The sequence below is a fragment of the Aethalodelphis obliquidens genome, unplaced genomic scaffold (assembly GCF_003676395.1).
Source record: "Aethalodelphis obliquidens isolate GAN/ISIS:26980383/991018 unplaced genomic scaffold, ASM367639v1 scaffold13, whole genome shotgun sequence".
Taxonomy (NCBI): domain Eukaryota; kingdom Metazoa; phylum Chordata; class Mammalia; order Artiodactyla; family Delphinidae; genus Aethalodelphis; species Aethalodelphis obliquidens.
In genome coordinates, this window is record NW_020837957.1 from 16,535,255 (window position 1) to 16,679,433 (window position 144,179).

A 144,179-nucleotide genomic window follows, 5' to 3' on the forward strand; every position below is an offset into this window, starting at 1 on the left:
TTCATTTATAGTCGAACTGAAATGAAACTAATAAAGTTTTGATGGTTATTATTGAAATCCAGGCCATTTATGAAATTACAGAAATGTGTTTCAGAATCTACACAGCATAGTTCTTCTTCTAGCCACATATAATGATCCCACTTTTCCCTCTATAGCTTTCATTTTGAAGCCCTAGGGGAAAGTGACAGAGTAGGAACCAGATGCTTCATTGATATTATAGAGTAGGCAAATGACAGCTTGCAGCAATAGTTATGGTTGGGCTTATGCAGTTGTCATTTTAATTCAACAAATAGTAGTTTGTTTTTTAAGTGCCCAGAACTGTGTGGGACACATTCAATTAGAATGGAAAGGGAAACTCTGTAAATAACATGTATACACACCAACGCTGGACTGTCGTTTGGGCACAAAGTTTAATTTGTAGTTAGGATTTTTTTCTTCATAAAAGAGGTCATTTTGGTTTCTATTACTGTTTGTTCACAGTGGTTAGGTTTGAAATAACTAGAAATACTGACAGTTTATTTCAAGGTGCTTCATAGACACAGTCTACCTTTCAAGGTTTTGACTAATAGTAGATTGACATTTTTATATTTGTAACTATATCTGCTATTATTAATTCAAACATCCATTCAACAAATATTTATCTTGACTGTGTGAAAGGGACCACATTGGGCACTGAGGTTGAGTTTTGAATGAGATGGACAGATATATCTGAGAACTATATATTTGTGATTTGATAGTATCCACTATTTAAAAAAAAAAACTCCTTATTAATTAAATTTGTATCACTTTAAAATTCCACATTCATTTTAAAATATAAGCTATAGGTAAGAAAGTTTGAGTCAGAAGACTTTTCAATTCTAAGATAATTAAGGTCCAAATTTTATATTATTCAACCCAACTCATTTGAGCACATTAATATATGGAACGCATGTATTAGATGTTGTGGAGAACACAATAATAAAATAATTCTTCTCAGTTTACAAAGCTTCATTTAATCCTAGTAACAATTTGAGGTTTGTAGATGTAAATATTGAGTCTAATAACAATTTGAATTAAACCTCTAATTTTCATGTATAGAGGGACTTGGGGAAGTTTGTTTCCCTTTCTTTTCTTTTCTGTGTCTTTCTTTTTTAATACTAGCCTCCAATCAACTTTAGATGCGTCTTTCAGCAGCTGCTTTCTTTCAACTAGTCCCCAATATTGAGGTCCAATATGCTTAGCCTTGCTGGAAAGGAGGAGAGTGTGCTTGCTTTGAGGCTTTTTTTGTCCATTAGTCAGTGGTAGTATTCAAGCACCTCTTGGCTTATTACTCTGTGTGCTCCTCTGTAATTGAACTTAAATGTTACAATACTAATGTGAAGTCCTGGAATAAGAACTTATTCCTGTCCTATGAAGGGAAATTGAACATAGGAAGAAAGAGATTTACCCATCCCCCTTTTAGTTCTTCTCTGGGTTTTCATATTTCAGTAATGTTCAGGTCTGCGCTAGTGACCCACCCCAGGATGAGAATTGGTCTCCAGTCTCCCCAGTAGACATAGTACCTATGTTTGCTAGAGATATAAAAGATTCCTTGTGTGTTCCTTGTATACTTGAATATTTTTTACATTAAAAAATATACCTTATACCATACTTTGTACTCTCTTTCAAATGGATTACAATATCTATTGTTCAATGACTTGGCCAAATAGCTATCCAGCCTTCATGTTCACTCTACTTTCTGCTATGCAAACAAACAATGTCTGAAATAGGATTTTTTTCCAGATGAAATCTTTACTGCCAGTGGCATACGTTTAAAAGAAATAACCACTCCAGTTTTCTAACTCAAGTACACGAAATTTAGATTGTTTACCAAGATTTAGAGAAATAAGAAGAGCTGCAACACAGAAATGTTACATGTGGGAAAACATCTGCTTAGAAAAGATAAACATTGGATGGTAATATTGTGACAATGTTAAGTAGGTCTTACTGAGATGCTTGAAAAAAATTTCAGTAAGTAGCAAAATATTCATTTATGCCCTCAAAACATATTTATGCCTTCTATTTGTCAAGAACTAAGTATACTTAGAGTTGGGGATACCGAGATGAACATATTCAAGCTCCTGCCCTCTGAGAGCTCACAGTCTAGTGTGAGAACATGTTATATATTTAGTGTTTTACGTATACTTGCTTATAAAGGGGCTCTGAGAACACTGATTTGGGTCTGCTGTCTTAGCCTGGAGCCTTTAGTTACTGAGTCATCATCTATTGTCTGTACTTGCATAGCATCCCTTTTCTCTTCTTTTAAGAACACTGTATCAATTTTCTATTGAGTAATTCCCTTCACCCACCGTGCGTGGTCTATGGGAATATCTATCAAATTTATATGCTTGTTTGGTCAAATGTATATATTAGGCAAACATCTGGCAGAAAAAAAAAACATAGAAATGATACATTATGCAAGTGTTTTTATAAATAAATAAAACATCTTTGGAAAGTATTCTAAGTATCTCCTATCAGTGATTGCTTCAAGAGGAAGCTTCACAGCCGCATAGCACAGGGAGATCAGCTCGGTGCTTTGTGACCAACTGGAGGGATGGGATAAGGAGGGTTGCAGAGAGACTAAGAGGGAGGAGATATGGGGATATATGTATATGTATAGCTGATTCACTTTGTTACAAAGCAGAAACTAACACACCATTGTAAAGCAATTATATTCCAATAAAGATGTTAAAAAAAAAAAGAGGAAGCTTCAAGAGGAGGAAACTAAGTGACTAGAGAACAGTGATAAATGAGGGACTTAATTTTTTCCTATATATAGTGTTTTGAATCTTTTAAAAATTTTCTAAAATATGTTTGCATAACCTACTCAAAAAGAAAACATTTTAAATACATATCAAAACAAAAGGCAAAATCAAAGCATCATGAAATCTTGTTATTTCAGGACTCTGTAAGAATTATATAGAACCATATGGAATTGCTGATACTTGACAATTTCCTCTTCAAAACTCTGCAATTTCATGTGGCTCAACCAAAAACTACTTTTATTTGCACAGCAGATGCAAGTGGATAGGCAAGGAGAGAGAATATAAGCAGACCAATAATCGCTACTTATTCTTACCAATTACTTATAGCCTGCCATTATTTTGTTTTGTTTTTTGTTATTGTGTTTTGTATTTTATTGAACTCCATCTCTGTTTAACACTCTGGGTCTCCTGCTTTCAGTCTGAAAGTAAATGAAGATGGTTGGTCACCCTGAGTAATACAACTAGTAAGTGGCAGAACCAGATTTGAGACCAGAATATTTCTGATTTTTAAAGCCCATACTTGTTCAATTAGGCCACCCTGTCCTGGTACCAAGAGAGGAATGGCAGATGATTGGATTTCAGACCCTATAACCTGATTTGCCCTTACTGATCTTTGACAAGTCAACCTGATGTGTGTTTCAGTTTCCTTAGCCTTAAAATGTAAATAGTATTCCTTACTCTGCCCACCTCATGGTGATTATAATACTCATATAAGAACATGCATGTGGAAAGACTGTATAAACTGTAAGGCTTGCCTAAATGCATGCAATTATTACAGGTTGTCAGCACTGTGATACAGACTGTGCAAACAGCAGCAACCTATGAGCAGGAACAACAGGTGAAGATAATGGAAGAATAAGAAATTAAGTTAGAATGTGAATGATGCATATTAGTTTTTACAGACTATAATAAATACCAAGGAAGAAATACATCAAAGATGTACCATTTACTCCCAAATAAACTAGCCAATAATTATTCTGAAGTATTTAAAGAAATTCAGAATAATATTTTCTCAATCCAAAACAACTCGCCTTTATTTTATGAAAAGCATTGAATAAAAATGAACATTCTGAGTGTAATCAAAGGCTTCACGAGTTTTGCAAAGTTAATTTGGTAGAAACAGATTTCAATGAAATAACGTTAACAAACAGGCTTTTTGATTTTTCCCTACTCCACATTTGGAATGATGAAAACGTTAGAATATAAGCATAACCGTTTTAAGATGAAATAAGACTTCTGTCAGCAAAAGAAATGTCTAGTCATTATACTTCCTCCCAGACTCTTTCAAGCACAGTGCCAAAATGACCAGCGAGCACTAGGCCTGAAGGCCAGGAGTCTGGGTGCTGACCTGGCACAGGAGAAGGCCCAGCTGCAGCCATACCCTCAGGTTGGAAGGCCCAGGAGTTAGCTGTAACGTTTGCAGCTGCAATACTTAAGGCTATAGACTCAGCTACAAAACCCGCGGGAGAAGCTTGCCTCTGTCTGGCCTTGGGCTCAAAAGTAGCTTTTTCCATGTTAATCACCCAGGAAGACAAGGCAGCAGCAGCAGTAGAAGATAAGGTGGCAGCAGCAAGGAAGAGCTACCAGCCCTAAACTATGACTCTAACAGGTATTTTTACCAATGACAACCTTTGTGACAGCCTCTGTCTACTGTACCCATCATTATTGAAATGACATCAGCTGCTAATTAGACTTCCTTCTCTGGAATATAGTGGAAGTTCCTCCTAAATGTGGGTGATAATTCCAGTTATCCAGTGCTCCATTTAAATTCACTAAATCAAAATAAATAAATAAATAGATAGAGAGATAAATAAATAAATAGATAGATAAATAAATAAATAAGGGCTTCCCTGGTGGCGCAGTGGTTGAGAGTCCGCCTGCCGATGCCGGGGACATGGCTTCATGCCCCGGTCCGGGAGGATCCCACGTGCCGCGGAGGGGCTGGGCCCGTGAGCCATGGCCGCTGAGCCTGCGCGTCCGGAGCCTGTGCTCCGCAACGGAAGAGGCCACAGCAGTGAGAGGCCCGCGTACAGTAAAAAAAAAAAAAAAAAAAAAAAAAATGAATTCACTAAATCATTAGTACCAATGTAATGCAGACAAACTTCCTGATTTTACAGAATAAGTGTTTGGGTGTTGTAATGATAATAGCAAGCATTCTTTGAGCACTTTCTAAACCCTCTGCAAGCATGCTTCATTTAACCCTAGGACACCTCCATAAAGTAGTATATTACTATTCCCATTTTTCATATGAGGAAACTAAATGAGGCACAGGGAGATTCAATCTCCCTGTCATAGAGCTAGTAAATTGAGGAACAAAGTTTTAAATCTTTTTCATCTTCCTATAGAGCTTGCAGCCTTAACCACTATACCTTAGTGCCACTCTTTAAAATTAAAAACTGTCTAATAGTAAGAAAATCACACCTGCAATATTGACAGTGGAGGAATGGCTTCTTAATGGGAAAAATATTACATGGATGTCTCTTCATGTTGTTCACTCTATACTATTCCTTATTGAAGGCTTACTGAGCAGATTAGCTAAGTACTTCCTAAGGGCATATGCCAAAAATAGGTAACAAAGCATAAATTTTTGAAAGAATGTGTTATTTGATATACGTGTGTGTATAAATATATAGAGATATAGATATAGATGTAGATATATGTATCAAGTAGTCACCTTGGAAAACCTCAGAACTTTGTTGGATATTTTCACATATATCTTAATGTATGACAATCTTTCTATTTTGAATTATATAGGATGGGTACCATAATTTGTTCAGTATATATGGAGCCTAAATGTCTTAAATAAGATATAACCAAGCTGAAGTTTCTGGTGATTTTTAAGAAGGTGCAGGCATAATTGTCTTTTTTCTTCTTTAAATACTATCATGTCAATTTCAAAAGGCTACTAGTTTCCTTTCCTTTGCTTTGTAATTATTAGGAAAGAAATTTCTATTGTGTATCATTTGTTAATTTCAAGGACAAAATAACATGAAGTGAAAAATTAACTCTGTATTATATATTATTATATCCTTACCGTTTGTGATTTTTTTCCCAAATATGGAAACTTAATTAAGTAAAAATAATGAATATGGAGGGCAATTTCAGGGTTATAATGACTGCTTGGAAAAATATGAGGGTTTTATAAACTCTGAGTCCAGTAAAGCTGTAGCAGTCAATAATCCCCAGGAAATGTCCTTCACTGAAGTCATTGCTGCTATTCAGAAAAAAAAAAAATGCATGTTTTCAGATTTGAATTCAAAATTATAGATTTTTTTTTTTTTTTTTTGTGGTACACGGGCCTCTCACTGTTGCGGCCTCTTCCGTTGTGGAGCACAGGCTCCGGACGCACAGGCTCAGAGGCCATGGCTCACGGGCCCAGCCGCTCCGTGGCATGTGGGATCTTCCCAGACCAGGACACGAACCTGTGTCCCCTGCATCGGCAGGCAGACTCTCAACCACTGCACCACCAGGGAAGCCCTATAGTTTTGTTTTTGTTGCTGATGCCATTTTAATTGTTACTGCAGAATATTTGTAGAGAATGAATGTCAAATACATTGGCCAATCACATTGATCAAATTGTCTTCCAAATTCCTTTTTGACTTATAATCACTTACTAGAATTCTTCATTAAAATTCCAAAGAAGGCAAAGAGTAATTTGATACAATATTTGTTAACATTCAACCCTCAAAAAATCTATAATTTTCTGTTGGATGAACAGAGCCCATTTAGTTGAATACTACATTCCATTGACTTAAAACTACTGGAAAGAGGTTTAAGTTTTTTTTGTTTTTTTTTTCTCCAATTTGCCCTATTTTTAAAAACCTAATATAGACAGTTGAAAATTTGTTGTAAGAACTTGGAAATCTCTGTCAAGTATCTGCCATGTCAAAAATTTTAAACGGTCCTTTAATTTTTATGAATATTTTTAATACTATTTCTGTCAATTACTGATCTATTTGCTAAAACATTAAAAGTATACTGGATGGTAACAATCGTTAGGTAACAGAGCAATGCATACTCCCATGAAGAATCCAAGTTATTCTTTAAAAATCATTTGAAATAGAAAACCAGTACCCTGCTCACACTTTTTCTGAATGCCCCAATCTATGACACTCACTGCTTTATTATTCACATGGCAATCTTCACATATGCCTAGATTTCTTTAAGCTTTTGGGTTGGTACGTCTGTTTGTGAAATGAAAGATAAAGGTTGTTTTTCGTTTGTTTATTTTTTTTTTGTTTATTTTTTAATGTGGCTTAGTACCCAATACCATTTCTTGTATATAATATACCTTATATATATATATATATATATATGTTTAAAGTGAAGAAAACTTTCTTACTTTTACCATATCTATGGCAAGAAAATGTTATTTTCTTTTCAGAGTGCTCTTTAGATTTGGGATAGACTCTTAAAATAAGTTGACAAGGCCTTGAAAAATTTTGTTGTATTTTGTCAGAGCTTCCTCTACCTCTCAGGTTAAAATAGTATTTCTGTGTTTGATGCAGCCCCTCAGCCCCTACTAGACCATGCAGGAAAGACCAATAGCAGATGTTTTTGTCTAAGTCTGGATCAGTCACTGTGAGCATTAATGTATAGACATTGGTGATCCTCTACACCTGGCACCTGTGGAAGTAAAATTTTCTACTCAACAGGACCCTAAAATTTTTATGCCCTTGTTGAATTTACATTCATCCCTAGAGGAAATGGCATGCACATTAGGAAAAAGAAGGAGGAATTTGCCAAAAATAGAATGTGCCTCTTTAAAATTTCAGAAACCCATTCAAGAAAATCTTAAAAGGAAAAAGTCAAATTATACTAGGTTTGAGTGTCTTAAAGAGAGAATGGATTACGTGATGAAATGCTTTATGTGTTTTTAAGAAGCCTGACTTGAGAGGCATTTTATAGTTTCATAATACATGCATTGGGTTTTCCCCACATTAACAATTTTTATGTATACAGAAAAGGGGATTTAGGGTCAGCTGGGACAATAAGGGCAACCAGGGAATGAATGAAGAAGAAAACTGAAATGTGAGAAACAGCTGGAATGTGCATTATGCTGGACCAGCTCTTAGACGGAATCATTTGGCAAGAGCTACAAACCTCCCAAGAGGGAGGAAACAGTTTGAATGTATGCAGAAAATATATAGCTCATTTGTCTCCAATCTAGCTATGCCTTTGGCCATGTATATCCATATATGTGACATAAAATTAGGTGTATCCCAATGGTTAAGAAGAGATTTAATTATAGTTTTGTCTACAAATTAACTTATTTAATTTTTTTTACATAAATGAAGAATATCTCTATAAATGTATGTAAGTTGCATTATAACTCTCTTTCTAGAATATTTTGATATATTTATATTGAATGTATTGATATTTAATCCATTACTTTAAATTTATTTCTATAAACCAAAAAAAAAACAATTATGAAATAATATATGTGAATAAAACCAAGTCTCATGCAAAATTTATTGAATGCAATCTTACTAATCTTACCAAAAGTAGGCGATAGAGGAAAAAAGAAAGAGGGAGTGAGGAAGGCAAAGGAGGAAGCTTTTTATGATAGCACTCCACCCTGGTTTTTAAACATTGATCTTAATTATTAAATCCTAATCATAAGCAAATTTTAAGTACTCTATGTTACTATTCTTTTATTATTACTTGGATATTTGACATAGTCAGTATTTGCTTTTAAGACTTTGTAACTCATAATGCTATACCCTCTATTTTTTTTCTCAATTACATGACTTTATATAGAGTTATAGGGAAACCTAGACATATACCGCCTATAGGAACCACAAAAATATAGTCAGTCATCACTAATATATTAACTATCCATGTGATTCTTTTGCAGATGCATACATGGATATAATCTATTATTTAGCCATAGTAATATACCATGCCCAATATCTAATACAACTTCTGGTGTCTTGAATATACCCAAATATGTTTTTTTTCACACAGAATGAAAAAATAAATTCAAATGTATTAGATTTATTAACCAACTCTATTGAATTTATGACATTACTGCTTCAACTCTGGGGCTCACATCTCTTCCCATGCTTTGAAATACAAAGTTAAAAAATTACCTGGAAGATATTTTGGAGTCATGAAATGAATTCATAAATGTCAGCATAATAATAGGAAAAGATTTTACTAATGAGAGCTGCTGTCCAAAATTTTGAGTGATTATCCTTTTGTGACCCATCAGCCCTCCAAGCTAATTTTCAAAGGAATGGGTATCAACCCTCAGTAGATTTTGCTTTAGCAGTACTGAAAGTTGCTTTCATGAATGAAAAGAGACCATGTTCTTAAAATGACCTTTTTTGTCCAGAGTCTTTGTTTATCTAGCTCTGTCTTAAAGTTGCATCTTTGTTCAGTTCCTGCTGGTTGTGGTCTTAGAATTTTCTACTTTTGTCAAAGGAGATCCCACAATAAAAAATACTATTTCTTTAAGACTACACAATCAGAACTCTTCAACTAGTTAGTTGGTGTCAGTAAGCCAAGCCCCTCTGACAGCTGCCATTCAGGAATCCATTTTCTACAAATGGGAAATGCGGAACTTAAAAGATAATACAGCCTTTATTATTTTCATTTAATTGTTCTCTGGTGGGAAATAATGGCTGTAGATTCTTTCCCTTTAATGGCCAATTTTAAGTAGTATACTACCTCCTCAAATTGGCTTCCTGACAAAGTCCAATTTTGCTGCCTCAGAGTAAATGTTCAATTTTCCTAATATTAATTTAGACAGTTGCAGTTTCCCATTTAAATAATTAGTCTGTATATGAAACTTGAGTAATAAACAAAGTTTAAAATAAATAATGAATGAATCTCTTAAGTCAATAACATTGATCTAGCACTCTCCTAAAATCAAATTGTGAAACAGCAATTTCTTTTGATTGGAATTATAGCATACTGCTAGAAAACATGATTGACATTTTATTTTCTGGCCAGTTATTGAATATAAAACTAATTTTAAGTCTCTGAATATTTCCTCGATTTGCTTTAAATATATTTAAAGACTATATAAAATGTGTACCCATTTACACATTCCAGCAAATACACAAGGTGAATGTGCAAAACTCTATGTAAATGTATATTCTTAAAATGCTATAACTGCATTTTATGAGGATAGAAACTCCAAAGTATCCTTTTGAAAAATAACACTTTTCAACTTTCCAAAGACTGAACAGTTCCATAGATTGGAGAGAGGACATATTTTCTACGGCTAGCGTCTATAGTCAAAATGTCTTAAGATTCTAATTCAAATAACAGAACAATGGTCATTCTTTCCCTTTTTTGTGCCACTTGAAGGGAATGTTTTGACTTTTCTACCTTGTAGAACTATTTTCTGTGCAAAATGATATTAAAATTGGGTCTAGATTTATCTACATAGGTCTGATACAGTTCATCCTTTCAGGACCCTGAATCTTTCTTTTTGTAACTTTTCTGAGGTTTGTGACAGAGGAATGTGTTTATTAGCATTAAAATGGAGGTTTATGTCTCTACTACAAAGGCAGCTTGCGAAATTTGGAATTGTGAAGCTATCTTACCTGATATCAGTCCTGATTAATAGACCTCTGAGAATAGCCAACGTCTAGAGCAGCTTGACCTCAATATGATTGGTGGCAGACGATGAGTAAAAAAGAGTTTGCTGAAGGACACTCTGCAAACCTCGTACTATATAGGAAAGCTTAAGGGCGAACATAGGTCACTGTGTCTGGGAACCCAATCCATCTCTTTTCACAGTTCCTATGAATATGTAAATGGGTGCAATCTTTCCAGCCCTCTGGAGCTTCTATGCACTTTATGACTATCCACCATAACAGCCTCCTGGAAGCCACTGTTCAAGGTCTCCTATTAACCTTTTTGCCTTTTATTTTTCCTCTCTTTCCCTTTCAGACTCCTCCACTCCTAAATGTAAGTAAAGACCTTAATCTTTTTTTCTCTCTGCTTTAAAAATCTTCTGTTTCCCAATCTGTGAAATCAGGATAAGCTGTTCAAAGTACTTAGTAAGTCCTGTAGGCTTTTTTTTTGTCCTGAAAACATCTACTGGCTGTTATCATCTCACAGTACCACCTTGTTCTTTTTATGACTCACCTTCTGGTTCTTATTTTCTTTTAAGGTCTCACTTAACCTCTAAGATCCAATTTACATGCCCATTACTACCCTAGTCACATGTGCTCTGTCTTTCTTCTAAACTCCTAAAGCCTTTATTATTCGTAGTAATAAATGGTTCTTATTATTTACTATCTTAAATTATTCATGAACACATCTTTCTTACTAAATTGAAACATCTCTGAGGGAAGGAAATATGCCAGATGAATTATCCCTCCTTGTACAGCACAGGACACAGTGACTATCACAGAGTCAGTGCAACTACTTTTGAAAGGTTGGCTGTCAAAATTCATCTTTGCAGTATATTTGATTGTTTTATTTGTTAAGGTTTTGGTTCTCTATCTCAATTACAAGTTCTTGTAGTTCAGAGACCAGGCTTGTCTCTGGCAAAAGTAAAAAGTGAGCTCACTTGGCATTCACTATCTCTTCCTCATTTGCACTCTTCCTGTGCTCGGTGTCTTAATGCTCTTTCATGCCAATAAGATTTGTTCCCAGAGAAGATTTTTGGCAGTACTATGCATTTCCACTAGTATGTCATTTTGACCTGTTGTCTTGACTTTTTCATCATTTTAGATTCAGAGGCTTATTATTTTCTTCTTTCTTTTTGAAAAATATTTTACACTTGCTAAGAATGTGAGCTATGAAATCAGATATTTTCTATGTTAGAATTCAGCCGCAGATAACAGTACCTGTATTTGGCAAGTTTACTTTTGATATGTTTGTATAATTATCATTAAAATGTAGTTAATGAAAATATTGACTTCATAGGCTGTTATGAGTGCTGAAAGACAAAAGGCAAGTACAGTGTCTAGCTCAGTGACTGACATATAGTAAGTGCTCAATAAAGTTTAGTTAATGACTATTGATGAAGTTACTAGGTACAAATTCTGGGAAGATTATGGTGATAGCATGAGTTCTCAATTTCTCTGAACCCTGCATGAAAGCAGCTATATATTAAAGCCAACACCCATAGGCAAAATTTACAACAAAACTAGGTGACAAGGTTTCCCAATGGATTCTAAAATACAAGAGTATGGACAAATCACCAAAAGCTGTATGACCTACATTCATATCTGCTATGAGGAAAAAGAAAATAATTACCACTAGGTGACAACTGACTGTCCTGACAACAGGAGAGTCCCAAGATAGCTAATATGTATTTACTAGAGATCACAGCAGACCTATATGAGAAGAACAGTCAAAATTAGGAGGAGTTTTGCCCATGTTAAGTAACAGGTGCATGCAAGAGGCACAGAGTAAAATATCTGAAGGAGCTGGAACAGTTTCACCCATGAACTCTCAAAAATGATGAGTCAGGACTTACTTATATGTCAGGGCCCATACTAAGGAGAGACCCTGAGAGTGGAATCAAAATGGAGGAATATAGGGGATAATAAAGATGAAGAAAGGAAAGGTCCAGACCAAAATGGGAGAGGAGAATTCAGCAAAACCAGAGAAAAAGTTCAAAACCATATATTTGAACTCTACTCAAAAACAGCAGAAGAGTATTTGTGAAATTGAAAAAAAAAAAGAAAAGAAAATATGTTCCTGAATACAAACTCACTCCAAAAGTTCAAGTGAATAAAAATAATACAAAGAAGAATAACATCACTGTAACAATGAAAGTACTCACAAAAGACATTTATAAAATAGATCAGAACTGTAACCTAGTAGGGCTACCATAACTGAGTACCACAAACAAGTGGCTTAAAACAACACAAATTTATTCTCACAGTTTCGAAGACCAGAAGTCAAAAATCAAGGTTACCATCAGGTTCCTGATCCCTCTGAAGGATTTAGGGAAGAATTCTTCCTTGCCTCTTCTAGGTTCTTGTGACTGCCAGCTCTTCTTAGCTTATAAACCTGCTACTACAATCTCTGCCTCAATCTTCACATTGTCTTTAATGGCATCTTCACATGGCATTTTCCTTGTTGTGTTTCTGTGTCCAAATTTGCCTCTTCTTCTATGGACACCAGTCATTGGATTAAGGTCCATCCCAATCCAGTGTAACCTTATCTTAACTTGAGATCTGCAAAGATACTACTCCCAGTTAGGGGCATATTCATGAGTACCAGGGGTTAGACTTTCAAAATATCTTTAAGGAAGACACCATTCAAAGAAGTATATAAGACATGAGTATATGAAGATTATATTAATTGCAGTTTTGAAAACCAGAAACAAGGTGACAATTCATGAAAGAACTAGAAATTAAAGAAAATTATTTTGGAAGAATACATTAGAAGAAAATGAGATTATGCCTTATGAGCTATATCAGGTAAATCTTAAAAATAAAAACAATTAAAAGGAAAAGGAATGAAGGAAGAATTTCACAGGTTTGAAAGTAAGGGGCAAATAATAAAGATAGGCAAAGAAGATCAAACAATACTGATAAAAGGAGTCCCTGAAAAAGAAAATGAAATCAAAGGAGTAAAAGAAATTCTAAAAACTATACTCAAAGGAAACTTTCACAGAAAAAAATAAACAAACAAACAAACAAAAACCTCCTACAAATGGGAAGAACATACCATAAATCTGAGAATGTTGACCCAGAATGAACAAAACCAAGATACAGTCTGGTAAAGTTAGTGTACCTTAAAGAAAAAAAAATCCTTTGGGCAGCAAAACCAAAACTAAAACTAAAACAAACAAACAACAAACAAACCTATGACTGTAAATCAAAGAAGAAGAAGAAATTAAGTAAAAACTCTATTGGAAATGGAAGTGTCAATATGAGCTCATGAGGTATTTCATCTTGGATATATATCAGTCCTAACTCTGCTCACTTAAAAGATCTAAACACAGTGACTAACCCAGAAAAGGTGAAAACACTTAGTGCACAGATTTTGATCTTAAATACCATTTTTCACTAAAAGTAACTGTAGCTTCTTGTAGAAAATGTGCAAAATAATCCTGGACAATTTTGCGACAGTAGATAATAAGGAAGATTTCAAATGCTTTCAAATGTCAAAAAGACTCAACACAACTTGAGATTCCACTGGTCAATGAAAGAATGATTTGAACTTTAATGATAATAACAATTTCAATGTATGGAAACCCATCAAATATATTTAAATTCATGAGTCCCTAAAAATTGGTCAAAATGAGAGGGTGATAGGGAAAATAGTTCATTACCTTGAAAACAGCTAATTGCAGCAAAGTATCAGACTTTATCCCACTTTTCTTATATCGGCTATATCCCTGGGTATCCAGATAGTAAATGAGGGAAGTATCTGTTTATAGAAGATTCCAGGGCTTCCCTGGTGGCGCAGTGGTTGAGAGTCCACCTGCCGATGCAGGGAACACGGGTTCGTGCCCCGGCCCGGGAAGATCCCACAGGCCATGGAGCGGCTGGGCCTGTGAGCCATGGCCGCCGAGCCTGCGCGTCCGGAGCCTGTGCTCCGCAACGGGAGAGGCCACAACAGTGAGAGGCCCACGTACCGCAAAAAAAAAAAAAAAAAAAAAAAAAAAAAAAAATTCTAGCCAATAAATGAAAAAGAAACTATAGAATTAGAATATCTCCATTTTGCAATACCCAGTAAAATAATGGGTTTAAGTATTAATCATCTCCAGCTGTAAACATTATGAAAAGACAGACAAATAATCATTATATACTTCCTGTTGAAAAAAGACGAAGGTACCTAGAATCTTACCAAAGGATTAGAACCTGAATTTTAGCAAGCCTCTGGATTCAACTGCTAATTTGCAGGAAATGATGAGGGCAGAGGAACAGGGTAAGAGTACAAAGAATATATAACCAGTAAAATCCGGAAGGTCAAATGGCCTGGATCCCTCAATGAATAAATAGTTAAATGGTTAGCTTGCTATTGTATACATAAGAAAAGAAGGGAGAAGGAACTTGGAAATTGAATCAGACCTAAAGCACATTATTATTATTTTTTTTAATGAACAAGACGAAGCTTTGTGTCAAAAGTAAGAAACTTTGTGTAATAAAGCTATAAAATAATGCAAGAATTCATCAGTCTAAATGTTGGCATGGTAGTTACTGTGGGAGAGGGAAGATTAACTCAGGCTGTGATTGGAACCTGGCACTTGTAAGGGGCTTCTGGATTTATTGGCAAAGTTTTATTTCTTGGTCTGGGTAACAGATGAAAGGTATAATAATAATTCATTAAGCTGTATATTTAATTTTGTGTATTTCTTTGTCTATTTCTGCATTTTATTTTGCAATTTTAAAAAGAAGTAGAGGTATCAACAAGTAAAAGGGAGTTGGTCTAATTGTCATTTCCCAAATAATCCTGCATAAGTGATTACATGTGTTTCCTAAGCATCAGGTCAGATGGTATAATTCATTAATGGTACTATGCCCACTTTAAACAGCAAATCAGCCAGAACCAGTAGTATCCTGAGACTTCTGAAATACTATACTCTTTTCATTTTATGAAATGACTTATATTCCAGTATTCAAGATTTTCTCATCCAGCTAATGGGAATAGAGTAGTGCAATTTTAGATTATCTAAAACTTTTTCATGAAGATAGCCAATTAAAAAAAATATCATCAGTATCAAAGGACTTTTAATCAGTACATTTTACATGAACATCTATAACTTTATAGAATAATGATATGTTTAGATCCTGTGAGATAGCCCTTTAGGTTCACATGATGCATTAAATTAAATTAAAAATGAGGAAACACAAGTCTATATGCCCACCAAGGCTAATTTCTTGAAACTTTTTGTTAGCCTCCCAGAAAGCTCTAGAATTTAGATAGTTAAAAATGTTTAAGATACATCTTAAGATGTCTAAGGTGTTAGGATAGGACCTAGGAATTTGTATTTGCACACACACATTGTGTCCCTTTAACAATTATACACAGTGAATTCTCTCCTCATTATTTCTTAACTAATTATCTCTGCATGTATATTTTGGATATTTCAAATTGTAAACACCTATTCTTTATTTGGGGAACTGAAAAAACTTAGAGAAACTAAGTACAAGGTGTAATTCTAGGGGATAATTATACCTAAGAATACACAGTGAGATATGAAATTGAGAGATGATTTCTGTTTCTTCCCTTCCTGAAGCCATATTGTAAACTGGTTTCCTTGAGACACACTAAATTTTAAAAATCTATTTTCTTTTTAGTTCAGCCAGGCTTTTTATAGGACATCACCTTATTTACTAAAACCTTTTTTGCTCCTGTGTAAAGATTTGTGGTTTCCATTATACTTGTCATACACATTTTTATTAATTTTATTCTAATATGTTTTATATAAATTGAACTATCAGATATTGGATTTTTTGGATTTTGCTATATTTATTAACTCATTATTTTTGATGTAGATGAATACTATTGAATTCAATTTGTTTTGTAATTAGTTCTCTTAGTAAATAATTATATATTCTCTATTTAAGACATTATATATTTTAAAATACATTATTGATTTGATAACTATTTTTCATGACAAACATTTAAAAATGAAAAAAAATGCAAAAGAAAGAAATCTTATTGCATCAAAATTATGCATAAATTTTAAGGTACATTCCAGCTTTGGAATAATTTGGAATGTTTCCAATTTTAGAAATATTAATATATGGAAAACTTTGCTCTTGGAATTATGGTCACTTCTGTGTAATATACTATAATTGTTTCAAGGTGAGTTTCATGGTTATTTTCAATAAAAAAGCCATATCATCAACAAATATTTATATTCTTTAGTTGTCTTTTCAATTTTCTTTGAAAAGTGTATCAAGAACTTTCAGAAATATGTTAAGTGATCAAACTGGTAGTGGGTGGCCTTGTCCTGTTTCTGAATTTCATGAAAATATTTTTAAAGTTTTCCTCTTAGAGTTAGTGAAGTTTCTTAGCATGTGTGTATAAATGTGCATGTATATTAAATATGCATATATAGTATAAATCTTATACAGTAAATATATTGTATACACACACTAGATGTGCATTTATCTGTATGTGTATATGCGTAACATGCATATACATGTATAGATATGTATGTGCATATATATATACACATAGAGGTAATATAAGTATGTTCTCAGATTATGTGTAATAATATTTGTGTTTTTTTCCATTTCGACTCTTTTCATGCTATTAATCTCATGAGTATTTCCTTGAATTCATTCATTCAACAAATCTTTACTGAATTGCTCAAAAATCATAGCCCTTTTTAGAGGATATGTGTGATTCTTTTCTCATAAAACTTACATATTTATATAAAGAGGAAGATGATCAAATAACCACAATAATGAATGTGAAAGCAAACAAGTACTAATATAAATATATCAAACTTATTGTGTGTCAGGCATGTTTGTAAGGTTTTAAAATATATTATCTTATTTAATCCCCTAAAATGGGAAATATATTATTATCATTATCTGTATTTTAGAACAGAGGAAATGGGGAGAAAGAAGTTACATAACTTGTTCATTATCATAGAGCAAATCAGGGGCAGAGCCAGGACCCAAACGCAATCAGGCAAACTGAAATAATGGCCTTGGGAAAAGGAACAGGGCCCTCTGAAAATATTTAGCAAAGAAACTTACTCTAGAACGTGCCATAAGGAAAAGACATCTAAGGCTAGGTAAAATTTTACCAGGGAAAGAAAATAATGGAGAGCATTTAAAACATAGTGAGTGGTATGTACAAAAGCCCTGCAATGAGAAGAAACATGATCTGTTTAGGGGACTGATAGATGCTCAGTGAGGTTGCAAACTGTGAAGGAAAGTGTGTTTTGAGATGACATTAAAGATGGAAATAGGGGTCAAACCGTAAAGGTTTTGTAGGTTCGTTTAAAGATTTTGGTCTTTATCTAAAGAGCACCAGAGAGTAACTAGAGAGTCTCAACTCCCCATAGAGAGTGAAGGATGGTGTGACAGATGTTCAGAATGCTTTTTGGAAAGATTACTTTGTCTAAAATGAGAGAGGGCTGGGCAGGCTGGTTATGGGGAGATCACATGGTAGAATATTCTAGTAGTCCAGATGAGAGATAATGGTAGTGTTTATTAAGATGGTAATTCTGAAGATGGGGGAAAAGTGGTCAAATTAGAGATAATCAGGATTTGGGGATGAATTGGAGATGAGGATAACAGAGAGCTAGGTGAAGCAACTGGATGGAAATGATGCCATTTGCTAAGGTGGAAAATATAAAAGGATGACCAATTTGGGGTGGTGGTGATCGTGGGGATAATACTCAGTACTTTATTGATCTACTGTTTGATTTGCCTTTGAGTCTTGGAAATGGAGGAGACAATGAGGTAGATGGAAAACTAAAAGGACCTAGGACAAAGCCTTGAGAAACCCAGCTCTTTTAGCTGCTGGTAGCAAAGAATAAAAATACAGAAGAAACAGTATTGACATCCAAAGAAATAGAAGGAAAACCAGGATGAGGTCATGTTATGAAAACCAGGGGAAGGTAATGTTTCAGAAGGAAGGACTTGTATCAAAAGCTGCTGATAGGCTAAGGAAGATGAGAGATGGTAAATGTCTATTGGGTTTAATAACCTAGAAGTTGCTGGGAACTTATGTTGAAGTTGTTTTGATGAAATGCTAAGTGGAATTCAGATAATAGTATGTTGCCTTGTAAATGGGAGGTGAGGCAATAAAAATAATGAGTAATGAGAACTCATTTAAAAGTTTGGCTACAAAGATGAGAAAAAATCAAATGGTAACTGGAGGGACACAGTCCCCTAAATCTCACCAAATTATAATGATATATCTTTAAATAATAGAGTGTTTATAGATGTTCTAACTTAACATGTGTTATAGTGTTATAATGATATAAATCACAATAATAGGCAATTTTAAAGATATTTAAATGTAAACAGCTGGAGAATGGTGAATATATTTTTTCATTTTTGTATTCCCATTTTTTTTCCCAGCACAGTTACCTCCAGCAAAGTAGGCACACAGTGAATACTCATGTGAATGAATGAAGTTCAGCATTCTGCTTATGATTCAAAGAGTAGACAGACCATCTTAAAAGTTCCTGTGTTCCAGGAACTTTTTGAATAATTTCTAATTAGAAATTATTTTATCACTAACCTATGTGCTTTTTTAAGAAAGTTCCCAAATGATTTCTACAATCAAAATATAAATTATCATCTAGCAATCCGTATTATTGTTATTTGAAAAGAGAAGATCTACGTAGTTGAACTTTGCAGGGTTTATCATAAATTAAATGTACAATCATTGTTGGCAAAGTAATTTCCAAGAGTTTGGAGCTATGTAACTAAGTGAGTATTCATATAATCTATAACAAGATTTAAAAATTCATAAATATATATTTCCCAATAAACTTGAACTGTACAAGTAAACAAAATGATTTTTTTAAAAGCTTATAAATATGCATAGCCACATTAAAATGTACAAATCTGTGTAATATATAAAAACTGCTTAAATAATCCACAGTATTTACTGGAGAGCTCAGAACAGCACCACAGTGGAATACCTCACTAACATTACCATACAACACTGTGACAGTTTATAGGGCCAGTGCTGAACAAATCAAATATTCTGAGACTCAATTAAGCAAATAAAATGGTCCCCCAAACTTGTTAAAGGCATAGTAAAGGGAATTAGTGGATCCATAGGTTGACATACAAACATAGTAATTAACATTTTTATGTCATCTTACAAAGATAAAAAACAAAAGATCCAGTGCAGGCCCCCAAAGTGTAGCTCCCCTCTTCAATTTTAGAATGATTTATTAATAACTACTTGGATGGAAATGCATGGTATTACCTTGTTCATGTTTGGCAAAATAAGAATGGTAGTGTTAATGACAATAATTCCCTGAGTTCTTCAAACCAAACACTGATACAGAGTTCCATGTTTAGGGCAATGTAAGTATTTAAAACACTTAAAAATTAACTGAAGCTACATTTTAAAAGATATCAAAAATGACTTTTCTAAGAAATACAACTCCAGTGGAAAAAAAGTTGTATTTTTGCTTGCAAATATTAGCCACAAATAAAGCTATACTTTTGGATTATAGTTAAGAATATTGTGTACCATTTTACCCCCATTCATCTTGAGATTCTTTAAATGATATCTAATTGATTAATTCGTTAATATTGGGGCAGTAGATTTCTTCCTGGTTTCTGACGGCTAAAGATGCTGAAACTCTAGGCATTTGAAATGTGTTTGATGAGCCCTTTATTTGATTCAAGTATTATTTATTAAAAACTTAACCTGTCCATAACTACCTTTCTGAAGCTTTGAAAGATTCTTTTGAATAATACAAGTGGCACTTGCCCCAAGGATAATCCAAACTTTTAGAATAGTGAAGACCTGTATAAAATTGACTAATATAAGGAAACTATATTATATACTCTGAGGTAATAAAAGAAAGATTAATTCTTACCAGTAAATGTGCTCAAAAAAAATATGATTATTGAACATCTACTCTATGCCAGAAACTAGGCAGTAGGTGTTCAATATCACCCCATTAATTTCATCTGCTAAAAATGGCGCATTAGGGCTTCCCTGGTGGCACAGTTGTTGAGAATCTGCCTGCCAATGCAGGGGACACGGGTTCAAACCCTAGTCTGGGAAGATCCCACATACCACGGAGCAACTAGGCCCATGAGCCACAACCACTGAGCCTGCACGTCTGGAGCCTGTGCTCTGCAAAAAGAGAGGCTGTGACAGTGAGAGTCCTGCGCACTGCGATGAAGAGTGGCCCCCACTTGCCGTGACTAGAGAAAGCCCTCGCACAGAAACGAAGACCCAACACAGCCAAAAATAAATAAATTAATTAATTAATTTAAACACACACACACACACACACAAATGGCGCATTAGTAACACATTTAGAGATATAGCCATACAGTACATTAAACACTTTGTGAAGTCTTTGGAATAAAATGTCTCAGTAAATATTTTTAATGCATAAATATGCCAGACAGTAATGAAGACAGTATGGTAACGGCACAAAAACAGAAATATAGATCAATGGAACAGGATAGAAAGCCCAGAGATAAACCCATGCACATATGGTCACCTTATCTTTCATAAAGGAGGCAAGAATACACAGTGGAGAAAAGACAGCCTCTTCAATAAGTGGTGCTGGGAAAACTGGACAGCTACATGGAAAAGAATGAAATTAGCACACTTCCTAACACCATACACAAAAATAAACTCAAAATGGATTAAAGACCTAAATGTAAGGCCAGACATCATCAAACTCTTAGAGGAAAACATAGGCAGAACACTCTATGACATAAATCACAGCAAGATCCTTTTTGACCCACCTCCCAGACAAATGGAAATAAAAACAAAAACAAACAAATGGGACCTAATGAAACTTAAAAGCTTTTGCACAGCAAAGGAAACCGTAAAGAAGACAAAAAGACAACCCTCATAATGGGAAAAAAATATTTGCAAATGAAGCAATGGACAAAGGATTAATCTCCAAAACATGCAAGCTACTCATGCAGCTCAATATCAAAAAAACAATCAACCCAATCCAAAAATGGGCAGAAGACCTAAATAGATATTTCACCAGAGAAGATATACAGATTGCCAACAAACACATGAAAGAATGCTCAACATCATTAATCATTAGAGAAATGCAAATCAAAACTACAATGAGATATCATCTCACACCAGTCAGAATGGCCATCATCAAAAAATCTATAAACAATAAATGTTGGCGAGGGTGTGGAGAAAAGGGAACCCTCTTGCACTGTTGGTGGGAATGTAAATTGATACAGCCGCTATGGAGAACAGTATGGAATTTCCTTAAAAAACTAAAAATAGAACTACCATATGACCCAGCAATCCCACTACTGGGCATAGACTCTGAGAAAACCATAATTCAAAAAGAGTCATGTACCAAAATGTTCATTGCAGCTCTATTTACAATAGCTAGGACATGGAAGCAACCTAAGTGTCCATCAACAGATGAATGGATAAAGAAGATGTGGCACATATATACAATGGAATATTACTCAGCCATAAAAAGGAACAAAACTGAGTTATTTGTATTGAGGTGGATGGACCTAGAGACTGTCAGACGGAGTGAAGTAAGTCAGAAAGAGAAAAACAAATACCATATGCTAATGCATATATATGGAATCTAAAAAAAAAGAAAAAAAAAGAGGGCTTCCCTGGTGGCGCAGTGGTTGAGAGTCCGCCTGCCGATGCAGGGGACACGGGTTCGTGCCCTGGTCTGGGAGGATCCCACATGCCGTGGAGCAGCTAGGCCTGTGAGCCATGGCCGCTGAGCCTGCACATCTGGAGCCTGTGCTCCTCAACGGGAGAGGCCACAGCAGTGAGAGGCCCGTGTACCTCACACACACAAAAATAATAATAATAATTTTAAAAAAGAGAGAAAATGGTCAGAAGAGCCTAGGGACAAGATGCGAATAAAGATGCAGACCTAATAGAGAATAGACTTGAAGATATGGGGAGGGGGAAGTGTAAGCTGGGGCAAAGTGAGAGAGTGGCATGGACATATATACACTACCAAATGTAAAATAGATAGCTAGTGGGAAGCAGCCACATAGCACAGGGAGATCAGCTTGGTTCTTTGTGACCTCATAGAGGGGTGGGATAGGGAGAGTGAGAGGGAGGGAGATGCAAGAGGGAAGAGATATGGGGACATATGTATATGTATAACTGATTCTCTTTGTTATAAAGCAGAAACTGACATACCATTGTAAAGCAATTATATGCTAATAAATATGTTAAAAATATATATTTTATTGCATAAATATGCCATACTGAGTAATGATATTAAATGGTGAGTATTGTTAATAAAAATATATTTAATCACAATGTGCGTTTCCTAGTTTGAGATACAGACAAAAACACAAAATCCTAACTTAATACAGTTAGGATTAAAACACTTAAAATACAGTAGTGATTACTCTCTTTTGTGAGGTTTACATATTATTTAAAATTTACCTAGCTTAATTAGGATTAACTATGAATATATTAAGAAAATATGTTATAAAATAGTTTTCTATCACTATTTTATAGATTCTTTTTGGTGAGGGCTTAGTTTATCTTTTATTTTATTTTATATTAAGAAGATGGGTTTATAGGAAGGATTTGATATAATGAAAGTATAATTGGATGTCATCACAGTTAATCATTTCAGGTATATAAGAAGGAGGAAGACTATCAAAGGGGAAGAATCACTGTCTAGGTTGTGTCCACAGAGCTGACTATCAACAATCTCTCTTTCTTTATCCCTCCTAAGGCAGGAGTAATCTTCCAGTTTCCTCTGACCTCTAAAACATTTCAAGAGTGAAAAAGCCACCCCAGAAGAGATCAAATGAATGATTGTGTATAACTTCTGATGGTATCATGGTGGAAATGCACTTGTAGATTTTGTTATAGTTCTTTTCACTATCTCACTTTATTTTCAACAATTACTTTCACACTTGTTTTATGTTTCCACGTCCCCTTTTGTGGTTATATGCATGTCCATTCTTTTTTTAATAAGTACATCTCATGAGGTGGTATTCATCACTGAAATCTTTTGGTTAATCACCCCTCCTTTTCTCTATTAACTGCTATACTTCATATTTCCCTTAATAACTCATCTTACATCCTGCTGCCTAGAAGGTGGAGAAATTCTTGCCTTTTAGAGGGATTTTAACTCTTTCTGGTCACTATAAAGAAGCAATATATTAAACAGATTCAGGGTACTTGACGGGAGTTAATGCAGTTTGAAAGAAGAGATTTGTTTTTATCTCACTCAAAGGATCAGGTCAAAAAGCCTTTCTTCCTTCCATTTCCTACTATTGCTAGAGATATAATTTGGACTCCATTTTAAACTAAATCCTTGGATGGGGGGTGGGGTGGGGATGTGAGTCTGTCCAAACCCAGCTCACACTACATTTGGTGCTTATGTTTTACGAGGAACAGGTTATAAGATCCTACTCCTAGGGTTAAGGTCTCAAGATGCGAGAAAGCTTCCTCTATCAGAGACCTGAGACTTTACACTCTTTCTCCACTCAGAGACACCTCATTCTCAACATGGAAGCATTTAGAAGGAGATACAGAAGTTATTTTCACACTTAAGGACTCCTCATTCAGACAGAGGGTAGCCAAAGGTCATTCTTTTTGCTTCACTCTTCTTAGAATTTCACATAGTTTAAATAAGAAATTTATCTCCTTCCTCTCATGATTTCTTACTCTAATAGATTTCTGTTTTTCGTTTTGTTTTCTGCTTGCTTTTTTTAGTGACATTGCTAAAAACAAATATCTCCACCAAGAAAAAATTGAGTTCCTATGTAATTATACTGCTATGCAATTATAAATATCGTAGTAACCACAATACAAGGTTTTTTTTAATCTCGTAAATGTCTAAATCATTTATACTGGTTACACTTTCTTTTTCAAGATCCTTTTGTGTGATTAACACCTTTTTTTAGTTTGTCCATTAATTAAATTATTCATCCTCAATATTTTGTATGATATTGCAGGCACTGCTACAAGAGAAAAATGAAAATTTTTGTCTGAGCACCATGTGGTAAAGCAGGTGAGTTATTCCAGTTCAGTATCACAAGAGTGAACAAATGCAGGATCTTGGGTCCAACAGGGAAGTGAAGCAGAGGTGTAATAATGACAAGAGAAAGAACTGCTAGCAGTTTCAGGAGATGGATGCTTATGCCAAAATCCTGTAGGAACCTCTGAGCCATAGTAGAAAGATGCACGGTATTTGTGTCTCAGTTGTCAGCCCTGCAGCAATGAATTTTGCCAAGTGAGAATTCTCCTCCTCTTGTACCAGATTTACATAGTTGAAACCAAAAAATTCAGAGGAATATAGCAGTTGGAGTGCAGGGCAACAAGAATTGGGAAGGAAGGTTGGGCATATTACAGGAATGGCTTTAGGAATAGTTCAACACTGACCACCTTCATGTTACCAGCATCACGGGCTGCCTTCTGGAATCAGCTGTTTTCATCTGCACATAGGTCTGCCCTCCACCTGAGCCAGGTGTCCCTAATTACCAGTTCTGCCTGGAGGGGCATGCTGGGATTGCTTCTTGTATTCACAGACGCTATGTTAAACCTCTGAGCTTGTGGCCAAAAAGAAAAAGTCAAGCAAACAGACAAAATCCTGTCTCAGTGGTAAAGGTACCTCCTTATTACAAGAACTAGATCTCTGTCCTCCCTACTCAACAGCTTCCCCTCAGTTTCTGTGTGTTTTCTACTTCCTGGATTGCATGATAGATCAATGCGAGTGAGAATTAGGACTTCAGCAAGTTGGTGTTGCTGGGTTTAAGTACCTATTTGCTTCGCTAACTGTAAGGATAATAATTATATTGGCGAACCTTCCATACTGCTTATCCTGTGCTAAGCACTTTGTTTATTGTGTCTCAATTAATCTTCACAATAACCTCGGGTAGACTAAATTATATTCCCTTTTACATGGAGGAGAAAAAATAAGGCACAGCAAGTTAAAGAGTGCAAAAAGCATTTCCTGAATACATGAATGAATACATTCAGTCAATGTGAATATTTATTGAGCACCTCGAAGTAATCCCTGTCTATGGAAATCAAGTCTTATTATATGAAAAGGAAGGATAGGAAGGAGGAAAGAAATGAACATCAAATTTTAAACGTCAGTGCAGGACTCAAAGGCTAGCAGGCACCATTGCCCTAGGCATACTGAATCATGAAATCAGTCGAGGGTTGAAGAAGTGAAACTTAGAGTTGGGGAAGTCAGAAGCGGGGGGGAAAAAGGCATTTTTAAGCATGAGCTAGATGAGCTCTGATTCTCTAGTGCGCATGTTTGAACTCTGCCCTGTTTTATAATACTTATTGCCTGTGGGTGGCCCCAGGGTTAATTGTGGCCAGAAGGGGCCCTGAAGCCTTTGGGTAAATCCTTTTTGGAAGAGAGGCTGGGACCAAATATCTGAAAATAATTCACATTTCTGAGTTCTTTTTGTGGGGGTGAATATGGAACCATCTATCTTGTTTTCTATACTCTGAAATTCATGTCTTTCTAGTTCTTTCCTGTCTTTTGCTTCTGGTCATTGTTTTTTTGTTTGTCTCCTTTCTCTCTTTTCATGTGCCAAGAAATGACTTGTAAATTAGAACTTACCTAGTTATTTTACTAGCTGCTAATTATTCCAGTTACCTAACTAGTGATTTATCCTGGATTTTTACTAAAAAGCAAAAGCTCATTCCAGCTCTGCCTTGATGACCAGCCTCTGGGCCCCATCAATATTTACCAACACTTTCAAAACCTTTGGACTGAACAATATCTGCTATTTTCTCTACTTTTAGTGTTGACAATTATATTCTATTATAGAATGATTTCTAGAATAACTTCTATGACTTATATTCCATATCTGCCTAATCCATTCACATAGTTTAAGTATTCAGTGCTTTTTAACACCTGGCATGTGTGAAATAAAAAAAGACCCATCCCTTGGTAACCTGAGCAAAATGAAAGATAGAAGTGGCTTCAATGACCCAGCCCTGGCCATGTCTCCTTCTTTGATATTAAGGTCAAGATCTTTATGATCATAGAACTATTCTCAATGCTGTGTGGATCTGAGGTCATTGTCCCTGAGACTACTCAAATCTGTACCCTTCTTGTTTCAGGCAGAGGCAGACTTGTAGTTCTGCATGGAAGGACATGAATCTAACAAGATAAATGGAACTAAAACCACAAAAATGGAGCCCAAATATTTTCCATTTTTCTCCTCCTCTCCTCCCACTTCCATGTTCTATCCAACAAAGAAGGCCTATTCACTCTTCTAGGTCCCCTCCAGCTATCACATCAGACCTGGAGTGGAGATTTTCCCCTATTTTTCATTGCCTTAATTTCTTCCCAAATTCCAGTAGAGAAAGGGAATTTCATTGTTGGCTTTAAATGATACTTTATCTTACTCAGGAAGACACATTTAATAGATAACAGTTATTCTACTGGCAATGTAGTTATCTTTTGTTTCATGATATATTTCAGCCAAATCACACTCAAACATAGAACCTTCATCATATCAATGCAGTTTTGCTTGTATTTTTGAAGGTTAAAAATCCCTACTATTTGAGTGTTGACAATTTTCCTTTTTTCAGTTTTCTCTCTTTAAAATGAGGGTCATAATGGGACCTACTTCAAAAAGTTTTGGGGAAAATTAAATAAGTTTATGTATGTATTCAATAAATTACTTAGAAAAGTCTGGTGCATAGTAGATTTTAGGTATTATTTTTCCCAAAGTTATATATGAGCAAAAAGATCTTTAAGAAATATTCTGAACAGTTCCTGACATTTTCTCTAAATATTTTTGTATAGCATTGTACTTAATTGCACAAATTTTGAAGTCAGAGAATGTGGGTTAGTGTTCCACCTCTCTTACTGGATAAGTGATTTTGGGTAGGTAATTATCCTCACTAAACGTCAGGTCCTTCATCTATATAATGAACACATTATAATATAATATAATATTATATTATATTATAATAAAGAGTGCTTTTAGCACTGAGTACATGTGATAAGCTCTGAATATATGGTAGCTATTATTATCACACGAAGATTCTTCAGATAAAATTGAACTATTCTCTGAATAGTTTGACGATTTGAGTTTAGAAAGGTCTACTTAAATGTGCAAATCCTTAGGACTACAATGGAGCAGGCTGTGATCATAAGTTCAGGCTTGAAATTATTTATTTTCTCATTGAAATGGTAGTTTTGGTTTCCATGATATGTCCCCAGTGCTCATCACAATCTCTGGATAATTCATTAATCCCCAGAGAATCTGACCATCATAGATACTGGCTGTAAGTATTGACTGACAACAAGAAAGGTCAAGTTACTTTAAAGTGGCATTTAAAAAAATTCTACCAGATTGTAAAGTAAATGGGGTTCCCCCCTCTTTCTCTGTCTCTCTGTCTCTGTCTCTCTCTCTATCTCTCCCAGACACACACACATACACACACACACACACACACACCCTTAAGTATGCTGTGCTTTCTTCACTGTGGTTTTAGAGAAATAAGGGATTGCTTTGATTTTCTCTGCAAAATATATTAAGTTAATATATAAAGAGGAGATTCATTCAAAAACAGTGAAATATCAGTGATCTGCTGAGAATGACCTCTTTTGGAATAGAGGTGGGAATTATCAGTACTACTAGGAAATATCTCCTTTCTGATTATGATATGTAAATGTGAATGTATGAAAATTTCTGTAAATCTTTGGACATTTTAATTAGAAATAATAATGTTTTGTAAATATTAGGAATAATAGTGAAATTTTGCTTTCTATCATATTTAGAATAAGGTTAATTCCAATAAATATGCTTTAGAGTTAGTCAATATTACAACTCTAAAAGGGCTTTTTACTTCATTTGCTAATAGACCCAGGAGGTATAGTAAGGTGACTATTTGTGCTTATATTATAGTGTATGGTACATATTCATTTAAAATCATTGCTTTGAATATTCGGAAATAAATAATACAAATACTAATTTCATTTAATATTTTTCCTCTCTCTGTTTGCTTTAAGAAGACTCAGTGTTTCTCCGTAAGTGTTTTCTTAATGTCATTTTCTTTAATTAGGTGTTACAAATGAAAATCCACCCTCCCAGGTAAAAAGTGCCAAGATGAAAAACAGAGAAAGCATAGAAGAGGCTACAAAAACTTCGGTCCTCAAAGCCACTTGCAAATCTTTAATTAAACTCATTGTTCTCCCAGAGAAATCAGAGCAAGAGATGAATCTACCAAGACATGGAGTAGCAAAAAAGTTTAACATAGCAGAGAGGAGAAGGGAAGATGGGAGGTGTTTGTTATAATGTTTACTATATTTGGGACCCATATTCTGGAGGAATTCACTTCAGAAGCAATAGTAAACTAAGACAATTTTTTGAATTTAAAGTAATTTAGGCATAGAGAATGTCATTCACCATGTCACTCTGTCCCAAGTATAAATGTTTTTCCACAAAGAATATGGAAAATACCATTACAACCATATAGAAAGGTGGACTCATCATATATGTAGTGATTCTGTTGATAACTTTAGAAATGTCTCTGTATGTAGTCTTCTACTCCCACCAGAACTCAATAAGATATTTCTGAATAAGAATTATATGTCAGAGTAACGTTTTAGTACCATTTGTTATCATAAAATTTCTACATTAGCTTACTCATTATACCCACTGCATTAGCTTACTCAAAATTTTTCTGTTTCTCTGTTCCTTAAGTACATGAATTTTCAGTGTTATACAGGAAACAGTTGGAATATGACAGCTATGCAAACCACAGAATGTGTAGGGAAATTCTTGACTGTGTTAAAAAAAAAATAAATTTTCTTTTGTTTCCTCTGTGCGTTTTGTAGTGAATATTTATCATGGGGTAAGGAAGTTTAATTCCGTAAATTTTTGTCAGTGAAGCAAAGTGAATCAAACTAAAAACAAAAGATAAAATTTCATTGTAGAAATTTGAAATCCAGTGGTTTTCAACCTTGGCGATTTTGCCCCCTAGGGGATATTTGGTGATTCTGGAGACATTTTTGTTTATCACACCTGGCAGAAGATGAAAGGACAGTGCTACTGGGATCTAGTGGATAGAGGTCAGGGATGTGGTCACACATCCAAAGAATGAACTGGTCTAAAATGTCAATGGTGCCAAGATTGAGAAACCCTGATCTAGTTAAACGAATTTAATCTGAGTGAGGGACAAAGGAGAAAATTAAGTTGGACCTGGGAAAAATGGCTAAAATTGGGCTTAACATCACATCTGGGACTTTTTTGGACATAATTTAAAACTGAATCAACATATTGATTTCATTTCCCATAGCATATATTCTGCTTCTTATTAACTGCAATGAAGATTTTAATTATCATATTTCATTGAATTTCTTTGCATTCTTTAGTTGACATATCTGTCTCCACATTAATCTCTTTCCTTTTTTTGAATCCCTGTTCACCTAAAAAATGGATTATCTGTTTCATACTTTAAGAAACATCAGGAGGATGTTTCTGGCTTTTTAAAAATTAAAGTATAGTTGATTTACAATGTTTCAGGTATACAGCAAAGTGATTGTTATATGTATATGTATTCTTTTTCAGATTCTTTTCCATTGTAGGTTATTATAAGATATCAAATACAGTTCCTTGTGCTGTACAGCAGGTCCTTGTTGTTTATCTATTTTATACATATTAGTGTGAATCTGTTAATCCCAAATTCCTAATATATCCCTCCCCCTCCCCCTCCCCTTTCTCCATGGGTAACCATAAGTTTGTTTTCTATGTCTGCGAATCTATTTCTGTTTTCTAGAAAAGTTTATTTGTATCATTTTTTAGATTCCCTATATAAGTGATATCATATGATATTTGTCTTTTTCTGTCTGACTTACTTCACAGCAGCATCCATATTGCTGCAAATGACATTATTTCATTCTTTTTCATGGCTCAGTAATATTCCATTGTATCGACCTATCTCTCCCTCTCTCTCTCTCTCTCTCTCTCTCTCTATATATATATATATATATATATGCCACATTTTCTTTATCCATTTATCTGTGGATGGCTATTTAGGTTGCTTCCATGTCTTGGCTATTGTAAATAATGCTACTATAAACATTGGGATACATGTAACTTTTTCAATTAGAATTTTTGTCTTTTCCAGATATATGCCTAGGAGTGAGATTGCTGAATCATATGGTAACTCTATTTTTAGTTTCTTAAGGAACCTCCATACTATTTTCTATAGTGGCTACACCAATTTACTTTCCTACTAACAGTGTACAAGGGTTCCCATTTTTCCACACCCTCTTCAGCATTTTTTTTTTTTCCTTTGGGGTATGCGGGCCTCTCACTATTGTGGCCTCTCCCGTTGCGGAGCACAGGCTCCGGACGCGCAGGCTCAGCGGCCATGACTCACGGGCCCAGCCGCTCCGCGGCATGTGGAATCCTCCCGGACCGGTGCACGAACCCGTGTCCCCTGCATCGGCAGGTGGACTCTCAACCACTGCGCCACCAGGGAAGCCCCAGCATTTATTACTGTAGACTTTTTGATGATGGCCATTCTGACCAGTGTGAGGTAATACCTCATTGTAGTTTTATTTGCATTTCTGGGAGGGTGTTTCTGAATTAGTATTACTTTTTTTTTTTTTTTTTTTTGCAGAAAAATGATTATAGAGATATTTTCAGATTCTTCAGTGCATTAAAGCAGTGATTAAGAACATATGCTTTAGAGCCAGACACACCTCAAATGAATGTTGTCTTTGCCACTTATCAGCTTTTGCCTTTGGGAAACCAATTTAACCTTCTTGAATCCAATTTAACCTTCTTGAATCTTAGTTTTCTTATCTTGAAAATGGGACTAATGATATTTACTTCATAGGCTCACATAAGTTAAGGAGTATAAAATCTATCACATGTTGTTTAGAACTTAAGTACCTAACAGGTGACTTGCAAATTTTAGTGTAGTTACATGTGTACTCATCTACCACCACCCACCGACATCCCATGTATGTATTTACCCCATCATTGAATAAATATGGTTACAACCAAGCTTGGCAGCTGCCAGTGGATACTATGGATGAAGTGTCCTTCTACATCTTCACTAGCCACTTGGATTTGGACTACTTCCTCCTCCTCAGTTCTAAGACCAAAGAGTAGCTCCCTAGCTGCTCTAGTGACATGGATTTCTACTTCAAAACATCACTGAATTGTATTTTTTTATTTCTCAACCAATTATCTGGCATAAATCAATAAAATTTTCTGATATGTCTCAGAAGCATTTTAGCTTACAGCTGTACATAAACCTAGATTGAGAATGAATTATCAACAAATAGTAAAAGAATAGTATTTCCATTGGGAAATGAGAGACAACTTATTTTCTCAAATACATTTTTCTAAAAAAAAGATGTTTGCATTTTAGAGTTAATAGATCAAATTAGTACCTTCTTACTATTTTTTCCTAATTTTAGTCAATGAGATTTCTTGAATGTATTTTAGTGGACATACATAATAAAAATCAGAGAAAACATGTATGAGAAAGAAAAGATACTAGTTATTAAAAGAATTAACCCAGAAAGATGGAAATATTTAAGTTTGTACTACAGTTGCATGCATTCTTACAATCTAAATTGTTAAACAATGAAGTTAAAATAACTTCATTAGTAAACCACATTATGCAGATATTTTAAGTGAAAATTCATTTGATTTAAAATCTTTAGATGATTAATTAAATTGTATTCATAGAAAAAAATCCAAACCAATAATTAATCAATAACATCTAAAAACTCTCATTTTAATGAGTTTATCATATCATTTCGTATAAATGATTTTCTTCCTTATGAGAAGAGCTTTTGATCCTTGTATTTTAAACCATTCCCAAACCCTTAATCTTGTGTATAAATACCAGCAAAAGAGAGATTTTATTATTATACTTATGAACCAGGGTGATATTTGGAGTTTTACCAACTGGTACCCTGTAGACACCAATCAATGAGACAATAGTATTGACCAATTAGAACGGATACTGGTGTGGAACATCCAGTAGAGATGCATTAGTGAATACTGCCTGCACATTAGCCTGTGTGTGGATTTAAAACATAGAGCTATTATTATAGGTATTCATATTTTGCCTAGACTATTCATTCCCCCAAATTGGCAGGAATACAATAAAGTTCATGAGTTTCTGCGGATACATGTTCTGTAGAGCCAGAAGAAAAAAATTAGCTAAAGGTCAAAGTAGTGAAGTTTATTGTATGTAAGGAATGTAGTAAAATTTCAGAGCCTAACAGATTCTTTCTTATCTAATTATCATTATTCTCTTTTAATTGGAAGATACACAAATGTCAGACATTAAATCTAAGACAAATGTCAAGTGTAATCCCACACCTGTACAGTAACATCCCTAGCATCCACATATAATTCAGCTGATCATTAGCAATTAGTAGCATTTTTCTGTCCATCTAATTGTTCTACTGATCTTTCCCAGGTGATTTTTCAGTTCTCTCAATGCACTGGCTTGGAGTTAAAATGTTATTGGCTTTTCATCTTGCAACCATTTCATTAGGGTTTTAGCCTGACTAAGCCCATTAAAATAGCTGCTGCAAACTTGGGCTGTGTTTACCCATGTGAGGTAAAGTGGAGCACAGGGCAACAACCATTCATAATTCAAATCCAAGAAACTCTTTTGCCTGAAATATTTAAATAGTTGAGACTAAGTGTTTTCTCTGCTTGAATGACAAGAATTACTTCAGTTTTCCACTTCAGTTTAAGTGAATCAGTCTGAGCCCATTTGAAGATGGTGAATTATCTATCTTAGCCAGAACCATTTCCTAGGACTGCTGTGAAAAAAGGAAATCAGATAGTTCTTTCTCAGGTCTTAGCACATCTCTGTATTGAATCCCCCTTGACCAATCAGTCAGATAAGGAAAAGGAGTCTTACATAGTTTCAGTACCTCACTCTTTCAGAATGAGATAGCAGAATATCTACCCAGCTGGGATTCTAACCAAGGGCTGCCTAATGCCAGAGCTCATGTTCCTATGAGTATCCCACACTGCCTATAAGACCAATGTTAAAGGAACAAGAAAGATGAGATAGCTTTGGGTCACTGACAGCTTACTACCATTGGTCCAACACTGCAGCAAAAGAACCTTTTCTATGTACAATGTCATCTAAGCCCGCAGCACAGGACAAAGCTTTTTCTACCATTGCTAGGAATAGAATTGGCCTGAAAGTGTCATAATCAGTTACCAGTGACTAGTGCAAAGAGTCACAGCAACATAATGAAGTGCCAAGCAGGGACAAATATCTAGAACAAGATGCAAACCCTTACAATAAATCGTACCCATAATTAAATTATCAGATAAAAATCAATGATATGAAAATATCTTTAAAAACAGAATTGCATTACCTTCTATTTGTATTCTATGGGGACAGTCTAGCCCACAGCCGTATTCATTCATGCCCATCTCACCATAGTTCTCACTTGCCAACACCTCTCAAATAGATGTTTTGGAATGTGACAATTCCGGCACAGATATAATAGCACTGCATATACTTACATGGTAAAATATTAAATTCAGGTTCCTTTTCCTTTCTGCAAGATTTTTATAAAAAACTAGGAATAGTTTATAGATTGAGGAGTGAACATATATGGTTTATTTAAGCATGCTGAATATTAAGTGATTATTCACCGCATTATTGTTATTCTCCTAGCAGAGATTTTAACGATAATATCTAACTTTAATAAAGCCCCTATTATGTACCAGGCACTGAGTCTGAACCCTTTAGATATGTAACCACTTAACCCTTATACAACTATATGAGGTATTAGAATCTACATTTTAGGGCTAAGGAAACTAAAGCTTGGAAAGGACAGTTAAAGCATCTGAGATCCCTCAACCAAGAAATAGCAGAGCGGGGATTGGAACTCAAATAGTCTGGTGACACATACTGATTAAGAGTTTTATGTGGTACTGTTACAATGTAGTTAGAGAAACTTAAATTTATCCTTTGAACTTAATCTCCATTGCCTCTTTCTAGTGAAATTTTAATCTCCAAGTGAACTTTTATGAGAATGAAAAGACAAAAACGTAATTTTGCCTCATTTCACTCATAAGTGATTTTTTAACTTCTGGAATACTTGAGATTTTATAATTTATTAAAATAAAGTGACTTTTACTATTTGACTATATTTATACATTTTGATATGTTTAAAGATGTTTTCATGTAGTATATACATTTCAGTTCATAAAACAATGAACAGAAACAGCAAATGACTGTTTTAGATGGTGTTAGCCATACATGATATATGACTGGTGCTCTGCTTCCAGATCTTTCAAGAAGATATTTGTTTGGAGGCAGTGAGACAGTTTCAGTAAGAAACTTAGTAAATCTGTGATAAGTTTTAAAATAATTTCTAGGATGTTATATAACGGTGGTTCTTAACATTTCAAATACTCATATATTGCTTACCAAAAACTAAGTTGTGTTTTTTTCAAAAATGTGGACTCCAGCAACCTTAACTGCCTAAGCCATTAATTTGAAAATGTTGTGTTTGCAATAACCTGTTCCTCATCTGAATGTAGTCTCTATTTCAAGAGACTTGGGATAGTGTTATGTTATCATGCAATTAGGCCAAGGCCAGAGCTGTGTATTGTGTGCTGCTGTTCCCCTTTCTTGGGCACTTCTGATGGAGCCAGCATTCCTTCCTGATGGACTTCAGCATAATATTATACAGCTCTGCAGGCAACTACTACTAGCCAGTTAGAATTGACATGTGACTTGGACCGTACTTGTCACCCTTATATAAAAATTTAAAATAATAATAATAATCATAATAATGATGATGATAAATTTAAAAGCCCAGGGCTTCCCTGGTGGCGCAGTGGTTGGGAGTCCGCCTGCCGATGCAGGGGACACGGGTTCGTGCCCTGGTCCAGGAGGATCCCGCATGCCGTGGAGCGGCTGGGCCCGTGGGCCGTGGCCGCTGGGCCTGTACGTCCGGAGCCTGTGCTCTGTGGCAGGAGAGGCCACAGCGGTGAGAGGCCCGCGTACTGAAAAAAAAAAAAAAAAAAAAAAAAAAAATTAAAAAACCAAAAAAAAAGCCCAAATAAAAACAAAAAAAAAAAAAAAAGAAAAAAAAGAAAAAAGAAAAAAATCCTTTCAGGAAATAGACTGTGGCCCAGGAAAAGGTCTAAGCTATAACAGCACCAGCCAATGAGTAACCACTTGAAGCTGCAAGCCTTTTCCTGTTTCATTTTCTGAAAAGCTGTAAGTCCAGGTTTCTGATGGGAGCTCAACCACAGGTTTCTCTCTAGACAGGATAGCTATGCAATTAAATTTGATGATATATGAATACTTGCAAATGTCTGCCTTGTATTAGAAGTTTTCGTTTGCTCATCTTAGATTGCTAATTGCAAGTCTCTTGAAGGCAGAGACCACATTCTTCGTAAGTGTTCTCCTTTACATGTTTTTATTTTCAACAAATAGTTATCTAATAAAAATAATTGAATAAGTGATTCTATAATCATTAACATATTCCTGTATCAGTTTTAAAGTGCTTTATTTTCTATAAAGATCTCTGCTGTTATCTAAATAAATTAGGGTGCACATCTGGTTTATAAACAAGCTAATATCAATAAGATCTAAAATTCCCTGAGCCTGATTTCCCCACCACTAATGACACCTACAGCAGATGCCAAATTTTGCATATTAATTGAATCTGTTACAGACAGTCCCATTTTCAGTCTTTAGATCGTCCAATCTAGTTTAATGTCAAAATTTCATTGTCTCATCTTTTTTTCTGTGACTTGGTGATTTCTGTTTTTGATAGTTGAGACAGTCAAGAAATCTGTTACAAAAGGGGTTTAAAAAACACTTTATGACTGACATGTAACAGGTTAGTGATTGATCAATTCAGTTAAAATATACTGAAGCATGATGAATATAACCTCAGGTTTTATACTGTATTTTCAAAATGTGCTCTCATTTTTCTTAGCTTCTCTTGGTTTAATTCTTTCAAAAAATATATTATACAGATAGAGGCTTTTTTACCAGCTCTAGCAATTCAGCATCTACCTGCCACATTTCCATAATCACAAGAACACCAGAGTCACACCTCAAAATTATTACTCTTATCCTTATTTTATCTCTAAGGAATTTCTGAGGATCAGTCATCTGGAGCAGATGTGTATGAAGGAGATCTAATTGGTGGTTGAGTTTGTTTTGTAACCTTGAGATTTTCTTTTTCTTTATTTTACTTTAATATAATTTAAATTGGGGGAGTGTATTCTTCCTGGTCATTTAAACAATTATGAGAAGACATGAGGAAACAACTCATTATGGTCATAATAAACATCTGAACTGGGTCTCCCTTCTATTGCCATGCATCGTTCTTCCAAATATCCTTTTTCTTGACATGATTATTTATTCCTTCACAAGTCTCAAAAGATCACCAATTCATCCTGGAAGAAAACTTCCTTGTAGGAGGAAAAAAAAAAGAATTTTTTTTTTCCTATTTTTAGAGTCAAAGGGATGACTACTCTTACAGGGCTGTCAATTGATAATTGTGTTATAAGCACAGCCCTGCATTACAGAATTGTCAGGAATCACCAGACTCACTTCAAGTTTAAATTCTCCCTTCCTTCTCCACTCAACCATTACCCAGGCCATTTACCCTTACAGTTCAGGCTTCAGCTAGGTTATGGAAAACAACAGTGGAGAAGAAAGTTGCTTTCTTTCCTCTTCCCACCCTACCTCCTCTCCTGATGGGACAAGCCCTGGGTGAAATGGGGAATTCTATTGCAGTAGGTGCTGCTTAACATGATAATGGGACTCTTGGAATGGCAGATCCCCAAATGTTGGTGTTTTCCTTTAGTAAAGATTTTATTAGTTTTTTCAAGGATCAGCCCTACTTTTCCCCTCTTGAGGACTTCTCAAAGTCTGAGTAGCTGAGTGACATAGTCACTTGTTACATATCACTTTCCTATCAAACCTTTCACCACACCAATTACTTATGCTGAGGACATTTTTCTTGGTTGAGTCTTCTCAAGATTCCTCCCATGTGCCCATCTTCCTCGGTTTCTATGGTATCCTAGAGAAAACATGCATCCTTTCTGTGACTATGTACCTGGTTTTCCCTGCCATCCCATCTATCATCACAGCCAAATATTACAACCTCCTCTCCCTTACGTATTTTTCCAGTCATGTGTCAGCCATCCATTCTCTTTGATCCACAAACTCTTGAAGTTCTCTTTCCATGACTCAGAGTGGGAAGTGGAGTTCCTCTCTTCTCTACCATAAGAAGAGTATGGAGAAGCACACAGCTCTCTGGTGACTCTCTGCATGTCCAGTCTTCTCTGCCCTGATAAATCTGGCCTCCTTCATATAAGGTAAAGGGGGATGAGACACTATGGTGACAAATTAGTTTGAGGCCATATCTTAAGGTCCCAGGGTACAGGAATTCTAGTTTTCTCTTTCGAATATGTGGGCATTTGAAATTGATTCTTTTCAGTGTTAAAACCTTAGCTAAAACACCAAATCAAGAAAAACACCTGGGCTTCCCTGGTGGTGCAGTGGTTGAGAGTCCGCCTGCCAATGCAGGGGACTCGGGTTCGTGCCCCGGTCCGGGAAGATCCCACTATGCCGCGTAGCGGCTGGGCCCGTGAGCCATGGCTGCTGAGCCTGCGCGTCCAGAGTCTGTGCTCCACAATGGGAGAGGCCACAACAGTGAGAGGCCCGCGTACAGGAAAAAAAAAAAAAAAAAAGAAAAAGACCTATTGGTGTCCTGTTTTATAAGCAATGAGAGGAAGTCTAAAGAAGTGTAAAAATGTTAATGTTAATGAGACTGCTCTAGATCAGCACTACCTTTTTGGTTCCAGAAAGGAATTGGCAAACCATAGTCCACTCCTCATTCATGTGTATAAAAGATTAGATAGTAAATGTGGATGGAAAATCAGAGACAACATATATTTGACCCATATTCATTTGCCAGAACAAACTTTTACCATACAGGTATACATACTCTGATACACAAAGTAAAAACAGGAAATCTAAGAAGGTTAAGTAAGTTGCCGAAATCTAAAGAAATTTATTTCGTAAGTAACCTAAAATCTCAATCTAAAAGTTACCTTTCAATTTTTCTATTACTCTAATACAGGTAGAATTTTAATCAGAATGAGCCTTACTTGACAATTCTGTGTAACTTGTTAATAATATTAATGTGTTTCTTGTGGGAGTTGTAGTTAAGTGTATAAAGCATAATCATCTTTAATAATAAGACATCGATGATAGAGCAGCACAGTGCTTGCCGCATGACTGCTGACTATGGCTTACTGAGAATGCAGGTGAAAAATGGGCATCGTGATAAGAGGGGATGGGGGAAGTTAGGCTAAAAGGAGAGAACAGGAGCTTTAACTTTAGGCAAAATACTATAAAAAGTGTTCAAAATTAGTTCAATAGGATTTGGAGAATTTAAAGGTAAAGTGTTTCTCTAAGCAATAAACCCAGCAACTTAGATACGTAAATGTTAAAGAATACTTTTGTCATTACTGCATATCGATATAACGTGCTTATATGTAATGTTGGTTCAGTTTTATTATGGGAAAAGTTTATATATGTATATATGTGTATGTATATATATATAAACTTTTCATCATGGAAATGTCAAGCATATACACATTAAACATAATTTTATAATGCATCTCTGTACCCATTACCCTACCCTATTTATTGATAATAAGTTATCAATATTCTGCCAATTTTGTTTTATCTATACCTTCCCATACTCCCCAACTTCTCACCTGATTATTTTTTAGGTAATGTACATAGTTTGAAATGCAATGTACCTGAAAAACTGATACATCAATGTAACTCATAACCTGGATTATGAATGTTTTTAAGAAGGTATTTTGGGTGTAGATAGTAGTTAATAAGCTCTAGACTCACTTGCAATTCCATTTCAACTTCTGTTGACAAATTATGAAACTTATTTGATGCCTGGATAATAAATTTAATAAAATTTATTGTTTGCAGGCAATTTTGAACATTAACTGAGACTGTCAGAAGTAACAAAAAATCTTTACATAGCTCAGTGCTGAGTAGGCTTAAACAACCTCTGCCTCTAGAATGCAATGTAATTATAAGACATGATTACAACTGATTATAATCAATCTGCATAGTCTTAAGTGCAATTTATATTGCTGCAGCTGTGGTTAGATTAAATCATCACATAAGATACAATTTCTACCAGATATGTAAAATTATTTGAACAAACCCAAATACAGTAAACTCATAATGCCATAAATGCATAGTAAATTTTGTCAATTGCATAATACTTTAAGACTCTGTTTATCACAAAATAAGTTTTCCCTCTACAGAGTTTAGTCTTGATTTGAAAGACAAAACTGTTGTTTCACCATTTACCAGATGTGACTTCTTGCTGTTGGTTCTGTCTGTGCTAGTAATTTATGTGCACTGTATAGTGTGATTGCTATTATATATTTGAAAAGAATACTCTGCGAAACATATGCTGTTAGTATGTTTTTCTTTCTCAACTGAAGACAAAACAGGAGACGATTTCTAACTTTCATTTTCAATTTCTATAATAAGGTCATTTTAACCTTAAAACCTTAAAGTTGAAACTCACATTCACCAAACACGTATTGTTGGAAACTAGAACTGATAAATTAAGTATAGTCCTTGTTCTCAATATATTACAGGTGGAAATTTTGGACAATAAAGAACATAAATTTAGACACATTAAACCCACAATAATTAGAAAAATGAAAGTAGCTCTAGAACACTAGGCAGAGAACAGAGTATAAAGTTGAGGTTTAATCACCTCAGAGATGAAAGAGGGGAAATTCTTGCTCTTTTTCTAGTATAGGGTTGCTATAAGGATCAAATGTTATGATTCATTAAAAAGTCCTTTGAAATCCATTAAAAATTAGTAATATTATTCTTAAGTAATCTACGGTTCTAACTGATTTCATTTTGTTTCCTGAGTCAAATTTTGCTACAAAAATAGCAGTATATCAAAATCTCAACAAATTTTTTTTTGTAATTCTTGTTCTGAGAATAATATCATGAACATTACTCTGCCTACTTTTTAATCACTCTGTGGAAATAATTTTTAGGTATATAGTAACTTAATCAAATAACCTGAAAGCGTGCAAAGAGTAACTCTGGCAGCCCACAGATGCAGCTCTTTAGCTAGAATACAAGCTCACTACCAAATAAGAAAACACATTTTAATTATTTAAAATCTGAAAAATAATTCAGCTTTCAACATTAAAATTCTTTCATATTTTGTGTAGACTCACAACTAAATTTCATTAGTTGCATTAAATTTCACAACTAAATTGCATTACTAAATTTCAAATATGTACTTACTGTGGCAAATGGAGAGACCGTTCTTGGCAGGCTACCACCCACAGAGCACTGCAAAGGCAGTGGGTGCACTCCCCAGTCTTTATGTGAAGGAGTCCTTTTTGGAGTCAGGAGCTTTGACCTGAGAGGCAGGCTTCAGGTTAGGAACACATCTAGTCTTCTACTGATCTGAAGCTGCTCTTAAGGAACATCAGCTTTGGATACCATCTTGGTACTCTCCCTCTGCCATGCTCCAGCTCACGGGTATCACCCAGAAAAAAGCTTATCATCTGGATCCCTGATTTCTGAGATTGCTGCTCAGGGGACACCTCTAGATTGCCTTATGTATTTGGTCTGCATATATTTGCATACTTTAAAAGATGCTGCCTGTCGGTCTGACTTCTGATCAGCCTGAATCTAGGTGCTGAGATTCTCCCTTTTGAGAAACTGATAGGTCTTGGCACATCCCCAACTACTAGGAGCTATTAACATATAATAGACTATTAGAACAATCACAGAGGTATAAGAGACAACCAGGAGCTGAGGACAGGTTGAATAACAAATTTATCTCCTATACAAGGCCACTCCTTCAAGACTGGGAGAGGTGATTTTCATGTACTGTATAAAAACCAATACAGAGAGTTACACAAAACAAAGAAACAAAAGAATATGTTCCCAATAAAAGAACAAGATGAAACCTCAGAAGAAAAATCTTAATGAAATGATTTACCTGATAAAGAGTTTAAAGTAATGATAATTAAGATATTCACTAAACTGTGGAGAAGAATGGATGAACAGAGTGAGAACTTCAACAAAGAGATGGAAAACATAAGAAAGCATCAAATAGGATTCGCAGAATCATGCAATATTACAATACAGAATAATGCAATATTCTTCACAGAATTTGCTGAAGAATACAATAATTGAACTGAAGAATACACTAGAGTTATTCAACAGCAGACTAGATGAAACAGGAGCAAGAATCAGTCAACTCGAAGACAAGGCAGTGGAACTCCACCAAGAAGAGCAGCAAAAAGAAAAAAAAAAAAAAAACTGAAAAAAATTAAAGCTAGCTTAAGGAACTTATGGGACAACATCAAATGAACTAACATTAGCATCATAGAGTTCCCAGAAGGAGAAGAGAGAGTAAGTGAAACCTAGCAGCAGATTTTTCAGCAGAAACTTTGCAGGCCAGAAGGGAATGGCACAATATGTCTGAAACTATATTATATATAGAAAACCCTAAAGACTCTATCAAAAATCTATTAGAATTAATAAACAAATTCAGTAAAGTTTTAGGATTCAAAATCAATACACAAAAATCTGCTGCATTTCTATGCACTGATTGTCAAAAAGAGATATTTTTTTTTAAATCCCATTTACAATTGCATCAAAAAGAATACAATAGGAAAAAATTTAACCAAGGTGGTGAAAGACTTGTATATTTAAAACTACAAGACATTAAGAGAATAAACTGAAGAAGACACAAATAAATGAAAAGATATTTCATGCTCACGGCTTGGAAGAATTAATGTTTTTAAATGCTAACACTACACAAAGCAATATATAGAATCAGTACAATCCCTATCAAAATTCCAATGGTATTTTTCACAGATATTGAACCATACTAAAATTTATACAGAACCACAAAAGACCCCAAATAGTCAAAGCAATCTTGAGAAAGAAAAACAATGCTGGAGGTATTATGTTCCTTAATTTCAAACTATATTACAAAGCTATTAAAACAGTATGGTTGGCATAAATACAGACATGTAGATCAACAGAACCAAATGGAGACCCCAGAATCAAATCTATGCATAAATTGTAAATAAAATTATGCAAAGGAGCCAAGAATATAAAACAGGGAAAGAACAGTCTCTTCAATAAATTGTGTTGGAAAAATCGAACTGCCACTAACAAAAGAATGAAACTGGCCCACTGTTTTACAACATACACAAAAATTAACTCAAAATGAATTAAATACTTGAACTTAAGACCAGAAATAATAGAACTCCTAGAAGACATAATAGGTGGTAATCTCCTTGACATAGGTCTTGGCAATATATTTTTTTTAAATCTGGGACCAAAAGCAAAAGTAACAAAAGCAAAAATAAACAAGTGGGAGTATATCAAACTAAAAAGCCTCTGCAAAACAAAGGAAACCATCAACGAAATGAAAAGGCAACCTGCTAAATCTAATAAGAGGCTAATATCCAAAATATGTAAAGAACTCATAAAACTCAATAGTAAAATAAATACATAAATAAATAAACAACCCAATTAAAAAACGGGCAGAAGATCTGAGTAGACATTTTTTTAAAGAAGACATACAGATGGCCGACAGGTACAAAAAAGATGCTCTACATCATTAATCATCAGGGAAATACAAATCAGATCACAATGAGTTATCACCTCACACCTGTTAGAATGGTTATTATCAAAAAGACTGGAAATACGAAGTATTAGCAAGGATGTAGAGAAAAAGGAGTCCTTGTGCACTGTTCATGGGAATGTAAATTAGTGCAGTCACTATGAAAAACAGTATGGAGATTCCTCAAATAGTTAAAAATAGAACTATCATATGATCCAGAAACTCCATTTCTAGGTATTTATCCAAAGAAAATGAAAACAGTTTCTAAAAGATATGTGCACCCGTATGCTCATTGCAACATTATTTACAATAGCTGATATATGGAAGCAACCTAAGGATCTATCTAAAAATAAATGAATAAATGTGAGATACATATGTCATATCATATATATACATAATGGACTATTATTCAGCCATAAAAAAGAATGAAATCTTGCCATTTGAGACAATATGTTTGGACTTTGAGGGCATTATTCCAAGTGAATATGTCAGACAGAAAAAGACAAATATCATATGATCTCTCTTATATGTGAAATCTAAAGCAAACGAACAAACAAAAAACAAGCTCATAGATACGGACAACAGATTGGTGGTTGCCAGAGGTGTGTGTGGGGAGTGAGGCTATATTATATAAAATTTATAGCTGCCAGATCTCCCTTCAGCATTGATACTTTCTAATGCATACTTAAGGTATTTGTGGGTTTTTGTTATGTTTTGTTTTGTTTTGTTTGTGGTACGCGGGCCTCTCACTGTTGTGGCCTCTCCTGTTGCAGAGCACAGGCTCTGGACGCGCAGGCCCAGCAGCCATGGCTCACGGGCCCAGCCGCTCCACGGCACGTGGGATCTTCCCGAACCGGGGCACAAACCTGTGTCCCCTGCATTAGCAGGTGGACTCTCAACCGCTGCACCACCAGGGAAGCCCTTGTGTTTTTTTTTTTAATGTTTCAAAAGGAACAGCTCTTTTTTCTGAACAAGTAAAGCATCAACTTTCTCTGAACATAAAAACTTAGCCTTTAAAGAGAATAGTGAAATAATATATGCTAACACATATATATGGAATCTAAAAAAGAAAAAAAGAAAATGGTTCTGAAGAACCTAGGGGCAAAATGGGAATAAAGACACAGACGACATAGAGAATGGACTTGAGGACATGGAGAGGAGAAAGGGTAAGCTGGGACGAAGTGAGAGAGTGGCATGGACATATATACACTACCAAATGTAAAATACATAGCTAGTGGGAAGCAGCCGCATAGCACAGGGAGATCAGCTTGGTGCTTTGTGACCACCTAGAGGGGTGGGATAGGGAGGGTGGGAGGGAGACACAAGAGGGAGGAGATATGGGGATATATGTGTTTGTATAGCTGATTCATTTTGTTATAAAGCAGAAAGTAACACACTATTGTAAAGCAATTATACTCCAATAAAGATGTTAAAAAAAAAAAACCTCCAAAAAATAAAAAAGAGAATAGTGATATTGATTTTGGGTAATGATTACATTTTAAAAAGAGAAAAATGTCTCACTATGTTACAACACAGGGATTCTTATTTAAAATCAAACTCGTGAACTGTTGATATACTACCAGGTAAACATTAAGTTTATATGGAATGAAGAAGATTGGTGGGAACAAAGCACAGATAGTAAATACGGAATCTACAGAGGCCATCTGTCAGTAGATACTAAAAAATTACCTGTCTTTTCATAAATATTTGATCTTTGCCAACTTCATATAAGTATTATGTTCTTCAAATAAGGAACACAAAATAATTCCACTCAAAGTCTTGACTATTTTTCAAAAGTGAACCTACATATAAATTATTTTTCACAAGCTTTTTGATGAATCTTTTTCTTTGAAATGTGAAAGTATACAAATTTTGGTTTTAGCACCTTTCATACAGGGGATAGGTGTCTAAGAGAAGCTCTCAGTGTGAGTGGGTAAGCAGGAGGTGGTAGCCAGTAGTAGCAGGGTCAGCCCTCAGCTGCAGTGGGTGCCGTGTTCTTCTCAATGTAGGGTTCCTTACATCACCTGCACATTTGGTCACATTTGGGACCAATGTAAAAATGCAGACCCATGTGGAAATAGGTGTTTCAGCTCAAGGCCAGTGTGCTCCCCTCCCCCATCGCTATCAGCTTCTCATATCCCGTCCAAGCACTATCCCGAGGAGGAGGGTGAAGGGGAAGAAGTAGAATCTGAAAGATTAAACATTTTCTCAGAATAGACTGAGTCATTGAAAAAGAAATGTTAAGTTCGGGGAAAGAAATGAGATACCATGAACTGTCAAGCCTTCACTCCCCATCAGCTGAGGAACACGAGAAGTTGAGGTTGTTATAGAAAATAATGGAGTGATATTTTTATACATCTCTGACCACACATTTTACACCTACCTAGAATATTATTATGCTTTGTTAACATGCTTATTTTCCCACTTCTAAAACAATGATTCTCTACTATCTTCCTCTCTTCTCAAACTCCTTTGGTCTAATCATTTCCCACCTTTCTGATTCCTCCTCTATGACCTATATCACCCTCCCTACAGTCCCATTCTTCCTCCTGCCAACCAACATTGACTTTACTACTATTGAAAGGTTGCCAGATTTAGCAAATAAAAATACTAGATGATGGTTAAATTTGAACTTTATATAAAACACAGAATGCATTTTTAGTATAAGGATATTCCAAATATTGTACAGGACATACTCAGAGTAAGAAAATTGCTAATTATTTATCTGAAAGTTAAATTTAACTGGGTGCCTTATATTTTATCTGGCAAACCTATACTATTTCCTCTTTATACAGTTTGAGACTTTTTTCCCCCTCAATTTTCCAAGCAATTAAAAGAAACATTCTCCTTTGTGGAATACACATTGTTGTACTTTCTTTTTAAATTATCCTAATAAGACAATATGAAAAGTCTTTAAATGTGCTAACCTGTGGATTCAAACACACAAACCAGGCACTTCTTCAATGCCTATGAAATTAAGATTCACAGTTTGATTTCCTATACAAAAGCTAGGTCAGTAGACCTCCCCCGTCGCTATTTTGCAAACATAATACTAACTCAACTCCAATTAAGATAAGGAGAATTATTTTGATAGAAATTCAGGCTAGATTTTACAAGACTCAAAATCCATTATATGCGTCATCACTCTTACCTGAGGTGAACAAAAAAGTCACTCTGGTGGCAACCCCAGTGCCCATTCCATTTCAGTTCTGCTAATTATCATACTTAATATCAACCCCCAAGCTAAATTAATGATATATTGTTTTGGTTATCTATTCCTGAATAACAAACCACCCTAAAACTTAGTGGTTTAAAAACCAATTATTTTATTTGCTCATAAATTTACAATCTGGGCTAAATTCACCTGGGTGGTTGTTTTGCTGACCAGATTGCTGGTGGCCTATTGAATGGTTGGATTCAAGTAGTGGGTTAGCTAGAGACTGGGCTTAGCTAGGACCCTGGAACAGCTGGTCTGCTCTCTCTCCAGGTGGTTAGGACCTCTCCCCCTTCACATGGTCACTCTCTGTGTGTGCTCCGTGTGTGGTCTCCCCAACAGAAATGCTGGCCTTCTTGGCTCATCAGAGTTCTCAAGTGTGCAGAATCAGAAGTTACTAGGCTTTCATTAGGCATAGGCCAGAAATTCCCACTTAGGCCAATGTCATTTCTACCACATTCTGTTGGTTCAAACAAGTTGCAGTTTCAGCCCAAATCAAAAGGAATTTCTAGAGGTATGATTCATTTGGGGCTACCAGTATAATAAACAACACATATAATTAAATGATGGCCAAGAGAAGGTGCCTTAATAAAGTGTATATATATATATATATATATATATAAATTTTTATAATTAATGACATAGCTTATATCATTTATCGTTTCTTTATTTCATAAATAACTATCTAAGAATGGGGAAGAGATTGAGAAACTTCAGGGTCTTGTGCATTAAAGTTCTTTTAGTGCGGCTAGAATTCTAGATTCTTGTTGAATTTTCTATTACATATTAGTTTTTTTAAATTTTTTATTATGGCATAATGTACATACAATTCCACAAATTTTACTTGCACAAATTCATGAATTTATACATTTGTGTACTATTGTATAAATACGATCCATAAGAAAACAGAATATTTACAGCATTCTAGAGGCTCCTCTGTGTCCCTTTCCTCTCAACTTTCTTCAACGTTAAACACTATTATGATTTTTGTCACTATAGATTAATAATTAATTGAACTTTTCTTGTTTAAAATATGATCTATTTCAGTAAATGTCCACAAGTACATAAAAAGGAAGTGCATTATAAAGTTATTGGTTGTAGACTCCCATATAAGTCAATAAGTTAAAGTTAGTGGATTGTGTTTTTTAAATCATCAATATTCTTACTAATTTACTAATTTTTTTCTGCTTGCTGTATATGGTATTTAAGGAGGTATATTAAAATGTCCAACTAAGTTTGTATATTTATCTATATTCTCTTTTAGTTCCATCAATTTTTACTTTATAAATTTTGAAGCTATGTTTTCAGATAAATGCACATGGTTTTAGGGGGCTTTACCTTCTTCTTCACTAAAGAAGGCTTTACCTCCTTATTCTCACTTCCTCTTGTTGATAATTACAGCATAAGGTAAAGTGATATGGAGGAAATGATTTTGTGTTGCCATAATACACATATTAATCATCTGGGGTATTCCGTGCTATAAAATTGTAATTGTGGACCTTTCTCTATTCAGTTAGAGTAGAAGATGACAAATACTGAATATAGTTTTTGAAATCCCTAAACTAAATGTTATATTACATGTTTTTCATTTTGGATGATTTTCATTTGTATACCTGTGACTAAACTTCTGCACCGATCACAGGTGTTCTTTGTCATCCTTTTTCCAAATGAGTACATAATAGCCATTTCCAGTTAAAGGCCATTTTAAACATCCGTCAGTTTCCCTACTTGAGCAGATGCCTCAATTCCTCTACAGCATTCAGTTCAAGTGGAAGGTGTATATTCTTTCCAAGTAGAAAAATTATATCTAATAGTGTGGTTTGCTTGTAGACTTTTTGTTACAGTTTTCTGACCACAGTGCTGATGAATCACCCCACCTGATTATCCTCTTTGAAATAATAACATGCACTCTGCTAGAGGGATTTGAGCTTCTTTTCTTTTTCTGCCATTTAACTTAGCAAATATCCTTGCATGTTAATCCATTTAGAAATATACCAACTATTGCCTTCAATAAAAAGTTATAGTTGACAATTGCTGATTCTTCTTCCTCATATTCATTTCTGTTCTCCCAAGATTTTTCTATGAAGTCTTACACAAGAGTGCATGAATAAGACTATTTATAAAATGCCAAAATTTTTTTGAGGAGTTAATCCAATCAATGTCAAGGAGAGGATTGGATACATTTTAATAGGACCACTCAAAATAATTTTGTCAATTCTTATCTGTTTAACTTTGGAGAATACACACACACACACACACACACACACACACACACACACACATACACACACACCCTGTGTAATGTTGTTAGTCATCATGGGGTATATTTTTTTAGAAGTGTTCAGTAAAATCACATCAAATGATTTAGAATTAATTATGGAGAACATATTTCACTTTTATGTGTCTTGATAATTACAACTTGTTACTTTTAAGAGGATTAAAAATATAAAAATCTCAAAATAAAATATGATGTACACAAAGTAAATTTTACAAGAAATTATATATTCATATTTTAAATGGATATATTCCATGATTTAAAGTATAATAATTTAGTGATCATTTTGATATATTTCAATCATAAATGTTATCTTAAAAAAAGAGGCTGTATGAAGTCTGATCACAGCACTGCCATATTCACCTACATATTTAGCCAATTAACTTGGTGGACCTCAGATTATCACTTAAACTCCATGGACATAAATATCTTCATCTGTCAAATGGGGGTGGGGGACTAGGACTAGTTGATCTTTTTGGTAATCATAATAATAAAAAAAATTTCAGAACAACCACTGAGAAAAAAATACTAATAAGCAAGATCTAATGGAATGAAAATGTATTTGACCAAAAGAAAATGTTGCTTTTTCTGTACATATAAAAAAATAATAATTAGAAAGAGCAAAATGTTAAAGGGAAATTAAACATATTTAAAAATGTAAATTCATATATATTTATATATAGTTTAATTTCTTAGTTGTGGGACAAGAACAACAAATTGATCTTCTAGTGAGAGAATCATGGATTAAAACGTACTTAACATGGGCGCTCAGCATGACCAGTTCAATCACAAATTGGGTTAATTAACTGGTTCTATGGAACTTCGTAAAGGTTAAATGAAAGGAAAAGGTACCTAGTAATTTAAAATTCATTTGCTCATTTCTTTTCTTGTTCTATGAAGTGAAATGATATATGGATGGAGAAAAAATAGTCTGCTGAAAAGGAAGGAAAATCCTTTTTCCTATCTCCTCCCTGACAGACTATGTACATCTGTTTTTACCCTGGCATTTGGAGAAAGAAATTTCTTTTTTTTAAAAAAAAAATTATTGGAGTATAGTTGCTTTACAATGCTGTGTTAGTTTCTACTGTACAGCAAAGTGAATCAGCTGTACGTATACATATATCCCCTCTTTTTTGGCTTTCCTTCCCATTTAGGTCACCACAGAGCATTAAGTAGAGTTCCCTGTGCTATACGGTAGGTTCACATTAGTTACCTATTTTATGCATAGTATCAATAGTGTATATATGTCAATCCCCATCTCCCAGTTCATCCCACCCCCCCTTCCCCCTTGGTATCCAAACTTTTGTTCTCTACATCTGTGTCTCTATTTCTGCTTTGCAAATAAGATCATCTATACCATTTTTTTTTTTTTTTTTAGGTTCCACAGAAAGAAATTTCTTAAGGAGTGCTATTATGTAAGAGTGAGTTGATTCTGACAATGCAGTGACCACACTACATTGTGTAATGATGGATAACAGAGAGTCCAAGACTCGTCCACTGTCCATTTGCTCCAGTGACCCTTCTGCTTTCAGATTCTGCCTGTGTCCAGAACCCAGATTCTGTGAGGACTGGGGGATGTTTTCTGAGGCCTGTAAGGAGAGAGAAACCTCCTTAAGTATGTTCAAGCAATTTAAGTATGTTTAAGTCTGTTTGACCAACAACCTGTTCTAATGTGTACCAAATAGATGTAGCATTTTTCTTTGCTTGTTTAAATAACTAGATTTTACACATAACAAAACACATGTGTGTTAGTGAGATTTCAGTTTAGTTCAATAATCATTCACTGAACATTTCTTGATGTGCTAGATAGGTTCTGTGTGATAGTATGAAATGATAAGTTATGGCTTCAACATTCAATTCTTTATAATGTAACATAGTTTCTAATTGCTTATATTCCTTTTGTGAATGACCTCTCTCACCTCAGTATCTTCTCTTCTAAACAGTCTAGGAGGGCCATCCAAATAGTTTAATTTCCTTTGTACAAATGTGTCTATTATTGATTAACATAAATAATCATTGTTAAGTAGTTACTAAGTGCTTGAGACTGTGCTGGGCTCATTCACATAAAAGAAAATCTCATTCATTTATCAAAATTATCTCCATGTTATATATGGGAAAGTCACTAATCTAAGATGATTCTATTAGGATCTGATTGAGCCAGAGGCTTACTAGCCCCTGTGATTGCAATTCTATGCTCTTTCACTATATTGTAGCTGGGCTGTGGATTATGGCAGACTATGGAATTCTAGGGTACTTTACTAATATAATATTCCTCAGTAACTGTAACATTAATATTTGAAGCTTAAGTTCAAATTGGACTTGCCATTTTCTTGCTAAATGAACTTGGACAAATTATTTAACCCTTCTGTGCCTCAGATTTCTCAGTTATGTATAAGGATAGTATTTACTGTCATGATTAAATTAGTTAATTTATGTACAGTTAATATAGTAAGAGAACTTACTGATTTGTTTATTAATAATTAGCTCTTTTAGCACTAAATAAATACAATGTTTGACAGATTCAAAATATGATTGTGAAGTGATTTCATGGAGTTCTAGTGAAGATTAAAAAATACCATCTACATAAAATGCTTAGACCAGTGGCTGACAATAAATATTAGTTATTATTGTAGTAACTGAATGTGATTAACATCATGGTATTAATCACATAATGTTTCAAACATGTAAACCAAATCTAATATTATGATATTTGTTTTATACCTATTTCAGAGCCTTGTATCAATCTGTCCACATGCCAAGGTGGAGAAATATAAACTTAGTGTTTTGTTTTTGTTTTGTTACAAAGCTGATCAAACTGGTTTTATTAAAAGGAATTAATCAAGTAAAATTCTAACTTGCAACCACAGAGATCATTGCGTCATCTCAGTGAAATATACAAGGAGACAGGTGAAATTCAAGAGGCAAATTTCCTCATCAGCAAATAGGGCAAGCTGAATGGGATTATTTCTAGGTATACCCAGATTCAACAACCACTTTCCTGCTGAGTCACGTTTGATCAGCTTGTTTTCTTTTAAGAAACAACAATTACTTGTCCAGCCTTTGCATGCAGGAAATGCAGTTGCAATGGGTGTGTGGTAGGGCTGAGGGAACACTAGGTGACTTGTCTTGAACTGTGTTTTCACAGCAAACACCACCTAGGTTTCATACAGACTGAGTAGGACTGATGCTGATGGCTGATGGAAAGCTAAAGCCCCTCAAAATCATCTCTTTGCACTGAGGGTGTAAAAGTAAGTAATTGTTTATGTTACATTGTTCATGTTTATGCTTCTGAATAAAACACAAAGGTATATAGTTTTATTTTATAATAATCTATAAATACTAATTTGTTACTAAAATGAAAAAAAATGGCAATAAAGGGTGGAAAGAAGTGATTTTCAGCCCCAAATTTAGCAATGATTTGTCAGGTGATACTGATAATTCATTTAATTCCATTCTCCACAATTTTGGGTACAATGATAGGAATATACAAACAAATCTCTAAGGCCCATTTTACTCTACCCTTTGAGCTTAAATATACATATATTTAAATTATACATAAATTTCACATATATGCATATATATAACATATATAGTCATATATATATATAACATTTATATGTATATATATGCTACTCACTGTTTTTAGGAATGTGTGGATAATTTTACATATAGCAAAGAAGTTAATTAAATATCACACATTTTCTTACTATTTCTAAATGAAGATGCAATACAAGATGCATTACTATATAGGTTATAAAATAATTGATCATTCCTTTAAAGTGATTCTTTAGTACACACTGTATAATATGGTGGCCATAAATGGGATATTTTCCATTAACTATAATTTTACAGAAATGTTTCTATAAACCATAATCTTATAGATATTTTTCTATAGACAGAAGCTAAATCTTGACTTTTTCCTTTATTGGAACTATGTGGCTATCTGCCATCTGTACCTTAGCAGACCAGTGGGTATTTATTTATAAGAATATAACTTTAGATCCCTGGACCATATGATTGAATAAAATGTGGTTCTGGCTGAAGAGTTACTGCATATCCTAAAGAAATAACCCTCTTTGCCCATAGAGCTTAAACAAGGAATGAAACACGCTATTTCCAATTGCACATTTACTTTATTGAACCCGAAAAGCATGTAGTACCTTGAAAACAACAACGGTAAGATAATATCCTGTTAATTAGAACCAAAGAAAAAGCTTTCGCCTTCACTGTTATGTTCTTACAACTCACATGAGTGTGGCAGTAATATTTAACTTGTCAGTCAAGATGTTTGACAAAATAATCATAATAATGAGTCTTAGGCAGTAATGAAAAGATGTGCCTGGCATATTGGTTTGTAAAATTTGCCAGACATTAAAATTCAAAGTTACTTTATATTAGTAATAATCTATGTGTTGTTATAAACACAACAGCTTGGCCATTTCTAGTTGTAATTACCAGTGATAAACTTGTCCAAATATAACGCTATGCAAGCTAAACAATACAATAAAAAATGTTTAGGAATATTTTTAGAAAACATTAAAGAAAAACTTTATGTTCAAAAATCTCCTTAAAAATGGATAAGATTTTCTGTCTATCAGAACATTTTATATATATGTATAAAATACTTATATGTATATACACATAAAATACATACAATAAATATATATCATGTATATGTTCATATATATCCATACAATACTTTCCTTGCCCATAATTTAAAAAACATGCAAAAATGACAGTTTAATGAAAGAATAAATGAGTTTTAGACTCTATTAATAAAAAGGTATTGTTTACATCATTTTCTAGGCTGGGTATTTCAAAAATATTTGTGTATTTCTCATGACACTTTAAATATGCCTTATCAGCTGTATGTGAACTGTAAACCTCAGAATCATTTCTTCATAGTTAGTTAGAACGATAGCTAGTTCAGTTCTTATGTACTGCTATATGAAAACCCTTCCATGAATTATGGGCATCTGAATTAAAGACTCATTGATTTGGCACAAGCTGTGGGCCAGGCACTGTGACTGTATTAGTGAACAAGATAGGCACATTCTTGGATGTAACACTTGGAGCTCAGAGATGAGACCTAACATGTTCTACTCACCTTTAGCAATTCTGTCCAAACATCTCCTTAAGGAAGCCATATAGGCCATGCAAGATGAGGTTAGTGACTCTGTTATACATATTAGCAGTTTATAATCTCTCCTCTCAAACACACACATATATATTTCCATATATATGTATATATAACTGTATATATAATTGTAATTAAATCATTGGACTATTAGTTGTTTAATGTCTGTTCTCCGGCTAGAGTATAAGATCTTTAAAGACAGAAATTTTATCTTCCTACATGTGCTATATTCTCAGTGCCTAGAAATTGATTTGCATAAAAGCTAATAACCAAGATTCCACTTGATTCTACCAACAATATCATAATATTAGTTGTGTTAAACTGGCTAATATAACCATACCGGCTTTCTTGGTTGATAGTTTTCTTTTTTTTTAGCCCCTTAAATACATCATCTTACTTCCTTCTGGTTTCCATGGTTTCCCCATGAAAAAGCAGCCATTAGTCTTTCTCCTTTGAATATTAATTGAAGTATTAACTGAGCTGTTAATTGAGGATAGCTTTTATGTAATGAGTCACTTCTCTCTTGAAGCTTTCTGTATAGTCCTTTAGTCTTTCCACAGTTTGATTGTAATGTACACAGGTGTGGATCTCTGCCCTAATCAGCCCAGGTCCAGCCACCGGAAAACTAGACACAATCCCTAGCCAGTCCTGAGCCTGCTCACCCTGCCTTGCCCATTCCTTCCCACAGAAACCATAAGAAAGGTTCTTGCCTACTTTTCCGCTCATTCTCTTTGTTTCTGGATTGACCCTGACGCTTCCCCCTGTGGTCCTGCATGGCATAGCATGCCTCCTCCTTTTGGAATTGATAGTAACAAACTATCTTTTCAATTGGAAATCATCTCCTAATTTGTTGGCTTTACCCTACGTGGATAATAATACAACCTATATTTTAATACAAAGGCTACTACAGAAATGGGGAAAAGGAAGGGACTAGAGCAAGTTAGAATGCCACAAAGATCCTCTCTGCTAGACTGTCCAATCTGCTTTAATTCCATCTAGTTCAGTCTTCAATTTATATATTGAATTTTTCCAATTTTATAATTTCCAATCCGATTTTTTTATGGTTATCATTTCTCCACTAAGATTCTCGATCCTTTCACTCACTATGTTAATCTTTTCTCTTAAGTTTTTGGCCATAATTATGATTGTTTCAAAGTTCTTTATTATTAATTCCAACATTTGAGTTATCTAAGGTCCTGAATTGACTGTTTTCTTTTCCTGATTATAGATGACATTTTTCTAGTTTTTCATATATCTAGTAATCTTGATTGCATGTAAAATATTTTGAAGGATACATTTTAACTGGTTTAGATTCTGTTGTGTTCTCTTAAATGATATTGAATTGTGTTCTGGCAGGCCATTAAATTGTTGGCAGATTCTCTTAATTCGTTCAGGCTTGATTTTATTTTTGCTAAAGAAGATCTATTCTGCTTTTGTTATTTGTCCCAAGGCATGCTCTTTACACTAGAAGGTGGTTCTTACTCTAAAGTTTGGTCTTTCTGTGCATCTCAGCTGAATTCCAAGGTGCTTAGCAAGGTTTCTTTACTCTGGCTGGCTAGGAACTTCCATATCACTCAGCCATGTAATCTCCAGTTGGTCTCAGCCAGTCTCAGTAAATATGTTTCTCAGAATCTTTTACTGTGCATATGCAATCTTGTCCTCAGCTGACAACTCATGGGGAGGCCCAACATAGACGTTTCACCTCTCCCATCCCCACAGCTCCCTGCTCTCTGGTATTGTACCTGCAAATACAGATGCTTCTGAAGTCCTCAACTTTTCTCTCAGCTCAGCAAGACTGCCACGCTTGCCTTAGTTTCCATACTCTGCATAGGGTTAGAAGACTGGCCCCGTCAAAGAACCAGAGAGAACTGAGTCTGACTTCATATGTTTCCTTTCTCTCCAGCATCACAGTGCTCTGGTACCACCAACTGATAATAGTTGCTTCATATATTTTGGCCCGTTGTACAGTTGTTTAGGGTAGGAGTGAAAGTACAGTACCAGTTATTCATTATGGCCTTTTTGTTTATTTACTTATTCAGAAGTTTAGAAAATAAGAGGAAGCCATTGAAATAAATCTCTCTCTCTCTCTCTCTCTCGCTCTCTCTCTCTCTCTCTCTCTCTCTCTATATATATATATACACACGCACACTAGATACCATATATAATTTTATAGTATTCCATGAATATAATAGTATTAGATATATACTGTATATTAGATTATATAATTTGATTTTTTATAAATTTACTAACAGTATTATATGTGTATGTTATACATACATACATACTAGAACTAATATATAGGCATGATTACTGTGCAATTCTAGTGTTACCTATAAATGCCTTATCATTTTGGCACTGTGCTTATTACATAAAGGAAAATGGGACAGGGGAGATATCTCCTTGCTGACATTATATTGTTTTCTTCTTTTCTCATTTGATTCATTTTCAATGATCAAATTCTGTATTTCATTCCCATACATGATATATATGGACTCACTTCAGTTTGAGCACTAATTAATTTGCTGCTATAAATTTATGTCTATGTTTCTGTAACTATCCAAATGTGTCTTTAAAATACAACCAGCATTAATTATATTTTTATAGCTCTGCAATATTGTTTTCTGTTTGCTGTGTCACATAGTCTTACACATGCTAAAGGGCTATCTCACTCCTAATTCAATATATCTGCAGCAATTGAACCATGGCAATATTTTATACATCTCTCTGGATTTGAGAAAGAAGGGAATGACTTAAATAGTATTGCTACTTAGAAAAATGTCACTGACCCCTTACCTCTAGTACTCAGAATACATTTACTCTAAACCGCAAAATGTTCACCATCCCTATGTTCCATTCCCAGCTGCTCCTGCCACATTTTCCTTGTAAACTGACTGTTTGGTAGACTCCCTGAAGTCTATTTTGATCCCCATTATATAAGCAGTGAGGGTAACATAAGAACATCCTCAGGCTTAGACACAGTCAATAGTTTACAAATTATTTTTCAGCAAACTTTTATGGCCTATTATGGAGCAGTCATGGTTCTAGGTGCTGGAGATACAATGAGGAATAAAGTCAGGAGTCGATCTTTTTCATCTATAAGTTTTTTGCTGTTATCAAGGGTCTGGCATATAGTAAGCACTAGATCAATAATTATTGAAAAATGAATGTTTAATTTTATATCAAGCCCTAAAGAATACAGTGGGATGAGAAAAAGAAACATATTTTTAAGCACCTTCACAATCGACAGTTGTCAGAATAGTATGATAAAATGTGAAATGTCAAGATTCATAATATGCTTTGTATTCATCATTATTGATTAATTTGAAGATTTGTATTACAAACTATCAATGCCATTTAAAGAATATTATTTCATTTTGTGATGCCAATTTTCTTTTGTGAATTGATTTTGCTTTTGACATAATTCTCTGGTTATACTGGCATTATGTAAGCATAAGCCCTTTTTTTTGCCAGTCAAGCTCCCTTTCTTTGCCAGGAAAGGCATGGGAAACCTTCAGGGGAAGAAATGGGAATAGCTGTCCTATCCAGTGCTGTTGTCAACTTGAGTCTTTTTAGGGCAATGATACTCTGGGCAACACATGCACCAAACCGAAAGACTTTATTGATCTCCATATTAACAATTCTTAAGAAAAATTAATTACATACATAACGTCTTCACTTTAGTTTTTCATGGTAAGCTTCATAGAAGCCAAGTGAAAATTTACAATGAAGGGGAGATTACTGTCAGAAAAATGTGTTTTATTATCTATGCCAGACTACTAGAGCTAGTTCTTCATAGCAGTTTTCTCTTCTGAAGCTGAACAGCAGCAAGGTGAGTCATTATTAGAAGCACAGCAAGTTCCTGGATGCAACCTATTTGGTGAAAAGCTTATTCTAAGGCATTTGATTGCATGTAGAGAGGAAAAAGGATTTCCAAAGCAGAAAGATATCTTTGAAGAGTTTACACCCCTAAAGTGATTTCAAAGCAACACATTTTAGCTGCTTATAATTCTCTTTGTAAAGTACAATATGGCCTGCTCCAGATATATGATATTATAGTAGCCATTTATTCAAAGAGATGGCTACCTATAAAGACTCAAACTCCAGAGAAAATTAAAACATTTAATTAAAAAATTAAAACATATGCACAGAAATGCTTTAAAAAGCATTTACCAATTCATTAAGTTCTCTCTTTTTCTTCCTTTCCTGGCCCCAAGTGGCCAGCTGTCAACCATGCACTGATGGAAAGGCCACTTTAAAAGGAGAGGGTTATTAAGAGAATGATTTGTTTCAGTGTACAATATTGTACAAGATGACTGAAAAATTAGGGTTGCATAAGGACAAACCTTATTTGCCCCCAAACATTTAGATTATAGGACTATTTATTGTAACTACCAACAAGAAACTGACTGAAAAGGGCATGGTGCTTTCTGAAACATAGCTACTTGTGGACAGGGTGATTTATTTACTTTCACTTTATATTTACCTTTCAGATGCTTTAATCACAGGGGTGTTTACACTTTTTCCAGGTCATGAGTTTTAATTGCCATATACACCTTAGCATTAGCACATCATTTTGCACTGTTAGTTTTCTACATCACACATGACCTTCAGGCCATAGATGAATGCCTTTTGAAGCTATTGAATGCCTGAATAAAATGGACATTTTTCTGTATATATAACTCAAGGAAATAGTTTGATTGAAGAATATTATTATCAAGACTAAAAAGAGATACAAAGACAAATATGGTGTTAATTTTCCTTATGTCATTAGTCTTTATTTCACAATTTCACTTTCTAATCTATTGCCTCACTTCCCTCTCCTGGGAGTAGGGCTGAAAAATTAAAAGAGTGACTTGTTTGCACTCTAATGTTGAACTTTGGAGGCAAAACTTTAGGGAATCGACTTGGCAGTGAACCAATGATGAGTTATTCACTGGAATATAAAATATCATATGAAGTGGTAGAACAATACAAGCAATGACATTAACTTTTGCCTGAAACTCTATTCTAAAATTATCCAGACCAGGACAAGAAAAATGCAAAAGTATTTTGGAAGCACTGTTTATTGAAATTGATGTGGAATGTGAGTGTGTGTGTGTGTGTGTGTGTGTGTGTGTTTTGGGTGTTTATTTCTACCAACACTAAAAATGTTGCTGAGATTCACTTAACTAACTACTGGATGTCAGTGTTGTACCACTATTAAAAATTTGAAAAAAAATATTAGGAGTACAAAATTACTTACAAAAAATAATACATTAGAAATTTACATTTATAGAAAGGATTAAATAAAGGCCCATTAAAAGAATTTTTATCCACCCTGCTTATTTTATTTAGTTTCTTTTTTTTCAGTAATTAAGGTAGTTTAGATTAATCCATCCTAGGCTCAAAGTATTAAAAAGATTCTTAAATATTTTCTCTTTGGATATTTCAATTCATATATTGAAAAACACTGAAACCAGCTGAGAAGAAATAAAATAAGGCTTTAAATAATTACCTATCTACCATCTATCTATCTATCTATCTATCTATGATCTATCTATCTATCATCATCTGGATACAACATTTCACAGCACTGTTTTCGAATTTTGTTTGTTTGTTTGTTTGTTTTTGCAGAGAGCAGATTACAATTAGTTTATTTAAAGAAAATATCTTGGATATGTCATGGCAACTAGCCCAAAGCAAACCTTAATACATATGTGTTTTATTTCTCACAGAAAAATACTTTCTTTTAAATATTACTTCTTTATAGAGTTAGAAATTATTGGCATACTACACAGCAGTGTTTCTCGATCTTTTTTCATTACCTATTATCCATAAGAAAAAAAAATTTACAACACGAACAAAAGATTTTAAATACTAAGGAATAAGAGTTTATCTGTAGATTTGAGCTCTGGGAAAACAAAACCCATTGTATTATCTAAGTTTCTTCACCCTTCCCAAGCCAGTTTTCTCCCCCTTGGGGTCAATATCACCAACGTTGAAAATCCATGTTCTACTATTAGCATAAAATTTCTATTGCCTCATAACAATCATTGATTCATTTCTCAAGCTTTACAATTACTTTTGGATTGAAAAATGACTATAGTTAATTAAACACAACATTACTTTTGTTACTCCTATTTTCAAAGGCTAATCTGGTACAATAATTAAAAAACTAAAATGAGTTATTGATTATTACTTAATGCTTATTTTTCTGACTTCAACAGGCTATTTTCATAATAAGTTTTGGTTTAGCCACCTCAATTCACCAATGAATAAAAACAGACATATATACAAATATAAACACATTACAAATTTTGAAAATAAAGCTTTTTCGGACTTCCCTGGTGGCGCCGTGGTTGAGAGTCTGCCTGCCGATGCAGGGGACACGGGTTCGTGCCCCAGTCCGGGAAGATCCCACATGCCGCGGAGCGGCTGCGCCCGCGAGTCATGGCCGCTGAGCCTGTGCGTCCTGAGCCTGTGCTCTGCAACGGGAGAGGCCACAACACTGAGAGGCCCGCGTACCGCAAAACAACAACAACAACAACAAAAAAAGCTTTTTCTTTGCTGAACTGTCTCCCCCACTTCCAAAACCCTTGTTTCCTTAAATTGTGTGAGTATATGGTCTAAAATTTATGCATAATCTATTCTTGTCAATGAATATATTCAGAGTTACTTTCCCTAGTACTGTAGCCTACATCTTTATTCCTATTAGCATTTATTTATTTTTCTAACACAAACCATTTCAAGAAAGGGAAATCCAGAAATCTGTTATGTTTTCAAACAAGTTACACTTATACGATAAATAAAGTAAATATCCTTAGGGAGATTTGATTTCTAAAGACCAAACATGGTTATTTGATTACTACTTATAGCTAAAATAAATAAATAAATGACTGCTACGTAAACAAATGGTTTAAAAGCAAATATAACTTTAAAAGATACAACTTGTTGAATCTGGCATCATAGCAAATCATTTTCTATAACTGTCTTCAAGTAAAAAATATGGGAGAATTAATAGTTCTTAACACTTTTCAAATTACTAGCCAACAAAACGTCAATTCTTATCTTGTATCATTAAATAATTGCCAACTGTTAAAATATTGTGAACGTTTTTAAAGGGAGAAAGTATTTAAAAATAAAAGAAGCTCTTAATATTTGGGACATACCACATAAAATATATCCCCAATGAATGATTCAATAATATTCTTCATTTACGAATGACAGCTGACTTCTGAATTTATTTTATTTAGTTACTTTTCATAAGAAATACTAGTATGATTATATAAAAACATATGCAGCTCTGAAACCCCATGAGTGGCTTAAATTGTTTTTAATTTTATCCATTTGGGCACGAGAATTGAAACAGTTAACTCTTAATTATATGTAATAATCAGGTGGTGAAAACATGGGTAATTTACATGAAGACTTGACTAAAAAGCAAATAAATATTTAATGAAGTCTTCATTTTAATTTTGTAACAAATGTGATCTTATGAAGACATTGTTAGGAGACAATTTTCATAGATGTCTCATATTTCTGCACATCTTTTGAGAAAGGGCCTGGACCACCTTTTTCTGGACTATCTTATCAAAGATGTTTGTAGAGCAAACAGCCTTGAAAGATATAGTCCCTTTTTTCCCCTCCTTCCCCCCCACCCACATTCTAAGCAAATGGGGGGGATTAGTTTACCATCCAATATAACAAAGGAAATGTCTGCTTCTGGAGCAAAGGTCAGGCAGGTTTACTGTCCATTATAAAAGACTGGATTCCTAAACTAAAAACACACCTCTATGAGAATAGATGTCACGCCCTCTTTTTTTTTTTTTTTATTTTTTTTTGCAGTATGCGGGCCTCTCACTGTTGTGGCCTCTCCTGTTGTACAGGCTCTGGACGCGCAGGCTCAGCAGCCATGGCTCACGGGCCTAGCTACTCCGCTCATGTGGACCGGGGCACGAACCCGTGTCCCCTGCATCGGCAGGCGGACTCTCAACCACTGCGCCTCCAGAGAAGCCCATATCTCTTCCTCTTTACCTCACCCTATGGGAACTAGATTTCAGAGATCTGGAACACATGCTGAAACACTGGTACTGCTATTGCTGTGAGTAATAAAGGAGTTTTGATGTCAGCATTCAAAGAATAATCTCTCCTTTTCCCCTCCCCCTCTTTATCTCCTTCTTTCACATACATATAACATGAATATTAAGTTGACCCATAATCAAGTCTCTTAGAGGAAAAATACAGTTTTACTCTCTCTGCCTTGTTCTTGCCTGGGCCATCTGTGTAGTTCAAGTCAACATCACAGGTTAGGGGAGACCCTTCGGGAGAAATGATTTTCAGATTTCAGAATCGTTGATATTTTAGAAGGGGTGTTCACTGCATATAATAAGGTGTTTGGGCCATTACCCCTCACAAGGTAGTATAGTGAAAATAATGTGAGGGTTTGGCCAGGGACCCTTAGTTTAATACACTACCATTTCTTCACAAAGCATGACTATTCAAACTGTTAAAAAAAAGTCAACTGAGTCATTTTTAAAGGTCTACTGGCTTTACTCAATGATTCATGAATCGGGCAGCATTTAACCCAGCAGGTAGAAAGGAGCTCTGAGGAACTGTGCAAAATGAAAGACTTTTATAGGCAGAAGAAAGCAGGAACAAGGAAGTTATACTAGGCCAAAGAACAGGTTGGTTATTGCAAAGTAACTTTTCTTTACAGGATGTCAGAGGTCTATCAGGCACATTACCTAACTAGTGTTGATCAGGCAATTCCTGATTGACTAGTTTAAGATTCTATTTCTGGGAGAGCTGCAATTGTAATTAAGTCTCAGTTTGGTGACATAGGGCTTACAAAACTGGCTACTTTTTGGGTCCTTGGCTTTGTTTTTAACAATACTAAGAAACACTAGCAAAACAGTTCCAGTCATGTTTTAACAGCAAATGAGTTTTCCACAAATTTTGGAAAATGTTTGTGGTACTAAGAGCTTTTTGGCTTAGGAACTGTTGAGGATTGTGGTTCTAGAGCTGTGGGTTAAAGGGAAGAGAGGTTGAAATAGACATAAGTCTGCTTATATCTGAAGTTTAACCTGGTGCCTAAATCCAACTGGTGGCCTGGAGCCACCAGTCCACTTTCAGCAATACATTGTTATTTAATTTTCTTCCCTTTAAATCTTTCATATGGAGATGGAGAGCAAGGATCTGAAAGGGATTTCTGTTTTTCTACTTTCACTGAACAAAATATCAGTACACAGTTTCTCTCAAAATTAGTCTTTTTTCCCATTTAGTGAGAGAAATAGGAAGATAATCTAAATTTCTAACTTCTAGTATGAATTTTCTTCTATTCCTTGAAGCAATAAACAATGGTCCTTGCCCTTTCAAGGAAGAGATATAAGAAAGGACATTAATATTAGGTGTTTTTTTGAATCCTGTCCTTGATCATGACCATTCAGATGACAATCCTTCCTGTTTTTGCAGGAGCAAAGAGACAAGAGTAAGGAAAAATCTCAAGATCTTTCCTCCTGTGGATGCCAATATTAACTTAATGCGTAGTTAAGTGACTGAGGCCCAGGGAGGCTAGATTTCCCAATCTGTGAAGTGGGAGAATTCTCCAAAAAGGATCCTTGTGAAAATGTGATGATACGTGCAAAAACAATTTGTAAAGCATACAGAATTATGTAAAGGAACATGATTATTTTGACGAAAAAAAAATGGTTGTTTAAGCAAATATGTGCTTTTTAAGCTAGCTGATACTATTAAGAGAACTGGGTTTGGTAGACATCTTTCCGTTCCTTGAATTACAAGTCCCTCAAGGCAATGGGTCAAGCCATGCTCATTTACGACTTTGCTAGAGCTCCTAAAATAATGATTTGCTTTTAAAAATCATTCAATAAACTGATGTAGACAGAATTATCATTTTGAATATTAAGAAAGTAGTGTGCTTTAAAAGAAATGTGGCATAGAAATATGTTAGAAGAGCACTTTGTTAAATTATGTAGAAGAGATAGTTTAAAGAAGTTGAAGTTATTTTAATTCAGAGGAGATAAGGGTAAAAACTAAGTAGATGGATGTATATAAGTAGAACAAAGTAAATGCAATTAAATACACTAAACTAAATAAAAGATTATTCCTTTTGAAATTATTACTTTCTACAGATTGTTATGATTTTTATTTAATTTGATATCCTGGTTAGAATTAGAGCAGCGAGAATTATGCTTTACAATTACCATGTAAAAATATAGAACACTTCATAAATTTGCACATTATTTTTGTGCAGGGACCATGCTAATCTTCTCTGTATTGTTCCAATTCTAGCCTATGTGCTGCTGAAGTGAGCACTAAAATATATCATAATGACTAAATCTAAACAACTATATCAATGGCTTAAACAATTAGAGAAAACTGGTCTAAAATGGACCTGAAGTGTTGATGTAATAAGACATTAGGTACAGTGGTCATGTGTGGGCATTACATCTCTAGCAGGACACTAGATGGGAGTTAATATTTTTTATCTTCATAGTAAGAAAGAACTATGGAAAAATTCACCTATATCTTAGAAGGAAATTTTAACAGACCTATATTTAATAAGTCAATATAAGAATAGATATTCAACAGTGAATCCATTGAAAACTAAAGAAATATATTACCCTGGAGACTACCAAAGAAGAATAATAGTTTTAAATGTTGACTAAGTGTTAGGCAGACTACTAAATGCTTGCATGTATTATCATCATAACAAAACTATAGTTGGGACTTTTTAAATATTAATTTTATTGATAAATAATAAAACTCAGAGAAGTTCAGAAATTTATCCAGAGTCATACAATTAATAACTGATGATGTGGGGATTCAAAAATATGCCTTACTAGTTTTTAAGCCTATACAATTATCACATAACATCATTCTGGGGTTGATTCTACTTTCTGTGATCAGTCTTGCCTTTCACTGTTGCAGCACCCCCCCCGCCGCCCCGTCACGGAGCACAGGCTCCGGACGCACAGGCCCAGCGGCCATGGCTCACGGGCCCAGCCGCTTCGCGGCATGGGGGATCCTCCCGGACCAGGGCACGAACCCGTGTACCCCGCACCGGCAGGCGAACCCTCAACCACTGAGCCACCAGGGAAGCCCCTGTGATCAGTCTTTAATGAGGCAGTCTTTAACTATGATCCAGGCTTGTGATCTCAAGTCAGCCTGTCTAGTTTGAATCCTTGGTCTGCAGCTACTTAATGTGTGATCTTGAGCTAATTGCTAACATTCTTAAGGTTCACACTTCTCATCATAAAATAGAAAACCTAATAATACTTTCTTATTGGGTCATTTGTGTACTACACTGTAAACCAAGGAAGAAAGAGGCAGCAGATAGAAAGAGTGTTGTTTTAAGCATTAATTGTAATGATAGATTTGGTTAAAAAATTAAAAATAAAAACACACCACTTACCATAGTATCTGGTAATAAATAAAGTTTACTTTTATTAGAAATGCTATCAACTGCTACAGTGTTCCAAATACTTATGACATTATTAAGGAAGAGAATATGGAGAAGAAAGTCAAGTGAGCCAGGGTAAAAATCCAGAGACACTTATATTGAGCAAAACAGAGGAGAAAAAGAGCCAGAGAATCAACAGTTAGATAGGGATCAGGAGGGTTTGGATAAAACCGTGTCAAGGAAGTTGAAGGAAGCCAAGCAGGTGTCAGCAGTGATACATACTTCAGTGGGCTTGAGGAAGAGACAATGTGAAAAGTGACATTGGGGTAAGTGGGGCATAAATGTGTTTGTGTGAGGTTGACTTGTCAAATATGTGAAAATTTACAGAGTGTATCCAAAGAGTTCTTAAACATTTTGTGTGTTAAGTCTGTTCTCCTGTGATTTAATCTAAATATTTTCATAAGAATGGCAGAATGCTAATAGATAGTATGCAAGAATATCTGACAGCACTGGCTCATAATCATGTTGGCAACTTGATTAAAATCAAATTATGGCTCATTTAAGTGAGAGTTAATAAAACAACATCTTTGTTGGCATTTGTTAATGTCTATGACATTACCACCACCTTCCTCTTGAAGTTCTCCAACTCCTTTGATATTTTTTTTTAGATCCTGATGTTTCTCATCTTTACTCCTCAGGATTTTTGCATTGACCATTCCTTCTGTTTGGATTTTTTTTTTTCCTACAAACTACTCATTCTTTCAATCTTTAAAACAACTGAAAAGTCACTTTCTTTTAAAAAAATACAAAAAACAAAAGAACAACAACACACTTTATAATATAACCCTCCAGACTAGGTCTTACTCCCCTGATACACATTCATCGCTCCCTATATATTGGTTTGTTGCATGGTCAAATCGTAATTAAAACTCTATTTTTTTCTAGAGAAAAAAGATATTTTTTCTATCTTTATTTCTAGTCAGTCTTCATCCTGATTAGAAATAAAGGTCCACAAGTAGAGGAACAATGCTTATCTATTCTTAGATGACCCTCCAGTCCTTTACATATGTTACTGTCTGTGGAGAAACAAAAAAAGACATTCCCCTGGACTGAGGGTCTTTTCATCATATTTTCATCTCGAAGATATAACACAGGGTCTAGCACATAAATTGTTGAATATATCCATAAATGATGTCTAACTTTCCACATCTTTAACATTCCACGTTTGCACAGAGTAGCACTGGATAGGTAGCTGGTACTCTGCTAGATACTGTACGTCATATGCTCCGGGTGTTCATCATCCAACTGAGCAAAACATAAAACCACACGTGGAACAAAACAAATGAGCAAAATAAAAATAAATGTAAAGAAAATAAATTATATTTCAGCGCTTGTGAAGTTAAAACCTGCTACTTATTTTGTCTTTGAGCATGATACATTTTTCCAAAGAAGGTATTAAAATCTCTCTATAGGCAAATATGCTAAGGTATAGAAACTTGCTATGTGAATCTCTTAGCCTGGAGTCAGGTCAGGAACACCACCTGTGAAATATTGTAAAGTAAGTATGTAATTTGACAAGCCAGGCAAGGATTTACTTATTGCAGTGTTCTAAATCTTTTGTTCTTACTTTCATCCCTCAAAGTGTTCAAAGGTAGCTAAACAGCATGCCAGATCAGGCATAGGGAGTGTAGCAATTGCAGAGTAGATATATTTGTTCACTTTGTGGGTGCATTATTTACAGCATTGTTGTTCTGGTCGTCAATTTGAATTGCATTGTTCTCGCTCTTATTTATGAATGTCATTTGCTCCCCTTGTCCTCATACCTACCTCTTCCTCTATCACTTCCAAAATCCGTAGGTGAGCACAATACACAGAGGAGGAAACACACTGGCTGTGTCTACACAGAGACAGTGAATCAGTGAAGTCAGCTAAAGGACTTTAACAAGCAATGGATCTTAGATGCCGACGGAAACCCAGGAGCAAGAGTATGCGCTAGAAGGGCAGAGTAAGGAAAAGATTTGAGGACAGGGTTTATTGAGGGACAAATATAAAAGTCAATGATCTTAAAAACTCTACGATTCTGCAAATTAATTCTAACAATCTGAATTCTTCTTATCTCTTCTAGAAGCGTTGCATTAATATGTGAATAAAAGGATAAGAATTCACCATCGTCTACACTAAAATTCTTTTTGATGTTATGAGGAAAGTAAGTCATGGTATCTCTATTACTCTAATTTCAGAATAACATTTTCTAAATAAAGCAGCAAAATCACTAGAACTCTATCTGAGTCCACTAACACTTCTCTCTCCCAATGTTCAAAATGTTTCCAGGCATTTGGTGAACCTGTAATTCCTATAAGGAAAGAATTCTTACCTCATTAATAAAACTTAGCTTTATTGAAAGCTGTTTATTGCCTTGCTAAATTGCCACCAGCTACTGCTCTTTTGACCTCATAGTGTCAGCTTTTCTTTTTCACACATGTGCACTTGATTGTTTTCATTGAAAAAGGTCTTCAGCAGTATTCAATATCTTTACCTGTTAGCAACACTAGTCTTTACTCTGGCCTGGTGCTTACAATGGAAAGAACTTACAGCACTCTAAGTGTCAGGCCCTATGCCCAAATTAGACTGCATTTATATTATAAAGAGTAAAATAATGGGTTTTTTTCAAAGGGGAAATGAAATGTGTGGTGACATAATGGGGTTTGAAAGAATAAGGATTATGGGGCAGTAAGATATAAGAAAAAGAAATGTGAGGTTATATAATAATCAAAAGGTGAAAAATGATTAAGCTGCCAATGCCAGCTTGCCTTTTTTTGAAAAACTACTTTGTTTTCCACGATTTTATGTCATCTGAGTCAGCTTTCCAAAGGAGTTTTCTAAGTTTAGACCTAAACTCAACATACTTATCCTCTAGCAACACCAACATAACTAGATAAGCAAGTGACAAATCGTTATCAAACTCAATGTGAACAGCACTTGGGGTTTAGAAAATAAAAGCTCTAAATGTTGCCTTCTAGGAGCTTAAAATCTTTCTGCAAGAAAAAATAAAGGAGAAGGAGAAAATGAGGACGAGGAAAAAATGCATAAACTGTTTAATGATTAACAAGAAAAGGAAATGTAAGTGCAAAATCCAGTTCATTGACTTAAATGTTGGTGTTATCTCAGGTTTAATTTTTGCCTCCCTGGCTTCTAATTACAAAGCATTGTTAGGTGGCAACACACAAAATCACATACAGTTTCAACGACTACCTATACCCCTTTAGCTTGATGATAACCAAATCTATATATATGTAGCCTGAATCTCACTCCTAAACTCTCCACGTGTACATCTTACTTCCTATGTAAACTCTCCATTTGGATGGATTCTAACCACATGAAAATCAGCATATTCAAAACCAAATTTGTCATTCCTCACAAACATTCTTAATATTCTTTTTTCTCTTACTACATTCTCTCTCTCTTTTTATTTTTTTAAGTAAATAACAAGAGTCATTCAAACTGGGAATTATTCCATACTGTCCCACTCCATTCCATACAATTGTTTTTCTTTTTATTCCATATTTTCCAATTTATTTTAGTTCAATTCAATCAATATTTATTTTATGGCTACACTATGCCAGACAAAGCTGGAAAGAATATGGTAGAACTTATGGTCACGACATATATTTTACAAGAAATTAAAAATATAAGGAGAGTTAGGAAACAGGAAGTAAAGAGTTGTAAAAGTATATGTAGCAAAGATATTTGGTGTAGACTTGGTGTTCTCTATAATTGTTTCTACATACTAACTCTCACTTAATGGCATGCATCTCATTCTCCCAAAAAATAGAAGCAAAGCGAGGGCTTCTATAATCACATCCACTCCTTACCATCGCCTGTGCATATAACCCCCACCTTCATCTTGCTGCTTTGTATGAACCACTCATTCCTGTATCTAAGGCCAGATCATATATCTGTATAGGAAGTTCCATTTCTGAAACCTATTGAAAGAATCTCTCTGGCAATTCTTCCATGTCTTTTGCATCATCATCATCTTTCTTACTACTGGATCATGTTCATCAAGCGATTTCCACAAGCAGCCACAAAAGTGTGACTCAGAGATTATTTGCAGGGCAGTGGTCATAGATGTGCTTGGAAAGAGGAGCTAGACATTTGTCGGCAAAAGTTCCAGTGTTGTCTCTAGGGATTACTGTTTCTCTTATTGGATTCTGTGCAGGCTCCTGGATGCTAAGAAGTAGAGGGAGATTAATCAACAGAAACCTTGGTGGGCTGGATAGTAGGATGACCCTCTCAATGATGCTTAAGTATAGTTTACCAGGGTCACAGGGCCATGCATGTCAGAAGGGTAGGAGCTTCAGAATCCCTGGGGGATCAATTGATAGTGCTTGGGAATTGGTACCTTTGGAGGATTGAAAGGCTCTAGTGCCAACTAAGCAAAATAAATGCAGGAGGCAGAGGAGGGGGAGAACCCCTGCTGTGCCAGGCATAGATGGTCTGGGAGTCCTGGAGTGAAGAACTGGGTTAATTTGGAAGCTCAGGGCAGTGGATAAAATATGTATCTCAATATTTTGACCAACAGAACCACTTTTCCAGTGCATAATGAGTGTGTATCAGTACTGCCTATCTATCTATTATTCCGTGGATTTACTTATTCATATTTGCTTACATCTGCCTTCTCCCACAATAGAAGGCAGCTTCCATAAGCTTTGGTAAATGCTATACCCCCAATACCTTAAAGTGTGCCTGATACATAGTTTGTTCTTTTTTTTTTTTTTTTTTTTTTCTGTGGGGGGGCGTCTCACTGTTGTGGCCTCTCCCGTTGTGGAGCACAGGCCCCAGACGCGCAGGCTCAGCAACCATGGCTCACGGGCCCAGCCGCTCTGCGGCATGTGGGATCTTCCCGGACCGGGGCATGAACCCGTGTCCCCTGCATCGGCAGGTGGACTCTCAACCACTGCACCACCAGGGAAGCCCCATACTTTGTTCTTGATATATATATTTGTTGAAGGAATGAACTGGTGAATGCCTTCTTGAGGAATGTCATTTAAGACTTGAAAATGAAGAAACGTTAGCCAGGAAAAATAAACAGGGGGTGAGTGACTATTGCTGGAAGTGAGAATACTGTATGTGAAATTTCAGAGGCAGAAATAGCATGATGCATTCAGAACTCGAAAGAAACTCATATGCCTGGAGTTAAATAACAAAGGTGAGAGGTTGGTGGTTAACATATCGTGGGAACGTTGTAAACCATGTAAAATATATTGGATTTTATTACATAGTTAAGTGGAAGCCATAAAAGGATTGTCATCAGGAAATGGCATTATCAAATCTCTACCTCAAACATTCTTTGTGTGAGAAGCAGTATGAAGAATGGACTGAAGTGGTGCAAAAATGAGTGAAAGAAGAGAAAGAAACCAGATCATGATTTCTTGTCTAGTGTGGTAGCAATGAAGGTGGAGAGAATCAAATAGTTTTGACAGTTATTTAGGAAATAAAAAAGAGGACATAATTAATGATTGGGTGTGAATGTGGATGTGAAGAAGTGATGAAGTAAATGTTTGAGCAACTGCATGGAAGGTGTTGTTATTAACTGACATAAAAGACTGGTTATTGGACATCCGTGAGCAGGAAATTTGACTAAGTTATGTACATTTTGAGGCTGAGATTCCTTTTGGACAGTAAATCAGTGAAGTACGCAATTCGATAGATGCAAAACTCAAGAGAGAACAGAGCTGGAAGTTTATATTTGAGAGTCACCAGCATATAGGAGATAAATTTCTAAGAATGATTAAAATTCCTAAAGGATAGTCTAGAGAATGAGAAGATAAGAAAGCTTAGGCAGAGCTCTAAAGGATTTTTAACTTTTTTTAAATTTTAAGACTTATTTTGATTATTTTATAATCATGACAATTTAGTATTGACATAATGATGGACAAATAGATCAATGGAACAGAAGATAAAGTCTAAACATGAAATATATAGTCAATTGAATTTTTTACAATTTAAATATTATATGTCTAGTAGTGTGTGTGTGAGTATGTGTGTGTGAGGGGGAGGCATGTGTATACATGTGTTTGTATTTATTCTGCTTAGTGAGTTTGAATCTGTGGTTTGGTGTTTGCCATTAATTGGGGAAAAATTTTAGCTGTTGTTTGTTTTTTCCAGCTTTACTGAGGTATGATTGACAAATAAAAATTGTATATATTTAGGTTGTACAATGTGATATCTTTCTTTAAGATGAACAGTGTCATGATTTAACATACATATACACTGAAATGATTGCTATGTCAAGTTAATTAGTACATCCATCACCTCACATAGTTACCTTTTGTGTGTGTGGTGAGAACAGTTAAGATCTACTCTTTCAGGAAATTTCAAGTATACAATACAGTATTATTAACTATAAACACCATGTTATACTTAGATCTCTAGGATTTATTCATCTTATAACTGAAAGTTTATATCCTTTGACTAACATCTCCCCATTTCCCCCACCACTGGCACCCACCATTCCACTCTCTGCTTCTATGAGTTTGACTTTTTTAGATTCTATATATAAGTAAGATCATACAGTATTTATCCTTCTGTGTGGCTTATTTTACTTAGCATAATGTACTCCAGGTTCATCCATGTTGTTGCAGATGATAAGATTTCCTTCTTGTTTACAGTTGAGTAATATTCCTATCTATCTATCTATATCACATTTTCTTTATCCATTGATGGATATTTAGTTTGTTTCCATGTCTTGACTATTGTGAAAAATGCTGTAATGTATGGAGGTTAAAATAGAACTGCTATATGATCCAACAATTCCACTGTGGGGTATTTATCAGAAGAAAATAAAAACATTAACTTGAAAAGATATATGCACCCCATGTTCATTAAATCATTATTTACAGTAACAAAGATATGGAAACTATCTAACTGTCCATCGTTAGAAAAATGGAAAAATAAACTTGTGCATATACATATATATATATATATATATACACACACACACACACATATATATGTATATAATGGGATATTAATCAGCTGTAAAAAAGAATGAAATCTTGCCATTTGCAATAACATGAATGGACCTTGAGGACATTATACTAACTGAAATAAGAACAAGCTCTTAGATATAGAGAGTACATTGGTGGTTGGCAGACGTGAGTGGAAGAAATGGGTGAACTTTTTTTTTAGTTTAAATAAATTGAAAAAAAAATTTAAATGGACAAGGGACTTGAATAAATACTTCTTTGAAGAAGACATACCAATGGCCAACAAATACATGAAAAGGTGCTCAATATCACTAATCATCAGAAAAATGCAATCAAAACCATGATGAGATATCATATCACATCTCTTAGGCTGGCTATGATCAGAAAGATAAGAAATAACAAGTGTGGAGAAAAGGGAACCCTTGTACACTATTGGTGGGAATATAGATTGGGCCAGTTATGACAGGAAGCAGTAAGGAGCTTCCTGGAAAATTAAAAATAGAATTACTCTATGATCCAGTAATTCCACTTCTGGATATATATCAAAGGAAATGTAATTACCATCTCAAAGAGGTTTCTGCACCTCCAAAAAAGGATAATCGTTAAGAGTTGGATACATACAAGTACATAGGTGAATACAGTTTATGAAATAACATCTTAAAGAAGTTGAGTAAAGATGGAGTCTATTGATAAATGGAGTTGGGACAACTGGGTAACCATATGGCAGAAGAAAAAATTTGGTACTACAGATCACACTAAACACCAGGTAGAATTCAAATATATCAAAGATCTAAATGTGAAAAAGAAAAGAAAAGAAAAGAATTCATACAAGTACAAACAACACTGTTTATCTGAATCTAACACATGCTAGTCAACATGCTGATGGCAAATTTTCGGATAGAGGGAGCCTATATTCCATTATATTAAATGGAAATAATAATAATACAATTGGCCCATCCAAAACCTCCAGCTAATTTCCCCAGATGTCAATAAACACTCTAAAACAGCAATAGAACAATTCTCCATGGGCTTTTGCAGAACATAAAGCATTTAAAACATCAGTTACCTAATAATTTAACACTTAATGAACTTATTATTTGGTGTGTTGGTGTTCTGCATGCAGTGATACCTGTGGTATTCAATACAAATTTTCCTTTATTTCTATACTGCAATGAACATAATCTGTTATATAAATAAACTCCATTAAATACTTTGTTTCAAACATAAAAAAACTAAAAAAAAACAGCAAAATAAACAAAAATGACAATTTCAAAAACATGGCATTTACCACTTGAAGAAATGCTCCAGGGAGATTTCATAGAAGAAAGACATAGAATCTACAGGCACTGTTACAGTGGTGGTGGGTAAAGGTTAGTGAGAGTTAGAACACATAAACATTTTTGGCAGGAGGTGTGATCCTACAGGCACTGCAGCTAAGACAGGACGACAGTACACTCCACATTCTCTAACCAATTCTCATGAATTTACTTTAATGTTTTTGCTATGACACATATGTAAGTTCATCACAGCAAATTTTCGTTTCAGATGGTTTGGGGTAAAAAATAAAAACTACCAAATTTGATACATTAACAATAAAAACAATGTGAAAAATAAACTGCATGACAAAGAAAAATAAAGATGGGTGAGATGTCAGATGGAAAGATAAATACTGTGTGGTATCACTTATACATGAATTTCAAAAAATACAACAAACTAATGAATATAACAAAAAAGACGTAGACTCACAGATATAGAGAACAAACTAGTGGTTACCAGTGGGGAGAAAGGGAGGGGCAATAAGAGGAGGAAGAGTGGGAGGTACAAACTATCAGGTGTAAGATAGACTCAAGGATGTGTTATGCAATAAATGGAATATAGCCAATATATTGTAGTAACTGTAAGTGGAAAGTAACCCTTAAAAATTGTACAAAAATAAGAAAAATTAAAGAAACATCATGAAGAAAATAAAACATAAAAGTGACAAGAGCCAACTGAGAAAAGATATTTGCCACCCATGTCACAAAGCTTTAATTTCCTTAATAGAGAAAGAAACTTCAAGTAATTGTTAAGAACAAGACCAAAAAAATAGAAAAATGGCAAAAAATACAAATTGTTCATAAGCAAATATATATATATATATATATATATATATATATATATATATACCCTTTCAACAGATAAAAAGATGTTCCACCTCCCTCATATAAAAGAAATACAAATTAAAACTATACTGAGATATAACATTCTTCATATACCAAATTGGCTAAAATCCAAATATTTGTTGGCAAAGATGTGTGAATATACTTCCGTATATTATTGCTCTTGTTGTAAAACTATGCAGAAGAGTATTGGCTATATCAATAAAAATTACTAACACACATACTCTTTGGCACAGCAACCCCAATTTGAGGAATCTAATTGGGATATATATATACAATGAAGAAATATGAAATGGTATATGTATAAGGTTATTTATTGTGGCATTGTTTATACCAGCAAACATTGAAAGCAACTTACATATCCAGCTGAAGAAACTGGTTGTTTTACTTGGCAGATCTATGCAACCCTAAAAAATAATGTACTAATATAAAGAGAAATCTAGGATATATTGCAAACTTAAGAAAGCAAAATACAGCATTTTGTGTATCATATACTAATTTCTAGATAAGTAAGAGGAAAAATAATACACATGCTATCATGTTTAAATTAGCAAAACACACACATTCATAAGGATCATCAATTGTCTAATAAAAATAAGAGTAGGGAAAAATTGTGGTAGAGGGACATCAATGAAAACAGGATTTCTCTATGTATATCTTTTCTATAGCATTTTAACTTTAATCATGTGTTGTACTAATTATTTTTAAATCCTGTAGATGAAAAACAAAAGAAACAGATGAACCTGACCTTATAAGAAATAAGTGATAAAGACACAGAAAAAAAATCTACTTAAGGGGTGTTAGGGCACAATATATTGAATAAACTTAATAGTAGAATACATATTAATTAAATTCACTAAATAAATAAATCCAAACTTACTTTATTTTATAAATAAAGCAAATAAAAAGATAATAAATCAAAGACATCAAATAAAAACTCTAAAATGTTAAAATCATAAACAAATTGTCTGACATCTTGAGTAGAAGCAGACTTTTTCAATTAATTGACAATTATAGAACTATGGCCATCTTCATTTGAAAACATCCTTAAATTCATGTAGTCCATTCTCATCTAAAAGGAAGAGAAAAAGTTACATTGATTTGAGGTTAAGTGACATTGAGACTGTCCCTATCTTGGTTAAAATGTCTTATTTGGTGATTCTTTGATACTTTGTCAAACAGAATCCCTAATACTGGAGGTAATGTGCTGCTTTATATGAATAAGATCGTGAGTAAGAAAGTGACTCTGAAGTAACATAAATGTCCATCAATAGAGGGATGGATAAAGAAGATGTAGTACATATATACAATGGAATATTACTCAGCCATGAAAAAGAATGAAATAATGGCATTTGCAGCAACATATATGGACCTAGAGATTGTCATACTGAGTGAAGTCAGACAGTGAGAGACAAATATATGATATCGCTTCTATGTGGAATCTAAAAAAAGAATGGTACAAATGAACTTATTTACAAAACAGAAATAGAGTCACAGAGGTAGAAAAGAAACTTATGGTTACTGGGGGGAAAGTGGTGGGGAAGGGGAGAGATAAATTGGGAGATTGGGATTGACATATACATACTACTATACATAAAATGTATAATTAATAAGGACCTACTGTATAGAAGGGAGAACTCTTCTTAATACTCTGTAGTGAACTATATGGGAAAATAACCTAAAATAAAGTAAATATATATATACATATATATATATATATATATATATATATATAATTGATTCACTTTGCTGTACATCTGAAAATAACACAAAATTATAAATCAACTATACTCCAATAAAAATTTTAAAAAAATATATCTTTACCAAAGTATGTCCTCTCATTCTGCCATAATTTCAAACTATTAGAATACTAAGAAAAAGCTTAGTTTACTATTTTATATAATCCATGAAAATGTCAATTTCACAGCAAAAGAAAGTCAACTTCAGTTATTTAATCTGTTAAGACATTAAATATTTTGTTAATTTTGAAAATAAATTACGGAAAGTGGTCTTTTAAGCTACACCAAAGTCTAATGTATCATTCTTCTGTGAATTTATTAAACAAATATTTGTGAACTACTCATTTTGCACAAAGGACTGAACCATGAAAACAAAATACTCGAAGTTCCTGTACTTGTGGAACTTATACCCTTTGGGAGGAGACAATTAATGAACAGATAAGCAAATCCATTTATAACATATCTGGTGATGCTAAAAATTAGAAAAATAATGAATCAGGCTAAAAGAACTTTTAATGACTGTGTGGTGAGACACTGATATATTTGGCAGGACATTTAGAGTGGACTTCTCTGCTTGGATGACACAAATGAAGAGGGGGAGCCCAGGTTTGCAGATACCTAAGGAATTGCTGTTTCAGTCCTAAGAAAGAGCATGGGTAAAGGCCCTGAGACCAGGGTTACTTAGTATATTTGAAGATCTTCAATAATTCAGAGTGGTTAGACTACTATGAACTGGGGAGAGTGGTGAGAGTTGAGATCAGAACTATCCCTTGGGACCACATTGACCAGTACCCACAAGGACATGGTGTCAAGTTTGGATTTTTCATTTCCAATTTGATAAGTTAAAGATTTCCTATTTTGAAACAAATACAGCATTATAAAATCACAAAACACAATTTTTTTTTTAAATTTCTGCTAGAAGCAGATGAAATTACAGAATAGAAAAAGCAGAAGATTCTAGAGTCAATATCTTCTTTTTAAATTCACTACTTATCTGAGGACTAACTCTATGGTAAATTCCGAACTAGGCAATTTTAGTACAATAATGTTAGTTAATGAAGAAAATTACATCCCAATACACAATTTATTTACTGTTTATACAACCATTGGTTCATGTAAATCTGCAAGGGAAGAACATATCTGTATAGTCCACTCCTACCCAGGGAAACTCCTTAGCTATACTAGAAAATTGCTTCTAGGATTAGGCTCATTTTACTAATCTAGGCAATAGATTTTGAACTCACCAAGAAATCTACAAGTAAAACCTCACAGCAGGTGCAGCTGCAGGTGGCAGCGAAGCTTTCCAAATAGCCACTGAATCTGTCAGTGCAGAAGATCTTATGGCATCTGGCAAGTATCTCTAATGGACAGGAGTTGCTTTGGGGCAAAAAAAAATTCTCTTTTATGTACAGAGTCAGAAAAAATGCTATTAAGTTTTTGTTTGTTTGTTTAGTTCCAAAAAATGGCAGATATGTATATTTTTTCCTTTTGAAAGAAGTCTAAGGATGTTTCTTTAAAATAAATTAAAATTGTTATCTGATGACTTATGCTGAAATGGATCTTCATTACATTTGTAATTACTGGGTAATTTATATAATGATTCAAATAATAGTTATAACTTTAATAGCATATGTCTGGAATGTGTATCATCCAGCCTGAGACATTACGTACAATTACAGTTCTCCTAAAATGTAAAACATCATCTTCTGACAGCTAGAAAGATCAGGCAAAGGCAAACAAATGGAGGAAAGCCCTTCAAAGGTTTACATTGGTAAAAAAGAGGAGTGTTGTGAAGTGGTGCTACTTGAGAAGAAAAAGTTTCTTCCTGACCACTCATTGACTTTAACCAGTGGGTGGTGGTGTGGGTGTGAGACAAGGTAGTAGGATAAAGGTCATGCATGCCCCTAGGATTTCTGCAAAATTAAAAAAATCAAACTCCCAAGGAAGTGCTGTGAACTTTTATTTCTGCTTTTTCTTTTTTTTTGGAATCACACATTTGAATTACCATGGGCTATTACAGTTTGGGTACTGCTGGCTTTGCTCCATCTTTTTGCTCTTGAATGGCAAGAAGCCATTATTAATGCAAAGATTTGAGAGGAACTGGTTCCCGGCTACTGCCCTTCTCCTTCGCTATTCCCTCTGGCTCCTTGGGTCTATGTTAATACAGAAGTCCCCACGGCATCATCAAGGGGTACTGTTGCTGTTAATTTATACAAGCTATTGAAGAAATTATATCTTTTGAGTATATCATCGTGAAATTATTTTTAATGATTATAGAAATACAAATCCTTAATTGTGCTTATTAAATCTAAGATGTTGGAACACATTTTAAGGAACTGGCAGTAATAACAGTGGTAAACCGCAAGGCAAAATAGTTAGGCAAATATGAATTAGAGTTATGAGAAAAATCTGCCTAAACATAAAATCATTCTGTTTATCTCTTTAAAAACAGAAAGAAAAAAGGGGAAAAAAACGTGCTATAGGTTTAGAAACATAGTAAAGAAAATTTTAAATAGAAGTGATGAATTCTGAGAATCTCAAGAATCAAAGTCTTAGGTTGAGTTCTCACCTCTTCTGGGCCCTAAGCGTCCACCAACTTAGTTCACCTTTCTAGGAATAAATTGTGAGGGAAAAACAACTCATTGTGTTAATTGTTTGTTCACAGAATTTATGAAGAGAACCAAGAGTGTTTCCATCTCCTGAAAGTGTTTTAAAATTTGAAAACTTGGTAGATTCTAGAAGACATTTGTCATTCAGTTTATAAAATTTTGAAAGGAGTTCAAATTTGGTCCACTAATTTTTATATCTAATAGTGCAGTATCATTCAGCATCACATAAAAATAATGTTAGGAGAGCCTTCAGGTATATAGCATGAAGCTTAGTAAGTAAATTAAAATAGAAAATGGAAAAAATTGGTCACTGGAGCTTAGTGTAGAATTTAGAGCATAATCAATTTTATTATAATTAAAGAAGCATAAGATAGCGATGAGAAAGGTGATAAAGGAGATAGGATGGTCTGGATAAAGAAAAATACTAACTTATAAACCTACATTCTCTATGAGCAAAAATATTGCCAGCTGGAAACATACAAAAGACATTTTGAATGTTACTGAAATCCAGGTGCTAGTGATTTTCTTTCTAAAAATTCACTCCATATGTGCAATGGCTTATGGTACTCAATACCCAAGGACACTTCTCAGAAAAGGAAGAAATAACACTTATTACCTAAGTTGAATATATTCATTTTAAATAAACCATTCTTATTTAACATAAAGCATGTTTTAAATGCTTTAATTTTGCTTTCTGGAAAAGACATGAATTTTATGATTATTTACTTATAATTATTCCAACATTCTAATCACATGAAACATTCACAATGAATATAGACTTAAATTCTTTGCAGAGCTTAGAGAAAAAGACAAAACCTGGCTATTATATGTGCAGTGAAGATTCAGGTTAGTAACAGTTTGTGAAAGTCTTATAACTCTAGTGTCTGTAAAAATTAGGATAATTTATTTTATCTTCTTTATTATGGTATATAATTATATACAGACAATTATAGCTTATATTATAAATACACACATATTTGTTATAAAATATAATTTAATGAAGCCACCACTCAGGTCAATAACTAGAAAATTGCCAAATTTTAGCGACTACCTATGCTTCCCTATCCCATAATGACCCTCCACCCTGGATTTTGTGTTTGCAATTCCCCATTGCTTTTGAAAACAATGAAAACTAAACAAGAAACTTAGTTCAATCAAATGATTCACCTTGTCTTTATTTCCTATCGATTCAAAATGCCTGACATAACTGGCACTATTTCATAGAGCTAAGAGCCTGCAGACATGACTAGGGATTGTTCAGAGATGGGGACATATTATAACACAACTTTAAGTCAGTTGATGACACTTAAACCCAATCTTCTCTTACCTTATTCATGACACTGAAGTTTCATACAAACCTCATACCAGAATAAGCAAAAAACAATTTGTAAGCAAAACTGTTTTTCGACATGAGACCTACAGGGTGACATATTCTCCTCCTCCCTGTAGATGACGCAGCCATCCCTTTGGAAGAGTCTCAGAAACTGTGTACTGTGTAAGAACAATAGACCCCTTCTATCAACTCCATCTGTTTCACGTGAGAACAAGGCATTACTGAGTGTTGCTGGGGAGCTTTAGGCCCCAGATAGATAATTTTTCTGAGAGTCCTCCTTCATAGAAAATGAAAGAATGCACAACTCCTTGTTTGTTATGTCTTCGACAACACCTCCCAAAGGAAAAAAAAAAAAGTAAGAAAGACTTTGAATAGAATTATACAGAGAAACAAGTGAGTGAACATTTAGGCAGAGGCTTTATATATCAAAGTAAAAAAAATTTTTTTTTACTCTGTGGGCTGCTTGAACATACAGAGTCTACATGATTTTTCCCAGAGAGTAATACATGAGAGTTATTATGATAATTTTCTGGCAAATGGCAGTTGTATTTTATTGTCATAAAAATCAGTATAATATGATAATATTATGACAAATCAGTGTTTTAAGTGCACTGGGATTTTTTTTAATTTTCAAAAATGTGCCATATGGGGTAATAGTAGTCCTGTGTATAGGGCAGTCTTTTGTGAATGTTCATATATATTATCTCATTTAATCAATACAAATATCAGATAAGGGTGGTATTGATGTATTTAATTTTCAGGCCAAGTTAAGAGAGGAGTTAAATGATTTACCCAAGATCCCAGAAAAGATAAAGAATAGTGTAATATTTATTTTCAGGCAATGCTGTACTGGTTTATATTTAACAAGCTCTGGCTGTTGAGGGTGGGAAGGATGAGGGATGAGAGCTGTCAAATGATGGCATTTGACAATTTTTGTGGTGTAAATACTCCCACCATGGCAGATTTCGCACTACCTGCATGATGTCAGAATGAAGAATTTGGAAGTGTGTTTTAGTAGCAAAGCATTATACAGTATTTATACCATAAAGAGGCAATAGACACAAATAGCATCAAGAATATAGAAAATGGTAAAATGTAGTAAAAAAAGATGATTTTTGAGTGTTCGTTAATTTTTTAATATAATCATTTAATTGTAAGTTTTATAGTTTAAGTTTTAATTATGCATGAGTTTAATAATCAGGTACCAAAACTTCTGAAAATTTAATAAATCAGCTCTCATAAACTAGTATGAGCTGGCTTTAGACCACCACTATGCTCAGGTCTCTTTACAGATCCCAAGTCCTTTCATGATGTGATAGTTGGCTTTGATATAAATGTATTGTGTTAGAGCAGAACATAGAGAAATGACCTTGGCATTAACAGACCTCGCTTGAACTTGGCTCCACCACCAGCCAACTTGTGATCAAGGGCAAATTATTTCACCTCTCTGGCTCCTAACAGTTTCTATTTGTTGAAAAAGAAGTTTCAGGTTTCTGCTTTCAAAATGTGAAGCTATTTAAAACTTCTTTATTTACTATCCTCAGAACATTTTCTTTGTCCTGTTAAAGGAGAAACACTCTAGTTAAAGTGGAAAGTGGGGCTGGGGAATTTTTTTTTTTTTTTTTTTTTTTTGTGGTACGCGGGCCTCTCACTGTTGCGGCCTCTCCGGTTGCGGAGCACAGGCTCCGGACGCGCAGGCCCAGCGGCCATGGCTCACGGGCCCAGCCGCTACGGGCATGTGGGATCTTCCCGGACCGGGGCACGAACCCAGGTCCCCTGCATCGGCAGGCGGACTCCCTACCACTGCGCCACCAGGGAAGCCCTAAGGGGAATTTTTTATATGTCTGGTACCACATGTGCTCCTTAGAAGACTCCAAGGAACCCCTAATTTCTAAAGATTTCCTGCTATCATACTCTATGATAGAATACATTTGGTCAAAACAATTACACTGTGATGGATGTTATACTACAAAACCTATTTCAAATCACCTTCTAGGTAAGATACTTATGATTTACTGTTGTGCCTTACTTGCCCTTAATAGTCTAAACTAAACTCAAACAATGAAAGCTAACATTTCCAACCAGAACACCTGATTTTTCCTCCACTCTCCTTCTCTCCTCTGATTTCCATCTCAGTGAATGGAGCTACCATTCACCCTGTTTCTATGGATAAATCTTTGCTATCATCCTGACTCCTCTGTTATTCTCACACTTAACCTCCAATCTGTCAGCAAGTTGACTTGCTGCTATCGTCAGTTTCTCATTCATTTATTAAAAAAAAAAACAATTTGCTGGCCAACTACGAGGGGTCAGGTAGAGTTCTAGGTTTTACCAATAAACAATGAATAAAACAAAAACCTTGCTCCCAGGAAACTTTTATTCTGGTACAAGAAGACAGAAAATGGAAAAGTAAATGAAAAGTAAAATGGAGGAAGTGGCTGGAAACTGACAGGAAGGGATGGTAGTTTGGTGGACGTTCTTTCTGCTGAGGTAAAATGAGAGCAGCGGCCTGAGTGGAAAAGAAGATATGCTCTTTGGGATATCTGAGGAAAGTTTGCTCCAAGGTTCAGGGCTAAGGATTTGAGGTGGGGTCATGCTTGGTATTTTTGAGGAGCAGAAAGAAACTGGTACCTTTGGACAAGAACTCAATAGAAGATAAGGAAAGAGGGGTGACAGTCACAGCCATGCAGACTATGGTAAGAATATAGAGGATAAGAACTTTGTTTGATTGTTTTAATTTTTAATGGAGGTCTTTTTTTTTTTTATAAATTTATATTACTTTTGGCTGTGTTGGGTCTTCATTGCTGCACGCGGGCTTTTCTCTAGTTGCAGCAAGCAGGGGCTACTCTTCATTGCAGCATGTGGGCTTCTCATTGCGGTGGCTTCTCTTGTTGTGGAGCATGGGCTCTAGGTGCGCGGGCTTCAGTAGTTGTGGCACACAGGCTCAGTAGTTGTGTCACGTGGGCTCTAGAGCGCAGGCTCAGTAGTTGTGGTGCACGAGCTTAGTTGCTTGGCAGCATGTGGGATCTTCCTGGACGAGGCGTCGAACCCGTGTCCCCTGCATTGGCAGGCGTATTCTTAACCACTGCGCCACCAGAGAAGCCCTTTTAATGGAGGTCTTAAACAGTGTTGTTGTCTTGAGTTATTTTTGTAAAGGATCACTCTGGTTGATGAGTAAATACAGATTGACAGGAGGGGACAGAAGGCTTTATTTTACAGCAGTAAGTTAGAAGCAGTTAGGTGTTTGCTGAAATAATTCATTCAAGCAAGTAAGGGTGGTGTCTTTAACCAGGGTGGAAACAGTGATGATGCTAAGAAATGATCAGTTTCCAATTATATATTTAAAAAATATACCCTACATCAGTAGGCCTTTGAATGGGACCCTAACTTCATTTTGTCATACGCTTTTCCTTGCTTCATTTGATTCATCCACACAGGACTCCTATTTTACAAACTCTCCAAAGCACTTAGCTGCTTCAAGCCCTTTGAACTTGGTATTTTCTCATTCTGGAAAGCTGGTTTTCCCAGCAGTCTAGTGGTTTGCTCTCCTTTGCTCCATTTAAGCCCTTTCTCAAATGCCCCCCCTGATAAACACCTTCACTTTCTATCTCGTCTAAAATACCAGCCACCATCATTCATTATCCCTCATTTTACTTTAACTTTTCAGCATAGCACTTAATGATACTACTTCAAATATATTATGCATTTATGTTATGTTGTGGGTCTCCCTCATTTCATGGCAATTTGTTTTGTTCACCACTGTTAAAACGAAATCTAACTTTCTAAAACATTGTGTCATTTCCACCTTTACAAACTTGAATCATTCTATATTTCCTAAAATTCTGATGGTCATATGGCACTGATAAATACAATGACCACATCCTGGTATCACTATCCAATCACTCAATTTCTTCTAACACTCAGTTTTCAAATTTCACTAAGGGAGAAAAAAATCCTGCATAAACCTACTTTTTTGGCAGTTAGACTCTGAGATAATATCCTTCAAGTGTCTGTATTTCAACGTGCATTTGCACAGAGCCAGGTCCCTGTTCCCAGCCCAATTTGCCTAGATCTCACCTTGCTATTCAAGGCATAAGGATGCAAAGAGCGAAGCAGATTGACAAGAGCTAAATTGTTACAATTGTGCTTGGCTTCGGCATGAAGGGAAGTATTGTATATACTGGAAATGTCAGTATTAAAAAATGTTTGCTCTTTGAGCTTTTATGCTGGGGGGATTTGAGATGCACTTAGCTCAGTAGATTTTGTCCACGAAAAGAACTTTTGTTGAAAATCTGCTTTTCTCCTGGTTGTTATTATTAACCAAACAGCCTGCTTTTGTCAAAATTGTAAAGCAGTGGCTGTTTCTCTTTCCTCTCTCAAGTCCCATTATATTTCCTGGCTTCTTTTACCTTCCTTCTCTTTTCATAATGAACTTACCTTGCTTCTTGACCACCACCAATATCAACTCCGATTTCATTATTATATGCATTTAGTTTCTGGTGAATTAGGCAAAAAAATGACATAAATAAATGACTTATTCTAAGCAGTGATAACCTGACAGCACACTCTAATTCAAGGCCTTCATAGCCTGCACATTCATTTTTGCCTCTCCAAGGTCATTTTTTTTTTTTTTTTTTTTTTTGGCTTTAAAGCAAAAAGGTTTATTAATTGCCCACTCTATCATATGTAAGCCAGGGATCTCTACTCAACACTATCACTTAGGAACCCAGCTAACGGAAGACTGTTATCTCAACACATCATTTCCATGATCTCAGAGGCAGGGAAAAAACATGGTGAATTATACAACGGCTCTTAAAGCTTCTTCATGGAAGTTACACACATCAATCACTTCAGCTCACATTTTACTGTCCAAATGAAGTCCAAGGTCATTTTTTGATCCAGCTTTGATTTCAGACAATGTGAAGAATTTAGGTTTTGTTTTGTGTGACTTTAATCTAGGCTACACTCTTTAAGGGAGAGGAGAGACAGATGTAGGAGAATTGAGACACATTCATGTAGCCATGTTTTACTTACTAGAGGGGAAAATGAAAGAAGCTGATCTCAGGCCCCTTAAAGACTCTCAGTGCCATCCAAAGGAATATTTAACATGTGAGCACTGGAAATGCGGCTACTGCAAATGAGGATATTAATGTTTAACTGTATTTCAGTTTAATTTGTTTACATTTAAATGAGCACACATGGCTAGTGGTGACTGCATTGGACACTACCACGACAAGGGATAGAGGGATTGACCTAATGGAGTCAAGGAACAGGAATACATGATTTCCAGTCCCTTTATTTCTAGGAGATACAATTCGAAGGAATGGACACTGTCTTGCTACTTTTTGCTAACTTCTTACTTTGAGTTCCCACTAAATATTGCTAAATGTAGGAAAGGGTAGGCTAGTATTAGCCATGTATGCCTGAGAGCTTCTAGATATATCCTACCATAAGGAAACATGCTGTTACTTAGAAAATTCTGATAGTATTTCCTTTGGATATGATAACTTCCTGTTTTACGCTGTTTCCATTTCTCTTTACTTGGCTGTCCTGAGAAATGTTTTATTTGAAATGAATAAACAAACAACCCATTAACGAATCAATTACTTTGTAACTCGGTAGCAATTTTCATTCATGGCTATAATCTACCTTTGCTGAAATTATTTTTTTCTTGTTTATAACACTAATCCTTCGTCATGTATATTCAGTCTAGAGACTTGACTTGTTTAACATGATAATAAAAGTCAGCATGCACTAACACTGTGCATACTTCTAAGTGCTTTGAATATAAATTTATTTTATACTGCAAAGTAGATATTATTATTATCTCATCCATCCTATGGATTGGAAAATAATATGCTGTTTTACCCACAGCCTTACTATTTGAGGACAAATATTTCAACTATATAAGAAATGTTGTAAGCTCTTTACTTTTACATATATTGTATATCTCAGCTGTTACAAACTTAATTGTTATTTGAGAAAAGTTGATAATATTAATCCAATATTGAAATATAAATTAATGACTGACTGAAAAATCCATTTTTTCTTTATTTAATTCATTGAGTATATTTAGTCATGTGTATTATGCATTTCTGTCAGGGATGTGATAGGACAAAAAGTTTATCAACTACTTTAGAAACTTTGGGGAAAATTGTGCCTAATAGTTTTCAAGGCAAATAGAAAAGAGACACCTCAGTGATTTCAGCCGAGCTAGTCACACAATTTTTATGAACTACCTATGTTTTACTCTAGTTGCTGAATCCTGACTTTCCCTTATTGTTTCCTTAATGATTTTATTCATTAATTTCTATTTTCCTCGATTTACTATTTTTGCTCATTACATTGTGTAAGGCCCTGATAACCTATAGATAAAATATCTACAAACCGTGATTTAAGATAGTCATAATCTAGTAGGAACAATGGGCACAATAGAAGCATTTACTTAGGAAATATTTTAGACTGAACCAAAATAAGATGATTAAAATACATTTATTTTAGAAATTAATAAATAATCACATCACTTTGTGATATTGCTATAGTCAAATATTCTAATGGATAATCTCATAGATTTAATCTTCTGAGCTAAGTCATCTCCTATACTCACTATACTAAACTCAAGGAGGATGGATATCACACGTAAGGCTTGAATATTCTGTGGTACTGTTTCTCAAAACTGCTGACTATAAATATGTGTCTTCTGAGTTTACACTAGGCAATTATCCATGGAAGTCAAATATCCTCAAGTAACTGGATAAAACTGCCTTGTGATTAAGAATTTTCTAAATGGCAGAACAGCAGCAGTCTATTTAATTTTTAAATTATAATTAGATTTTGTTCTTTGATTCTTTCACTGAATTACCATAAAATGTCTCTCTTTCCTGTTACCAGTTTATAGCATTGGTATTTTGAGCATTGTCCTTGGAGCAAGAAGATATTAATTGAACTCAGATTTCCCATAACAATAGTGTAAAATCATTGACAGGATATATATATATATATATATATATATATATAGTATACCTGCTATGTGCCAAACACCGAACTCAGTAATGGTCTTATTTTATTTAAATTAAACAAGTTTACATGGGTAGATACCTGGCAGGACTGACATTCAACTTCATAGATTTCTCTGAAGTATAAGCTCTTAATCATCGAAAATGTTTATCATTCATCTCCCTATGTCCTTCCCTCTTTTCTTTGCCCCTCATTGGCACTAAGCACATATTTTGGCCATTTCTTCAGCACCCCTACTGGAAGTCCAGTTGAAAAACACATTTCTTCAAAACTAAATAAGCTCACGCACCAGGGAAAGGTTTGGACGTGAACTTCGCTATCAGTGTTTTAACAGAGCAAAATGTGTTTTTAGGTTTACCCATGCTGGACTCTATGAAAGTGAATTGGTATATTTAATAGCAATAGAGACTCATGAAGAAATCTCCCTCACTCATAAAACTGTCCCTAAAATTTGCTGCCTGATTTAACAAATAAAATATGACACCTAGTTAAATTTGAATACCTACACTAAAAAATAAAAAATAAATAGTGGCTGTTTATCTGAAATTTAAATTGAACTGAGCATCCTATATTTTACCTGGCAACCTGAAGGAAAACAATCTTTCTCTCACAGGACTCAAGCAGTCATGATTACATATTTTAAAAAAGAAAAAAAGATAGTCAATATGACCTTTTATTATCAACCAGTGGCAAAACACTATACTGCTTTTCACACATCAGAAGCTGTGTATGAGCTGATGGAGTTAAAGACCTAATGACAGTTTTCATGCCAGGGAGGCGTGTGGACACTTAGGCCCCATAAGGATACTGCACTGAAAGTTCCACGCTGTGTGCTCCATCTCGGATTTCATGCTAATAAGGCAAGTGTAGCAGGTCCTCCCCGAAAAGATTTCAGACAGTAGGTAACAGAGGAACCCAGGCCTGCAAACTTAGGTCAGCATTTTATGAACTCATGATTAGTGTGGTGCCAGGTTTCTATACCATAAAATCTGTTTTACTTAATGCAAACCATTTTTAATATTTTAGATTAAAGTTTTCTTGAATTAAGTGTACATTTTCCCATTTCTGACTCACATATGATCTTTATTATTTGGTTCCCTCATCCAGAGCAGTGACTGAGCAGCCGGGCCAGCTAACTTTTTTCTGGATCCTTTGAAGAACTTCCCTTTTTTTTTTCTTGCAATAGGGTAATTTTTACTGATTGCAAATTTCTAGTGTCTCTTGCCAGTCTGAAAACTTTCTGCCTCTGTATAATTGGCCTCCTACTTCTTTTCCTATCCCCCAGCAGTTTTATCCTGAGGCAGACACAATTTATTCTTCAATGCTTATACAAGAAGACTGTACACATCCTTGCCAAAAAGCAAGCCTTTGCCAAATGGAATTCCTGTGTGGAGTTCTTTCAAAATCATGTCTTCTAACCAGAGGTGCAGCCAAAGAACAATCCAGGCAGCCACGTTAGCTGTCATACTTTTCAAAGTCGCTGGCAGGTAGCCGAAAACACGGTCTGCTAAAGTCTCCACTTCCATTTTAACCAGGGCACAAGTCTTCAAGGACGTTCTCTCAGCTCTCACAGCCACTTAGAAATGGTTCCAGAGGCTCTGCCAGTTTCCTGACTGAATGCAAGTTCCTGCTACTTTGAAAGTTTTTTAAAGGGAAACATCTGCTTCTCTATGGGTTTGGTTCAGTTTCCATTAAGGTAGTGAGCTTTCTTCATCTTTTACGAAATGTTAGCAATTTCAGCATCCATGTTTTAGTGGCTTGCCATATTTCAGCTTTTAAATATCAATATGTGTATACTTTATGGAATTTTTAGGGAGCATTGAAGATTGATCTTTTGAGGCTTGCATCATCAGTGTGACATTAATTAGAGTCTAATCTATAGTATACCTTCTTTATTGTTTAGCTTCTCCTTTCTCCCTTGATCCCTGTTAGCCTTACACCATAGGTATGGTTCTATGTGAAAGACTTGATGAACCCATACATATACTTATCATTATTTATCTTAGCTAAATATTTACTCTCATTATAATTTATTTTGGAATGATTCACCCATTGGCATAACTATCTGGCTTTCTCATCTAAAACGTGAGACCTCTGACACCACTACATGACCTTGAATGTGCATTCTAATTCTAAAACTCAAAGTCTTATTGTAATATTTGGATACCTGGAATTCTCTTTCCTGATAATTTTTTGCAAGAATATTTTCTCTACAACTTGTTTAAAAAGCTTTTACTCCATAAAGCATTATATTGGCAAACAACAGTAAGGGAGTATCCATAGAAATTAATTAGAATTGAAAGATGGGCTTTAGAAACTAGCTATCTTTTACTCTTGACATTAAATATCTTTTTTTAAGCAAAATTCTTAAACTTGTTATTGGTTGAGTATACTGAAAAACATGTAAGCATTAAGTCAGTCATACCTATGTTGAATTTTCTGCTAAGTCACCTAATTTCCTCATTCATTCCCCTTCTTTAATAAGTATTAATATGCCAATAATTACCTAAACTACATCCATATTGCTGTTCTCTTCTGTGGGCTGAGACGACTTATACACCTCTCTATTGGACATTTCTACTAAAATGTTCCACAGGCAACTTGAACTTAATGTCTTATAATATGTACAGAACTTCACTCATCATTTTCTTCATTTCTCTCTAGTCTGTTTCTCATCACTGGAAATGGTACTGCCATTTTCTAAGTAAAACATGCCAGAAATCTCCACATCATCCTTGATTTCTCTTTTTCCCTTACCTTCAGCATCTGAATAATCACCAAATCCTATCAAATTCTACCTTTTAAATCTCTCATCAGTCTGTCTTTTTATTTCTATCCCATCACACTGCTGATTATACCTGGCAATTTCACTGCCATTTTTTTAACTGGTCCTTCAGCTTCAAGTCCCGCCCTCTGTGTAATCCAGACTCCAGCCAGGAGCCAGAATGTTGCTTCTATAACATAAATATTAGCATGACACTCCTTTCCTTTAAAATTCTATATCAAAAGTCCTTAAAGTAGTTTAAAATACTTTTTATAATCTGGTTGCAGTTTATCTGTTCCACCTCATAAATTGTCACTCTGACTTTTTTATTCCAGATATATTGAACTACTTACTGGTCTGAGGGCTTTCTTCTTGTGGCTTTTCTATGTGCTGTTCCTTAGAATACCCTCACTCCAAATATATAAAGCTAGTTCACTCTCACACTTACACTCCTACCTCCTGCTTTCTGTCCCAGGGAGGCCAATTTTGCAAGTTACCTCTATACTTCTCTTACTTTCCAGCTTCTAGTAGAGTTCGCCTAACAGGCAGCACCAACGACAAAAGGTTGGAAGGAAGGAAATGAAGTCAAAGTCTGTGCTCCCTGAGCTTCCTTGCTGCAGGGTTCCCATGGGTTGGTTTCCTCCCATGACCTTCCGTGAACTAAGGTCCTGGTTCCTATAAAGCAGCCTTCTCCACCCTGGCTTTCTGTCTCCAAGTTCTAGTAACCTCTGCTTCCCTTTTCCCCTCCAAGCCTAGCACAGTGCCCTGCCCTCTCCCTTGTGGTGTCCTTATACCTTACTCAGGCATTTAACATTGTCCCTTGATTAAACTTCCCTCAAAGTGTGTAATTATGTGTTCAATCCATCTCCTGCAGAAAACTGACTGATACAGGGATCCTGCTGTCAGTACTTGGATACACTTGTCTGGAGTTCAGAGGAAGATTAGCACTACAGGTATACATTTTTGAATCGTTGACAGTATGAAAAGTGTGAGTAGACTTAATGTCACAGTATTGAACGATTTTCCTAGGGAGAAAAGTGTAGATAAAAAAGAATAGCTGCTTAGGACTGAGCCCTGTCATTCCAGTGTGAGGATATTTAACAAATGGTGGTTTGGAGGAGATGAAGAGAAGTGAGGTAAGTGAAAACCAGACAACTCCCCAAGGGAAGCCTCTCTGACAACACTCCCTCCCTCCCCAATATGTTCAATGCCTTCTTGATATCTCCCAAAGTAGCTTTTGTTGGTCTACATCTGCCCTAAGACTGCAAATTCCTTAATGATAGGACCACATGAATGTCCAAGAGTCTGTGTAAGCCAAGACACATAAGCATTCATCAGCAACACTGTGGGTAACTGCTTGGAGGAAAACACATCTTGCCAATACACACACACATACATGCCCACACACACATTGGCCAAAGGGAAAAACCAATAATGTGATTAAATGTTCAAAGATTTCTTAAAGAATACATTGTACATATACCTTACCCACCATGCAGAGCAGCTTAGCTCACTCATTTGGTCCACATTGCCTAAACTCTGTCTTTTACCATAATATCTTTGCTGTTCTTTTGCATAATTAAAATATTCCATCCATTGAACTTCAAATATTCCTGTAATCATTTTCAGTAAGGTGACTTCCCCTGCAACAAAATATCAAAAGACAAAACCCAATAAAGGCCAAAAAAGCATTGAAATTATTGTTTTCCCAAGGTGTCAAATCCATGACCACATTTTCAGGCCAGGTTACCCATTATGTTATTTGGGCTTCTATCTTGCTAAAAATCAGTGCTGGATAGACACTGCTAAGCATTTGGAATAGACAGCAGGCATGATTGTTGGAATGAGGGACATAGAAAAACTACATTTCCTTTCTATAGCCAACAGTAGGGCTAATGAACTATTCTTTATTATAACTATCACTGCAACTGCCACAGAAGAAGGATTCAATACATTCTTCATTTTTGATTTGTTGGGAAGGATACACTAATGAAAAACTAGTAGGCTGATTAGAAAATAAACTAGATAATTAACTGAAAGATATTTGGAAAATTATGATTAAGACAGTGAAGGATGAAACAAATAGTTTGACACTTGACACGGGAAACAAGATAATATTTATACCCCAACTGCATTCTCAGGAAAGGGACCTGATTTTGACAATCCATTTGTTTGTTTTTTTCTACTGAGCTATTTGATGGATTTGGACGTCTGGGTTTTGAGGGAACGGATGAGATGCAGAGATGAAAAGAGGAGGCAGAGAAAGTAGGGCCCACAAGATATCAGAGGCTTTGTTCCATTTGGAGTACCCTTTCTTTAATGCAATCATTTCTAATAAATGATGCAGATTTTATAAAATTCATGATATGAGTGGATAGGTGCCTTGGTATGTGTCCATAATCCTATGAAAGAGAGGAGTTTTATATTCAGAGTAAAATAAAGACTTTTAATGACAATTTAGTCGTTGGAAACAATAGAAATCATAAAGGCCTAAGCCCCAAGAATTCTTAAAGTTCACGTGATATAATTTTAAATTTCACAAGCAGTGGCCTTGGCAAGTTAGGATCCAGTGTTTCAGACAAGTTTGTCTGGATTTCCTAGTGACAAGTAAATCTGAACAGATAACAAGTTTATATGAAAAAGAAATGAAAGTTCTTGGGCTATTGAAAATGTTGAGAAAAGATAACACTTTCTGTAAATCTTAAAATGATTGGTACGTACAATTTGGTTAACTCAACAGAACTGCATTAAGCATACTGACAGGTAGGGTATAGCAGCTGAGAACATAAATGCTTGGGTCGAATCCCTGCTTTCAGGACTCTCTGGTCATGCAATTTGAGGCATGTTTTAAACTCTGCTCTATTTCAATTTGCTCCTATTTAAAATGGAGAGAGTAATAATATCTACCTTCTAGAACTGATAAAAAGATTTAAATTATTGTAATAAGGCACCTAAGTTAGTGTCAGCTTCATAGAAAACCCATATTACATATTAGCTATTATTGATGGTGATAAAAACAAATGCAAATAACCCTTCTGCTATATAATGTATACTTTATTAGGAAATAAAATAAGTAAAAGCAAGGAAGCACTTTTCAAAAAATAAAACAGGCTGATGTGATTTCAATGGATGAAAGTTATCAGAACCCAGATCACATCTTAATATAAAGATGTTTGCCAAAATCAAAATTATCCCCATATTGGAAAATAATGCGCTTCATCTTGATTAATATTTTGTGGGAAAGCAGTGGTTCTCAACCATGACTGCACATTAAAATGATCTAGGGATATTTTATAAATAGACCTACTAAATGAGATAATCTAGCAGTGATGCTGTGCACGTCTATGGTAATATACAACCAGGGCTGAGAAACAGAGTTGCTGAACTAATTCCTACACCGAGTGTGGGTTTGGACTAGCTTGTAATTAGTCTGCTCTTTATAGGATAATATGATTCTGGTTTTATTAAACATTATGACATATGATTTTTTCAACCTTTTAACCTTGCTTTTTGACCTCTTTTTTCTATGAATTTTAGAGTAATTCTAGAACTATCTTTTGCTTGAAGATATGCACAATTATGGCAAAACATGTGTTGCTTTAACCTTAGGTTTTAAACTATATCCACTTAAAACCAAGAACTTAAAAGGTTGATTTGTTTTACTGGTGTCTTGACTATGAATGAGTTTTGTAGGACATGATGTTTTTTCTGAAATAATTACTTCTGGAATAAGTTCCTCCAATTTATTTTTAAATTAAGAAGCTTAGAATCATGGCATTCAGAATATATACCCCGATTGATTACTGAAATGTGGTATATGCATTGCCTAAGATGTAATCAGCATATTGTTGAGAAAGATTTCATACATATTTTAAAGTTTCATATTTTTGCTGCATTTCAGTACCACAAGTTGTATTTTTCATTCAGTGACTGTCCTATCAAACCTAATACATACTTGTAAATCTTAATTCAAACTCAATGGGTATGGATCCATACAAGCTTAAATTGCAATTTCGCACAACTGTAGTTTTAAATTACAAATCATGAATGCATTTAATGTGCTCTGCTCTCTGGAAAGTGGCTTTAGAGAGCTATGTGCATAAAAGGTGACACAAAATATTATAGGGCAAAGAGAAAACATTTACTATCCTTTTGCTACTCACTAATAATTACTCTTAATTCCAATTTCCTATATTCCACACCATGACATCATTCTCTCCTAAAGATATAATTTTTCATTTTCTGTTATTTATGCTCCAAATCAAAGAATTTTATGAATTCTAAATGTGTGCTGCCCTTAGGGAGACTGACCTCTGACAAATACAGTTATAAGATTATATCATTAAAATTTAGCATCATCTTGGTAATAGGATTGCTCAGAGCTTATCAGCCCATCAGTATAGATGATCACCCATGTGTTTTGCTGAGTAGACATCATTTATTCCTGAAAAGTCATTCAGTATGTAAAATCATTTCCTCTAGTGACCAGTTTATCCACATTCGACTCTATATTATCCCCAGTACCAATCTAATCCTCTAAAATCATCTGGCTCTCTTTATTTCATCCTTCAAAACAGTTACCTTTCCAAAACATAGATCGTATCATACCATCCCATCCTCAAAAACCTACAAAAACTTCACATTGATTAAAGAGGGCAAAGTGACTCCTTAAAATGGCCTCTAAGTGTTGCATGCTCTCCCTTTGAATTGCAGTTCCTCCCGCCCATGCCATTCCTCTTCACACTCTCCCGCACTTTTCTGCCAGGCATGTCCCCAGTTCTCTGACTTTGCTCCTGATTTTCAACCATTCTCAAGTGTACTTTGTTTCTTTCTCTACTGGTTTATTGAAATCTCTAGCAAAGAAGCCTGTTTAGAAATTACAACTTCCTTGATCCCTTTTCTCTGAGGTTTACTTCTTTTTCTTCACCTCCACACTTGTCACTTATGCAGCACCTGAATATTCCACTAGACTTTCATTTCCTTGAACTCAATGCATTTTAAAGTTCTTGAGAATAGAGATTATGGCCTGTTTATCTTTGTATTGCTAAGACCTAGGACAATGTCTTATCCAAAAATAATGCTCAAAATATGTGAACTGAAAAAATACTGAATAAGAAATCATTTCCCATTATGTCCTTTTGGAATGCTATGATTTGTTTGAAACTGACATGCAAGTTAAAGCATACTAGTATATCATTTATAAGTGTTTGTGTGCAAGTGAAGATGTTATTCTGAGACCACTGTATATAATTCTGCATATCACTGCATGTTCTATGGTTCTTCAAATACTCAATTACCTTATATTTATAAGATCTTTCCAGGAAATATTAGAAAAATAATCGATTTTTATTTAATACAGCACTTTTCTTAAATGATGCTTAAAATATTTCTAACCTTAAATGTCTTATTTTCATATAATTATTTTGATCAAATGAGTATGCAATTTAATCATTATAAGCATGGACAATTTTGTCAAATTTAGCAGAAAACCATCATTAAATAGTAGAAGAAGGGGACCTTCAAGATGATGGAAGAGGAAGACATGGAGATCACCTTCCTCCCCACAAATACATCTAATTGTGGAACAACTACTACAGAACACCTACTGAATGCTGGGAGAAGACCTCAGACTTCCCAAAAGACTCCCTCAGGTGACCTACACATAGAGGTGGGGCCAAATAAAAAGCTGAACGCCAGGAGCTGTGTGAAAAAAGAAGAGAAAGGGAAATCTCTCCCAGCAGGCTCAGGAGCAGCGGATTAAATCTCCACAATCAACTTGATGTACCCTGCATCTGTGGAATACCTAAATAGACAATGAATCATCCCAAAACTGAGGCAGTGGACTTTGGGAATGCTTGTAGACTTAGGGTTGGCTTTCTGCATCTGATTTGTTTCTTGTTTTATGTTTATTTTATTTTTTAGAGCTTATTATAATTGGTAGATTTCTTTATTGATTTGGTTGCTCTCTTCCATATATATATATATATATAATTTTCCTTTTTCTCTTTTTGTGAGAGTGTGTGTGTATGCTTCTTTTGTCTGTATAGCTTTGCTTTTACCATTTGTCCTAGTGTTCTGTGTGTCCTTTTTTTTTTAACTATAGTTTTTAGTGCTTGTTATCATTGGTGGATTTGTTTTTTGGTTTGGTTGCTCTCTTCTTTTTTTCTTTCTTTTTCTTATTCTCCCTTTTCTTCCGAGCTGTGTGACTGACAGGGTCTTGGTGCTCCGGCCAGGTGTCAGGCCTGAGCCTCTGAGGTGGGAGAGCCAAGTTCAGGATGTTGGTGCACCAGAGACTTCCCGGCCCCACATAATATAAAACAGTGAAACCTCTCCCAGAGATATCCATCTCAATGATAAAACCCAGCTCCACTCAACGACCAGCAAGCTCCAGTGCTGGACACCCTATGCCAAACAACTAGCAAGACAGAAACATAACTCCACCCATTAGCAGAGAGACTACCTAAAATCATAATAAGCTCACAGACACCTCAAAACACACCACCAGATGTGGCCTTGCCCACCAGAAAGACAAGATCAAGACTCATCCACCAGAACACAGGCACCAGACTCCTCCACCAGGAAGCCTACACGATCCAATGAAACAAACTTACCCACTGGGGGCAGACACCAAAAACAATGGAAACTATGAACCTGCAGCCTGTGAAAAGGAGACCCCAAACACAGTAGGTTAAACAAAATGAGAAGACAGAGAAATACGCAGTAGATGGAGGAGCAAGGAAAAAACCCACCAGACCTAACAAATGAAGAAGAAATAGGCAGTCTACCTGAAAAAGAATTCAGAGTAATGATAGTAAAGATGATCCAAAATCTTGGAAAAAGAGTGGAGAAAATACAAGAAATGTTTAACAAGGACCTAGAATAACTAAAGAGCAAAGAAACAGTGATGAACAACACAATAAATGAAATTAAAAATTCTCTAGAAGAAATCAATAGGAGAATAACTGAGGCAGAAGAATGGATAAGGGACCTGGAACATAAAATAGTGGAAATAACTAATGCAGAGCAGAATAAAGAATAAAATATCACAAGAATTGAGGACAGACTCAGACACCTCTGGGACAACGTTAAGCATGTCAATATTCGAATTATAGGGGTCCCAAAAGAAGAAGAGAAAAAGAAAGGGACTGAGAAAATATTTTAAGAGATTATAGTTGAAAACTTCCCTAACTTGGGAAAGGAAATAGTCAATCAAGTCCAGTAAGCACAGAGAGTCCCATACAGGATAAATCCAAGGAGAAACACACCAAGACACATATTAATCAAACTATCAAAAGTTAAATAAAAATAAAAAATAATAAAAGCAGCAAGGGAAAAACAACAAATAACATACAAGGGAATCCCCATAAGGTTAAGAGCTGATCTTTCAGCAGAAACTCTGCAAGCCAGAAGGGAATGGCAGGACATATTTAAAGTGATGAAAGGGAAAAACCTACAACCAAGATTCCTCTACCCAGCAAGGATCTCATTCAGATTCGACAGTTAAATTAAAAGCTTTACAGACAAGCAAAAGCTAAGAGAATTCAGCACCAACAAACCAGCTTTACAACAAATGCTAAAGGAACTTCTCTAAGCAGGAAACACAAGAGCAGGATAAGACCTACAATAACAAACCTAAAACAATTAAGAAAATGGTAATAGGATCATACATATAGATAATTACCTTAAATGTAAATGAATTGAATGCTCCAACCAAAAGACATTGACTGGCTGAATGGATACAAAAACAAGACCTGTACATATGCTGTCTACAAGAGACCCACTTCAGACCTAGGGAGGCATACAGACTGAAAGTGAGGGGATGGAAAAAGATATTCCATGCAAATGGAAATCAAAAGAAAGCTGGAGTAGCAATTCTTGTATCAGACAAAATACATGTTAAAATAAAGACTATTACAAGAGACAAATAAAGACATTACATAATGATCAAGGGATCACCAAAAAGAAGATATAAGAATTGTAAATATTTATGCACCCAATATAGGAGCACCTAAATACTTAAGGCAAATGTTTACAGCCATAAAAGGGGAAATCGATAGTAACACAATAATAGTACGGGACTTTAACACACCACTTTCACCAATGGACAGTTCATCCAAAATGAAAATAAATAAGGAAACACAAGCTTTAAACAATACATTAAACAAGATGGACTTAATTGATATTTATAGGACATTCATCCAAAAACAACAGAATACACTTTCTTCTCAAGTGCTCATGGAACATTCTCCAGGATAGATCATATCTTGGGTCACAAATCAAGCCTTGGTAAATTTACGAAAATTGAAATCATATCAAGTATCTTTTCCGACAACAATGCTATGAGACTAGATATCAATTACAGGAAAAAATCTGTAAAAAATACAAATATATGAAGGCTAAACAATACACTACTAAATAACAAAGACATCACTGAATAAATCAAAGAGGAAATCAAAAAATACCTAGAAACAAATGATAATGAAAACACGACAACCCAAAACCTATGGGATGCAACAAAAGCTGTTTTAAGAGAGACGTTTATAACAATACAATCCTACCTCAAAAAACAGGAAACATCTCAAATAAACAATGTAACTTTACACCTAAAGCAATTAGAGAAAGAAGAACAACAACAACAAAAAAAACCCAAAGTTAGCAGAAGGAAAGAAATCATAAAGATCAGACCAGAAATTATTGAAAAAGAAATGAAGGAAAAGATAGCAAAGACCAATAAAACTAAAAGCTGGTTCTTTGAGAAGTTAAAGAAAATTGATAAACCATTAGCCAGACTCATCAAGAAAAAAAAGGGAGAAGACTCAAATCAATAGAATTAGGAATGAAAAAGGAGAAGTAACAACTGACACTACAGAAATGTAGAGGATCATGAGAGATTACTGCAAGCAACAATATGCCAATAAAGTAGACAACGTGGAAGAAATGGACAAATTCTTAGAAAAACACAACCTTCCAAGACTGAACCAGGAAGAAACAGAAAATATAAGCAGACCAATCACAAGCACTGAAATTGAGACTGTGATTAAAAATCTTCCAACAGGGCTTCCCTGGTGGTGCAGTGGTTGAGAGTCTGCCTGCCGACGCAGGGGACACGGGTTCATGCCCCGGTCCGGGAAGATCCCACATGCCGCAGAGCAACTGGGCCCGTGAGCCATGGCCGCTGAGCCTGTGCATCCGGAGCCTGTGCTCTGCAACGGGAGAGGCCACAACAGTAAGAGGCCCGCGTACAGCAAAAAAAAATTAAAAAAAATTAAAGAAACCTTCCAACAAACAAAAGCCCAGGACCAGATGGCTTCACAGGCGAATTCTATCAAACATTTAGAGAAGAGCTAATACCTGTCCTTCTCAAACTCTTCCAAAATATAGCAGAGGGAGGAACACTCCCAAACTCATTCTATGAGGCCACCATCACCCTGATACCAAAAGCAGACAAAGATGTCACAAGAAAAGAAAACTACAGGCCAATATCACTGATTAACGTAGATGCAAAAATCCTCAACAAAATACTAGCAAACAGAATCCAACAGCATATTAAAAGAATCATACACCATGATCAGGTGGGGTTCATCCCAGGAATGCAAGGATTCTTTGATATATGTAGATCAATCAATGTGATACACCATATTAGAAATTGAAGAAGTAAAACCATATGATCATCTCAATAGATGGAGAAAAAGCTTTCGACAAAATTCAACACCCATTTATGATAAAAACCCTCCAGAAAGTAGACATAGAGGGAACTTACCTCAACATAATACAGGCCATATATGACAAACCCACAGCCAACATCTTTCTCAATGGTGAAAAACTGCAACCATTTCCACTAAGATCAGGAACAAGACAAGGTTGTCCGCTCTTGCCACTATTATTCAACATAGTTTTGGAAGTGTTAGTCACAGCAATCAGAGAAGAAAAAGAAATAGAAGGAATCCAAATCAGAAAGGAAAAAGTAAAGCTGTCACTGTTTGCAGATGACATGATACTATACATAGAGAATCCTTAACATGCTACCAGAAAACTACAAGAGCTAATCACTGAATTTGGTAAAGTAGCAGGATAAAAATTTAATGCACAGAAATCTCTTGCATTCCTATACACTAATGATGAAAAGTCTGAAAGAGAAATTAAGGAGACACTCCCATTTACCACTACAACAAAAAGAATAAAATACCTAGGAATAAACCTACCTAAGGAGACAAAAGACCTGTATACAGAAACAGAAAATTGAAGTAGCAAAGAAGAATGAAGAGAAGCACACAAACTTTGCTTTATGTGCTCCCTTATAATATAAAATAAGGGAGTTGCTTTTTACAATATATATGTGGGTATTTGATTAGTAACCCAGATATTTGAAATTTAATTCTATTACTTTTGAACAGTTTCAAATCACCAAGATATTTTATCATTTTTTTCTTAATATTAACTAGTGAAAAGATATTACCCTTTCATGAGTAACTATGTACCAGGTTCTCTTCCAGAAAAACTATAAGTACTATTCTTTCAAAGTTTATATTGTCTTAGATTTGCAGATGGGAAAATAACAACTATAATTTTCTCTTTTCATCTTGTGAAATATTTTTAGGCCCCATAGTGTACTCTATTCCCTAAAACCAACCCAAATACTCCATAGAAATAAGAAAGCTCTACAGCTGATGTGTGAAAGCAAAAGGTAAAGATTGAACAGAAAAAAAGTATAAAACAAGGTGAAAAATTATTAAGCCTGTGGAAAATATGATTAGAAGACAAGATATATATATATTTTTTCTCCTTATTCTATGTGTAGTATGATTACCTTCTAAAAGAAGATAAAAGGATTTATAAATGTCAAATGTATATTGACTGACTATTTGGGGCTTGTATGTAAGAGCTGAAATCAACTCTATGAAGTTGTATTTCACAAAAATCTATGCATAGTTCTCAGGGTACAGCAATATGAGGAACCCCAATAGTAAGAAAATGACTGCAGTGGCCTAGCTGTAGGAAATGAGCTATATCACTGAATGGACTCCTTAGTATTGAATAACTTATGGAATTTTCTAAGGATTGTAGATAATTATTTTATTGGATCCTGAACCTGCCTTGTCAAATGCACTATTTTTTTTATGGGAAAATTGGACTCTGAAAATAGCCCAGACATAGCATTATCTTTTAAATAGAAGAATTGGTATAAGGGCACACTAAAACACAACTTAAAGCAATGGGAAACACAAATCCTGACTGCAGCAAATAGACCATGCTGCTATATGGGAATCGAAATAAAATACCACTAAGACTGAAGATGATACAACTTATTTAAATATATATAGTATTTGGCATAGGCGAATGGTGAGTTTGCATATATCTTTAGTCCTACCTTACTAATATGTCTACTTACAGTTTATCTATTCATAGCATATTTGATGTAATAATATATGTTTATTTTAAAACTTTAACATAGTGCAGTAAAAAATGTCCACATTTGTTTCACCATAAACTCATTGCTAAATTGCCATAAAATTATGTATTTTACCGAGAAATACTCAACACTGGGGAAAAATATCAAGAAGATTTGCTCCTCATTCTCACTAACTAGAAGTCAAGTTAGAGTTCTTAATTGCAGTAATAGAATCTAACTTTAGCTATTCTAAGCTAAAATTAATTTTTGAAGCTGAGCTCACAAAATTGAAAGAAGCAGGAATACAAAACAATCCACCAGAAGTTCTTGTTTGGCAGGTAATCTGGTCAGGATGCTGCTATGGGGCAACACGTTCCTTCCACTCCTTTTATCTTTGCTTCACTCACTGAAGATTCAGTGTTTAATGTGGAACAGCTTGTGACGAAGCTGAGGTCACAAGCCTGTCCCTTAGTTGTCAAAGGATGGGAACAGGGAGGATTTGTTTTTTCTGCTTCTACCATGAGAGGCAGATGACTGCCTTCCATAAAACCAGGCACTGTGCAGGTTCATCAGTGAAGGAATTAGGGTTATGAATATCAACCATGAGAAGCTTTGGGAACATTTAGATATTATTGAGATAATGTAAAGGCAACTACAATACTGGAGAGAGAAGGGATACTTGGGGGAGAAGCAGCAGTGACAGGAAAGATAGTTCACATTAGCTTGATTTTAAAGAGAAATTCCCAGTAGGTGGTCCAGGAAGGAAGACATTTCTGCTGAGAAGTTAATCCAATGGAGGCTGGGTAAAGGATAGATGACTGAATCCATACTTAAGTAAAAGTAAAAATCATGAATTCTTACATAAAAAGTTAAGGAAGTTAAAATCAAAGGCACAATTTACAAGTGCATGTAAATGAGAAAGTAAATGAGAAAGACACAGTGGCACAGGATGATGTTCTTATTGCTTTCATTTTTAATGACAAACAGTGTTAGTTCACTGACAATTTCTAACGGCATCAAATGCTTTGAAGAATTGGCATAGAGAATGATTTGCATTAGTATCAAAAATATTACAGGATGCCGATTCTTGGGTTTTAATATTGAGGGAAACTTTAATGACATCATTCAGCCTTCATTTCTCAATGCTTTTAGCATGCTTTGCTCATTCTTTGTTATAAACCATTATGTTATTTGAGGGCTATTAATATACCTCTCACTTAATTTGTAAATTCCTTGAGGGTGAAGAATTAACCTCATGCAATTTAACATCACAGCATCTAGCACAGAGCTAGCATTTAGACAGGTGTACAATAGATGTCAGATGAACTCATAAGATGCATATGAAAAGTGTGTGTGTGGTGGGGAGAATGCTCCCTGAGCCCACGTTTTCACCAGTTCCTAGCCTCAAAAGTTTGACACATTCTAGCTGGGATAATAAAGTTTTCCAGCAGGGAATATTAACACAAAATCTGAAGCTAATTTTTTCTGATTAATTCTCTTAATTCAGTTCAACAAGCAATTATTGCATTGCTTGATTGTCAGGCATGGTGCCAAGTACCAGGAATACATATATTAATAAAACCTCCTTGTTCCCTTAAGAAACCAACAGTCTAATCTGAGTTCATCTTTATCAGATTTCTGAGCTCCAACCAAGATGTGCTGATGCTGAATTTCTAAGGATATAGCATGGGACTCTGATTTAAATAAGCCTATGTGCATTTCTTCGTGGTCGTCCATTTTATTGGCATATAGTTGTTTGTAGTAGTCTCTTATAATCCTTTGTATTTCTGCAGTGTCCGTTGTGATTTCTCCTTTTTCATTTCTAATTTTATTGATTTGCATCCTCTCCTTTTTTTTCTTGATGAGTCTGGCTAAGGGTTTATCAATTTTGTTTATCTTCTCAAAGAACCAGCTTTTAGTTTTATTGACCTTTGCTATTGTTTTCTTCATTTCTATTTCATTTATTTCTGCCCTGATCTTTATGATTTCTTTCCTTCTACTGACTTTGGGTTTTCTTTGTACTTCTTTCTCTAGTTGTTTTAAGTGTAGGGTTAAATTGTTTATTTGAGATTTTTCTTGTTTCTTGAGATGACCAGGATATGGAACCAACCTAAATGGCCATAGATAGATGAATGGATAAGGAAGATGTGGCACATATATACAGTGGAATATTACTCAGCCATAAAAAGAAATGAAATTGAGTTATTTGTAGTGAGGTGGATGGACCTAGAGTCTGTCATACAGAGTGAAGTAAGTCAGAAAGAGAAAAACAAATACCGTATGCTAACGCATATATATGGAATAAAAAAAAATGGTACTGATGAACCTAGTTTCAGGTCAGGAGAAAAGAAGTAGACATAGAAAATGGACTGGAGGACATGGGGTGGGAGGACGAAGCTGGGGCAAAGTGAGTGTAGCACTGACATATATACCCTACAGAATGTAAAATAGTTAGCTGGTGGGAAGCAGCAGCATAGCACAGGGAAATTGGCTCAGTGCTTTGTGACCACCTAGAAGGGTGGGATGGGGAGGATGGGAGGGAGGCTTAAGAGGGAGGGGATGTGGGGACATATGTATGAATATGTCTGATTCGCTTTGTTGTGCAACAGAAACTAACACAGTATTGTGAAGCAATTATACTCCAATAAAGATCTACTAAAAGTAAATAAATAAGCCTATGTGATTCTCAGATATATTAAATCTTGAAAATCAGAGTCTCAGTAGAAGATAGACTATAACTTTGATGAAAACAGTCATCAATCTTCAAAGACAAACGAGGTGAAAAAGAGAAAGGTCACTAGAGAAGAGATCTTATAAAATGCATCCAAAGGTTTTGTGGGTCTTTGGAGATTCTGAAATGGGTGTGAACAGAAATATTTAAAATGGTATATAATTTCCATGGGCAGGTGACCAAAGTCAAGCTGGTTTCTGCAGAATTTTACAATACATATAAATACATATGCATATATATATATATATATATATATGTGTATGTGTGTATATATATATATATATATATATATATATATAAACTAAATTAACAGTGTGAAAGAAAACAAGAAAAAGGGAAACTTTTCATAACTTTCTCCATGTCATATCATATTTGGATAATTCATCACAACTGCCATAATTTGCAATATGTATTCAGAAAAGCTCCTGTATTAAAATAAGAAAGGTGACCCAGGTCTCTGTCACGAGGAATTGTTGGCAAGGGAGTTATATGCAGCAAAATCTGTCTTTTGTTTCTATGTCAGAGAGAAAAGCAGATTGATAAATCAATTGTATTATTTCAAACAAAGAGGAAAAGCAAAGTCTTCACAATGGAAGAAGAGTCTATGACAAAAACACACTTATCTGAAACAGCAAGTTGATGTCCAGAATATTATTGGATATTGCAATTTCTACAAAACAGAACCAATTGTACAGCTTTGAAAGAATTTACTAATTAATGTCTGGTTGTGAATGTAAAACAGATATGAATCTTATTTCAATTCTCTATGTGTTAAGTATCTTTTATAATAAGAAAGAAATCACTTTTATGATTATAATCTGTTATTTTAAGAATAATTGCATGTTTTGATCAGAATCTGCATCACTGAGTGTATATAAATTTAATATATATGTGTTTTCTATGAAGTATGACCAAGATATTACAATGCAGTAGAAAAAGCAGATAAAAAAAGACATGAGATTATGTATGAACCTTGAAATTTTGTTTTCAAACAGACTAGATCTCTGCTACTGCAAAAAGGTATTTCTAATAAAAAGGATAGTAAGATGAGTAAGGATTGGACACAGGTTAGGATAAGCAGGATAGGCAGCAAAGGAATATCAAGAAATAAATCTGACTGGGACCAAGATTGAGATATTTCATATGGATAAAGGTTTTATTAGTTCTCTTACAAGGAGGATTTGGAACCTAATACAAAATTCAGTGTATATTATCTGTGTGTTATCTATGATGGTGCATGAGGTAACTTTTAGTAGTTATTACACATTTTTTAATTTATTATATTAGAGATATAATGTAGAGACAATTGAGAATTCTTAATATATAAGAAGATCTAATTTAATTGAGAATTCTTAATATAAAATAAAATGTTTTCTTTATAAAATTCAAGTTAAAAAATACTCTAGGCACATTCTTAAAAAAAATATCTAGACCAAGTGGACTTCAAGTTAGTATTTTGGTGAATATATTTGTGTTTAGATTGAGGAATCCACTATAAAGTTTTGTCTTCACAAAATTTATTCCTTTCTGACAAAGACCTTGTCAACTGGAAACAGTGCCAATAAATGTAAAGGATTTTTATAGAACAAGCATGGAACAAGATTCTCTTTATACAAAACTATTCTTTCATGTCATATTTAATTAGTTTACATCTTGCCCAGTGAAAGGTGGTTTGAGAGTCAAAAAATGTACTTAAAGGGATAATCTCTGAAGAGATCAGAGCTTGTAAACTAACGTAACCATAACCATACTCTGGTGACTGTTGGGCTTTCAGATGTGTCAATTTCTAGACATTTCACAGAAAACTGAGAAATAGTCTCTTCTCTTGACTCCTTCTGTAATACTTAACAACTGATAGCTTATTATAAAGTTAATGTCAGTGTGGTGATGATTTATTCAAATATGTAAGCTGGGATGAAGTGAGAGAGTGGCATGGACATATATACACTACCAAATGTAAAATAGCTAGCTAGTGGGAAGCAGCTGCATAGCACAGGGAGATCAGCTCGGTGCTTTGTGACCACCTAGAGGGGTGGGATAGGGAGGGTAGGAGGGAGGGAGACGCAGGAGGGAGGATATATGGGGATATATGTATATATATAGTTAGTTCACTTTGTTATAAAGCAGAAACTAACACAACATTGTAAAGCAATTATACTCCAATAAAGGAGTATACTCCAATAAAGGAGTATAATATATACTTTAAAAAAGAAAAAGGAATACATGTTGAAGCATCCATATGCCATGTTAAACTTTTATTGTATTATTTATAAGATTTGATAAGGAAACTATTGGCACACCATCAGTAATTTAAAAAAACAATGGAAGAACTGTTAAGTCATCTGCCAAAATGTTTTCCATTAAAAAAGGTACTTATGATATTTTTATAATCTATTCCCTAAGAGTTAGAGGCTTACTCAAAAATATGTCTTTTAAATTCAAAGATAGGGAAGATATGTCTTTAATCATCCAAGATTTATACAGAGCATCAAATGGAGCAGGAGGAAGAGAAGGAAAAACAGAAGTTTAACCTACAGGCTTAGCAAGTCCACACCATGGACAGAGCTTTCATTTTTCTCTTGACTGTTCTGAGCACAGGTTCTGTCAGCACAGGTGTGATGCTAGAGCTCATCTAAATGTGTCTGCATTTCCCTGCACCTGTGGATCACCATCAAGCCAATGAAAAAAAGAAAAAATGCCTTCCCTACAGTTTTACTTGAATACGTTGCAATTTATTCAGGCTTAGTGAGGTAAAAGAGAAAAGCCTCTGGGACAGTCTGCTCCTAAAAATCGGGCTTTTTCTTGTTACCTCAACAATAAACAACTTCTGTTATCAATATGAAAGAAAAGGTGACATTTTAGGACTCATGGCTACCTTTATGTTAGCCATAATAATATGTTAGTTCCATGGGTGGAGTAAATAGCAGCTAAATTGAGCGAAGATATGTTATTTTTTAATCACAGTGCTGTCACTCCATTTCTGTGATACTCAGATGCAGTAACAAAAATATTCTCAGTAGATGCTATATAGAATGCTTCAGTTATGAAGTGGTTGAATAAATCTCATCATTATGCAAGAGAATGGAATTAGAGTAAAAGAACTTTGAGATTTTGGTTGAGACATTATGATACTAGAAGAGTGAAAAAGGTCATGAGAGACTCACTGACAATTTAAGTCTAAGAAAATATGCCTTATTAATAAGCTATGACTCTAAATAATCATTATAAATAACATACTGTGATATTTTTTTCTCTAGGAGAGGATTAAAAGTTTAGATCCAAAGAAGATCGGCAAACATGAAAGGGGGTAGCAAAATAATATTTACTGGATTACAGAATGATTTATTTTAGAGAAACGTTCTCAGTTGTGGAATTTGTTGTAGCACATTTTTGCCTGTAGTAAGTAAAAGCCATGGTTATAATATGGTTAAGTTAGGGGTAAAATCAAAATAATACATGGGCCAGGTCTCATACCATAGTATTGCAAGCATATATTGAAGATGTCATAATTGATCTATGATGTCATTATGTGTGTGTAGCAGGAGGTTTACAGTAAGTCTTCTGGGCCAGTCATATTAAAATTACATGTTACATATGTGTATTTTAAAAATCATAAAGCATAAAATATATAAGCACTTTAACATTTATATATTGTGAATATATACATATATATTCTGAGTGTGTGTGTGTGTGTGTGTGTGTGTGTGTATCCCCAGAGAAGCATACTTATTTCCAGGACATATGGGAAATTGTTCTTCATGTTTCAATTCAATAATAGTTTTTCTATGCTACCTTTTTTGTCAACCTCCTTCATTCCCCCTACCCAGAAGACTGAACACTATCTTCTTGGCAGTCTTACCCATGCCAGTTCATGTTTTTAAGTGATAGCAAAGATAGAACTCAGGTGTGCTTATTTATTTTCTTGCATGTGTGCCTTTCCATATTAGACCATAAACATCTCCAGAGCACAAATCATATTAATTCATCCTTGTGACAGAATGTTTAATGCTTACAGAGTTCTCAGTAGTTTTTGTGGCTAATTACACTATTAATTAACTATTTAATAAATGTCTATTAAGTGCCAGGCTCTGGAAATACAATAGTGAATGAAATAGACATGGCTCAAATGCCACTAAGAACCTATGAAAGCAAAATACCTGACTCTGGAGGTCATTGAGGGAAAGCTTCCCTAAGGAAATGAGTTTTCAGTTACAAAATTGGTTTTATGTAAAACTTAGTTGAGCAATAGGTTTGGGAGCATGTCCAAAGGCCTTGAGTAGAACGAGACATGGCTTCATTAGGCAACTTTGACTTTAACAGATTTAAAAGACTTTTAAAAAAAAATTCAGCCTACAAAATAAGGATTACAGTAGATTAACTCTGCTGAAAGTCTCTGTCCTACTATTTTGCAATACTGAAAATTTGTATTAGTATGTGCAATACATATACAAGGAGTTTCTCTTTGGCTTCTTAGTGTTATTTGGTTTCCAAGAGATACATGTAAGCAGAATGTGAGTATGGTCATTCCCATCTGAGAGGCCAAATTTCTGCTGTTGTCTCTGTCCAATAGTCAGGATCTAACTTGAAGTTTCTCTTCTGTCTGCTAACAGCATCCCTTCTGCTCAATTTGCATGGGGCCCTTCCTTCTCAGGTCACCACAGAGCAGCTGCTTTGGGGTCCTGCTGTTATCCTTCTTCCCAACATGTCCAGCTCAGCACTCTGAGAGGCAGTAGGCAATGTTTAATATTGGTGGACTGGCTGAATTCCAGGAACATATCTTGCCATTGGATCAAAAGAATGGTAAAAGATGAGAATCAGATGATATAATTAAAGTGCTAAGATCATCAGAATGAAGAAGTAATACAACTGGCAGAGAGTAGACATTAAAATAAAACCATTGATTTAGTTATTAATAAAACAGTAAAATGTCTTATAAATACAACTGCTCTGTAACTTTCTTGTAATTCTAAAATATACTGATAATACACCGAGTGTATTTTTCCTTGAATAACCCAAATATATATTGTAACTCTCAATAATTGAGAATCACATGAATGTATGCACAGTCATGAAATGAATTCACTCAAAAGTGATATGACTATCCCATCACTGTCTAATTTTCTTATGTAACACTTCCAAAAACTATAATTATCTGTGTCCTTTTTTCCAACCTCTAAGTGTCATGAAGGCTGAGAACTTATCCCAGTCCTTAGCTCAGTGCTGGACAATAGTTACAATGATGATAGTAACCGCTTTTCACTGAGTCCTAACTAGGTTTCAGGCACTATTCTAAGGAATGTTTATGTATTAACACATTATCCCCTAATGCACTATAAACTTCGTTCCCAGTAAGAAGGAGTAAACACACTTCTCCTTGTCTCTCCAATAAATGCAGCTATGAAACCTGAGTAGGATTGATGGAGGAGCTCTCTGAGGACTCTGAGAAGTAAATAGTAGAAGGCAAAGTAAGAAAGAAGAACAAAATTTGAGTTACAAATGCACTTTTGGTGTTTTTTACCGTAATATTTTTCTTCTGTGTCCCCTGGCTTAGACTCAATGCAGCTCCAAACCCAGATATGGGCATTGGTGTGGACAGAGAGTACATTGGGAAAATCTATAGGATTCTCACTATTAAAAGACTTGAATCCATACTTAAAATGTTTCTAAAAAAGAAATCTATGGGCCAAATATTCACTTTGAATTCTATCAAACATGTTAAAACATGTACTACCAATTCTATACAATCTCTTCCAGAAAACAGGAGGAGACAACACTGCTCAGTTTATTTTATGAGGTCAGCATAACCCTGCTATCAAAACTAGACAAAGACAGTACAAGGAAAAACAACTACAGACCAATAAAAATATAGACATAAAAAGTTTAAGAAAATATTAGAAAATTGAATGCAGCAATATGTAAAATGAATAACACACCATGGCCAAGTGGGATTTAGTCTAGGACTGCCAAGCTGGTTCAATATTCTAAAACTCAATCAATGTAGTCCATCATAATAGAGTGAACATACCAAAATACTAAAGAAGAAAAATCACATGACCACATAAATTGATTGAGAAAAAGGATTTAACAAAATTCAACATCTATTTATGATAAAAATTAGTAGACTCAGTAAACTTGGAATAAAAGGGAAATTCTTCAATTTAATAAAGGACATATACAAACAACATAAAACAAAACAAAAACCCCCGAGACTTACATCATACTTAACAGTAAAATTTTCCCTAGAAAATTGGGAACAATGCAAGGATATTTGATTTCAACACTCTCATTCAATGTCATACTACCAGTTCCCAGTCAATGCAACAAGGCAAGAAAAAGAAATAAAAGGCATAAAATTTAGAATATATTCCTATGCACAGACAGGATGACTGTCTACATAGAAAACTCAAGTAACAATATTTTTTTTAACATGTAGAAATAATAAATTTGGCAAGTTTTCAGGATACAAGTTCAACATACAATAGTCAATTGTACTTCTATATACTAGCAATGAACAACTGAAAACTGAAATTAATAAGTAATACCATTTAGAGTAGCTTCAGAAATAAAACGCTTAGATAAAAGTCTAACAAAGCATGTGTAGAATCTGTACTCTGAAAAATACTAAAAAAAATACTGATAAAAGAAATATTTTAAAAGACTGAAATAAATTAAGATATGCATTAATTGGAAGACTCAACGTAGTAAAGATGTCAGTTAAACCTATATTAATGTGTAAATTTAATGCAATTTAAATACCCTACAGGATTTTTGTAGATTTGGGTAAGCTTATTCTAAAATGTATGTGGAAAAGCAAAGAATCTAGCATACCTACAATTTTTGAAAAAAAAAAAAAAAGAAAGAATAAAATGGGAAGATTACCACCACATGATTTTAGATTGTATTACACAGCTACAGTTATCAAGACAGTGGGGAATTGGTATATATATATATATATATATATATATATATATATATAAATGGAACAGAAAGAGATTCCATAAATAGATATATACAAATAGGCCCAAATGGTTTTTGATAAAAGTGCAGGGAAAATTCAATAAGTAAAGAATAGCCTTTTCCATAAATGATGTGGGAACAGCTGAAATTTATATACAAAATAATGAACCTAACCTAATTCTCAAAACCTTAAAAAAATTAAATCTAATGAATTATAGATCTAAATGTTAAATATTCATAGAAAACAAGGAGAAAAATCTACACATGACAACATAAGCATGATTCATAAAAGAAAATATTGATAAATTGGACTTCATTAAAATTAAAAATTTTACTCTGAGAATAGTACTCTTAAAAGAATGAAAAGACAAGATTTAGACTGGGAGGAAACATTTACAAATTATGTAATCAACAATGGGCCTATATCTGCATATATAAAGAAATCTCAAAATTCAACAGTAATTGACAAACTTATTTTAAAGTTACATGGAGAGACAAAAGACCCAGAATAGCTAATTCAATATTGAAGGAGAACAAAGGTGGATTGACACCATGTGACTTTAAGACAAACTGTAAAGCAACAGTAATCAAGAGAATGTGGTATTGGAGAAAAAACAGACATGTAAATCAATGAAACAGAAAATATATAGCCTACATAAATATAGTTAACTGATACTTGACAAAAGAGCAAAGACAATACAATGGAGAAAAGACAGACTTTTTAACACGTTTCTGGAACAACTGGACATCTGTATGTAAAGTAAAATGATTCTAGATAAGACCTTACACCCTTCACAAGATTAACACAAAATGGATGATAGACCTAAATGTAAAATGCAAAACAATAGAATTCCAAGAAAATAACATTAAAGAAAACCTAGATGACCTTGGAAATGCCAATGACATTTTAAATACATTTCCAAGGGCACAATCAATCCATGAAAAATATAATTGATAAGCTATACTTCATTAAAATTAAAAACTTCTCTGTGAAAGGCAAGGTCAGGAGAATGAGAAGACAACCACAGACTGGGAGAAAATATTTGCAAAAGACACATCTGATAAAAGACTGTTGTCCAAAATATACAAAGTACTCCAAAACTCAACAATAAGAAAACAAATAACCCTATTAAAAAATGGGGCAAAGGGCTTCCCTGGTGGCACAGTGGTTGAGGGTCCGCCTGCCGATGCAGGGAACACGGGTTCGTGCCCCGGTCCAGGAGGATCCCGCATGCCGCGGAGTGGCTGGACCCGTGAGCCATGGCCTCTGAGCCTGCGCGTCTGGAGCCTGAGCTCCACAACGGGAGAGGCCACAACGGTGAGAGGCCCGCGTACCGCAAAAAAAAAAAAAAAAGAAAAAAAATGGGGCAAAGACTTTAATAAACACACCAAAGAAGATACACAGACGATAAGTAAGCATGCAAAAAGATGTTCAACATCATATGTTATTAAGAAATTGCAAACTAAAACAACAATAAGAAGCCACTACACACCTATTAGAATGGACAAATCCAAATAATAACCTCAAATTCTTGTGAGGATGCAGAGCAACAGGAACTTTTATCTATTACTAGTGGGAATGTAAAATGGTACAGCCGCTTTGGAAGAAAGTTTGGTGGTTTTCAACAAATTTAATTATACTCTTACCACATGATCTTTCTGGTATTTACTCAAAAGAACTGAAAACTTACAGCCATACAAAAACCTTCACATGGATCCTTATTGTAACCTTATTTATAACTGCTCAAACTTGGAAGCAACCATAATGTCCTTCAGTAGGTGAGTGGATAAGTAAACTATGGTTCATCTGGTAAATGGAATATTATTTAGTGCTAAAAAGGAAATGAGCTATCAAGCCATGAAAAGACATGGAGAAAACTTAAATGAAAATTACTAAGTAAATGAAGCTAATCTGAAAAGGGCACATACTGTATGATTCCAACTATATGACATTTTGAAAAGGCAAAACTGTGGAGATAGTAAAAAGATTAGTGTTTGTTGGGGCTTAGTAAGAAGGGAGGCACAAATAGGCAGAGCAGAGAGGATTTTTAGGACACTAAAAATATTCTTTATGATACCACAATTATGGATACGTGTTATTATACATTCATCAAAAATTGTGGAATGTACAACACCTAGAATGAAACCTAAGGTAAATTATAGACTACAGGTGATATTGTCTATGTAAGTTCATCAAATGTAATAAATGTACCACTGTCATAGAGAATAATGATATTGGAAAAGGTTGTTAATGTGTAGGGACATGTGGTATGTGGGAACTTTCTGCATTTTCCACTCAGTTTTTCTGTGAATCTAAAACTCTCAAAAATAAAGCTTATTTAAAAATAAAACATAAAATCCACAGTAAAATATTGAACAACCCAACTAAAAATAAGCAAGAGACTTGAACAGACACTTCACAAAAGGGAATATATGAATAATGAACAAATACTAACACATGTAAAGATGTTCAACATTAGCCACTGGGTCAATGCAAATTAAACCATGATGAGATATCACTATTTTTATTAGAATGCCTACAAAAAAAAGACGACATCACCACCAAGTGCCAAGGAGAATAGAAACCAACTCTCATGCATTCCTGGTGGTAACATAAAATGGTACATCCTCTCTGGAGAGCAGCTTGGCCCATCAATATGACCCACCAATCTCTCTCTTAGATATATTTTCTCTGGAGAAATGAAAACTTATGTTCACACAAAAACCTGTGCATGAACATTTATAGGAGCTCTATTGAAAAAAATCACCTAAAGATGGAAAAAACAAAAATGTCTTTGAATGAGTTAATGGATTTTTTTTTTTTAAATTGTGGTACATCCAAACAATGGAAGAGCACTAATCTATAGAAAAGAAGGAACTATTGATGCACAGGACAAATTGTATGAAACTCAAAATTTATGCTAAGTAAAAAAGCCAGGCTCAAAATTTTATATGTTGTATTATTTCATTTGGACATTTGTATAATGTCCTCAAAAATATAGGGTTATAAAAATGATCAGTGGTTGTCAGGAGCTCATTGTGGGGGTAAGGTATGAATACAAAGGGATAACAGAGAAAGTGGAAACTATGGGGTTGATCTGTATTCTGGTTTTCATAGTAGTTATACATGTATTAAGTTTTCTAGAACTACATGCCAAAAGAAGTGTAATTTATGATATGTTAGTTTAAAAAATAAAACTCTATGAGTTTGATGAAATTATTATCCTCATTTTGCGATGTAGAAACAGACCCATTGAAGTTAAGTAATTTTCCCAAAGATGCAGAACTAGTAAGCATTTGGGTCAGGAATCAATCTGAGACAGTCAGACTCCATGGCTGTACTCATGCAGTAGAAAGAAGTTTCATAAATTATTGCTGAATTAGTGCATCAGTCAATGAAGTAAGCAATTAATCAAATGTCTAATTACTTTGGAATCAGTTGCCAGCATGCTCATCTAGCTGGCAGTAATCCTCTCAAGGACCTAAGTTAAGTAAGTCAGTAGATCCAGGTCAAGCAAGACATATGGCCATTTCTGAAAACTCCAATCCTTACACAATAGCAATAATAGTACTACTAAAAGTAGAGAGAGTTTGAGGTCCCCAAACTTATTCTGTGACTCCTACAGGCACCTGAAGCTCCCTTAAGCTCTGCCTGGGGGGATGTAGGAAGGTGCCACTAGAGCTCATACCTGTCAGTCATTCCCAGTCAGTAGTCAATGAGACATATGAATTAAAATATGGAAGCTGCACACAGATAGTTTTATGAGAAATAGTTTTCAAATTAAATATGTATATATATATATATATATATATATATAGCATACTATATAATTTGTCCCAGATTATAAAAAAGAAAATATTTTCAAAATATTTTATAAATCTAGGCTAATTCAAATTATTAAAAAATGATACAGCATTAACATCAAGTTCAGTCTTTCTTTTGACTATAGATTTTAATCTATGACAAAATAATAGGGAATCAAATTAAAAAGTGTATTAAAACAAAGGATTTAATGTAAAAAATTTAATGGAGATCTCCATGTTTATTGGACAAAAGGTGAAAACAAATAGATGATTACAATTGATTCAAAATAAAAAGTTTTTAACATAATTCTTTAAGGATTTGTATAATTCTTATTTAAAATGCTCTTTCGGTGTTAGATGTGGAAGAATTTCCTATAATATGATTAAGAATATCTCAAAAATTGCATACATTATATATTGTTCTATAAACTCTGGTCTCCATTTTTGTTTTTGAATGCTTCAATCTCATTCCTGCCTTTGTATTTGGCATTCCTTCCACTTATTTCTAATCTCTGCAACACAGTCTTTTTCTACATCTAAGTTATAACTCAAGTGTCAACAAATAATGAGCACTTTTTTTTTTTTTTGGCTGCCAATATCTGAACTCTCAATTTGACAAAATCTCATATTGTGTAAATCTTGATTGGTGACTGGATTCCAATGCACAGAATAGAGGGGAGGTGTAAACATCAAATATTCCTTCTCCTTGACTTCTGGTAGACAGAGTATGGGCACTAAACTTTGTTTTCAACTAAGATTCTAATTCTGAAGAAGTTCTACAAAGATGTGGGAATAAACAGGGATTATTTGTTGTAGTGGCAGTGGTGTAGACAGAATCAAGCATCCAGCAGCCATGTTGCCAGCCATGCCTCCTGGCCACAGTCAGTCCTGAGGTATGACTTAAGCAATGTCCCCCTAAGCTTTCTAGTCTTTTATTAATTTTATCATTCTCCTAGAATGATTCTTCAGAATTCTCATTAATTCTGTTAGCTATTCAAATACATTATTTTTTTCTGATAAAATTCTCCAAAGCTGCTTGCTGTTGCTGAGCTCCTAGGATCCTCAAAGATGTACCTGTGATTACTCTATTGAAAGAAGAATTCACCTCTCTATAACAATACCTAGAAGATGCTTTCTCCTCCTCCTTCTTCTTTTTCTTTCAGATATGTCTGTCTTTAGAATTATCTTATTTATATAATTGTTTACATTAGTCTCCCCTCAGCTATCAGCAACATATTCTCTCCAATTAAACATCAATTTCACAAGAGTATTGTTGAAAGAAGGGATAATATTTGTAAACTATTTTGTACAAAACTTGTACATTTAAATGGTCAATAAATTATAATAAAATTATTATTATTAAAGAAGACAGGAATAAATGAAGAAAATAGGAGCTTCCTTAATGGAAATACTTAACATTTTCTAATTACCCTCATAGGAATTTATAGATTTGATTCCTTTATAATTAAAAAACAGAAAATTGGGAAAATAGTAATTAAATTAATGAAAAATGCAAGGACTTTTCCTTTGGCTTATCAGATTATGCTATGAATAATCAAAACATTATATAATAATATATCAATTTATTATAAATATTAATTGATATATTATTGTATAATAATCAAAACAATGTACTCCTTGAACAATAATAGATGGATAAAAGGCAGAAAAGAAAGCTAAAGGAACCACATATATAACAATTTTAGTTTTTAATAAGAGAAAAATTCCAAATACTGGTGGTATACTAAACTAAAAATTTGGATAAATGAAATAGGTAGAAACATATGTAAAAATAATATTGTAAGCAGTAAGAAACAGCAATCAATGTTCACCTGATCTCAGGGAAAATAAGTACTTTCTAAATAAAAAATAAAAAGAAAAATATGAAGTAGGTGATTGGCAGATTTGACTAGCAAAAAAGAAAATGTAGTGTATGTTAAACAAGACAATAAAAATTAAGGATAAATTTTATCAATTAAGAAAAAATTGGTTACATAGCTGCAGACTATTTGATAGTAAAATATAAGGAGAATAGTTACCTAGGGCTTGCAAATAAATTCATAAGAAATAGTTTAATGAAATTGTTTAGCAAGAGTCAATGCATAAAGACATAAAATGAATTGATTCCTGGGCTTCCCTGGTGGCGCAATGGTTGAGTTCACCTGCCGATGCAGGGGACACGGGTTCGTGCCCCAGGCTGGGAAGATCCCACACGCCATGGAGTGGCTGGGCCCATGAGTCATGGCCGCTGAGCCTGCATGTTCGGAGCCTGTGTTCTGCAATGGGAGAGGCCACAACAGTGAGAAGCCCGCATAGAACACACTCAGCTTTTCATTATTGAAGCAGTAGATGAGGTATTGTACATGGTACATTTAGTAAAATTAGAAAATCATATGATGACATTAGATTTAACCATACCAACAGCTTTTTGTGTGAGTCAAAAATTTTTTGAATAATAGTATCTTCATATGTTCCAAACATTCCTACCATGTATTGTCTATACCTTTTTCTGAATGAATATTTGGAAAAAATAAAATAAAATCAATATTGTTGAACAACTTTTAACTATTAATTATATAATAGTTATTATAATAACTATTAACTCTAAGGAAGTAATCAGAAATATATGTAAGATTTTTGTAAAATTATACATTTTACAGTTATAAAAGTACTTACGTTAGTAAAAATTAAAATGTAAATATAAAAAAATTAACTAAGTTAACTAAGATATTTTCATAGAAAGAAATATGAAGTCACTAAAATATCACACATTTTGAAACATTATTCCATTCTGAAGGGAAATATTAATTGATACATTATTAACTACAAAAATATAATTTAAAGAAAAGAACACATATTAATATTAAAAATGGAGGAGGGATAAATTGGGAGATTGGGCTTGACATATACACACTGATATATATAAAATAGATAATCCATAAGAACCTGCTGTATAGCCTAGGGAACTCTACTCAATACTCTGTAATGGCCTATATGGAAAAATAATCTGAAAGAAAAACCGAAAAGAGTAGATATATGTATATGTATAGCTGATTCATTTTGCTGTACACTTGAAACTAACAAAACATTGTAAATCAACTGTATTCTGATAAAAATTAAAAATAAATAGATAAATAAGTAAATAAATAGCTATACTAGGTAGGTTGGTAGGTAGGAATAGATAAATATCAATAGATGATAGATTGATAGATAGAAGAAATAAAATTATAATAAGGATGATGGAAAATGAGAAAGAATATTCATGAAAGAAATGAAACTAAGAAAACATGCTAAAGCTAGTATGGTACATTGAACTGTCTTTAATGTGGGTACAGATGTTATAGGTATTTTACATTTTCTACTTGTGTATTTTCTGCTTTTTTTCAATGAATAAATATTCCTTTTCTAATAATAAATAAATTAATTAATAGCATAAGAAACAATAACTATACAAGTTTGGACACAAATATATAATAATTGCTAATATATGAATAAACACTTTTCTTAGAAGTATGCTTAAGGAATAAATGTGATTATCTTAGTAAGGTGGACTGGAGGGTGTCGAGTGGAAGTTGTAAAGGAGAATTTTCCAACCTCTTTCATACTATACTCTTGGAAATTAAAAAAATATATATATGTCTTACTTTTGTTCATTCAATGCTATGCAAATTCTTGTTTTATAGATTTTAAACATTATAAGTGGTGCTAATTTTAAAAGAAAGTAGATAAACAGATGACCTACTTTCATGCTCCTTAGGTGGTTTGAATTGTGTGAAAATATTCCTTGATTTATCCCACTTTGAAAAGTCATGTCAATTGGGTGCAGATTAGAATGACCCCAAATTTACTTAAGCTCACAATTTTCACTTACCTTTCCATCATATACTAAAATGTTGGCTAACTCTTAATTTGATTATTTAATTATTGTGTTCTTAATTTTTATATTCTTAAAAAAAATGTCAATCAGTGCACAAATACCATGCAGGAATAGTTTTTAACTTGGCAAAAATGGAATTAAACCATGCCCACAATTTCTTCAACCCTCTGTTGTCTCCAGAGACTTAGCCTGGTTCAAATTGTGGGGAGGCTGGAGACAATCTTCTCAAAAGTGAAAGATTGAAAGCAGAAGAAATGATTTTCTTTTTATAAATATCCCAAGAAAAATATTAACAATTACCATTAAATGGACAAAATATTGTACCAATATTACTCAGCAATAGTTTTAATCTTAGCTACTAATTAAATAGTATTCTATAAAACAAAAACAGTAATTCAAAAAGATATATGTATCGTTATGTTCATTGCAGCATTAATTACAATAGCCAAGATATGGACACAACCTAAGTGTCCATTGATAGATGAATGGATAAAGAAGATGTGGTAAGTATATACAATGGACTAGTCCAGCCATAAAAGAAAGAATGAAATCTTGACACTTGCAAAAACATGGATGGACCTAGAGGGTATTATGCTAAGTGAAGTAAATCAGACAGAGAAAACAAATACTGTAAGATTTCAATTATATGTGGAATCTAAAACAAAGGAATAAATATAACAAAACAGAAACAAACACATAGATACAGGGTACAAAGGGGGCAGTTGCCAGAGGGAATGGGATGGTGGGATGAGTGAAATAGGTGAGAGACATTAAGAGGTATAAAATTCCAGTTATAAAATAAGTGATGAAGACGTAATGTACAGTATAGGGAATACAGTCAATAACGTAATAAATTTGTATGGTGACAGATGTTAACCAAACATACTGTGGTGATCATTTTGCATTACATAAAAACATCAAATCAAAAAAAAAAAAGCAAAAACAAATGAAAAACAGATGTGATCTACACCACTCCACTCATAAACATCTCTGTAAGTTTTCCATTTGCTTTGGCAGAAAGCAAAATCCCCTTAGCTTGGTATTCAAGACCTTTTATCATCTGGCAGCATCCTACTTTATTTATTTATTTATTTATTTGTGGTATGCGGGCCTCTCACTGCTGTGGCCTCTCCCGTCGCAGAGCACAGGCTCCGGACGCGCAGGCTCAGCAGCCATGGCTCACGGGCCTAGCCGCTTCGCGGTATGTGGGATCTTCCCGGACTGGGGCACGAACCCGTGTTCCCTGCATCGGCAGGCGGACTCTCAACCAGTGCGCCACCAGGCAAGCCCTGGCAGCATCCTACTTTGATAGCTGCGATTCCTGCTGCTCTTCCTAACACATCTTTTATTCCAGCCACCATTCACTACTTGCCTCTGTCCTTCTGTCCTCACTGGTTCTTCTGCCTGGAGTGCTCTCTTCTCCATTCTTCTCCTGTTTGAGAATTCTTCTTATTAAAGAACAATAGAAAAAATGATAACTCTGGAAAAAAATAATCATCTTTTCACCATGTTTTATCTTGCTTCTTTTTCTTCCCCTCTCCTTTTTTTAATCTCCTGTTTTCTTCTCCATTGCTCCCCCCTTTACCCCTGCTTTCCCTCCATCTTGTGAGCATTGTATTGTGGTATGTAAAATGATGTAAAATTTACAGCAGTTCTTTTTACTATTCTTACAACTTTTGTGTAAGTTTGATATTGGAATTAAATAAAACATATATCCAAAAGATAACATTTTTAGTCTTGTTTTTCTAGGGAAAATGGTAGCTACACTTTAAGATCACTGCTTTCCAGTACCAGAAAATGTTTCCTTTTAAATTGGGGATATCTTATATTAGATAGATATTCTCTTTAAAACAACAGCCACAAAAAAAAAAAAAAAAAAAACAGAAATAAATACTAAATTTTCTTCTGTTAATCTGAAAAATTTAGTTGAGGTCTTTAATAAACCATGTCATGGTAAATAATGCAATTTAATGATTATGATATGACCCCTTCCAAAATGAATTTCCTAACAAAAAGGATGTCATTTTAGTAAAATAAAACTTGTATTCTTTATTTAATTACAAATCTCATTTGTATTGTTTTTTTTTTTTTTCTTTAAGGCAGTAGGTTGGATTTCAGGAGATATACATTTTATAAAGCACTTATTTCAATTAAAAGAGAATTATCTTTATCCTTTACCTAGAATAGTAGGAAAGTATGTTTATAGTTTTTGATTCCAAAGTTTGAAGCTAAAAAAATTAAATTTTTGTGGGTGATCTTGAGATATAAAAAGCATAGCTTTCTAATTTAAGCACTGTGAGGAATCTCATTTCCCTGGAGGTAGCCAAAATTATTTAAGGCTTTTATGCTCATCACTGAAGCCAAAGGAGTTCCTCCATGTGAAGGAAAATAGATAAGAAAGGGTATCTGTTCCATGAAAGAAAAGGCAAAAATAGATTTAGTCCATAGAGAAAGCTTGTGGGCAAAGACCCAATGTTAAATAGAATAAAATAGATTTCCTTGAGAGGTTTTGCAAAAGAAAAATCAAACTTACAATTTTTTTTTTTCATGTCATTAGCTACCAGAATTAAGGCCTACATATTAACTACTACATTAACATTTTTTTACATAAAGTTTTTTTCTAACTAATCAAAAGAGAAAACTATGAAGTTGTAAGGTAAAGATTTTTTTATCAGGGCCAGCTTCTTAGGCATGCAATTTCTGTAGTCACATAGGGTACTGCACTTAGATGGGCCCCTTGCTTGATTTAATACTCTGATTTTACTGTTTAGAACTTCTTAATATTTTATGAAAAGGGGGCTCTAACCTTTCATTTTGCACTGTGATGTATGTAGCTGTACCTAATTTCTATCTTTTTGTCAATTATATCATCAAATGTGCCTCATATATTTAACCTTGCTCCTGTGAACAGATATTTAATTTATTATAAAATAGTTGTCTACATTAAACTGTGATGAGATAGACCTTCAACTTTATAAATTTGACACTAAACATTCTAAAATTGATTTTTTTCTTAGATTTTTGTGTTGGCTTGTTTGTTTCTTCTTTGTATCTTCTCAGGGCAGGGAAGCAGCTTCTTGGAAGCTGCTTTCTCTCTTTTTATGTAAAAGAGAGAAAACAAATCTGAGAGCAAAGAAACCAAATGCAATCCTGAAAATGGGGCATTTGCTTTAAAGACAGTGGAGGTGTGTCTGAGAGAGAAAAACCAAGAATCAAGAAGAAAACTACACCCAGACTGTGATCCAATAAAATATAATTGAACCAACCTGACCTTTTGAGCACTTCAGATGCTCAGGGATGAATTGGGTTGTGGGGATGCAGGGCAATATCAGAGAACTAAAAATCATCCCCTAACCCAGGAAAGACTTTTAATTCTTGGAAAATGGTGCAAATTCTCAGGTGGAGATACTCATAAGGGTTTGATTCAGTCATTGAGTAAGTTTGATGTGCTGGTAACATTGTCAATCTTGTCTAACTCCCAGTAACAGACACAGACCTAAAAGTGTCCCCGGTGTCTTTCTCATCGCTGTCTTTCTCATTTTTAGTACAGGCTTCTCACATCATTAGAGACTACTCTTGTCAAAGAGGATATTACAGTTCTATGTAACTTAAAAATCATTACCTGTAAGGCAAAATTATCAGGGAAGTGTGGTTCTGTTGATAGTATTCAATTAAAGCAAGTTATGTTAAGTTTTGCTGTTAATACAAAGTATAGACACTGGAATAAATAGACACAGGTAATAAAGTTTCAAGATGTACTTTTGTTGTGTGATTGTATGTATATGGTTTGCACATTTATCTAATGGTGTGTATATACATATTGCTTTTTACGTTCAAAAAGTCTCCACTGGTTTATCAATCACAGAGTAAAAAACGTATTCTAACAATGCAACTAATTATGGAATATGCACAAAAAATATGCGTTCCTTTGCAATACATTGACCTTGAAATTTAAACTTTGTAAATACATTATTTTATGAAAATATTTATTATAAGAAATTTGCTCAAAAGAGTCATACAACTGTGGACATTAAAAGATTTGTATTTCTTTGTTTCTCATTTTCTTCTTATTATTTTTTTTGCGGTATGCGGGCCTCTCACTGCTATGGCCTCTCCCGTTGCGGAGCACAGGCTCCCGACGCGCAGGCTCAGCGGCCATGGGTCAAAGGCCCAGCCGCTCCATGGCATGTGGGATCTTCCCGGACCAGGGCACGAACCCGTGTCCCCTGCATCGGCAGGTGGACTCTCAACCACTGCACCCCAGGGAAGCCCTGTATTTCTTGAATTTAATATGAACTATATTATGTAAGAGTTTTAACAGAGGGTTGGCTTTTACCTGTTTTCCAATCACAATTAGTTTGTCTTTGTAGAAAAGATGAGGTAGGGAAGATCACTTTCTAAAGAGACAAGCATTTAGAGTACTCTTTAATTGATTAAAAGTGCTACTTAAGAGATTGTTAAAACAAACAAACAAACCAGGAAGGACAGGGTTATCTGTATATCTTCTTTCCTAGAAGATATAAGACCTTTGAGTGCTTAAAAATATCTCTTCGTGCTGCATTTTGCAATGCTGAGTTAGGATTAGTGATTATTTTCATTTTCCATGTGCTATTTCAGTGTATGTTGTACCTTCCTCCCACCCAGCTCAGAAGCTGATATCTTAGGTGTAAGCAGGCAGCATGGTTAAATCTATTAAAGAAAAACACACTTAATATATAGATACATTTGTCTTATTACACATGCAACCATTTTTAGTTTAAAAATATAGAATATTTTAGAGATTCCAAGAGGAAAACATGATCATTTTTACCATTTATAGATCACTAACATGATTAAAAATAATAAAAATTATAAATCAGTTTCTCCAGTTTAGAAACTTGATTTGTCACATTTCACATAAAAAAATAATACCCTACATGGCTCACTCACTTCTAGTCCCAGCGGAGATATCAGTTTTCCAGCATAGTTGTGCAATCTTCCAAGAAAAATAACAAGTAAGAGCCCCCCACAACCATGTATATACTCGGTTACATGTAAGTTGTTCATTTTGTAATTTACATGATTAGACAGCTTATAAAAAAAGAGTTAACATGCTTGTCATTTATAATTTGTAGGAGAGCATGAACTCAAGAAAACTTCAAACTCTCTTTACGATATCAACATTACCAAAACAATGATGAAGACGAAGTCTTTCACAGCCAGACATTGCCCCATCAATCAGCTTGCAGTCAGGAGAAAAATCGACTTTGTCATGATATGGTTCTTAAAAAAGTAATAAATTCTACACAAATGGCAAGCTGGCAGTGTGGCTAATTTATTCATTATCCACTCTAGAAAAATAATGTCATGCTTTCTTTTCCCGTGCTTCATTACAGTTTAGCACATCAACTCCCCCACCTTTTGATCCTTCAGTAAGAACACTTATTAAAATAAATTAGCTGCAAAACTTTTAACTCTGTCTTAAAGAAAAACTAATCCACCTTTCTAGTGGAAGCAACACTGATTAAATAAACCCAGTTCCATGCAGAGCAGATTAATTCTTCTAGCCACAGTTTTCAGCTGTAAACGATGTTGTATCTGTATTAGTTTGAACAGTGTGTAATAAGCTATAAATTTACAATTGGTATTAACCTCTTTTAGTGTGTCTTTCTTTGTCTCTTATGGATGACATTACTGATTTCAAAAAAGGGGTAGATGTCAATGCTAGAAATGTACATATTTGATATTTTAGTCATGTATATGAGATATATTTATTTAATGAACTCATTTTTTACACTACCTATATTGATTAACCATAAAGCTAATAGATAAGAACCATGTTGTTCTTATCACAAAAGAACTTCAGATATTTGTGAGACTCTATGTTGCAGATCTCATTTATTTATTTATTTATTTTATTATTTGGGTATAGTTGCTTTACAATGTTGTGTTAGTTTCTGCTGTACAACAAAGTGAATCAACTATATGTATACATATATCCCCTCTTTCTTGGACCTCCCTCCCATCCCCCCATCCCCCCATCCCACCCATCTAGGTCACCACAGAGCACTGACCTGAGCTCCGAGCACTATACAGCAGTTTTATGTTTGTTTGTTTTTTTTCGGTTTTTTGGCTGCGTTGGGTCTTCGTTGCTGCGTGGGCTTTCTCTAGTTGCAGTGAGTGGGGTCTACTCTTCATTGCGGTGCATGAGCTTCTCATTGCAGTGGCTACTCTTGTGGAACACAGGCTCTAGGCACGTGGGGTTCAGTAGTTGCGGCACGCAGGCTTAGTTGCTCCGCGGCATGTGGGATCTTCCTGGACCAGGGATCAAACCCACGTTCCCTGCATTGGCAGGCAGATTCTTAAAAACTGCGCCACCAGGGTGCAGCTATCTATTTTATACCATCAGACTTTCTTAGAAAATCCAGTAAGTAACATTTGGTCCAACAAAATTTGCACGAAATGATAGAGGCATTTTCCTCTTGAAACTTGAGATTGTGCATGTTGGTTGCATCAACATCTATCAAAACTATATTTCCATTTTCTCATAATTTTAAAGGGGCAATATGATAGATTATTTGCATATATGACTGCCCTCAGTCCCTCCTGTACATGCAGGCTGCTCTTGCCATCAAAAGATAAAATTTATTTCTCCACCCTTTGAACGTGGGCTTTCTGTGTAATTTTCTTGTACCAGTGGAATGCTGTGGAAATGACACTATACAGTTTGCAGGCCAAGGAAGTTTCTGTTTTCATCCTATTGTGACCTAGCCTCCATGTAAAGAATCTCAGGGTAGATTACTGAGTGAGTTAGTCCCAGTTCCATATCCGTGGAGAGAGAAACTTCCACATGTAAGTCTGCATCCATTCCCTTCACTGCAGTTTAGGGTGAAGCTCACTAATGGATGAAGCCATCCTGTCTGTTTAGCCTCAGCTGGGTTCCCAAGTGAAGGAACTATGTGTGATCTCGACCAGCATAATGTGGAACAGAAGAACTTAGCTGAGCGCAGTCAACCTTCAAAATATCATGTAATACATCTCTAGCTACTAACTTGGGGAATAGTTTGTTATAAAGCAATATAACTGATAATGGCAATTACTTGTTTAAAATGTTAAAAACAAGAAATAAATGCATTATTTTGTTATCACTAATATTCTAGAGTTAAACTACTTGTAAGGTTTCTATTTTCCAGAAGTATTACTTCTCTCTCTCTCTCTCTCCCAACTACCCACTTTGGATATTAACCCCTTGGTCATCATCTTTCAATAATTTCACTAATCAGCTTTGTAATTAATTTAATAGCAAGATTTCAGACATTAATAATTTCTGGTCTCAGAACATACAAACATTATGGGTTGCAGTTCTAATTCTCACTGAATTAAGCCCAAAGCAATATTTTGAGGAGAAAATGTATTTTATAGTAAGGAGTATTTAGCAATGGAAAATTACGTGTTCATTTGTGAAGAGATTAAAATGGCTCAAAGTTGTATATTGAAAAGATGCACAAAGCCATCCTTTACTCTGACTCTAGAGTGATGCTCATAATTTGCAATTTTAACTATTGCACCTTAGTACTTAAAACTTTTTAATAACTCACTATGTCTTTGTGATAAGGCTGCCCTCCACAGTGTGGCACATAAAGTCTTCTTAATCTGTCCCTTACACATTTCTGTAGCATAATCCCTTTCCACTTCCTATTTTATATTCCATCAATTCTGATCTAGGTAGCCCAGACATATGGGCGCTGCTCCTTTGCTATTGCTTAATTTCTTCTCTCTGGAATGTACTTTTTGTTCTTCTTTATCTGTCTACCTTTTATTAATGACTTAAGACTCAGTCAGACCTGGCCTCTTCCCTGAAGTTTCCCTGACACCAATGTCCTCCCAGTTTGGCCCTCCTCCTCCACATAGATAGCATTCAGTGCATACCTCTACCATTGCATTTATTACAGGGTTAAAATTATATGCTCACTTGCCATTCTCTCCTACTTGTAGAAGGAAAAATAAATGGCACAACATATGGAAATTCAGGATAAGGTGGTTATACAACCAAGTGACAGAAGTCAGGTAATATATTTCCCTAAGGAAGATGTTATCTAATAGGTAGTAATAACTTTCTCTAAATTTTCTATTAGATTTTAATTAACACAACTACAGTGTTAACACCATAAACTTGGCAAATTCTAATTCCTTGTCAATTCATCCTAATGGCTCATTTTGAGTACTGGTCAATGCGGATATAGTTGTTTGGAAATATAAAAGTGATTTTCCATTTTTCAAATTCTTGGGTTGGGATCAACATGATCTTTGACTTCTCAGATTATAATGAATTATTGAGACTTGTTCATTGGGAATAGAGGCTATTGAAAAGCTAATTCCTAAAAATCCACTTATTAATCTTTACTATTTTAAATAGCCATGCATCTATTGGTGAGGTTTGGTTCTGCATTTAAGACTTACTTAGAAGATAATGGAAGATATGAGCAAATGGACATCATTTATTCAAGCAGTTTTAATACTACTGTCTGGTTAATCGTAGTGTACACTTTGCACCACTGAATCAAAAGATTATGTCAGCTGTGATTTCATCATTTTACAAGAAATTTCAGTTCTGAAGTTTTGGTTTAAGATAATAGACTGAACACATATATTTAGTTTGGTTTTGATTGTAATCCCACAAACACCACTGTCCAATGATTAAATTAAAGTTGTGTGTGTGTGCGTGTGTGTGTATCACTAGGCTGAGGAGAAAAGAAAAGAACTGCAAATATTTTGAATTCTGCAAAACAGATAGTTGAATGGTAACTGACTTAGTACAGCAAAGAAAGTTAAATCTGTATCCAGCACAAGAGAAAATAATCTAAACTACAGAGTAAAGGTCCTGAAAATGATGATGAACTCAAGGACTTCCCTGGGGCTTCCACTGCAGGGAGTGTGTGTTCAATCCCTGGTTGGGGAAATAAGATCCCGCACACCCCGCAGCGCAGCCCCCCCCCAAAAAAAAATAGTGATCAGGAACTCCCATACTCTGTGTCTCTGGAAATGGGAATGGAGTGGAGGGGGTTAAAATAAAGACAGACTGAAAGCTGCTTGTAAAATGTTCAGGTCTACACGTCTCTCTTCCACAGTCATGGCACCAAGTGACTTCCATACATCCACCTCCTGCATTCCTGGTCTGGACATTTATCCCTGAAGCTATAAAATAAAGGGTCTTTTCTGGGAAACACTGAACAGAGATTCTTTTCAGTGCTTGATTTGTCTTTACGTTGAGTTGGTTAAGTTTCTGTTCAGTGTCATCTGCATTGTGTAACCTGAGAACAGCGCCAGAGAAGTTTTGGTTTTGTTTTCTCCTCAGAGCTGGGCATGGCTCCCGGGGAGGTTAGAGGCAGAAAATATTTAGAAGCTAGCTGACTCCCATTGACCAGACTACCTTTGCACATCCAGCCCATGACCCACTCTGCAGTGCTGCCACACGTGCCAACTGTGATGAGCCCTATCCCTCAAAGAACTCATGCTTTTCCCACTGACGTATGCAAAAGGGACTCCTATAAACTTTTAGGGAACCTGGAACTAGGTAGGGTACCAAAGATTCTATACAATTTACCAATATTGACAATATTAAACTTTCTTTGAATAGGAAGGTACATGCTTGGTACTTAGCTTTACAAAACTAAACAGTATGTGGTTTGAGGTATACATTCATGATAGAGAGAAATTAAAAGAAAGTCAAGGGGAATGATTAACACAAAAGTTAAGATAGTAGAAATGTAATCACGGAAATAGGGAATGTTAAGGAGCCAATAGATTTCCACCTTTTTAATCTTGGTGGTGGGGATGCAAACACATTTGATGATTATGACTATTATTATTTAAACTATTTATATATAAATGGTATATACTCTTCGGTATGATATATTTTACAATAAAATCATAATTTCCATTTCTTGTGGATCAAAAGTACATATTTCTTGAACATTATATCTAAGCATTATATTATTAATAAGCTATATTATGGTTTCATAAATGATTAAAACATTAATGAAACATTAGATTGCTAACACTGCGATATGAATTGCATAATAAAAAATATAATAACAAAATTTTCCCTCATGCTTTTCCCTTCTTGAAGGTGATTGTAAGCTTCCTTTTAAGAGTTCACAGTTTGTTAGAAGTTACAGAATAAACCATTCTGAATGCCACATAAATGCCACTTTGAAAAGTGGTTATAGATAGGAGTTTTGTAAGTCAAAACTGATTTGCCATTGGAAATAGTTCTATAAAAGGATGTTGGATTGTTTTTCATTTTTATTTTAATGCAGGTTAAGAAATAAACTATTAATTTTAGTATAGTTTTTGATTTACAGAAAATCTATGGAAAAGATAGTACAGAGAATTCCCATAAATCCACACACAGCTTTTTCTATTACAAACATCATACTTTAGTATTGTACAGTTGTCATAATTAACAAACTAATGAACCAATAATTAATGAACCAATATTGCTACATTATTATAAAGTACATGCTTTATTCAGTTTTCCATACTTTTTTACCTATTATTGTCTTTCCATTCCAGAAAACATTACATGTAGTTATCATGTAACATTAGGCTCCTCTTAGTTGTAACAGTTTCTCAGAACTTCTCGGTTTTTAGTTATATTGATTGTTTTGAGGAATGCTGCTTAGGCATTTTGTAGGATGGTCCTCTATTGGAATTTGTCTGATCTTTTTTCTCATGATTAGGCAGGGTTTATGGGTTTTCTGGAAGGAGACATAGAGATAAAAAGCCATTCCTATCACTTCACATCAGGATGAATACTGTCAACATACTTTATCGTTCCTGGTGTCAACCTGGAACACTTAGCTGAGGTTCTACAGTACAGATTTCATCACTATAAAGTGTTTTGGGGATTTTTTGATTGTTATTCCCCTCTCTCTTTGTACTACTCTTTGGAAGGAGGTCATTAAGGGAGTTATTCTCCACCTCCTTGAGGATGGAGTATCTATCTATCTATCTATCTATCATCTATCTATATTTTTCTATCTATCTATCTATCTATCTATCTATCTATCTATCTATATATATATATAATTTGGAACTCTTCTGCACAGATTTGCTTGTTCTTCATTATTAACTCAACCATTTATTTATATTAGAATGGCCTTATGGTTATTTATTTTATACTTTGGATTATAAACCAATACTCTGTTTTTTATTTTGTCATTCAGATTTTCACAGCTTTACCCTTTGGGAGTTTTTTCAGTTGGCTCTCATGTCTCTTTTATATAACACCATTATATTTTCATTGAGTACTTCCTTGCTTCTTTCCTTTGATACTAGAAAATATTCCAGTCCCATCTTATGTATTTTCTGCCCCAGTCCTACAGTCAACGTTTCTTCAAGAAGTCCTGGTTTCTTGTATTAAAGAATGATATTAGAAACCAAGATCTGAGTGCTAGGTGTGCTTATTGCTACTGAAGCTTTCTTACTTCTAGGGACTCTCAGCTGGCAGAGCAAGGAAATATATGTGGGTATACAAACATATTCATATATACATATCTATAAATATTTATATGTGCTTCTATCTGTATCTATATTAAGCTAAACATGAGTTTATACTAATTTCTCCAACTCTAAATTATTAACACATGGAACAGTCTAATCTTTCCTTGCTTATCTGTAATCTCCCAATCCAACAGTGATAAACCTGGTTCTCATCACCCATTACCCATTTATTCATTTGTTTAATTTCATATGTGTATACGTATATGTGGTTTTCATATATATATATATATATATACATATATATATATATGTATATATATGTTCATTGCTTTCAAAATTGTTAACCCATGTCCTCAGGAAAAAGAACTTTAATCAATTAGAATATGGTTTATATGTACAGTCTCTTTTTGCCATTAGTCTTATAGATTACACTAATTTCCAAAAGTGGTAGTTAGATTTTTGACCAAGAAACTAATGTCTAATTTTAATGGAAATAATCCTTAATGTAAAATCTAAACCAAGCATTCAGTCAGCTCTAAATGATTAACATTCAGGAAAAAGTTTTATAAGTGTATAACAGGTATATGGAATGCAAAATTTAGTAGGTTTGGCAAAATATTTGGAGATCCCAGAGACAGAGTTCTCTAGATCCAGAAAAAAAGCTGTGTGTGTGTGTGAAGAGCAATGCTGCTTTAGAATCGGTGTTGCATTTCCAAGCAGGTAATATTTTTACGGTGAATAAAAACCCAATAATGTAATCCACATTTAATTAGTAAAGTTTTCTGTTATTTGACAACAATAAAACTATTATGTGTAGATAACTAAATTAGCATAATTTTTTGTTGATAAAACAATCCTTTCTCACTTATCTGAGATTCCCTTCACCAAAACAAAGAAAAAAACAATAGTATTTCAATATATATGTCTATAGTAATATGCCTGCCTGTTTATCTTTTTTTTTTTAATTTAATTTGGCAAAGAAGTCAATTTGTTGGCAAAATAAGTTTAGAGTCCCAACAGGAAAAGGGATTATCATGAATTTCTTCTACATTCCACCTCAACCATCCACTCCCAACACTAATCACTATCACATCTATTTCATTTAAAGGTAAATGATGTTAAAAAAGCAACCTATGGAGAAACTGGTAAGCTGAATGGGAGATAAAATTGAAAGGAGAAGTATAACATTTCCTTTTATTACCACCGGAACATCGTGGAATTACATAAGGTAGGAAAACTGATACTATAATTTGGTCCCACAAGTTTGCTTTTAACTTTTGAGGGAATTCAAAGAGAGAATGAGGAAAAACCTCTAAACCTCAAATTAAAAAGTAAATAGAGCTTCCCTGGTGGCGCAGTGGTTGAGGGTCTGCCTGCTGATGCAAAGGACACGGGTTCGTGCCGCGGTCCCGGAGGATCCCACATGCCGCGGAGCGGCTGGGCCCGTGAGCCATGGCCGCTGAGCCTGCACGTCAGGAGCCTGTGCTCCGCAATGGGAGAGGCCACAACAGTGAGAGGCCCGCGTACCACAAAAAAAAAAAAAAAGTAAATAAATAAATAAAAATGACTCCAATAATGTAATCATGCAATTAACAAATCAAAAATAAGCCTATGAATATAGATACTGATACTTTCAAGACAAGAAAACCTTTTGGCCAATTCTGTTCACTGTTAAATATTCCTCCCTTTGATTTTTAAATTTTTATTTCATCATTTTTATTCTCTCTTTTTCTGTGTCTCTGTCTCAGTCTTTCTTTCGCATATAAATGATTTGTAACAACATTTAAATAAGAAATCTTGCATTTATAAATATTAAAGAGTATTTATTTATAAATTTAGAAAAATCACCTTAATAAATACCTGAACTTTTGCAGAAAATTGGTAATTCATACAGTTGCCAGATACTTTCTCTTGGAGTTCCTCAAGCTTAGGTCTATGTCTTGTGCATATTTTCACTTCACATTATATATAGTAAAAATTCAATATTTATTATTTGATCAAAATATATATTCATTTAACAAAGTGCTAATTTTTGAACACCCTTGGAAATTTCATACATATCTTAATGTATTGATCATTCTTTCATTCAGCTAAAAATGAATTGTAGATCTGGATTGAAGACTCTACTCAGCACTACAAATTTATCAATATAACAATATTTTAAAATATATATATATAGTTTTGTGAAAAATTAAAAAGAATTAATAATTCAGGACTTTTCATAAAGATTCCCTGTAAATTTCAATATGTGAAATATGTAACACTAACCATTGTTAGAGCTCAGTATTATTCTGACATTTTCTAAGGTGTATACCTTTTGGAAGAGGCATGTAGAAGACAAATGGCAATGTTAACATGTAGTTGAGTAGAACAGGAGAAAAAGAGGGAGCATATATTTTTTGAGTTGAAGATATCATTGATCAGATTTCTTTGACTTGTTGGAAAACAATCCTCCAAAGTGACTCAGGCAAGGACAGGAGGAGAAATCAGCAAGTAGAGCCCCTCCTCCCCCACTTGCTTCCCTTCAGTTCGAGGCATGAGGAGTAATTCATTGCCAGGGTCACCAGGAGAACCAAGTTCTGACAGCAAAACCAGCCTTTGTTCTTCTGGTAAAGATGGTAATAGTCTATCTTCTCTCGCTCTGCTTCTTTGTTTGTAAAATGCAAGATGTAACTAATTTGCCTCCCCTCCTAGGTTTCTTCAGAGAAATAATTATTAAAAGCTAAACAGTCTAGCAGAGATACACAGGTTACTGTAGAGTTTGTTGTTCAGGTGTCAAATTTGATCACTTTTGCATTGAACTGCAATTATTATGTCTCTCTGTTCCACATTTTAAAACAAATTTTGTTAAATACACTTCAGTGCCTATTAATTAAAACTTTGTAAGTGAATTTTTACATCTGGAGTGTATCTTAGCTATAACCAAATTCAAACTCGCATATTTTGCAATTGGAAACCAAGAGACCAAATAATTTGCATAATGACAAATAGTGATTTAAAAGCAACCAGAGAATAGAAACTTGATTGGTCTTCTCAACTTCTAATCTAGATTTTTTTAATTATTTAAATTTATTTTAGGGGAATCTTCACTCTATGGCATGTTCTGTGATCTGAGAAGAACAGGAAATGATGTAGAGTGTTTCCTTTTTCTCATTATGCACACAATCTACTATAGATGTGACAAAATACCATATGTCAAAATATTGGGCTGGGCAAAAAGTTCATTTGGGGTTTTCCATAACCCCGAATGAACTTTTTGGCCAACCTAATATTTAAAAATTACGAATCATTGTTAAATAAGATAAACTCTATCCATTTATTTTGTCAGACATATCTTCATAATGAACCATATTTGAGTTTAGAATTGTTGGATTTTTAAGAATTGCAGCTAAGAACATAATAGTGTAGTCCGAGTCAGCCTGTGGCCCTGGCCCGCCAAGCTCTCAACTTTTCTACACACAAGTTCCCACACCCATTTCCTTCCTAAAACTTCCTTCTGGCCCACACTATGATGTTTCCTTATTGCACACATATGGACATCCCAAACCTCCGTCTACACTCATTCTTCCCTTTGGCCATCCTTTGAGTTTAGAGGTTGGTCCACCTTCAAGAGAAGAGAGCTTGTGACCATTTGAGTGGGGAAACTCCAGGATGCTAGTTATTCAAAGCATAGTCAGAGGAGAAGAAAATGGCAAACTGTGGGCAGGTCTCCTTGACCCTACAGATTCCTCAACCTATGAGAAGAGGCAAATACACATATGAAGATCAGAATGGAACCTCTACAGCAGAGGTCCCATGCAAAGACCTTTCTTACATGAATCTAAATGTTGTATTGGGCACAGAAGACAGATGCTAAATAAATCATTACCCAAAAGCAGAAACATACAACAAAACAAAAGAAAACAACACACACACACACAAAACTCCTTAATAGTGTGATTACGTAAGAAGTACATGATAATAGGAGAGGATAAGACAGCAGGGATAAGAAGGTGCAGTCTGCCTTAAACTGGGTAGTCAGGAAAAGCTGCCATGGCAAAATAACAGTTGAGAGATATGTGAGGAGTTAACTAAATAAAAGATGGGGAACAAGGGAAAGGGCAACTGCTCCAAGCAGAGAAAGTAGTCCATGGAAAGGGCAAAAAGCAGTGTCTATGGAAATGACTGGAGAGGAAATGAGCTTCCTATTTGAAGGAACTAATTTGAGGTTAAGCACATTTGCTGTGATATATAAAGGGTTTTTCTGACCAAAGACAAATGGGGTCAAAGAACAAAGAGATTCTTGAAATAAAATTCCATTAATAAATTGAGACAGAAAGCAGTAACTCTGAGTCAGTATGATAGACCTAGTGCCATGTGACAAGGCTGACTGTGATCATTTATGTGACTAGAAGGACAAGTTGATCCTATCATCCTAGCACTCTGATTATACTTTGAGAAAAGAATTGTTGTGAATTGTAATGTTGGAACTCTAATATTTGGCAGCAACACCACGTGCCTGGCCAGGATGTAAAACCACATGTGTCATCACTAAAACACTTACTGTGTCTGCTATAATGTGCAGGACCAATTTCAAAGTGGCCTCTCCCATTGCGGAGCACAGGCTCCGGACGCGCAGGCTCATCGACCATGGCTCACGGGCCCAGCCGCTCCGCGGCATGCGGGATCTTCCCGGACCGGGGCACAAACCCACGTCCCCTGAATCGGCAGGCGGACTCTCAACTGCTGCGCCACCAGGGAAGCCCCAAACCGTTGACTTTAAGTAAAAGAGATTACCCTTGATAATGTGGGTGGGCCTTATCAAAACATTTGAGGACCCTAAGACAAAAACTGAGGTTTCCAGAAGAAGAAATTCTGCATCAAGACTATACTATCCACTCTTACCTGAGTTTATAGCCTGCCTGTGTGCCCTACAAATTTTAGACTTGCCAGCCCCCAAAATTGTGTGAACCACTTCTCAGAACCTTGACTGATAAAGTCAGTGAAACAAATCTGATTTCTAGTTTCTATTTTCCTAGTACACTGAGTAGGATTGCTGACCCCTGTCAGACTGAGTATGCCTCCTCTTACTTCTTGAATAATTCAAGATAGAGATTCTAAAGGAAGGAATTAGTTTTTTTCTGTTACTGTCCTAAGGAGTTATCAAGAAATTAATCAGAAAGCTAGAGATATACACATTTGCCCTCAATAGCTATAAAATCTGGTTATGTAGAATAGAATAAATAAAAAAGCACTTTGGAGCTCCAATAATCAAAGTTAAAGTCAAAGGGAATATACTGGCACAAGAAACTGTATCTTCAGTTTTACGACCTAGAATTACTGAATTTTTGTTGAGTTTAGATATCTCAGGTAGCTTTAACAACAACCTTTTAGAAATCTGACAGATGTTCTTATAATTGAAAATTGTTGAACCACCATACAGGAAAACTAACATTGTTGGTAAAGAATAAAGTATTATAGAGAAGCTGTGCCCTAAGAATCTATAAAAAGAAAGGATATTTACAAATGATGTAGAGTTTTAAAGAAAACCTAACTATTGAATATAGTGATTTTATTATGTTTTAATATCTAGACAGATACGGATATAAATATGAAGATACAGATATGCCCTCAATCGAGAATTATTAGAAATAACATGTTTTATATCCTTAAAATAATTGCAACATTCATATATTGCTATCAAAATATAATTAAATAAACAGGGACTTGGAAATGAGAAAAAAAAATCAAATAAGCTAATTATCAGGATTAACACAGATACCATAATTCAACTTCAACATTGATTCTTAGAATCAAGGGCAAAATGTTACATATAATATCTTAGATTTTTAGCTAATTTTGATAGAAGTATCCTCCCAAATGTTCAGATCCAATAAAGATTAATTGTATCATTTTAATATGAAAGCAATGCAGGTTAACTTATGAAATTATGAAATATGTTTTTAAAATGCAGAGAATTGACCACAATGAAACAGGAATACACAAGTAATTCCAACAACCAACAAAATCACCATTAATAACTATAGCTGGCTGATTATAAGGTGGCCCAACAATGATCCCTGTGTCCTGGGTTTCACTTTCTTGTGTTACCCCTGCCTTTGATGTGTGAAGGACCTGAGGTTTGTTTCTAGTTAAAAGAATATGGCAAAGGAGATGAGATGTCACTTTAGTGATTAGATTACTCAAGATAACTTCCATCTTGCTAGAGACTAGCTCTATTGTCTCCTCAAAGGGCAAGTTTTTTTTTTTTTTTTTTTTTTTTTGTGGTACGCGGGCCTCTCACTGTTGTGGCCTCTCCTGTTGCGGAGCACAGGCTCTGGACGTGCAGGCTCAGCGGCCATGGCTCACAGGCCTAGCTTCTCCAAGGCATGTGGGATCTTCCCTGACCGGGGCACAAACCCGTGTCCCCTGCATCGGCAGGCGGACTCTCAACCACTGCGCCACCAGGGAAGCCCAAAGGGCAAGTTTTGATAAAGCAAGTAGCCGAATTGGAGAGGCCCACATGGTAAGAAATCTAGGGTGACTATGGCAACAGCCAACAAGGAAAAGAGGCCCTGGGTCCAACAACCTATGAGAAACCAAATTCTGCCAACAAGCACGAGAACTTAAAAGTGGATACTTTCCTGGAGGAGCCTTTGAATGAGATGCTAGTGGATCTCTTGACTGCAGTCTTGTGAGACACTTTAAAACAGGTGTTCCATATAAGCCATGCCTGGATTCAGCACCCAAAGAAATGAGTGTTTTCTTAAGCTGCTAAATTTGTGGTAATTTTTTATTCAGCAATAGATAACTAATGCAGATTGTGGTATCTTGAAAGGGAGTTGCTGAAGAACAAATATCTATAAATGTAGGTGTGGTTTTAGTAGTGGGCAATGAGTAGAGTCTGAGAGGATTTTGGAAGCATATAAGATAGCCTAAATTGACAAAAAGACTGTTCTGGACTTAGAGAACACTGCTGGCGAGGGCCAAAAGGAAGTGAGAAACACTTTCATGCAGTTACATTGAAATCTATCTATATTGCACTTTGAATTCATGTTTTAAGTGCACATTATTTAGTGACATCATACACTGGTTACTTGGAAAATTATTGCTTCACTGAGTTATGTAAATTCTCGAAAACTTGACACATTTCATTTACGATTTCAAAAAAAATCACATTTGTTAATATCACCACTAATTTCATCAGAAAAAAATATTTAAATACCAGGAATCTGTCAACATAACAGTGGTAGATACACATTTTTCAAAATTCAGGGTTTTGCTTGAAAACTTGAATTTCATTATTGACATCATGTTATCAATTATTTTCCTTAAAACTACAGGCTCACAGTTTTTTGGTAAGTGCAAATGCCTGATTAACCATAGTTTGTATGTTGGCCATTGTTGCAAGAAAAAAATGATGTTCCATGATAAATGTGGTTAGTTCATCTCACCAATCACAAAAACCACATAAGTGCTTTTCATAATGAAAACCAATGTGCTGTGGAATATAGAAAAGTGTTTTTGGGTTACATCACACTATGTATTAAAAAGGACATGTGCCTAAAGACCAAGATTTAATAAAATCAATATTTTTTTACTGTTTTATCAAGATATTCTTAATTAAAACTGGCATTTCCTTTACTGTATAGGCATGGCAGTGAAGAATAAATATTATCAGTACAAATTTCTGCCCCTGACTTAATTTATGCTAAGATGCCAAGAGCTTAACCCAAGATTCCTTCTGCACTATCATACAAATGTCAACACAATGAAATGAGCAAATAATGTATTTTGACTTTGTAGATGTCCTGAGTCTCAGGAATTCCCAGTGATCTGAGGACCACACTTTGAGAACTGCTATTTTATACTATAGATTCAGATCCATGGCCTTTCTCTACCCCTTATTAGTTTGACTTCAACTTATGTTGCCAAGAGTAAAGTTCAAGGATGATTAGCTGATGCAGCAGACTCCTACAAAGATAAAAATCCCAAATAAGGTAATTGACGTTAACAGGACAGACACCAAGGGATGAGTTGTGCCATTTACCCTCTAGGGACCTGTCAATGCAGCTAAGTTCGGTGAAACCAACAGGTAGAAGACATAAGGAAATGTTGAGTGTCTTATTCCAATTTATTTATGCTGTTGGTGAGCTTGCCAGAGGAAAAATTACATGTCCCATATACAAGAAGCTCTTAGCTTGTTTTTACATATTTTTATAACATCAAAATTCCTTCCTCTCTTGCTTCTCCATAAGTTCTGTCTCTTTATCCCCCATGGAGGCTCCTTCTGCAGTCTCATAGTACACCCATCCTAGGTATATATGTTAATTTCTGGATGCTATTTCTTTCCATTATCATATCTTTAAAATATGAAATGACTAGATATTTTATCTCCATCATATATCGCTGACAATAGTTTGTACTAACTAATCTATTCTTCAATGTCCTTATACAATGCTGTACTTTTTATATCTATCTATTTATTATTAAAACACTATTAAACCAAGACAAACCTTTATATTTTGTTTTATTCCCCATCAAACAGAAAATTTATTTTTCTAGAGCCACTTTTATCTAGGCCATGCCATGGGCAAATACATACTTAAATTCCTCAATCTATCATCAACTTTTTTCCTAACAGCTGAACCCAGGTCTTACAATTTTCTGTGAGTATCTCAATATAGTTTTAGCAAGCCAAACTTTATGTACCAGACACTGCAACTGGAACAAGAATGCCCTTGAGGAATTAAAGCATATGCAGAAAAACAGAAACATAGACAATATGTTACATTAAGAATTATAATGTCCACAAAGTTTAATAATAGGAAGTTAGTTAATATTTGAACTCAGTAAATTCTTAATTTAATGTTTGTCCATGTCTATATATTACTAATATTGATAGATATTTTAGGTACTTGTTTTAGATAAGGCTGATCTTATCAAAACTAGATGTTAGAAGAAGGAGCTTACTTAACCCACGTGGGTGAGACAGGACTCAGTTCATAATGGTAAGAAAATAAGTTTTTTCTATAAAAATCAATGGAATTTAAGATTATAGAGCTTCTGGTTATTAAAATAAATTATATAACTTGAAAATCAAGAGACATAAGAGAATGATGACTTTACAAATAGATCTAATGATATACTAACTAAAAGACTCTATTAAATAGTCTATAACATTGGGCTGGGCTCCAGAACTGACAATGTTCAATTTGGGAAAGGTTGTTCCTTGAACGAAAAAGTGAAGTTTTTCACTTCACTTTGCTTTTCCGGAGGGAAAAGCAAATACTATAGAGCAAAAGTGACAAAAATTTATTAAAATACTATTTATTTATCTATTTAAATTATTTTGCTCCTTTGATTTAATAGACTGATTGTGAGAGAGGGACTGTGATTCCCAGGTGGTAGTTATGGTTTGGGATTTGATTAGGAGAAAATATTGTTTAAATGAGGAACTCAGATATAAATTCATTTTTTTTTTAAAGTGATAGTTAGGCAGAGACCTATGTGCATATTTGGGGAACATCATTCTAGTCAAAGGGAACATTCTATGCAAAGGTTCTGAGGTAGGAAGAAACTTCATCTACTGTAAGTACAATAAAGAGGTCAGTGCTACAAAACGAGAGTAAACAAAGGGAAGAGTAATAGGAGATGAAGATAATAGGGGTGGGATCCTGTATCCTCTCAGGCTACTGTAAGAACTTGGGAATTTTTTCCTAAGATGAAAAAGTCGTGAAAGTTTTGATCATAGGTGACATCTTTTTCTAATAAGCACAAAAATACTGTGTAGGATAATGGCAACCTTGACAGGGTCAAAGACAGAATGAAGAACCCAGTTTGAAAGCTATTGCACCAGAATAAAGGACATATTATGGATATAATTTTAAGGTAAAACTAGAATTTGCTGATGAATTGGATGCAGAGAATGAGAAAAAGAGAAGGGTTAAGAATGACTCCAAGAATTTGTCTGAGCAACTGGAAATAAAGCATTGTCATTAACTGTGAAGAAACTTACTATATTTGTTAATGATGATCAGGAATTCAAATTAATTGAGAAGATAATTGCATGTCAAGATGGGTAAGAGGGGCAAACTTTGGTTTCTAGCCATGGCAGAGTAATTGGTATGAGACCCATGCTTCTAAAGCAAACTATATAGAAATGGACAAAACATGTGAATCTGTTTTCAAGCATTGGGCAGTATGCATAAGTGCTGTGATCCATAAGAGAAGGATAACTCTTATGAACCCTAAGTTCAACCAATCTTTCTTCCTGGGGGTATGTTCTGAATTATGGCCTAATGAGATGACAGATTTGTTGAGCTGAGAAGTCAAAATCAAGATCTGCTAAAGTGTTTAAATTTGTAGAACAGGTTACTAAAGAGTAGAAAGGTGCACAGAAGGTAGACACAGAAATATGCAAATATTCCCTGGGGTTATTTGTCTGAGGGGTGGGCTGTGCATGTATAGGGCAAGACTCCAACGAGGTCTAGCAGAGAACAACTTCTAGGAAGCTGAGATCAGAACAGAGACTCCAGAGATCATGGCATATGGAGAGATAATAGAATTCTTAACTTTCCAATGAAAATTAGACCTGGCTAGGAAGTTCATTGCTCACTTGAGATTCCAAAAGTCCATGCCAACTGAAATTAGTACAGTGTCCTTGATTGAAAACAAAGCACAGAATTAGAAAGAAAGAAAGGAAGCAAATAGACATGCTGAAGCAAAGAATAAAACCAAATCTGACTTGAACAAGAAGACACTTGGCAAAAAAAATCAATAATTCTTGAGGGAACACAACACAATCCAGACATCCTACAAAGTATAATCCACAATATCAAGCATAAAATACCTGACATGTGAAGAAGCAGAAAAATATGACCCATTATAAATTAATAAAAATTCACTAAAAATAAAATTTGAGATGACTGCAAGTGTTAATATTGACAGGTAAGGACTTTTTAACAGTCATTATAAATGTGGTTAATGATTTAAAGAAAAAGATAGGCATAATGAATAAATACATGGGAAACTATTAGATACTGAAAAATAAAAAGTCAGCAAACTTGAAGATGGATCAATAAAATAATATCTAATTTGATGAGAAGAAAGGAACATATTGAAAAAATTTAACAAAGCATTAATGATTTGTGGAACAATGGCAAGTGGTCCAACATGGTTGTAATTAAGTCTAACATCAAGAAAACACAGAGAACAGAGCAGAAAATATATTCAAGAAAATATCACCAAATTTATGAAAAACATTAATGTATAGATCCTACAAGCTTAATATATCTCAGAAAAACTGGGGTAAAATAATACCATACCTAAGCATATCAAAATCAAACTTTGCAAGACCAAAGTATATCTTGAAAACAGCAGAGTAAAGGACACATGCAGAGAAACAAAAATAAAAATAAAACTGATGGCTGACTTCAGATCATAGAGAAATGTGGGCAGGAAGACACTATCTTTAAGGTGGTAAAAAATATTTATATTAATAATTCCAGAATCTTACATACAACAAAAGTAATATTTATATGAAAAAAGTGATACTTTTAGATAAGGAAAAAAATGAGAACATTTGTTGACAAAAAATTGTACTAAAAGTAATGGTAAAAGGTAATGCTGTGGGAAGTTCTTCAGTTTGAAGAGACATTATACCAGATAGAAAAACTGAATAAATATCTATATCTAGATATATAGATATAGATAAAACAAAAAAAGAGTGAGAGGTTTAATGAAACTATACTATTGTTAGAATTTTATATAAGATGGTTTAATATTAAATATGAGTACAATAGTATATTTAAGGATATACATTGTAATCTCTAATCAGAATATATATAATGAATACACACATATCTAATAAGTACATATACATGTATGTGTAGGCATATATATACTTATACATATATATGAAAGTATGACTAAAGTCAATAAAGAAATCAAATGGAATACTAGAAAATATTTAGTTAACCAAATGAAGGCAGAAAATGAAGAAGTAGAGCCATATAAGCATTATAATAACTATGAATGTACTAACTACTCTAATAAAATGGTAGAGAATTTAATCCTGTAGGAAGTAATCCATCCAACGGAAAATAGGGGTTAAGAGCGAAGGGGACTGAGAAAAAGAGACTAGCGAGAGAGTGGTAGTGTGGGCCCAAAAGTCAAATTAAGTATAAGTTTTCAAGAAAAAGGAGTTTATCTATTTTGTCAAATGCTACAGATCAATAGGATAAAAACTGAGATATTACCAGTGGATTAATTTACCTGGAAGTTATTGGTAACTTTAACAAGAGCTGTTTGGATGGGATGATGTGAATGGAAGCCTGATTGTAATTGCTCCAAGAGACAATCACAGAAGAGGAACTAGGAAAATGAGTATGTTTCACAAATTTAAAGCATTTTGCTCTAGAGAAAGATGGAGAAAGAACACCTGACTTCCATAAAAGAAAATATTAAAGTAACAGAAATAAGCAGGAGGAAGTTGATTAAAAAAAATTCCATATCTGTCTCTCAAGCTCAGATTTCTATTTAAAATGAGAGACATGTCACAATGCTAAGTGTACTTCAGTGGTCGGAGAGAAATATATTGAGAATAAAGTTCTCATTTTTTCTGCATCCTTATATTTTGGTGTCTTTCTATATGTGTCCCTGCTGCATTATTTTTTCCCTTTTTCTTCTCTTTTTTTCTCACATTTTTGACTACTTTTTCTGCTCTTTACAAAAATAATTATCATTATAATTGCATCTAGACTACAAACTTTACTGTATACTTTTTGTTCAGAATGTTAAATTGAGTTCAGTGGAGGTCCTTAAAACAAAATTTTAGTTAACAAATAAGAATAACAATATCTACAACAAAAATCTTTGAATAGAGAGGGCCCTAAAAAGTCTAAAAAAAAATTTTGAAATTTAAGTCAACCAAATTTACTAAAAGTAACAGAATATATCAAAAGCTCATGGCCTATTCTGACAAAATTATGCTCTAAATATACATATAAATACATATGCACATTATTTCTTTAAATTATTTAAAATCAGATGCTACTTTAAGGCAAGTTTTAAAGAAAAATAATATCATGAGTACTTTGATGTACCATTGACCATTCTTACATGATATAATTTGCTACCTATGTATCCTTGGTTATAACCCTTCCATTTCTCTAAAAACTGTCTGCACTCAGACACTACTTGATGTGTTCTATATGCCACCCCAGCTGCCAATATGAGGCTTGTGGTCTTAGAGGTAAAAAAGAAGCAGGTCAATTTGGATGTCAATGTTTTTCAATTAGCTAAGCTGCTGGACTAAACTTATCTCCCTAGGATTCAGATATTTATACCTATACAGATTGGGTAAGAAGAGGTTTTTTTGAATTTTTTCACTGCCTGTATCAAAATAAAAATAAAACAAAAAGGACATTTTTTTAAAGCCTGATGATTGTGCCCTCAACTTCAACCTGTCAGGCCCCCAATCTCATGACTTTAATTTAAAGAATAAAAATTTTGTCTAGTGTGTGTGTGTGCTTCTCTCACATGACTACCCTCTGCTTGAAAGTTCTATAGCCTAGGGTATTTATCACACAATTGATGGGGTTTGATTCCCCTTGCTCTTCTTCTGCTAAGGATTACAGTTAGCTAAACAGTTTTTCTGCTGACCAAAGTTTATTTTTAACCTAGCTAGTTTCTTAAAGAAAATGACTTCTTGGAAAAGTTTATATTCTAAAGCTTATTTGAACCTACACTCCAAAACAAAGCAATAATGTTTAAATAGACAAAATTTCCCTATATTAACATTTAACTCGACTGTTTTGCAATCTATTCCTCTATCTCTGATGAATTTCTTATCTGTAAAAAGTCTCCCACTGTGAGAAATTTGCTAGAGAACACCCAATAATCATGTAAATGATTGCCATCTAAGAGAACGGCTGGTTTTCTCCTAGCTTTGAAAATGATTGGGGAAAGTTCACTGAGTTAGGTGCTTTACTTACAAGACATAAACTAACATCTGCACTTGAGTTCCATTCAGAAATCTTGGTTTGCATATTTCTAAGTACTAATACAAGAAGAAGGCATCAGGGGTTCAGATGAAACACTACAGAAAAATACCACTGTATGACTGTTCATGAACGGTGAGAAAATCTTATCATTATTGACACTGTCTAGTGGATTGGATATCTTGCACAGCATTAATAGTGAAATGTCCTCAACTTTCATCTCCTGTATGGCAGCATTTTGCCATGGGGTTGTTTTTTAAATCAAAAGTGTTAATTT

At 34.6% G+C, this 144,179-nt stretch overlaps 1 non-coding gene across 1 annotated transcript; it reads right to left on the reverse strand.

Moving 5' to 3' along the window:
• Positions 1-63,874: 63,874 nt before the first annotated feature.
• LOC113624621 (U6 spliceosomal RNA) lies at positions 63,875-63,981 on the reverse strand. Its single transcript, XR_003434410.1, has one exon. It is a non-coding gene; the product is annotated as a U6 spliceosomal RNA (small nuclear RNA).
• Positions 63,982-144,179: the final 80,198 nt, after the last annotated feature.